Source organism: Ovis canadensis, chromosome 11, assembly GCF_042477335.2.
Source record: "Ovis canadensis isolate MfBH-ARS-UI-01 breed Bighorn chromosome 11, ARS-UI_OviCan_v2, whole genome shotgun sequence".
Taxonomy (NCBI): domain Eukaryota; kingdom Metazoa; phylum Chordata; class Mammalia; order Artiodactyla; family Bovidae; genus Ovis; species Ovis canadensis.
Genome location: NC_091255.1, coordinates 31,416,353 through 31,519,510, shown reverse-complemented (window position 1 = coordinate 31,519,510; position 103,158 = coordinate 31,416,353). Strand labels below are relative to the sequence as shown.

Here is a 103,158-nt window from a genome sequence, read left to right as displayed (position 1 = left end):
GCATTCCGGGGCACAATGGCTTTTTGTTTTTGGTGTTTTCATTCTTTTAAAGATGCATTTCAAGGTTGCAGACATTAGGAAGAATGATCTCTATGCTTTGGACTAATCTTCGAGTTTGTAATGAGTTAACATCTCCCCCAAGTGAACATTTATTATGAAGGCTAATTAATTGCTTTCCAGTTACAAGAACCCTTTGCATTCAAAGAAAGTGGGATTCATAAGCAGAGAATAAACTGTTTATTAAACAAGGCAATGGCAACAAAGGGCTTCTCCCTTCAGAATCCCTTCTGTTTAATACAGCTTTAATCAAGAAAAGAAAACATACAAATGCAAGAAATACGTACAGGTAGAAAAGGCGTACCAACAGAAATGCAACATTAATTGAAGGGGAGACGAAAGCGATGCTTTGTAGTTGCTGGGATGTCTCTAGGGGACAGCAAGTCAATGCTTATCAGCCTTCCTCAGAAGAGACCATTTTGATTAATATCAGACCCATCTGACTCAGTCTATTAAACCCTGAAGGAAGGATATTCTTCAGATATAAAAGATATGACTTTGATTAATAATTCTACCCTATTGCCATTCCAGGCATTAACAACTGTGTGGCCCCTCTAGAAAGGGAGCCTTTGAAATCAAGGAAGACAGGCTTCCTAAAACACTCAAGTTCCTCCACAAAACCACTTCTCAGCACTCCCTTGGGAAGGGGCCTGAGCTGAGAAGGTGTCGCCACTGGAGAAGCGGGAACCCTGCCTACATAATTTAGTTCACTGTCTACAGATTGAGGGTCAATTTCCTGTGACATAATTTCTGGTTGAAAATAACGAGATCTTAGTAAAACTGACAAAAGCCTAAGGACAGGGGGTGAGTGGCACTACGGTCCGTGCAGCTGACCCTGAGGTCTGACACGGTTTACACCAGAGCCCTGCGAGCGTATTTCCCTTTGCTGTCAGTGGGTTCCCAGGTGTGACGAGAGGCGATGGCTTAGTCCACAGTAGAGGGGTGCTCTGCACCGCTGTCAGTCGGGGCGGGGATGGTGGTGCGGGTGGAGGCTGGGGGTGGGGTGGGGTGGGGGATTCAATCAGCCCTCTATCCACACGCTCCTGCCCCCTCGGCAGGATCCTCTCACATCGCCGCATTCCTCCTGATGTTCATGACCAGCCTTCTGCCGTATTCTTTGTAGTCCACAGGCTTCACATCCACCACCGTGGCCTTAATCCGAGACTCATCCTTTGAAAAGAGAAGAACGATTTGTGATGGAAGAAACACCTGTGGCCATGCTCCTGGTTTCAGTGATCCCAACAGGAGAGAGCACGAAGACATGCTGGTGGTTCAGAGTCCCGAGAGCCCAGGAAAGGAGCCGTGCTGATGAGCGCCGGGGCAAAGGCCCTGCACCAGTTCCTCATGGTCCCAGACACTCGGAAACCTGGACTCCAACAGAGCCAGAAACGGGAGCCCAGAAGACAGTGGCTTGCTAAAGCTACGCCACGGGCTCTGTGAGCGGGCGGTGGGAGAGCAGCCGTGCTCGCAGCAGAGGGCGAAGCCTGCTTCGGCCTGCCTCAGCTCCGTGAGAGGCGACCTTGCTGCCCTTCACCACCCCTGCCCACGCCACACGGGGACCAGTGACCCTTCCACCCCTCCCCCTCGACCACCCCCACCCCACCCTGACACCACACTGCTGACATCGAAAGGCTCATTTAATGCTCACAAAACCAGGCACAGCTGTTAGCAGGTATTAGGGTTCAGGCCTGACAAGAAAGCAGAGCAAGCAAATCCTGAAACAAGCAAGGTTTTCTGAATTCTCCTGCCGCCTGTTCACCAGGTTGGACAGTGCCTTCAGAGGCAGACTGGGGTGAGGCCAGCTCAGGGCCTGCACACTCCAGCTCTGTACCTACAAAACCCAGTCAGATCTCTAAGCATGTGTAGAGCTCTGAGGCTGGACTGCCTACATGCAATTATCAGCTCTGCCACTTGCTAGCGTATGAATTTAGGCAAGTTACTCAACTCTCCGTAACTACAGCTTTTCACTGGCAAAACGCAGGCAACAACAGTTCCTTCACACAGGGTTACTGCTAGGATGAATGGAGACCAAGTATGCAAAGGGTGGGGAACAGTATCTGGCAGATAGTCAGCACTCAATAAAGGCTGTTTTTTCATGATTTTATAATTGTATGATGTTATGAGCAATTAAAGGAATTTCCAAGGTAATGTTAACCACATGTGGTCTTTCTCTCATATACTGACTTTAGAACCCAAACCATGGGGAAGATGGGGTTTGTGTCTGTCAGGACACAAACCAAAATCCCCCAGGTTTTAACTGAAAAGGCCACACAGCATGTTTTCCTTGGCTGTTATTACTGGACATGACCCCTAACCTCTCTCTTGGTCTGTTTGCTCATCTGAAAACAGAGATGGTAACAGCACCCTAGTGTTGGTGACTCAGTGAGCAATACATGCAGGGTGTTACGAGTTGGGTCTGGAACACAGTAAGCGAGGAACTGACAGCTGACACTGTAGTGGGGTTGTGGGTGACAGACGAGAGTTCTATGCTGCTACCCTCACGCACCACGGGTGACGCTACTTACATTGTAGGTCTCCAGCTTGACCCTGATCCTGAACGTAAAAGATCGAAAGTTGGCATTCTGGAAAACTTCCTCAAATGCTTGCTCGTTCTGCAGAAACAAAACGTAAAACTGTCAGCATGCAAACTACCAGACCACCTGAAATTATCTATACGGTTTTTAAAAAGACTTGGAGGAAGATCTCTGAGAAAATGATCACCTCCCAGTGGCTTGAAATTTCTTAGGAATGACTAATATATAGGTGACATTTCATCGCATAAAACTGTTCAGGTAGAATTTTATTAAAAATTAAAATACTCTACCTAGAGTACTCAATTTCATATAGACAGAAAGTGGAATGATGGCTACCAGGGGCAACAGACAGTTAGTGTTTGATGGGTACAGGGTTTCAGCTGAGGAGGATGAAAAAGTTCTACAGCTGGATGATGGTGGCAGCTGCACAGCAATATGAAGGTATTTTAATGCCGGTGAACTTATACACGTGGGCTTCCCTGGTGGCTCAGCTGGTAAAGCCACCTGCAATGGAGGAGACCTGGGTTCAGTCCCTGGGTTGGGAAGATTCTCTGGAGAAGGGAAAGGCTGCCCACTCCATATTCTGGCCTGGAGAATGCCATGGGCTGTATAGTCCATGCAGCTTCCCTGGGTTCAGTCCCTGGGTCGGCAAGACCCAGCGGAGAAGGAAATGGCAACCCACTCCAGTACTTTTGCCTGGAAAATTCCATGGACGGAGGAGACTGGTAGGCTATAGTCCATGGGATTGCAAAGAGTCAGACATGACTGAGCAACTTCACTGGTTCACTGGTATAGTCCATGGGGTTGCAAAAGAGTCGGACACGACTAAGCGACTTTCACTCACTCACTCACAATGGTAAATTTTATGGATATTTTATCACAATAGAAAAAAACTGAAACACTCTTAAACACATTTCTAAACTTTCAAAATCTGTGATGGAATAGATCTGAGGCTCAGAATCTTCAGAACAAATTAAGAATGGACGAGGATTCAGGAAAAAAGTTCAAGTTGTCATATATACATTATTTCAGCCTCTGGATTTACAGATGTAGTAAGTGAAGAAGACGGGAGAAGTGGGCAAAAGTTAGGGAAGAAGTTTAAAATCCACAGTACTCTCTTACTGGCCTCTCAAATACTATTCGATTAAGCTTCTGAATTTAAAAAAAAAAGTCTGATAAACGGAGGGATTAGAGAAAGCATTTTATACAAATATGCATAAAATAAATGTACAAGAACTTTTAATAAAATTAATAGTTCATATCAGTCAAGTATTATTTGCAAGCCACTTGGAACATGAAAATAGCTTTGTTATATACAGAACTCTTTATATAAAGGTTACTACACACACACACACACACACACACAGAGTCCTCAGGCTTTTGGGTATGTAAATAAAACAATGTGTTAAACCTTCAGAAAATTGTACCAGCTGCCATCATTCTTTCAAGATTAGTCAAAGCGTGGAGCGCATACTCCAAGAATATTATGATTCCTGAGGGGAGAGTTCCTATATGTCCTCATTCACTGGCAGTAAAACCAGTCAAATGTAATAAGCCCATAAAAAATCCTGAAAGGCTGCCTCGAGCCTTAAAAGCTGATATGAAAATAGAGGACCAGGCAAAACAGATAAAAGATACCATCATACTTTAAAGTCAATTCCAGTTATTTCTGTAAAAGGGCTTGTTGGGATTATTTTCAGAGAGCTCATGGACAATTTCAAAGAGACAAAAGGGCAGAGCTAAATGAACAGAAGACAGGAAAAGAAAAAACACACACGCACACACCCCAAAACAAATGACAAATCCTTTTTTGCTACTGGCTTTTACAAGTATCCTAACCGATTTGGAGGACAATGGGGGAGAAAAATCTATAGACAGATACTAATTTGTGTGGCCCAGAAACTATAGCTTGTATTGGTCTTTGTATGTTTTATCTGAGCAAACATCTTTCTTAACTTTAGGATAACTAGTAATCTAGTCCTTGAATTAAACAAAACTACTAGGTGAAAATACTCTTTTATAAAAATTAAATGAAGAAAGTGACCTTATGAAAGAAAGTTACTTTGTAAGAACATATCTGACAATCTGAAAGAAGCACATACCTTATACGTGAATTTAAACCAGGATTTGACTCAACTTTTCAGAAAAGTGTTCATTACTTTAAAAAGGCACACTGAATAAAGATGTGGTACGGATACACATGGAACACTACTCAGCCATAAAATACAGTGAAATAATACCATCTACAGCAACACGGATACAACAAGAGATTATCACACTAAGCAAAGTCAGAAAAAGACAAATACCACAGAACACTATTTACATGTGGAATCTAACACATGACGCAAATGAACCTGTCTAGGGGGCAGAAACAGACTCAAGACACAGGGAACAAACTCAAGACACTCAGAAACAGACTCAAGACACGGTTATCATGGGGGGTGGGGGAGTGGGTGGAGAGGGATGGACTGGGAGCTTGGGGCTAGGAGAGACAAGCCATCACATATAGAATGGGTGGATAACAAGGTCCTACTGTAAAGCACAGGGAACTAATGGACTTAAAGTTTATTATTACAGACTCAAAAAATAAAGGTATCTGGACTTCAGCTCACTTCAGAAGATACTTCCAGATCTCAAGTGACTGCAGGCACACCGACTCTTAGAAACAGGAGGAAAAAGTGCCTTCTACTTAGAAAGGGCTGGTTTTAAAGAATTTTATACACATGACTTCATCACCTCATTGTTAGCACATCCGAGGTGGACACAATTAGAATTAGATGAGCTCTCACAGTCAGCAGTGAGAGACACTATACAACACCCACCAGCAATAGACCAACAATTATCAGAGCAAAAAACAGGTAAGTCACAGCATGGGAACTACTACAGAAATGATACAGGACATGGCCGACCTTCTCTTTTAATTCCCCGAGATATGCAGTGTTTTGTCCAAGGATGGCCTCTGCAGACTCCTGGAAACATGTGACCCACTGATTCTCTTGAAAATCGGCAATATTGACCTAAAAAACACAACTTCACATCATTACACCAAAGAAGTAACAAAAGGAAGACACACTAAGGAGACTGGGAGATTGACTTTCTCCACTCCTTCAAAGAGTTTCTAGGGAAAAGAGCCGATTCCACCAAATAGCTATGTTCTTTCCAAAGAATGTAAAAAGCATCCAGGAGAGAAGTTCAAAATGTTAAGTGTGGATCACAGCAGGAACGTGATATGGTGTGGACGTGTGATTTCAGTTCTCACGGGAGATACAGCCCAACAAAAATCACCTTCAGATGCAGGATCCGGGCACACTGGACTCAGAGGCCCTCCAGCTGCAAGGGGCTTTGGACTAAAGGTTTTGGATGAGTCTCCAATGTCTTCTGCATTTTAAACTGTACACCCTTCAGTCACCAGGAGACGCTCCCTAAGACTGCTCTCAGTCAGCGCTGTGCACCCCAGACAATCTGAAAGCCTGAACTGAGAGACAAGCCAGTCTCCACAGCATCGGGAGCTTCATAGGGACAAGTAACACCAGAGCGGTCCTCATGCACCCATCCTACTTACTGACAGGATCATGCGGTACTTGAAGTTGGGGAATTCACTGTCACACTTCTCGCAGCGGTACAATCCATTCTGCTGGTCAATCACTTTCTTGTTACAATCCTGAGTTGGGCAGGCCTGGTACATACAGTTCTCTTTGCGAAGATACACCACGGTTGCCACAGAGCTAAAATAGTCAGGCTTCAGGAGAAGAGAGTGGCATGAGGCAAAGAGCACAGACCAAAGTTCAGGACTGGATCTGCCCTGACATATGAGGGGTAAGCGTTTGCATATTCTCACAATGTGATTACAAGGGATAATTCATTCTATAGTTTCAGAGGTTACTTGAACTGACTACAAAATCCAGAAGGGTAACAAACCAAGTTCTAAAGCATATTACTCCTTAATAATAAAGAAGTTAATTCTAAACTGTGCTGTGCTTAGTTACTCAGTGGTGTCTGACTCTTTGTAACCCCATGGACTAGGCCACCAGGCTCCTTTGTCCATGGGGATTCTCCAGGCAAGAATACTGGAGAGAGTTGTCATGCTCTCTTTCAGGAGATCTTCCCAACTCAAGGATCGAACCCAGGTCTCTCGCATTGCAGGTGGATTCTTTACTGTCTGAGCCACCAGGGAAGTCCTTAATTCTAAATTAGACTAAACTATTTAATTAAAACTGAAATAGACTACATGAAAGAAAAAGACTTCAAGAGATCTTGATCTTGTTGCTCCTGTTCCTCTGCCCCTCCGAAGGTAACAGAACCAGGAAATACAGAGTGACACAGTGAACTCTAGCACAGTTATCTTCAACCAGTCCTCCTGTGTTAAAAGCAATAGCAGTGATTTCGAGCATCTCGATTCAACTTTGTCTTTGGTCAACAAGCATTTTCTGTAAAAAGCCAGACAGCGTCTATCTCAGGCTTTACAAGCCATCAGGTCACAGTCTGTTGCAGCTACTCGTCCTGCTGCTGGGGTGCAAGACCATCCACAGACAGTCTAGAGATGAGAACGGGTGGCTGGTTTCAATGCATTTGTACTTACAATAGGCGGCAGGCTAGATATGGCCCGTGGGCCTGTTTGTGGACCCCCGGTCTAAGTCATCAAGTTCAGTAGAATGCAAAAAGACTGAACAAGTGCCTTCAAAGTGGAGATAGCACTGGTAAATAAATGTGGCAAGGACCAAGTCACAAGCATAGGCTTTCTGTTGCTGCTATTTGCTTTGCCTTTTAACTGTCATGGAAAGGGTACAGGACGAATAATTTTGGAGGGTGGTGAGCAGTTCCCTCTGGGTGTACTTTGAACTCAGGGCCAGATGAATCCTCACTCTAAAAGGCTCTAGAGCAGCGGTCCCCAACCTTTTCAGCACCCGGGACCATTTTGGTAGAAGACTATTTTTCCATAGACAGGATGATTCAGGGAGCAATGCAAGCAACAGGGAGCAGCCCATTTCCGGCTGTGTGGCCTGGTTCCTAACAAGCTGTGGATCAGTACTGGTCTGCAGCCCAGGAGTTGGGGACTCCTGCTCTACTGAAGGGGAATCTTCCAGGAGAATGCCTAAAGGGTTTTTCTGTATTTCCAGGTAAGGGGCCGATTCAAAGTGTGACTTGAAAGTTTGGGTGTGAATAGGTACTCTCTAGGCCCGATTTCTTGTTACCTACTGTCTACCCTTAGGTCTAAGAAAGAAACTGGTTGACAAGAAAACCCAGAGTGACACAGATCTGTCCAACATTTAAGTCTCAGGACACTGTGTAACAGCATTATGAGTTGCAGTCATTGACAATGATGGATAAGAAAGTATTGTGAAATGAGACAGTAAGGAATAAAAACCATATTGTACAATATGAAAATAATAAAGCAGGAATTACTGGTTGTGGGAGCATAAAGGAGAAATAAATGATTTAAATCTTGAACTGCGGACAGAATACAGACTCAGAGCAAAATGGGGGGTGGGGGCCATCAAACACAAACATTGAAAGGGAAGCTGCAACTCCAGTCAAGTACCAGTCACGTCTTATCAGAAGATGCCAGGGCTGCTCAGCCCCCAAGAGGCTCGTCTTCTATACCCAGCGAGGGTACACACGATCCACTCCATGCCTGCTGCTGAAACTCACTAACACTCAGTGTGAGCAGTAATCGTGAAAGCTGCCTTCCTGGTCTGCAGGAACAATCCCAGAAAAGGAGTACGGACCTGAATGCGGTTCATGTTAACGTGCAACTTGATTACTACTGCTTCGTTAAGGTCCCTCCAAGAACTACACAACTCTCTAAGTCACAGCTCTGGGCATCTTTGTGCCTCAACTGACCTGAGGGATATAACATACTCCTATTAGAAAGCATGGCTCCCTCACTCTGGCTGGCATCCTTAGCCATCAGCCCAGGTAAGAATCATAGCTCTGGATTAAGGTCTAACAGCTGGTTATCAGAAATTGGACCTGAAAACTCATCCTCTCACACATTGTACATGCTTTTGTGGAGAAAGTTAGGAATGCAGATACCTTGTCACCTTGGCCCAGGTTCTCCGACTTGACCTCATATAAAGTTTTCCAGTTGGTGTTGCTCCCACCTGCTCCTCCACTCTTTAGATCAGAGATGGAAATGCCATCTAAGGCTTGTCCTTCTGAGTCAAACCTGAAAAACAAAGAATAACAGGCCCTACATATGCATACTGAATGTGATACTTGTTTCTATGTGCCAGGGTTAGGCTATTCACTCCCCATCCAACTGTTCACAGGTCATGGCCAAGTGGGGCTGAAGGTGGCCTCTTCCTTATTGTATCTCAAGTCTACTGAAGAAACGGAGTGGCCTCTTTTAAATCTCAATTGCTCTGACGCCTCCCAGTGGTCACAAAAGACAGTGCCAAACTGCCACAGAGCCTTTTCTTATATTAATTAGCCTTGCTATCAACACTGGCCAGATGGCCCAAGTGCCTAAAATACAGTAACCTGGAAAGTCAACAGCAAAACAAGCAACAACGGAGAGCCCTGGAATAGTTCTTCGGGCTACTGATGCTCATTCTTGCTCAGCAGCTGCATTTTTCTCACCGCTGAAATGTACCAGGCTAGAAAGGGACAGTTGACATATTTTAATGGGGTAGCAAAAAATGTTCCCAGATCTTTTAAGACTGGTATAATTTCAAAAGATTATACAATCGAAAGTAATTTATTAGAAGGTATTTACCTGTTTCCCTGTAGACTGACCTTCTTAGTGAGGTTTTACTTATGCCAGAATGAAAGTTGAAATTAAATTATGTTAAATTATTATAAAGTTGATTACATTATCGGCTAACATGAAGGAAAGGACCCCTGAGAGGAGTGTGTCAGAAGCACACTTGTGTCAGGAAAGAGGCAGGCTGAGATTGAAAACACACCAATGTCACCCAAAAGGAGGGTAAGTAGAAGTAACCACATACAGAAAAGGCTCCGTAAACCGAGAGCGTGGGACAGAACGGATGCTGCCCTAAGCTGCAGACAACTGCCTTTTTGTTCAGCCAGGTAAGCGGCTAAATCTGTCACAGAGGCACAGCAAGGTCCGTAAACCTATTTCACCTTGACTAGCAACACAAGTTTACAGTTTCAAAAACTCTGAGGAGACATTTGCCACCAAAGACAGCTCATCAGAAGTCAACAGAACAGGGAGAGAGGCAGCCCTTCTTACAGCAGAAACTCCACATTGCTGCAACAGAGAATCTAGACATCTCCAGACCTTGCCTGCGGGGGCGGACACACCGAGCTCCTTTCTGATCAACACCAAGCTGCCTTACTCAAGGGACAGCCATGTCTTTTCATGTTGACTGGGATCATAGTTATCGACAAGTAAACTATGAAGACCTTAATGTGGGCAATTAACCTGTGGTTGTGCCCCAGAGCCTGATGGGAAATCAAGCAGCAAGGACAAACGGAAGCCATGGTTCCTTCCGGTCAGCTTGTTAATGAAAGGGCCCTGCGCTACAATGCACAGCCAGCTACCAGAAAAGCTACACATGGGCCACATGGGCCACACGCACGAGGCTGGCTTAGGCGGCATGGCCATGCCAGGAGATGTGTCCGTGTGTCAGCCACTCACTCAGTCGTGCCCGACTCTTTGTGACCCCATGGACTGCAGCCCACCAGGCTCCGCTGCTCATGGGATTCTCCAGGCAAGAATACTGGAGTGGGTAGCCGTTCCCTTCTCCAGGGATCAAACCCAGGTCTCCTGCATCGCAGGCAGATTCTTTACCGACAGAGCCACCAGGGAAGCCTTAGACGTGTCATGAAACTATTCAGATAGGAGTGCTACTGGTTCACATTAAGCTCAAAGAAAAGCGGGGAGCATGTCATACACGCCAACTCTAGTCACTCAAACCCTAAGACATGGTTGGAAATCAACACCCACCTACTCCCACCCTGTAGCTCATAAGCTCAAGCGAGTTCCAGCGCTTTTTTCCCCTGACCACATCAATGCCTGCATACCAGGTTTCAGTTTGAAGTGCTCTATTGAGGCAGAATTTTAACACCCTAAATAGCTAGACACAACGAGGAGATTTTAGTAGGTTCTCCTCATCCCAAGCGCTTTGTGAATAGCAACATACTGCCCACAAAAGCCCATTGTGCCCACCGCACTCGATCAGAGTCTGGTGAATACACACTAGAAGATGCGATCGGCACCGGAGTCTAGATGGAACAAGAACGCCTAGCCCCCACCCGCCTCCACCCACAGAGACCCACGGCTTTGAGCCGTGAAATGAAAGACACCTCCGCTCACGGAGCTCTAGCACAAAGCTGCTACAGCCCGTCTTCACCTGCTTCGCAGGATCAAGGTCGGCGGGCAGCGTTCCTGTCCTAATTGCTCCCTGTGACTCTCCAGGTTTGCCGTGGGATTACAGGTTTGTCAGTTTAAGGCCTTTAGAGCCATCCTCTCAGAAGGCATAATGCCTCCAAGAAATATAGGAACTGCTCCATTTAGTAACAGAGCCCTCTGCTTGGCAGACAGATCACATGCTGATTGTAGGAACCAAAAGAACCAGTTCTTCTCCAAGCCCAAGTTCAAATAGCCCCTGTGTTGAGCCCCATAAAAACCTACCATCCACGAAGCTTATAGGCCTCTGGGATGTCAGGGTTCACAATGATGGTGCTTGAAGATAGTACAGAGAGGCTCCGTCCACCAAAATCAGAAACTCTGGCTCCTTTGATGGCCATCACAGGTTGTCTAGAACCATCAAATTTATCAGCCTGCATAACAACAGAAACAACAAACAAACAAGTGTCAATGGCAGGAAGAACACAAAGTTTTTTTTATAAAAAACAAAGAAAACAGCCAATAGAAGAGTGAATGCAATAAATGCTACATGGACTCAATACAAGATAACCTCACACACAAGAATCTGCTCAGAGATGCATCAAAACTAACCGAGAGTTACAGGAAAGAGCAAATTTCACTATGTAAAACCGAAATCACAGCAAATCTCACAGAAGTAAATCACAAAGGCTTTCAAATATTCCCCAGAGAGCCCAAACCTTCAAGAGGAAGGGTCTACCCAGCTGACATGGCCAAGGCCCCACAGCTCCTGAGGCAAGACCACCCAGGAAGCTCTTCATGTCCCCACCTTTCTGCACACTCCCGCCACTCAATGCAAGCACTTACATCGTCTCCCCACAGGGTAGCGTTCACTACCTTCCCTGACATGTCCATCAGATAGATATTTCTCTTCGAGACTTCTCTGTTGTTAGACTTCACTGTGATTTTTGTGACATCTTCGTAGTTCTTGCAGATCCCGATTATGTCTAAGACACAAGCACGGCGTTTTAGTAAGAAATGGTCAAGGGCTTCCCTGGTGGCTCAGGGGTAAAGAATCCATCTGCCAATGCAGGAGACATGGGTTCGATCCCTGGTCTGGGAAGATCCCACACGCTGCAGAGCAACTGAGCCTGTGCGCCACGACTACAGAGTCTGTGCTCTAGAGCCTGGGAGCCGCTGACCACTGAAGCCCGCGTGCCCTAGGGCCCGTGCTCTGCAGCGAGAAGCCCCTGCAATGAATGAGAAGCCCACTCGTGCCGACCAGAGAGTAGCCCTCATACTCTGCAATGAGAGAAGCCTGCGCAGCAACGAGGATCAGCACAGCCAAACACAAGCAAAGAGAATTAAAAAGATGGCGAGGCTCTCGTGACAGCACAACCAAAAGTGAAGCGGCGAGCACTCGCCTCACGCCGCCCCCATGTGCGGTGCAAGCGAGACCAACGATGACCACTCTTGGCTCTCATCACAGACTTACCCACAAGTGAGTCTTTAGATTTGCTCTCCAGGTCGCCAATCCCCGTGAAATCAAACTGAACTGTGGGTAAGTGACGACCGTCTTCACAGGGCATGACAGAAGTCTCATTGTTGAAGGTCATCTCGTAGTCGTTTTTGACGGCTGTGAATTGTTTGTTGGCGATCTTCAGGGTGCCTTTAGAGAAGTAATAGACCTACAAAAGAAGCCACGACGTGGAACGTGGGATGTGCCATCAAATCGGGTCTAAAATGCCTTCACCATCCCCACCCCATCACTCGGTCGTTTCTGGTCTAGACGCCACGCTGCCATACCTTGTTCACGTCAATAAGGGGGAAAAACTTGTCCGCTTGCTCATTGAAAGCAGTCGCTCTGATTTCACCCTGCAGAAGCGTGTGAGAGAGAGCAGGTTAGAACTATGGAGCTCCAGTTCTACCAGTGAAAAATGGGACACTCTGGTGTCAAGATGACATCTTTGAAACAGTAGCACAGTCAACATAGAAGACACATAGTTCACAGTCACACATTCAAGTTATCAACTCCAACAAAACAACCCAGGTTTAACTAGCTGATCCCCATTACTGTCCCTCATTAAACCTCAAGTTAGAAACCTTAAAAAAAAATGTATTTTGAAGATGAGTGACATTACTGAAGCCCCCGGGGAAGTGTGTTGGGCTGCCATGATTCACCAGCTTCCCTCGCATTTGCACCCATCAAGGAATTACTTCATACTCGAGAGTCATTGCCAAAAATGTTAAAATAAATCATACTTTCAGGTTGCTCGTGATTGGATTTTCACTTGTACTTTCCTGTCAGTCAAAATGCTACAGATGGAGAAGAAACTTAAATTAACAGCTGAATTTTTAGCCAACTGACAGATGAGACCAATAATTTGGTTTAAAAAAGGTGGATTCTGACTCAGTCAATACATTGGCGGTGTTATCCCATCTTCAAAAAAAAAAACAGAAACAAATAAAAAAACAAACCAACTATTTTTTTCTGCCCCCTTAGAGATTTGAACAAATAGGAAATATACAGCCATTTGAAAAGAATGCCTGAAGTATATACTAGGGATTTTAAGTAAAAAGAATGGTCGGAGATATAGCATGACAAGACGCTTGTTGAGATGCCACTACTTGGATTTTTCATCTCTCCATTGTGGTTTGGTTTCGTTTACATAAAGCGCAGAAGTCTGCGCTGCCAGAATGCATCTCTCGCAAAACCAACCACTTATCACTTGTCAAGGCTGCCACGTGCCTTCTGTTGTGGCCCAGGGCTCCATGCGGCTCCCAAGGAGACATCACCTCTTGGGGCTTTGACTAAGCCTCCTGGCAAGTCAGACAATGTCTCTGATTTCTCTTGCCTGTGAGACTACTCACATCTAGAAAACTAATGTCAACTGCTATAAATGCTTCCGCCTGAGACCAAGGATTTTACTTATGACTGAACCCTGTGCCCACAGACGGCATCAGAAGGTTACCAGGGAAGAAAGACAGCAGCAAGAAGCATGTTTCTTCTTGGCCTACTGTTATCTCTCACCTCACGGGCCTGCACAGAGGTAAGCCCTCTGTTTCCCAGAGCTGAGGACTCTTCTTTCCCCACCTGACAGATACTCACACTCTCATCAACCAGCTCTATGGAGAAAAGCTTTCCTTCCCCTCGAGAGTTGCTCCAGGTGCGGATCTGACTTTTGTTGGTGACACGAGCACAGATAGTCCACCTAAAAATAAAAAACGGATCATCTCAGTGTCGGGAGTCTTACTTGGGAAAGATCTGAAACGTTCCCTCCCTATTATCTTCTTAGAGGCTTTCTTACCTTATGCATATTCTATTTTCCAGGGGAAGCTGTATTTTAATCCAGCTAATTAAAACCCCAGGATGACATCCAGGTTTGACAGTTTATAGAATAAGCAAATAGTAAAACACACAAGGTGATTTAACACTGACTCATTCTCCTGTCAAATAAGTAAATTTATAAACGCTTTCTCTTCTCCAAAAGGCATCACCAAGGCAACACTATCCCCTTAATGAAAGGTTCTAAGCTAGAAAATGCAGTAATACCAGCAATTATATTTTGCCGCTATTTTCAATTATAGGAACTGATATAACTGATGTCAAACTTCTGTCTCACTTCCAGCGCACATGGAGTGTAAACACAAGGGTATGGAACATGGCGTTGGTTAAGCCACCAAAAGAAAACACTCTCAAGCACTATGATTTTAGACAGAAGCCATTAAAAAGGGGGGGCGCAAGGTCTGATATCCAATCCTGGTGCCCATCCCACGTGTAGCTACTGGACACATTAGCTACCCTACTCATCATTTCACAGGGGAACAGCCCTTCCTCACATTGCCAACAACTGAAGAATAAATACGTAAATAATATCTGAAAGAATTTTGAGAAGAGCACAAATTTTCAACTGCTAAAATTTTTAATGAAAGGAATCATATAAAAGAAGTATCTGTTCAGTTTATATGAATACAGTTGACACAAACACATTCTTTTTTAAAAAAATTTATTTACTTTAGTTGGAGGCTAATTACTTTACAATATTGTAGTGGTTTTTGCTATACATTGACATGAATCAGCCATGGGTTTACTTGTGTTCCCCATCCTGAACTCCCTCCTACCTCCCTCCCCATCCCACCCTCTGGGTCATCCAGTGCACCGGCCCTGAGCACCCTGTCTCATGCATCAAACCTGGACTGGCGATCTGTTTCACATATGGTAACATACATGTTTCAATGCTATTCTCTCAGATCATCCCACCCTCGCCTTCCCCCAGAGTCCAAAAGACTGTTCTATACATCTGTGTCTCTTTTTCTGTCTCGCATATAGGGTTATCGTTACCATCTTTCTAAATTCCATATCTATGTGTTAGTATACTGTATTGGTGTTTTTCTTTCCGGCCTACTTCACTCTGTATAATAGGCTCCAGTACACACATATTCTTTTAAGCCAACCAAATTGCAGTAATAATTTTTGGACTGAAAGTCATCTATTTATTTGATGAGAAGATGAAATGCCTTCTGAATTAGAACAAAGATTTATTTTTACTCATCAGACTATCAACTGGTTCTTAAAACTCTGTTGTTGCTGTTTAGCCACTAAATCGTATTTGACTCTTTGCAACCCCATGGACTGTAGCTCGCCAGGCTCCTCTGTCCATGAGATTTCCCAGGCAAGGATACTGGAGTGGGTTGCCATTTCCTTCTCCAGGGGATCTTCCCGACCCAGGGATTGTACGCACGCCTGTCGTCTCCTGCACTGGCACTCGGAGTCTTCACAGCTGAGCCACCAGGAAGCCCCCCTTAAAACATTAAATCTTTTAATTTTCAAGTTCTTTTAAAATGAATGAAGTTCCATAGGCTATGGCTGATTGCTCTTTCTGCCATTATTTTATTATGAAATAGTTAAAGGTTGCCACAATTTGTAACCCTTCTGGAAAAAAAAAAAAACGGAGGAAACCTATTTTATGCATGGTAACCCTGAAGTTCACATATGAGTAACTCAAGAGCCCATAACAACCTCTTATACTCCTAAGTTCCTTCTAAACATATTCTATGAAATAACTCACTTGGATTGGTATGGGGTGAGGCTGGCAATGGGTACCACTTTGGCCTGTGTTCCCCCAGAGCTGTTCACTTGGCTGGTACCGCCAGCTTTTCCAAATGTCTTTGAGGCACCAAAAGCCTTAGATGCAGTGGAAGCTTTAAAATCAAATACAAAGAAGGACAATCATTATTTTATTTAAATTTTATGGTAAGTTTTGTAAGAACTCTTAATTTACTAGTGACATCATATAAAATGAGAAGCCAAGGTTTTCCTTTTAAATAATCAAGAGATCTGGAAATCAAACAGAGACTGAAACGGGAGACTAGAGTGAGGTCTAAAATGAAGGCTGGGTGTACAGATGTTCAGGACTGAATCTGCTGACTTACATCCTGAGGTTGAGATAATTAGGTAATGAATCCAGACTCTGCTATTTCAGAGATGAATCTTTAAACTTTTCCCTTGTATCAGGAGGCAAGATAATAGGTTGGAGAAAGAAAATAACCTTGACTGAGAAGTGAAGACAAGCCACTGGTTGCGTAAGAGAAAGCAAGAAGGAAAGGCTGGGAATTAAGGGACACAGTGGGGGAACCATCCGAGGTGAAGAGTACCTATTACAAACAAATCTCCTCAAAACACCCCCAGAAAACTCCCAGCTCTCAACTGGTCTTACAGGAACAGATCATCTAGAATGAAGTTTATGGGACTGGGTTTAATTGGGAGCAAAGGGCAACGAATCAGTCTTCTGTTTAAGATGAACAGGGGTCGGGGGGACTGGCTATCGCGGCCCCTTCTTGCCTCCTTTTCATCCAAGCCTACACAGCTGCCTTGCACTTGGGAAGAATGTGTCATTATGTAACACCTATAAGCAGAAGAAGGCCTTTACATGCACGCTGTTTCTATTACGATTCAACCTCCAAGTTCAGAAGCAATGATTTAGTCCAATGATTTAATATCTTCTATACCAAAATATTTCTTCAACATGGCATCCGGATAGAAATGCGTATCTTCCATTATTCAGAATTTATTTACTGAGTTTCCACAGCAAGCACCACACTATTCTGGGTACTTACAGCACTCGGCAAAAAATAGACATAAACTGTCCCAGATCTTAAAATTTTCTAACTCGGGAGTCAAGAGACGACTTACACACACAGCACTAACAGTCACCTCAAGGTAACTCAAGGAAGCACACACTGTCTGTAGAATATCTTCTGTGTATGTGTAGAATATCGATCTCGTACGCAATATACAAGTATAAAAACACATACACATCCAGTTTGCATGCTGGCTGTTCCCCCTCAGTACACTTCCAGTCCTTTTCCTTTCAGCATCCAGTTACGTGTTCAGGGAACGTTAACTTATTATTATTATTTTTTTAATGGATCTCAGTATGAGCCAAAGACAGACACAAGGATAAATCTGTCGGGGGTCAGAGAGTGGGGAGAAGAATAACATACTATTTGTATTTCAGCCTAAGAAAGTGAGTATTTTGGGGGTACTTACCATTTTAGATAATCTATTTCCTCACCTCCCTCCAACAGTACATAATTGGAGCGTTATATATAAATAGATCCACTTGTAAAGGGAGATGGCTAGAAGAGAGCTATTACAAGGCAGATAAAAACATCAAAGGCTGACCAGTGGGGAAAAAGACAGACGTCCTGAAAGTTTCACAGAAATGCTAGTGACGTCTTAACCCTGCTTTTTTTTTTTTTAGAACCTTAGCACTGAGGAATAGAAACTAATCGTTGAGGGGAGGGGAGGGGAGGGGAGGAAGTGTGTGTGAAGCTGTGACAGAAAAAAGAAACTCTAAAAATAAATTCCAACCAAATTGTACAAATCATAATTTTCACTGGTGGCATCCCACACGAAGGGGTTCCTACAGGAGAGGCCAGAGAGTAAACAAAGTGATTCCATTATAGTCTCTCAGGACCTGCTGAAGAGAAAGTCAGAAAGAAAAAACTATTTCTCATCCATGAGACAGAAGCAAGACCTATGACCAACATAAATGATACTGTCTTCAAGCTAAGATAAATACTCCCAAGAGCCCCAAACGGGAAACCTGGAGAGAGACAAACCAAATGAGTGAGTGGATCCTAGAGAGTTAAAAGGCGAGAATTTAAAAGTTATGTAATTCACATAGTCAAGAGGACGTTAAGTGAGAAACTACCAGATAAATTATTAACAGAGAATAGTGTATCATTCTGATTTTTTTTAAAAGAAAAGCATATTAAGTATCTTTAAAAGACTGTCTTTAATCATTTTTTTCAATCACACACTTTACAATGAAAACTGGAATTATTCTTTGCAAGAAGCAACTGTCATGTGTGGCATTGTGAAAACTCCCTTTAGTCCCAGATTAAATTTCAAACCATCACTCAAAAGCCTGCCGCACGCAATCAGCACTCGTCCTTGGGTGGCAGCCTTACCCACTCCTGGGCTCCCATTCTGTTGCTGGGGCCTGCTGGTTGGTGGACTGGCTGCTGAGACAGGAGGAGGAACTACTGGCTGCTGTCCGTGTCCTGAAGATCAAAAGGGAAAGACCATTTTAGTGCCAATAATTTGCATTAAGAGATTTAAACTTAAGCAGAAGAAATATTCTGAGAAAGTGTAAATTTGTGATTTTTGTCAAAGACTCTCCTGGGTCAGAATTCATGCTGGGGCACTTGATTGCATGCAGCGAAAGTGCTAGCGGTTCACTTTTGTTTTCATTACCTAAAAGGTTGGCTCCATTTACCTTTCACCTGCTTATAATTGATGGCTTTCGGTTTTAATGAGGTTGTCCCCTAAAGCCTTGCCCATTTCTCCTGCGTGAACCTGAAGTAAAGTCACTGGGCTGAATCGGTGACATTACCACTATTTCCATAGCAACAAATCGATGTTATCAACAGAACTGTGTTCACGGCAGGATCTATCAGAAGAAAAAGCTGGGTGGTAACAAAAACCTAAAAGCAGTTCAATTGTCTCTGAAGTGCTCCTGCTTCAAAGGGAAAGAAGACATTCAGAAAGGATTCTACCCTTTCCCTTCCAAACAAAGCAACCTTATTTTGCAACTGACAGTTGGTGGAAAATAAGAGTTGAAAGCGCCTTAGGTACCGTGAAGCGCGAGTGAACTGTCACAGCAGGAGAGATGAGGATGGAGTTCAGAAGCAGGTGTGTCAGGGAGACAGGGAGATTAAAAGGAAAAAGGAGAGGAAACAAACATGTCTCTCAAGCAGAAAATAAAAAAGGCCATGCCATCAGAGTATTTATTTGGCCCTCACCCTTTCTACAAATGTTGATGAAACTGAAGAATGTTAAAATACGCTAATTAAAAGAAAAAATTTAGGAAATTTGATGTAGCCTTTGTGAGTGGCACTAAAAGTAGAAGTCAAATCTAATCTGGGCTGATCACCAAGAGTGCTTGCGGCACACAAGTGCAGCTCAAAACATTTCCTAGAGAGCCCTAAGAACAGACACACGGTGAGCACCCCTAGAATAGCTCCCTGCCTGCCACCTTGCCTCTGCTGCTTCCATCCCTGGGTTTGTTCCCTACTGGGTTTTCCAAGGCCTTAATGCAAATGGGCACACTGTGCACTGATTTTATTTCCTTCTGCTAATATTACTCGTAACTGGTGCCACTAAATGAGAGTTAACTGTGCCATTAGAGTAAAACAAATTTAGCATCAAATTAAAAGGGTTAAACAGAACTCTTTAGTTCTTCCTATGGAGAGAACTGGGAGGCCTTATTTACATAGAAAAAGAGCCAAGATTATCAACAATGAATTTTTGTGTCTGCTTTTCAGCTTTTCCATTACTCTAAACTTCCAGTGTCGCAAGAGATTGCATGGGAGAACTGTTCTCCTTTGACAGTGTGTCTTATGAAGTAGCATTCTGAAATTCTACAGCGAACCTTCCTTTAAATTAGTAGGGAAAAGATGAATTGCTCCACAAACAGTATTGAGTCCAAATAATTGGGAAAAAAATTAATCTGCATTTTTACCTGCTTCGGGAAATTTTATTCAAATGAACCAAATAATTTGAACAATTAAAGGTGGAACCATGAAGATACACCAACCCCTTCTGTACTCCACCCTAGTTCCTCCCATGCTCCCACAGTCTCAAACACATCAACACTCTCAAGTCCCTTCCTCCCCACCGTGCCTGCTTCTCCAAGCATCTTGCTAAATAGGACATGGTCACAGGATCTTGCCAATCTCTTATGTTAATTTCTATCAAAATGTAACTAACAACAACAAAAAATGTAACTAACTTTTAAGCAGTATCTGTAGTAGAAGGGTGGTTACCAGGGACTGGTGGGAGTGGGGAGTGATTGTTTAATGGGTGCAGGGTTTCAGTTTGGGATGATGGAAGAGTTCTGGAGGTGGACAGAAGTGGTGGCTGCACAAATGTGACTGGACTGAATGTCATTAACGATACACTTAAAAATTACTAAGACGTACATTTTATGTTATGTGTATTTTACCACAATTTTTAAAAAATGTAACCTATCTATTTACCTGTTGTGAGATCAATATTTTAAAACATTTAACATATGGGTTAAAATTAATGTTAAAATTTCTTTTTAGTAGTACATAATAGCATAGTTCTGTAACCACTGGATTCTTAGAGTCAATGAAATTTAGTATATTTTAATAAGACTCCAATTAGGCCCTGTGATAGACAAGTTCATAATAGCTACGATTTTTTGAATGCTTACTTAATGCACCAGGTACAAGGTTAAGTGCATTATTCTACTTACTCTTAAGCCCTCTATATAAACAGTACTATTGTACCCAATTAACAGATGAGAAAAGTGGGTTTAAGTGGTCAAGTAACTTGCCCAGAGTCACACAGCTAGGAAGAGGCAGAACCTTGTCTTGAACCCAGGTCTGTAGGACTAGATCCAATCAACTTCACTACCATCTAGTTAATTTTTAACCCTAAACAACCAATTCTGGCAGGCAGAAATATAATTATATAGAACATAACTAATAACTACAGTATCCAGTAGTTACCAAAAGCCACTAATAGTAAAATAACAGCTGAGAAAAATTAGACAACAGACAATAGAGTATACAGATTAACAAAAACCTCAGTTTCTACCAGTAATTACCTTCTTAACAATAACCACAAAGAATATAAGGAAGAGTCAATCCAATAAATACAATTTCTTGTTGGTAGAAAATAAACAGAGTCAGGCTGGAAAAAAAATTCCAAGTAGTATCTTTCAGTGATGAGTGACACTAATAACTAAGCAACATATTAAGAAATTTAAGTCTTAAGTAAGATACTATGGTTGGAAACAGTATAGGTACATAAGACTAACACATATACTGATTTAAAAAAATACATAATGGTAAATACGGGATATTTAAAACCATCCAACCCAATACTGAATGAAACATGAGCTGTGTTTGAATTTTACTTCTCATGCTTTAAAAATTCTCTAAATATCTTCACTCTTTACTTAATGTGGTACTAGTACCATGAGACAATTCCAGTGCACCCTTCGGAATTCCTCTGCCTAATTCTGGACTGGGTCCCATGAGTTAATTTTACTGGTCACCTGACATGTTACAGGTCTGGGTTAGGTGCTGGGAGATACAAATCTAACTTTAGTTCTCTACTAATAACAGTCTCTTTGCTTTCCAATGAACAGTTAGAAACCATTTCTGTGAAATACACCCATAAGGTAGTAGTCACTGTAACAAAGCTATTTCATGATGGCCCAAGTAACAATGTGTTATTGATCTAGTTACAACGAAATTCAATAGCAAATACTCTTGAACAGCAAAATCTCTGCCTCATTCCTCTGTACTTAAACAGAAAGGAAGGAAGGGCCAGTGGAACTGAGCACTGGGACAAAGGAGTGTTTCCCATAGTTCTATGGGCCTCACCCCAAGTGGTAATTATCCTTCACCCCTTTCAACTCCATCTTTACCTCAAATACTTTGCCCCTGAAAGACAACATGTTCAAAGCAGCCAGTCAATTAAATACAACATAAAGAACATAAGAAATCCGGCCAAAGGTAGTAAGTTGGGCAAATCACCTCTCCCTCAAGCCTACAGCATCCAGAGATTTCATAGAGATGCTAAGTATTGCTTTGTCTTGGCTTGCCTTCCTAAAAGCTGGGAATAACACAACCTACATGCTCATTTTAAAAACACTTTACTATTGCAAAACAACTGTGATGTTCCTTTTTAATATCTTGAAACTTTACCTGAATAGGCTGCAGCTTCCCTTTTCCAATGTAAAACACCAAGTTAATACGTTTGGTATAGGTAAAAATTAAAATCTAGAAGGCCCCACTTCTGAAAGAAGCATGGTGATGACCAAGTCCCAAACCTTCCCTTCTCCTAAAAATCATACAGAGTGACAAGAAGAATGAATGCTAGTCCCATAAACTAACATCCCATATACAGACTGCATCTTCAGTGAAGCTAGGGGAAAGAGACAAATTGCAAATTATGCGAAAGTGAGGCCCAAAACACCACAAAGACATCACAACTGTAAGAGAGAAGCAGCACGGATGATTCAGATACAAACAGTAAGGTCTCACCAGCACTAGAATAAAACATGGGTGACTGCCTTTATAACTCTGGCGTGAGGAAGATCTTTCCCACTACAGCTCAAAAATCCAAAGTCTTAAAAAGCTGGAAAATAGTCCAGGTTCGACGCATGATACTGGATGCTTGCGGCTGGTGCACTGAGACGACCCAGAGGGATGGTATGGGGAGGGAGGCCGGTTCAGGATGGGGAACACGTGTATACCTGTGGCGGATTCATGTTGATATATGGCAAAACCAATACAATATTGTAAAGTAATTAACCTCCAATTAAATAAAAAAACTGGAAAATACAAGTTCATAAAAACAAAAGAAAACTTCTGCATAGCAAAAAAAAACCCACCATAAGCAAAGTCTGAAAGACACTGTTAACTTGTATCAGAGATGAAGGACTAATTCTATTTTTTAAAAAAGATATCTTAAAAATTGAGAAGAAAAAGATAAACAAAAGAAAAATGGACAACACAACAGTTCAGAGAATAAAAAGCCCTTAATTAAACATTTAAAAGGATGCTCATATTGCTCACAATACAAATTAAGCACTACACTGAGATCTGAGTTTTCATCTATCAGATTGATTTGAAACAAAAATCAAAAGATTAACAACATACTCTGTTGGCATAGCTGTGAAGAAACAAGTATTTTCACATATTGTTGGTGGGAATGCAAAATGATACTATCCTATGAAGGGAACGCAAGCATATCTACCTACCACAAACGCATTTATCCATGGATCCAACAATCTCATGTTTAACAACCAAAACCCCTCTGCCCATATACCTGCATATGTATAAGGTTATCTGCTGCAGCACTGTCTTAATAGCCAGAGTATGGAAACACCCAACTGCCCATCAATAAAAGGCTGGTTAAACTATGGAATAGTCATACAACACAATATGCTATACTGTTAACAAATGAATAAGTAAAAATGAGGAACATCTTTAAATATATATATGAAAATATCTCTAAGCTAAAATTAAAAAACAAAAACAGGACTGAAAAAAGACAGACAACATAGTGTACACAGTTGTCTAGCTGTTCAGTGTTGTTTTTCTAAAATCCTACCTTTGGTGTAAGCAAAGTGGATTATGAGTGAAAATACGTAATTTATGTACTTGATTATATCTTCATTAAGAAATCCCTTGAAGGACAAAAAGAAACCACTGAAACTGGTTACCTACAGAGGGCAGCAGTGAGTACGAACAAGTCAAGAGAAGGCAGGGGCAGGAGTAAGATTTCTCTAAATATTTAATTTTAGAGTTTTGCCTTCTGAAAGATGTTTTGCCTTCTGAAAGTAGATATTATCTACTCAAAATTAAAAACAAAAATTACTGTTTATTTAAAAAAATATGTCTATCTTAACATTTCAACTTTGAAAAGTATACAAGTTTTAATGGATAAATATGTGAACACAAAGCAGAGAAACAGCTCTAAGATTTGAAATAAACTGCCCCTGGATAGGAGCCAGAGGACAGAAGAGCTGGGCAGGGAAATGTTTTTTTGGTTTTGCTTCAAAGAACACACTTGCAAAACTATTTGACTTTTAAAACTATGCACAAGACACGACAGAATAACAGAGACCAAGATGACCCTCCCACCAAAAATAACCAAAAAGAAGGCAAAATATTCATGAGACAAATGATTCTCAGGATACTGGACATTAAGCAACAAAGGACAGTATTTCTGAGACAGAGGAAACAAACAAGGCGAGTGTGACTGCCCCAGAGTACTGGAAGCCCTGAGGGTTTCCAGGCTGTGACACAGGAAGTGGGCATGGAGCAACCCCTGAGTTAAGGAGACGGAATTGAGCATGTGGGGAATAAGACATGAGGGTTCTCAGGACAAAGCACCAGAGAAGACAGCTGCACGGAGAAAGGCCTCCAGAGATGATGGAAGGTTCCCCTCGAGGAGTCGGCAGAGTACTGGTTGGCTGATCTCTGTGTGGAAGCTATCGGAAGCCAGGGAAAGAAAGAACCATCTGAGAAGGCCTCGGGGATCAGTGTCCAGTGCTTACAACAAGCTAGAAACAGCACCTGTACCTAACAGCCAGAATGGAAAACTTCACATTCACGGGGCATTGAGTAGGATACTGACGGTCTTGCCTCTGTACTATGAATAACCAGACCCAGAATAAATGCCACTCTCTGATCCCATCCAACAAATTTTAAAAGCAACATCCCAAAAGATAAACCTGTTTCCAAATAATTTAACTGTATCCCCGAAAAAAATTCAAGAATATAAGTTTCCAGCACCCAACAGGGTATGAATCACAATGCCTGAATTCATTCCAAGATTACCAAGCACACAAAGCAGAAAAATATTCTTAATAAGGGGAAAAAAATTGACTGATTAAAATAAACCAAGAACTGATACTGATGCTATTCAAAAGCAGAGACATCATTTTGCCAACAAAGGTCTGTATAGTCAAAGCTATGGTTTTTCCAGTAGTCATGCACAGGTGTGAGTCGGACCATAAAGAAGGCTGAGAGTCAAAGAATTGATGCTTTCGAGAGGTTTCTTGAGAGTCCCTTGAACAGCAAGCAGATCAAACCAGTCAATCCTAAAGGAAATCAACCCTGAATATTGAACTTTGGCTACTTGATGCAAAGAGCCAACTCATTGGAAAAGACCCTGAAGCTGGGAAAGACTGAAGGCAGGAGAAGGGGATGACCAAGGATGAGATGATTGGATGGCATCACCGATTCAACGGACATGAGTTTGAGTGAACTCCCAGAGATAGTGAAGGACAGGGAAGCCTGTCAAGGGGTCACAAAGAGTCAGATACAACTGAGCAACTGAACAACAAAGTTAAGTCAACTGTTTCTCTGAGTTCTGAAAGCCACTGTAGCAAATTAATATAACTGAGGGCTTCCCTGGTGGCTCAGTGGTAAAGAATCTGCCTGCCAATACAGGAGACGTGGGTTCAATCCCTGATCAGGGACAATCCCACATGCTGTGGAGCAATCAAGCCCATGTGCTGCAACTACTGAGCTGATGCACCACAACTACCGGAGCCCACAAGCCCTAGAGCCCGTGCTCCAAAAGAGAAGCCACTGCAAGGAGAAGCCAAGCACCACAGCTAGAGAGCAGCCTCTGCTAGCTGAGATTAGGGAAAGCCCATGCTCAGCAGCGAAGACTCAGCAGTGCCAAAAACACACAAACCAAAATTTTCAAAATCAATCTAATTGAATCAGAAGAGGGAACTGGAGGAATCTACGATTTACAGCCAGCTGGTCAGAAGCACAGATAACAAGCAGGACTTTCGACTGAAGGGAGCAGTGGTGGGGGGTGGGGTCAGGGGCGGGGATAAGGCAGTCTGGTGGGCCTGAGCCCTTACCCTGGGAGATCTGATGCCAACTCCAGGTACCCAGTGTCAGAATTAAACTGAATTGTAGGAGACCCAGCTGGTGTCCATAGAGAACTGGAGAATGGCTTAATAGGGAGGAAAAAACCCACACATCTGGTCACAGCCAGAAATATGTATGATTGTTGCATGCAGAGAAAAACAGAGGAGAGGTTTTTCCTTTACAGAGTCCTACCATCACTTTTTCAGTATTAAAAAAAAATCTGAAAGAGTAACCTGTTACTCTTTCCTAGAGTAAGACCCCCCTTAGATGAACAAATGAAACTATAGCAAAAGGAAGCATTCCAGATCTATTAAGAGGTATTCAGCTGAGTGCTACGACCTATAAAAAAACATTTTACCTTCATTATAAGGTACCGGATTGCCAATCTTTGATCCAACTGCTTCAGCTGATTTCAAAACTTCTACCTCCATCAAAATAACCACTCTCCTACAAAGGCAAAGGAATAGAAACATGTTAGAAAAAATAAATTCAGAAGCCCTTAAAATGACAAGCTACTTTAAAAGCCTTCCCCCAATAATCACTGTGATAAAAACTATTTCCCTTTGTCAACTGCTTCTCATTACTGAATAACTTGAGAACTATACGGTATCAATTCTTACATAAATATTTCCCTTAATCTTTCACTGCATCATTATCAAGCCCTTTTATGATTGCAGGGTTCTCGTTTCCCATTTAGTTCCTTAATTAAAATGCAGTGTCCTTACTACATACCGTATCTTCAAGGAGCAAATGACATGATAAGAATTTAGATTACTAAACCCGACAATATGTGGCACAACAAGAGATGATCTGTTTTTAGAAAAATATACTTATCTGAACAATTGCCCTTTCCCTGTGAAAACCAATATGACCACAGATTTTTTTTTACTCTTTTTTTAAGGTGGTTTTGTGTTTTTTTAGTATTTTAAAGTCTTTATTGCATTTGTTACAATGTCACATCTGTTTTTTGTTTTGGTTCTTTGGCCACAAGCCATGTGGGATCTTGGTTCCCCAAGCAGGGATTGAACCTGCACCCCTTGCACCAGAAGGCAAAGTCTTACCCACTGGACCACCAGGGAAGTCCCCAAAGATATTTTTCATGTGATTACAATTAATTAAGAACTTACAGTTCTTTGTCTATCTTTCATTCTGATTAAAACCTTTCGGTAACTTCTCCAGGACCAACGACGGCAAGTTAGAGACCTTTCCACACGGCCGATGAGGCTTGGCCAGCTCTGGCTTTGCGCTTCTCTCTCCAGCTGATCTTGCTCCTGTGGCACCCTGCCCTCCACCATCTGTCTCCTTCTAGCTCCTGGTGTGTATCATGCTCTCTCCTGCCACAGGCCTCTGTACGTGCCTCTTTCTGATTGTGAGGGTCTCTCATTCTGCTTCATCTAATATTCATTTCAAACATCAGGTCTTCAAGAGACGCCTCTTTAATCTTTGCTTTAGATCAGCCTTCGGTTATACTCTTTTCTACAGCCATAATTTCCTTCCTTCAGATCACATCTCTCAGGTTTAATTAATGCAGGTGGACATATACTGGTTAATATCTGGGTTAACTGCATGTTCACTATTATTTACTCACATATATGTTTTAGTTGTATATTCATTACTGATTATCTACTCCTCCTAGTAAGCTGCCCTTTCAGCCATGGCAGGTATCCTCCAGGGTTCACCTCAGCAACTGGTCCACAGTGGTTCTCAATATGTGCTTGAACAGGAATGCCATGATGATGTTTGTTTTCAATTTTTTCTAATTTAGTTTATTTATTCTTTGCCTGTGCTGAGTCTTCACTGCTGCTCAGGCTTTTCTCTAGTTACGGTAGTGGTGGTGGTTGGTGGTTTAGTTGCTAAGTTGTGTCCAGCTCTTGCAACACCATGGACTATAGCCCGCCAGGCTCCTCTCTCCGTGGGATTCTCCAGGCAAGAATACTGGAGTGGGTTGCCACTGCCTTCTCCTATGTTCTTACTTTAAAAAGAACTGCAGTATGAAAGACTCTGAGAGGAACACAACTGGAGGCAGGGAGAAAAACAGAAGAACTGACGGGGGCCGGAATTAGCACAGTCTCGATGGACATTAAACAGAATAGACAGGGAATGTCCCTGACAGGCTAGTGGTTAGCGCTCCAAGCTTCCACTGCAGGAAGCAGAGGTTCAATCCCTGGTCACAGAACTAAGATCCCACATGCTGCACAGCACAGCAAAAAAAACCAAAAGGTAGCCAGTCTGGGCCAGTAGTTAAACAATAGCGAGCCCAACCTCATTGTGCTGTATTCTTTAAATGGTCTGCTGTATTTTGGATTTTCACATACAACTCATCAGTTCATGCACCTTTAGCAGGTTTTCATATGAAGGCTATATTATTTCAATAAAATAAGCCTGAAACTATCTGTTCCTGAACAGTACATACAGATTCACTATTTTAAAACTCTGATAGGTATTTAGTGGTGGATATTTAACTACTTTCCAAAATTATTCAAATTACTCCAGAACACAGAAAAAAACGGAAGGCTTGTTCATCATTTGGTATTATCCCCAATACCAAAACCTAAAAAAAAAAAAAAAAACTAAAAAAACCGCTAACTTTATTCTGTAACATACATACATCCTAAATAAAACATTGGTAAGATAAACCCAGCAGCACATGAAAAGAATACGCACAACACCAACTTGGAGAAAACACAGATGACAAAGACACATTGCAACCTGTTACAGATACAATCAGCACAACTGAGACTGTGGAGACAGTGCATGAGGACAAAGGACCAAGGACCTGGCTTCCTCAACAGATGAGCACTCAGGGGAGGAAAAGGAGATGGAGGAGGCACCTACACTCGCAGAGACTTAAAAGAACTGTCAGCCTACTGCACTGGGAGCTCCCCTTTGGATCCTGATACAGATAAAGTATTCACACACACACACACACACACACGAATACCTGGATACTGAACAGTGACAGAATATTTGGTATTTTAGGCACTAAAATAAGAGTTTTTTAAAAAGAACTACTACCTTTAAAAAATATATGCTAGGGACTTCCCAGCCACAAGGGACCACATATTACAAGACTTCATTTATGTGAAATGTCCAAAATAAGCAAATGCTATAGAGACAGAAAGTAGATCCATGGCTGTCTAGGGTCGGGGAGGATGGGGTGTTTGGGGGTGATAGCTAAAGGGTGCAGGGTTTATTTGGTGGGTAACAAAATATTCTAAAATTAATTGTGGTGATGGCTGGACAACTCTGTGTATAATAAAAACTATTTTACACTTTAAACAGATGAATTGTATGGGGTACGAACTATATCTCAAGAAGATGTCACAAAAAAGAAAGGAAGAGAGAAAGAAAAAGACCAACTCTGGCACAGACACGGGACTAGACAAACAGATCGATGGAAAAGATGGTAAACATAACAGAGCCAGATCAATGGAATACTGGTCTCCATCTACTTTCATCACCAACCAGCAATTCTCCACGTAGCTATCAGAATCATCTCTTGGAAAGTTTAAAGTCTTTAAATCAGATCATACCAATACTCTGCCGCTCAAAAGTCTATAGTTTCCCATCATACTCAGAATAAACTCCTTACCGTAGACCTTCTATGATATGGACCATCCATTTGGGAAAAACTAAGCTAAATTCTTTCTTTATATCCCATATAAAAGTAAACCTCATATCAAATCACTATGCTGTACACCTGAAGCTAATACTATAAATCAACTATACTTCAATAATAACAAAAACCCAAACTTTAAATAACTTAAAATAATCCAAGTGCTTTTAAAACTAAAAAGCAGAAACAAAATCAAATCTTAGATGAACTGCTGCCGCTGCTGCTGCTAAGTCACGTCAGTTGTGTCCGACACTGTGCGACCCCATAGACGGAAGCCCACCAGGCTCCCCTGTCCCTGGGATTCTCCAGGCAAGAACACTGGAGTGGGTTGCCATTTCCTTCTCCAATGCATGACAGTGAAAAGTGAAAGTGAAGTCGCTCAGGCGTGTCCGACTCTTAGCTATCCCATGGACTGTAGCTCACCAGGCTCCTCTGTCCATGGGATTTTCCAGGCAAGAGTACTGGAGTGGGGTGCCATTGCCTTTTCTGTAGATGAACTGAAGTTTACTTAAAAAAAAAAAATTCACCAGGAGTGTCTGAAGCAAAGAAATGTTTTTATAATCCAGTCAGGAAGCTTCCTAAGCAAAATTCAGAAGCCATAAAGAAAAAAATGGACAAAACTAACTATATTTTTAAAAAGCTATTAACTCCTTATCATAAGACACCATAAACAGACTATGATACAGTGAGATAAAAGAATTAGTTGATATCCCTCATTTTTAAAAAGCTTCTCCCTACCCTACCCTCAGCACACACATAAAAGACAAAGTATATAATCAAATGCTATTCAGAGAAGAACTACAAATATCAATAAATATATGAAAAGATACTTGACCTCACAAACAGAATTTACTATTACATTTTAAATTAAAATAATGATTAGCAATTATTTCTTAAAAATCTGTAATACCTAGTACAATATGCCAACAAGGTTAAGGGGAAATGGTTATTTTTTTCCCCTAAAAAACATATTTGTTGAAATATAACTCATATACCATAAAACTCACCCTTTAAAAGTATAATTCAGGGGTGGGAGGTGGGAGGGAGGGTCAAGAGGGAGGGGACATATGTATACCTATGGCTGATTCATGTTGATATATGGCAGAAACCAACACAATTCACTTCAGTCACTCAGTCCTGTCTGACTCTTTGACACCCCATGAACTGCAGCACGCCAAGCCCCTTGTCCATCACCAACTCCCAGAGTTTACCCAAACTCATGTCCACTGAGTTGGTGATGCTATCCAAGCATCTCATCCTCTGTCGTCCCCTTCCCCTCCCACCTTCAATCTTTCCCAGCATCACAGTCTTTTCAAACAAGTCAGTGCTTCACATCAGGTGGCCAAAGTATTGGAGTTTCAGCTTCCACATCAGTCCTTCCAATGAACATTCAGAACTGATCTCTATTAGGATAGACTCATTGGATCTCCTTTCAGTCCAAGGGACTCTCAAGAATCTTCTCCAACACCACAGTTCAAAAGCATCAATTCTTCGGTGCTCAGCTTTCTTATAGTTCAAATCTCATATCCATACATGACTAATGGAAAAACCATAGCCTTGACTAGATGGACCTTTGTTGGCAAAGTAATGTTTCTGCTTTCTAATATGCTGTCTAGCTTGGTCACAACTTTTCTTCCAAGGAGTAAGTGTCTTTTAATTTCATGGCTGCAGTCACCACCTGCAGTGATTTTGGAGCCCGGCAAAATAAAGTCTGTCACTGTTTCCACTGTTTCTCCATCTATTTGCCATGAAGTAATGGGGCCGGATGCCATGATCTTAGTTTTCTGAATGTTGAGCTTTAAGCCAACTTTTTCACTCTCCTCTTTCATTTTCATCAAGAGGTTCTTTAATTCTTCACTTTCTGCCATAAGGGTGGTATCATCTGCATATCTGAGGTTATCGATATTTATCCTGGCCATCTTGATTACAGCTTGTGCTTCATCTAGCCCAGCGTTTCTCAGGATGTACTCTGCATATAAGTTAAATAAGCAGGGTGACAATATACAGCCTTGATGTACTCCTTTCCCTATTTGGAACCAGTCTGTTGTCCCATGTCCGGTTCTAACAGTTGCTTCCTGACTTACATACAGATTTCTCAAGAGGCAGGTTAGGTGGTCTGGTATTCCCATCTCTTTCAGAATTTTCCACAGTTTGTGGTGATCCACACAGTCAAAGGCTTTGGCATAGTCAATAAAGCAGAAATAGATGATTTCTGGAACTCACTCGCTTTTTTGATGATCCAACGGATGTTGGCAATTTGATTTCTGGTTCCTCTGCCTTTTCTAAAACCAGCTTGAACATCTGGAAGTTCATGGTTCATGTATTACTGAAGCCTGGCTTGGAGAATTTTGAGCATTACTTTGCTAGCATGTGAGATGAGTGCAATTGTGTGGTGGTTTGAGCATTCTTTGGCATTGCCTTTCTCAGGGACTGGAAAGAAAACTGACCTTTTCCAGTCCTGTGGCCACTGCTGAGTTTTTCAAATTTGCTGGCATATTGAGTGCAGCATTTTCACAGCATCATCTTTCAGGATTTGGAAAAGCTCAACTGGAATTCCATCACCTCCACTAGCTTTGTTTGTAGTGATGCTTCCTAAGGCCACTTGACTTCACATTCCAAGATATTTGGCTCTAGGTCAGTGACCACACCGTCGTGATTATCTGGGTCATGAAGATCTGTTTTGTACAGTTCTTCTGTGTATTCTTGCCACCTCTTCTTAATGTCTTCTGCTTCTGTTAGATCCATACCATTTTTGTCCTTTATTGACCCCATCTTTGCATGAAATGTTCCCTTGGTATCTCTAATTTTCTTGAGATCTCTAGTTTTTCCCATTCTATTGTTTTCCTCTATTTCTTTGCACTGATCACGGTGATCATGGAGAAAGGCTTTCTTATCTCTCCTTGCTATTCTTTGGAACTCTGCATTCAAATGGGTATATCATTCCTTTTCTCCTTTGCTTTTCATAGATATTTGAAAGGCCTCCTCAGTCATTTTGCTTTTTGCATTCCTTTTTCTTGGGGATGGTCTTGATCCCTGTCTCCCGTACAGGGATCTGGAGAAGGCCATTCCCTTCTCCAGGAAGCAATTATACTTCAATCTAAAATAAATAAAATTTAAAAACTATATAATTCAGCAGTTTTTCATATATTTACAGAGTTGGGCAAGCATCACCATGACCTAACTTCTGATCGTTTTACCACCTTAAAAAGAAACCCTGTGCTCCATGGTAGTAACTCTCCATTCCCCCACCACGGGGAACCAGGAATCTAACCCGTGTCTGTTGCCTATTCGGAAACAGGTCCCCTTATACAAGGATCAAGAGTATGTCAACTGGTTTAATTTCTACAACAGATGTCCCCTGACCCCCACAATTCTAATTCTTGTAATCAACTCTGATTAAGTAATAGCATGAGCATGTAAAGATAAATGTACAAGGATGACTGCTAAAGCCCTGGTTGGAATAAACCAGTGACCATCAATCACTGAAATAAACCTGGAATAAAGGAATAAACCTGGTCGCACATACACACTCAAGTTTTCAGCAGAGGTAGGAAGGAACACATGGCATCCACCCGTGACTGGAGAGAATGGAGCTCAAGTTTTCATTCTCAATCACAGCAAAGCTCTCCACCCTCCCCTATCCCATGTTCTAGAGGAGAGACAGTGGATAGAAGGTACTACTCAAGCAATCCAGGGCAGCCCGGCGTGGCAGATAACAGGTCCCAAGTGAGAAGGTTGGCAAGGAGATCGACCTAGCCTAGACTATGTCGGAGCAAATGAAGTCTGGACAGAGCTGTGCATGTTAAGCATGTGTGTGTGTGCATGTTAAGCCGCTTCAGTCAAGTCTGACTCTTTGCAACTCTGTCGACTGTAGCCCACCAGGCTGCTCTGTCCATGGGGATTCTCCAGGCAAGATCACTGAAGTGGGTTGCCATGCCCTCTTCCAGGGGATCTTCCCGATAGGAACTGAACCTGAGTGTCTTATGTCTCCTGCACTGGCAGGCGTAAGATAAAAAGAAATAACACAGCAGCAATGTAACACACAATAGTACATAAAAATAAAAGGAACAGAGACAGCAGAGACAATTAAGAATCCAATCCAGAAAAAAGCATAAGCCAAGAAACGGAATACTTTCCGAGCGTGGCTTGCAAAATTAGACTAAGAATTCAGTAAAAGTCAAAAGATGAGAAGAAACAAGAGATTGAGAAGAAACGAGAGCTTGAAAAGTTAAGGGAGGGCTTCCTTGGTGGCTCAGTGGTGAAGTATCTGCCTGCCAATGCAGGAGACACGGGTTTGACCCCTGATCGGCAAAGATTTCACGTTCAGAGCAATTAAGCCCCAGCGCCACAACTACTGAGCTTGTGCTCTGAAGCCCAGGAGCAGCAACTACTGAGCCCACGTGCCCCAGCTCCTGAAGCCTGAGTGCCCCAGAGCCCATGCTCCGTAACAAGAGAAGCCAACGCAATGAGAAGCCCAAGCACAACCAGAGAGTAGCCCCTGCTCTCCACAACTAGAGAAAAGCTCGCACTGCAATGAAGACCTAGCACAACTGAAAAGAATAAATGAGAGAGAGAGAGAGAGAGAGAGAGAGAGAGAGAGTGTGTCTTTAAAAAAAGTTAATGGGCAAGAGAGAACAGAAGCAATATCTAAGACCAAACTATGCAATGTGTTAGAAAATCTTAAGCCAAGGCATGCCTTAGAAAAAAACGACTAGAGCAATCTGAAGACATATATGGAGAACAAAGTTATCTACATCATAAGTGAAAACTGGAGCTCAAATTAAATAGAAAAGGTCATTAAGGAATAACAACAGAAAATTTTCATCAAAAAGAACTGACTGCAGACTGAAAGAGAATACACCATGTACCAGAAAAGAAAAAAAGAGGAACAACGGACACTGAGACATGACCTGGTTAAATTACTGAACTTGAAAACCAAAGAATTCTTCCCTCTGATGCACAGAATTCATTCACACTTCATAAATTGTCTTAATGATGCCCTTGACAGAGAAAGGATCAGGATCATGTGTTATATTTAATTACCCTATCTCTTTAGACTTCTTCAATGTTTGAAACTTGAAAATCAGTTATTTTATAAAATGTCCATCAATTTACCCTAGGCTTCCTCGTGACTGGATACAGATTATGCATCTTTGGCAATAATATAACAGGACTGGAAAAGGTCAGTTTTCATTTCAATCTCAAAGAAAGGCAATGCCAAAGAATGCTCAAACTACCACACAACTGCACTCATCTCACACACTAGCAAAGTAATGCTCAAAATTCTCCAAGCCAGGCTTCAACAATACATGAACCATGAACTTCCAGTTGTTCAAGCTGGTTTTAGAAAAGGCAGAGGAACTAGAGATCAAATTGCCAACATTCGCTGGATCATCAAAAGAGCAAGAGAGTTCCAGAAAAACATCTATTTCTGCTTTATTGACTATGCCAAAGCCTATGACTGTGTGGATCAGTTTGTGGATCACCACAAACCATGGAAAATTCTGAAAGAGTTGGGAATACCAGACCACCTGACCTGCCTCCTGAGAAATCTATATGCAGGTCAAGAAGCAACAGTTAGAACTGAACATGGAACAGACTGGTTCCAAATAGGAAAAGAAGTACATCAAGGCTGTATACTGTCACCCCACTTATTTAACTTATATATGCAGAGTACATCCTGAGAAACGCTGGGCTGGATGAAGCACAAGCTGGAATCAAGATTGCTGGGAGAAATATCAATAACCTCAGATACACAGATGACACCACCCTTATGGCAGAAACTGAAGAAGTAAAGAGCCTCTTGATGAAAGTGAAAGGGGAGAGTGAAAAAGTTGGCTTAAAGCTCAACATTCAGAAAACTAAGATCATGGCATCCAGCCCTATCACTTCATAGCAAATAGATGGGGAAACAGTGACAGACTTTATTTTTGGGGGCTCCAAAATCACTGCAGATGGCGACTGCAGCCATGAAATTAAAAGATGCTTACTCCTTGGGAAAAAAGTTATCACCAACCTAGACAACATATTAGAAAGCAGAGACATTACTTTGCCAACAAAGGTCCATCTAGTTAAAACTTTGGTTTTTACAGTAGTCATGTATAGATGTGAGAGTTGGACTGTGAAGAAAGTTGAGCACCAAAGAATTGATGCTTTTGAACTGTGGTGTTGGAGAAGACTCTTGAGAGTCCCCTGGACAGCAAGGAGATCCAACCAGCCCATCCTAGGGGAGATCAGTCCTGAATATTCATTGGAAGGACTGATGCTGAAGCTGAAACTCCAATACTTTGGCCACCTGATGTGAAGAACTGACTCACTAGAAAAGACCCTGATACTGGGAAAGATTGAAGGTGGGAGGAGAGAGAAAGGGATGACAGAGGATGAGATGGCTGGATGGCATCACCGACTCAATGGACATGAGTTTGAGTGAACTCCGGGAGTTAGTGGTGGACAGGGTGGCCTGGTGTGCTGCAGTCCATGGGGTCGCAAAGAGTCGGACACGACTGAGGTCTGAACTGAACTGACACTATATTCTCATTGCATCCAATCAGGTAACACGTTGACTTCTCTTTGTCCCATTATTGGTAATGTTAATGTCAACAACTGGAATAAGGTGCCATCTGCCAGTTTTCTCTGCTGTAAATTGCTTCTTTTCCTTTTACAACTAATAATTATGCTGTGTGGGGCAGGGGGATATACTTTAACCCTAAAAATAACTTGTTCCTCATCAAACTTTCACCACCTGTTTCAGCATCTGCAGTCAGCTGAATGAACACCCCTGACAAAAATACATCCACATCCTAACGCCTAGAACCTTCTGTGGCAAAAAGGGACTCTGCAGGTGTGATTTAATTAAGGACTGAAGTGGCGATTTTATCCCAGATTATCCAATGGGCCCTAAAAGCAACTATAAACATCCTTCTAAGAAGAGGGAAGATGGAGTTCCCTGGTGGTCCAGAGTTAGGACTCCACACTTCCACTGTAGGGGACACAAAGTCGATCCCTGCCTGGCCAACTAAGATCCCACAAACCACACTGGGCAGTCAAAAGAAAAAAAAGGAGGAGGTAGAGGCCGACTTGGTACAGACAGAAGGGGTAACGTGACCATGGAGGGAGAGACTGGTGGGATGCAGCCACAAGCCAAGGAATGCTATTTACCACCAGGAGCTGGAAGAGGCAAAGAATGGATTCTCCCATAGAGCTCCTAGGAGGAGTCTCGCCCAGCCAACACCATGGTCTCTGCCCAGGGAAACTGATGTCAACTCCTGGCTTCCAGAAATTATTCCAGAAATAAGTTCTTTGTTTTAAACTATCAAACATGTGGTATTTTGCTAGAACAGCCACAGGAAACTTACGCAGCACCTATTAAATGTTTCTTGCATATATGACGGTTGCCAAATGGTGATTTTCTAATTCCGTCAATCCATCTACATTTTTAGATGGCATTCCATCGTAAGAAAAGCTTTCTGTTCCCCCTCATGTATTCATTTATTCAGTAAGGACTTATGAATTCCTACTTTATTCAGTAAGTTGTAATACTACTATTTTTATTTACTTTGGCTTTTTTATTTTTTTAAAATTTTTAGCCACACCGTACAGTATGAAGGATCCTAGTTCCCCAATCAGACTGAACCTGGAACCATGGCAGCGAAAGTACCAAGCATCAACCACTAGATTGCCAGGAAACGCAGTTTTACTTTTTAAACTGCCCTAGATTTGGCAAGTATGACTCTGCATGCCACCAAAAAAGAGTATTTCAGCAATGGTTACTCAGGTGTGACTAACAGTTCTGTTCATCACTGTGTCTCTAGCATGGAGCATCATGCAGGTACTCTACAGTACTCTCTGTTGGCTGAAGAAAGTGTTTACTATGAAAGATTGAAGACTGCAGAAAAGGGGCAGTGTTACAAAATGAATTACATCTTCTTTTGCCCTAAAAAGTGACCCTTTTTTCATTAAAAGATACTTAAAGAGAGAATCCTAGAATCAGTGCTGCTGAAGAGATTAGAAATATGAGTTCTACATTTGGCTTTAATTTCCTGCTCTGAAATTTCCAGTTTGGTTCCACATGTCTGTCCTATCGGTGTCCCGTTTTCAGTCGCCCGAGTTCAGAACTCAATAGCTCTGAACTCTTGGCTGACAGCTCACCACTGCCTCTTTGATACCTAATTGAATTCTGGCATCCAACAAACTTCTATGTTCAAAAACTAGCCCCCGTTTTACAACACAATACAACAGGAAAAAAAACATACCACAGGGACTTCCCTGGTGGTCCAGGACACACAGGTTTGACCCCTACTTGGGGAACGATGATCCCACATGCCCCGGAGCAACTAAGCCTGCTCATGACAACTGAAGAGTCTGAGCACCCTAATGAAAGATCCTGCATGCTGCAACTAAGACCCGATGAAGCCAAATAAATAAATACTAAAAAAATAAAAACAAAAAACACATACCTTCCATCTTTCAGCGTGTTCACAATAAATCGGTTAATCTGGCAAATACAGTTGCTAGACAATTGCTCTTCCTCAACAAGAGGGTTCAGCTGTGTTGCCAACATGAAAGCTGAAAGCACAGAGACTACTTTAGTCTCTAAGACATTTCAGTCATGACAGTCTAAAAGCTGATCATACTTGTACCAGCAAAAGAAAAAACAAAGCCTTAAATGACATTGCAGAAATTAAAACTACTCAGACTCTGTACGGTTAAAAAACAGTAATAATTTGCTGTGCATTTAACACCTGCTGCTTTGATGAAATTTAAGTATTTCCTGAAGTGCCCCAAATCATCTTTTCAATCATTCAGGTTTCATGACAAAGACTAAAAAAATCTCTCTTCTAGGTCCTTCATCTTGTGACTAGAGATAGTAAGCATATATTCTGCAAATTCTCTTTCTCCCTGTAAAGCTTCCAATGCAGAAATAAAACCCCAAAAAGACAAGTATAGGACAGCTAACCCATCATACCCACTAAATGTCAATATCATCCTAAGAGAAATTAATCAAAGAAAGCACAGAGCACCACTTAGAGAAAATTAATTAAGCCAAGTGGCAGCTTTCCACTAGACCCAGTCTATTGTTAGAATGCGCTCTGCCAGCTGCAATTCTGTCTGACTGAAGACACAGCCAAGCAAATGTAGACTTCTGGAATGTTCCAATTACTGCAATCAGGTTGTTGGGTGTGCTTTCATTATTAAAACACAAACTCCTAGATTTATATATCATACGTACAAGATAGAGTATTCAATCCATCACTCATAAGCAGTCGATAACGGGGTGGACTGTTCCCTGTAGTAATGGGACGGATGTTCTAGGAGAGAAAACACGATTCGTTAGCCAGGTTGTCTGCCCAGTCCCCAGGGATAAGTAAACCTAAGCGGCAGGAGAGTGGGTTTGCCATTAGTCCCACAGAAACAGAGCTGCTTGCCCACTCTCTTGACACCTAAATCCAAGCAAAAGAAAATTGGACTTGAATGATTCTCCCACCAACCTCTCTCTACTAACATTATTAAACACAACATAGCTAAAAACAAAATAAGTTGCCAATACTCTTGTGTTCTCTCTCCCCTAACTCAAATTTGATTGAAAATTTAATTAAAAAAACAACAACATACAACAAGGCGGCCAATATAGGTAAGGCACTATGTAGGAAACATGATAAAAATACAAATGGGGATGGGGGGCTGGGAAATCCTTCCCTGAAGAGGCTTACAACTGGGGTGAAGGTGGAGGCAGAGAATAGCAGAGGTGTGCACATAATGACATGGGAGCAGAGCCAAGACATTTATTTCAGCTTGAAGAAAATCAGAGGCAGCTTTCTGAAGAAAATGAAATACGAAAACAGCCTTAAGAAGACTGGCAATGAGTTTGGGAGCAACAGGGAAACAAACCATCGGACCTACTGACTCAGAATCTGCAATCATGGTCCAGAATTCTGCTCCTATTGATTTTTAAAATCCTCAGCAAAATTTGAGAACTCCTTAAATGACTGATAGGGTTAATGAAGAATTTTAAGCAGACAAGTTCTTTTCGGGTAAAGAGCTCCAGAAGCCAGATATGAGGCAGATCTGAGCAAGACAAACCCCAGGGCAGAACAACCAAGGAGGAAGAAGTAATGGTGTGTTTTTGTTGTTGTTGTTGTTGTTGTTTAGTCCCTAAGTCAGGCCTGACTCTTTTGTAACCAGACTAGTCCGCCAGGTTCCTCTGTCCATGGGGTTTCCCAGGGAAGAATACTGGAGCTGGTTGCCATTTCCTTCTCCAGGGGATCTTCCCAACCAAGGGATCGAACCCAAGTCTCCTGCATTGGCAGACAGGTTCTCTGCTGCTGAGCCACCAGGAAAGCTCACATTCTATATTACGTAGAGATTATTTCACTCTAGGCTCTACTGACTTTGAAGGGTTTATAGGAATCCTATAATCTCCAGATGCTCACAGGTAGCAGGTGTTCATGTTATAAGATTCTAATACTTTATCTAGAATGCTAAAAAATGACAGGTACAAAGGCAACGTTTATGAATAACAGAGTGATGACACACTGAACTTGGGTTAGAAAGCTGTTCCTAAGATGAGATAATCAAGAGCAGGGGTTCAGCAGGTGGGCTCTGGAGTCAGACCACCTGGGTACAAATCAGGGTTCTACTGCTTCCTACTGTATAAACTGGACAAGTCACTTCCTCTCTGAGCCTCAGTTTCCTTATCTATGAAATGGGAATAACAACTATGTTGTAGCAAAAACAGAAATGATACTTTTCTTAAATAAAAATGGGTAGCAATACAGTATCCACCAATTGTGGAAAGAACAGAAAGGCAAAGCTTCAAATTGGAACCTCCAGAGGTCAAACTCTGACTAACATAACAATAAAAATAAAGCCCAGTTTCTCTCCCAGAGTTACAACATGGACTAGACTAATTTCATGATGATGAAGAGAATTTAGAGTGGACAAATTTCCTAAAGTGGACTGCATGTCCTCTATGAAATATAATTTATATGTAAGTTCAAAAAATGTTTGACATAAAAATATGGAGGTACTCACAATGACTTGGAGGATGGGTTTTATAGATGTATCTCCCTGTTGCATGATGGCCTGAAAAAGTAAAAACGGATTCTTGTGAGACAGGTGTTCAAATCATGATTAAAACTTGATGATTTTTAGTTTGGTATCTGGGATAAACCACAGATAATATTAGTAAAAGACCCTTTTCAGAGCTTACCATTTGAGAATACACTTTAAGTTCTTTATCACTCTGGACAAATTATAAAAGTGGGATTCATACTTACCAACAATATACATTTACTTCACGCATGTATTCATAAAATAGTGGCATCATATATGTACTCATTATTCATAATAGAACATTTATTTCCCTACATTGCCCATTTATTGGGAATCAGACAAATAAGTATAGCAACCCTTAAAACAGAGTATTATGCAGCCTCAAGAAAATGTTTACATACCAGTAGTTGCCTCTTGTGAGAGGAACTGGGTAATGGGGGATACATTACCCAGTTGGAGGCAGACCTTGCACTGTGTCCTTTTATACTTTTTGAATTGTCCAGATTCATCAAACTGCATATGGCTTGATGTACTGCTGCTTACAGTTTGATGTATTACAAACTGAGAGTGTGCAAACCTTATGCAACATAATTTCTACTTTATGTAAATCTAATTAAACTTCAGTAAATGTGATCTTTATTTTGGCCATGCCCCACAGCATGTGGGAACTTAGATTTTGACCAGATCAAACCTGAGCCCCTTGTACTACACTAGAAACACAGAACCGTAACCACTAGCCTGCCAAGAAGTCTGATTTTTAAGTAGCCGTTTCTGGGGAACAGAATTAGGGGCAGGGGCACATCAGTAATTTCATCAAGCACCTTTCTGTTCTATCTGAGTCTAAAACAGAATGCATGTATTTCTTTACTACTCTTAATATTTGTACCATCAATACTGAATATAAGACTCACTCTTCTGGGACATATAACATGACATATACACTTACGACAGAACTGACTTAAATTTACCAAATTACCATTGCTAGTAAAAATACAAAGCAACGATGGTGATCATTTTGTAATGTACAGAAACATCAAATCACTATGTTGTGCCAATTACACTTCAAAAACAAGCAAGCAAATGAACAAACTCAAAGAAAAAAAGGAGATCAGATTTGTGGTTACCAGAAGCAGGAAGTAGAGGGAGGAGGAACTGAACAAATCTATTCGAAAGGTACAAACTTCCAGTTGTAAGGTAAGTACCAGGCTCGATGTAATATACAATAGGATTAATATAATTAACGATGCTAAATATGAAAGTTGTTCAGAGAGTAAGTCCTAAGAGCCCTCATGGCAAGGAAAAAAATACTATTTTTCCTTTTGCATGTGTGTGTGGTGACAGGTGTTCACTAAACTGATTGTGGTAACAGTTTCACGATGTGAGTCAGATCATTATGCCGTACACTTTAAACGTACACAGTGCGGTATCAATTACATCTCCATAAAACTGTAAGGAAAAAAAATACAAAGCAACAGAAGGTAATGCTCAAAAGTATGTGTTCAAATCCTCAGCTCGTGCACAAACTAATTCTCTGTATTTTAATTTCTTCGTCTGTAAGATGGGGTTAATGATAAAAATCTACCTTACAGGGTTACTGTAAGTACTGACTATAATGAAATATCTGGCACATTGGAAATGATCAAAAATATTAGTTCCCTTCCCCTCTCTTTGTATTACCTAATTACTTAAGACAGAAATACTATTTGTTCTATTTACCACAATAGTTCCATGAATAATCTCTTATGTTAGCTCTTGCTGAAAATGTCCCCACTATTTGTGTGCGTTAGTTGCTTGCCCTTTGGGGGGGGTCTATGTCTTTTGAACTAAAATATTACTTGCTTTAGATGAGAAATTTGACAATGGTTCTCTACCAAAACACACACATAAATTTTCATTGTCATTTATGAACAAGATCTAAGTAATACTACAATTTTGAATGTGACAAAAACTCAGCAAATTATTTAAATAATACCTTAGTCACTGTTTTAATTTAAAAGTAAAGAACTCCTAATTTGTCTTAAAGATGCAAGGTTGCAGCTATAAAGGAGACAAGGACTACAGTTTGCAATCACTTCTAAAGGTTAATTATTTTTAATGTATTAAAATATTCACTCCGCTTTGCCAAAAAAAATAAAAAATAAAATAAAATATTCACTGCGCTTTGCCAACTGTGCCTCTCCATCCAGCTCTGTCCCTTTCTTTTCACTGCCTCACACGCAAGTAGTAAACATTTATTGGGCACCTAATACCTGCTAGCACTGCTCCAGGAATCGGGGAGACTGTGTTGGGCAAAAAAAAAAATCAGACAAGATTTCAGGCTTCAGAGCGTTTACAATCCAGTCGGGGGGGTGAAGGAAAGGAACTGACATTAATGAAATGAACAATATTTAATGTAAAATCATATCTGCAACTGTTAATAATAGGTAACAAGTAATGCACATGTATTATGTATCAGACATGGACTAAGCACTTTAAATTAATAGCTCATTTAATCCCTCCACTAATCACAGGCAACAGGTACTAGGTATGATTAGCCTGTGACAGAAGAGGAAAGACAAAGTTTAATATCTTGCCTGAAATCACAGATAATAGGTGAACAAGCAGGAATTAGGGTGGGAAAATAAAAGGACTTAAGCCTAGCAAACTGAGTCAAGGAAGAGTTCTTTCAGGAAGTAACTGAGTGGAGACTTGAAGATTATGTTAGTCAACAGGAGAAGAATGAAGAACACCCCGTTGTTAACTGGCTACACTCCAATACAAAATAAAAAATTTAATGACAATAATTTTTTTAAAAAAGCACCACCCAGGCAGTAGGCACAGGTTAAAGAATGTTCAAAGCCCCTGCGGAAGGCAGGAGTATGAAATATACCAGGAATTTACAATTTACATTTTAAAAAGCTGAAAAAAAGGAAAGAACAGGTAGGAATATGCCGTGTTGGGAATGGCAGGAGGAAGATTATGCTGGGTTAAAGGAAGAAGGCCAGGCACAAACAATGGTGCCTGGAGAGAAGTAGCTGGATTTAAGAGACATGGGTGAAGGCATAACAGACCAAACTTAGGTAGGGTGACAGCCAGGGTGAGAGTTTAAAGGAAGAATGATTCCACAATTTCTAGCTGGCATAACTTAATGAATAATGGTGCCATGCATCCAGACAGGTGACAGCAGAGGCCCAAATTTAGGAAGATATTAGATTTTCTTTGGGAACATGTTGAATTTAAAATGTCTTTGAGATTATCAAGTACACAGATGACAGAGGTTTGTCTTTCAGAGTAAAGCTGGCCCTGGACAAAAAAAAAACTTGTGAGCAACTGACACAGAGACGGTAATTTTATTGTTTTGGGAGAAGAGGGCCTAGGGTTGAGCCTTGAGTCAACAAAAATTTACAGAAGGATCTGAAAATAAGACGGGGAAAGACAAGCCAAGCTGAAAATAAGACGGATTTTCTCCCGTCTTAGAAGAGGATGCTACCGGAAGAAAGCTTTGCCCGATAGTCAAACGCTGCTGAGAACTGACAGATTTAGATCTCCAAAGTGTCTGCTGGACTTAACAACCCCAGGAGGCACTGCTGACTTCAGCCAGGGTTACAGCGATCAGGGAGGAGAGTGACTAATTCGAGTCGGTTAAAGGGGAATGCGAGGCGAGGAAAAGAACTGAAAACTAACAACTCTTGCAAAAAGTTTCGCTGCGGATGGGGGAAGGGAAGAAGAAAGAGTGGCTGCAGGAGAGAGATGGGGGAAGATCAATCGTTTACTTTGTTTCAATTCCTGAAGCAGGAAAAACATGAGCATGTTGAAAAAGATGACGATAAAAATGCGTTAACTGATGATTCTAGGGAGTCATCCAGGGGTTCCTACCCAACCCCCGCTATCACTCCGGCTCCTGTGTTCTCTCCCCCTCCTCCACCCACACGGCCCCAGGGCCCACAGCCGCCCCGGACCGCGCCCAGCTCGCAGGCGTCGCCTCACCGCAATGGCCCCCTCGCTCAGGTGGCCCACCATGGTTCCGCTGCAACAACTCCCGCGCTCCGGCTCCCCCAACACAAGCCTGGCTTTACTCCCGGGGACCCGCGCGCTCCAAGGCGATTGGCCGGAGGAGCTGCGTGAACCGCCCCCGCCTCCCGACGTGCGCACGGCACGCGGCAGTCTGAGGGCCAAGCAGCCGCCGCATTGGCTGAGGCGCGGCACGCGGCTCACGTGACCCACCGGAGTCCGGGTCCCGAGCCTTGTTGCGGGATGGCGGGGGCCTAGGGGCGGGGCGCCGAGCGCAGGGGCGCGCGAACCGTGACGCGGGCGCCGCCAAGGGCGCAGGGCGGAGGGGTTCCGGGAGCTTTCCCCGCGGGCTCTAGGAAACGTACCGCGCTCGGCCTTTGGCGGGCAGCCATAGACTGCTAGCCCAGAGGAGTGTTCGAGGGGTTCCCTGATAATTCTGCTACTGAAAGTAGTCGAAGCAGTGACTCGCTTCTTTCAGCAACACCGAGCTGAGCTCCCGCAGGTGCCAGACCCTGAACTGGGCACAGTGGGGGGGGGTCTCTCAAGGTAAATAAGACCTGGTCCCTACTCCCAGAGGGGAGCACAGTATGTCGAGGGAGTTTCTGCTGTGAGTAGCCTTAACTCAGTGTAGACGTGGTTTGGGCCCCAGGAGAGACGCAAAGTGTGCGCCTGTCGTCACAGGTGCCAAAATCAGGGAAGGCTTCTCGGAGTAGGAATCATTGGAACTGAGTCTTGAAGGATGTGTGCAAATTCGGATAGTAGGGTATAGAGGAAAAGGCGAGACTTGATCAGAAAGTAGGTCAGGGGTCAAATGATAAAGGGTTTGTACTGGGCTTCCCCAAGTTCTAGGAGGAGCATCAGTGAATTTAAGGCAGAGAATTGACATCGGTCTCAGTATGGAGGATGGACTAAATTGGGAAGGGGGAACGGGGAGGGATAGTCTGAGGGCCTGAAGACTAATTATGACACTCGAGAAAGAATGCCAGACAGGAAATGGTGAGGGCTTGAACTAAAGAAGGGACCTCGGGATTGAAAAGAAAAAACTGAACTATGTAAGAAATCTGATTCATCATTGTATAACCGTTCCCTAGTACGATGCCAGGAACAAAGTCAGTTTTCAGTAAATAATTTCTGAATGAAGGGATGTGAATTGGTGCGGGAGAGGATACATCCTTCCCTGGCATGTAAACAACTGTAGGAAGAGACTACAAGATCTGATTTTGTGGCCTCGTGGTGCATGCTTGAATGAAATCGATTTTCTGGAATTATGCATTTGTAGAAAACTGAATTCCTTGTTTTCTTATTCATTTTTTAGGTCTGAAGTAGCATGGATCTGCCCGTGGATGAGTGGAAATCCTATGTACTTCAGAAGTGGTCTTTGCTCCCCAAGTCCATACAGGTCACCATTTCTACAGCAGAGACTTTGAATGATCTCTTTCTTCACTCATCTGCACTTCTTCAGTAAGTGAATGAAAGCTTCAGTCAGGGAAGTTTTGATCTGGGAAGTGTTCTTTTTATGATTTCCTCTCAGATTGTATCTTTTTCTGATGGAAGAGTTAAGTGCAGATTTTTCTCTTTTGGGGCATTCAACAGTTCTTGATATTTCCACAGTGCTTTCTAACCTATTACATCAATAGAACAGGTATGTGTATGCCCAGTCATGTCAGACTCTCTGCGACCCCTTGGACTGTAGCCTGCCAGGCTCCTTTGTCCGCTGGATTTTACAGGCAAGAATACTGAAGCAGGTTGCCATTCCCTTCTCCAGGGGATCTTCCCGACCAGGGATTGAACCTGTGTCTCTTGAGTCTTCTGCGTTGGCAGGTGGATGGATGCTCGTTAGCTTTGTCAGTGTCAGCAGGCATGCTGACTCAAGGCCAAGTAGTCATGCCTTGTGGTAGTCACTAGGCTGTACACCTTGCCATATCCCAAAGGATATGGTGCAGATTCAGTGGCTGCACATAGAAATTCAAAAATTCTATTTGGAAAGAACCATGGAGGTCATATAGTCTAACCTAAGTAGTTTTCAAACACTCTTGACTACACTCTTCAGCAAGAAACACATTGTACATCACGACCTAGTACACACATGTGTACGAGAAACCGAAACAACTTCCCAGAACCTCGTTCAGTGAATTATGAGAACGTCTGTTTCATGCCAGCTACTGTGCCAGCTGCTTCGTAAACCAAAAGCACATCATTTTAAAAAATAGACAAAGGGGCTTCCCTGGTGTCTCAGTGGTAAAGAATCTGCCAATGCAGGAGGCATGCTGCGGAGCAGCTAAGCCCACGCACCGCAACTGCTGAGCCTGTCCTCAAGAACCTGGGAGCCACACCTGCTGAGCCTGTGTGCTGAAACTTCTTAAGCTCACTTGTCCTAGAACCCAGGCTCTGCACCAAGAGAGGCTGTTACGATGAGAAGTCCATGTACCTCAAGTAGAGAAAAAGCCCAGGTAGCAATGAAGACCCAGCTCAGCCAAAAATAGATAAACGAATTTAAAAAAATAGATAAAGATCCTTACTACCAAGGAGGGACAGAAATAAACATCATAATGTGTATAATATGTTAAAAGTGATAAGTGCAGTTGAAAAAAGGAAAATTGAATGGGGTGGGGGCAATAGCCAGTGCTAGGAATGAGAGTACAGGTTGTAGTATTAAATGGTATCGTCAGATATGCCTCTTGAAAGAGCAAAAGTGGAGCAGAGTCTTGGCCATACAGGAGTTAACAAAGTAGATGTCTGATAGAAGAGAATTCTGGGCAGAGAGCCTACGGTGGGAGAGTATCTGGCCTGGTTTAAAAAATAGCAAGTTGGGTGAACAGGTAGTAGTGAATAAACAGAGTGAGCCCGAGGGAGAGTGGTAGGAAATACCGTCAGAGAAGTAATGGGACATGCATGGGAGTTGGGAGCAGGTTTCACAGATCGAGTGGGCCTTTTATTAGTGCCTTATCTTTTTACTCTGAGTAGGAAGTTGTTGCAGCATGTGATAGGCAGAATGCTAAAGATGCCCCTCACCCCGACCAGTCTTGTCCCCTGGTTATTTAATCTGACATTAACCTAAACACTGCTAGGAAGGGATTTGGCAAATGTAATGCAAGTCCCAAGCCAGCTGACTTAGAGATATAATTACCGGGTGGGTGTAACCTTAATCAAGCAAGACCTTTAAAAGCAGAGAGTTTGTCCTAGCTGGTAGCAGAAAGGGAAATCAGAGCGATTCAAAGCATAAGATTTGAATGTGCTTTGGCTGTGCATGTGGCTGTCCACATGACAAGGAATGCAGGCAACTTCTAGAAGCCCAGAGTGCTTCCTGGCTAACAGCCAGCAAGGAAATGGGAACCTCAGACCACAATTGCAAGGCACTGGCTTCTGTCAATGGCCTGAATGAGTTTAGGCACAGATTCTTTCCCACACCTTCTGTAGAAGAGCTCACCTTGATTTCAGCCTCTTAAGGCCCTAAGCAGAGCGCCCAGGCAAGCCCGCCTGGACTTCTGATCTACAGAACTGAGGATAATAAATGGGTATTGTTTTAACCTGCTGAATTTGTGGTCGTTATTACACAACAATAGAAAACTATTAATGGAGTTTTGAGATGAGAATGATATGATCTGATTATATTTTAAAACAGATATCAGCAAACATCGCACAGGGTAAATCCATCCCACTGCCTGTTTCTGTGTGGCCTTTAGCTAAGAATGGTTTTTACAGATAAACATTTGTAGTCAAATTGATGATGGGGGACATTGGCTTTGAGCTCCAGTTTAGCAAAATGGGATCCTTTAAAAATTTTTTGTTTTTCATTTTCTCCTTAGTAGACTTTGTTTAAAAATGTACTCAGTTATTACTATTAATTTTGAATTTTGTCAATAAAAGCATGTTTTTCTTTTTGTTATATAAGTACGTTTGTAGCAGCCTCAATTTTTACCTCTTGGCCCATATAGGCTAAATGTTTATTCTTTGGCTTTCTAGAGAAAGTTTGCTGATCCCTGGTTTAAAGGATTGCTCTAACCACTGTGTTGAGGGTACACTATAGGAGGAACATTTCCCTGATAACTCAGTTGGTAAAAAATCCACCTGCAATGTGGGAGACCTGGGTTCAGTCCCTGGGTTGGGAAGATCCCCTGGGGAAGGGAAAGGCTACCCACTCCAGTATTCTGGCCTGGAGAATTCCATGGACTGTATAGTCCACAGGGTCATAAAGAGTCGGACATGACTGAGCGACTTTCACTTTCGTAGAAAGAGCAAGAATGGAGATAGATAGATTTGTTGGGAGGCTTATTGCTTTAATCCAAGTGAGAGAGGAGGTGATAGTAATTTGGGCCAGGGTGGTAGTAGTGGGGATGGGAAGTGATTGAATTCCAAGGGTGGATTTAATCACATTTCCTGACAGGTGGGATATGGTGTATTAGAGAATGAGAGAAGGCAAAAGTGGCTCTTGTGATGGAGACCTACAGGGCCGAGGTAGAAGGATGAAATTTCTGTACCTGGGAAAGCTGCAGGTGGAGCTGCCCAAGGAACTTTACCGGTTCATATTCCAGTTGGCAGTGTCCAGTGGGCATCTAAGTGGTGGGGTTTAGTCACTCAGTCACGTCTGACTCTTTGCAACCCCATGGGCTGTAGGCCCCCAGGCTCTTCTGTCCGTAGGATTCTCCAGGCAAGAATAGTGGAGTGGGTTGCCACGCCCTCCTCCAGGGTGTCGTCCCAACCCAGGGATCGAATGTGAGTCTCTAGTGTTTCCTGCATTGGCAGGCAGATTCTTTACCACTAGCATCACCAGGGAAGCCCTCCAGATCACTGGCCATAGGTCTTTCCTATGTTCTTTTTGTATACAAAAACACACATACAATCTTCTTCTCGAGCCATTTGCTGGATTCTGCATCTCTGTTGTGGTAAGTTGAAAATCCTAGGGACCTCCCTGAAGGTCCAGTGGTCTTCTGCTTCTACTGAAGGGGATACATTTTCGATCCCTGGTTGGAGAACTGAAGATCCCACATGCTGCATGGCACAGCCAAAAAAAAGTTATTGAAAATCTTTTCTCAAAACATGCAGAGACCAAAACTTTCATGCATGAGGAGACAAGAGACCTTCTAGTCTCTCAACCAAAACCTCAGGAGGTCCACACCCGAGGAAACCACAGATGTACTGAGTTTTAGTAAGCCTGTAGCCCAGCACTGATCTAGTTCAACTCTTGATTGGATAAATATAGGCCAGCCCTCATACTGTCTGTCTAGTATAGGAAAGAAGACACTTTCATGGTGAAAGATGTTGTCTTGCTTCCTTATGTCTTTTGTACACAGTGTCAGGAACACAGATTTACTAAACATGCAGAGGGGCAGAAAAATAACCAGTAATGAAGAGGAAAAAAATTAACATTAGAAATAGATCGATCGATGTCTACAGACAGGAGTTTATAGACAGACTTTTAAATAACTCTGACTAACATGTTGAAGAAACTGCAGGAGATGGACTAAGCGGATAAAAAAATAGATTGCAACAGAGAATGAGAATCTATTAAAAAATCAAATTTAGGTATTCCAGAGTAGTCAAAATCAAAGAGGCAGAAAGTAAAATGGTGATTGCCAGGAGCTGAGGGTGGGGGAAAACAGAGGGTTATTGTTTCATGAGTTTAGAGTTTCAGTTTTATAAGTTATGGAAATGGATGTTGATGATGGTTGTGTAACATTATGAATGTATATACTACTGCTGAATATATACTTTAAAATGGTTGAGATGGTAAATTTTATACTGTGCGTATTTTACCACAATAAAAGTGATTTTTAAATAATAGAGGCAAAAAGTAGACTTTTCAGAATTCAAAACATACTGTAATTGAAATCAACTTAATTCTCAAGCTTGACAGAAAATTGGATGCAGTGGAAAATTAGATTAGGAAAGTGGTTTACAGGTTAATGAAAAACAAAGCACAAGAAGAAAAAAAGAATGGAAAAAATGGTATGGCGTACAGAGATGTATAGGATACAATCAAATGTCTAACTTACCTGTAATTGGAGTGTCAGTAAAGAAGAGAGTCAGATGGAAGCAGTATTCTAAAAGGATGACCAAAGATTTTCTAAAACTGATAAAAAGACGTCAACCCACAGATTCCAGAAGCCCAGAAGTCCCAGACAGTGTAAACATAAATAGAATCACACCTAGAGACATCAGACTCAAACTGCTTAAAACTAAAGGAGATAAAAAGAGGAAATCTGAGAAATAACCAAAGAAAAAAATGTCCATTGTCCTTTTGGGTGTAAGAATATGACTGATGGCTAGTTTTTTTCAGTGAAACTGTAGAAGCTAGAAGACCCCTGAATGGCACATTTAAAGTGGTGAAAGAAAAACAAAGTAAAACTTTCCCACCTAGAATTCTATACCTAATGAAAGTATCTTTCAAAAATAAATGCAAAAGAAAAATCTGAGAGACTGTTTCTTTGGCGAATCAGAGCTTTAAGAAATACTGAAGTAAGTTCTTCAGGTTAGGAAGCATTGTAATTGCAGAAAGGAATGAAAAGGTACATATGTGGGTACATAGTTTTGAATTAATTATTTGAAATGATGACAAAAATAAAACAATGATGTTAACGTCTTGTGGGATTTAAAACATTTCAAAGACATGACATCAGTAGTTCAAAGGGCAAGATGAGTAAATGGTGTTAAGTTGTTGTAAGGTTCTTGTGTTTGGGAAATGGTAAAATAGTATTGTGGGTGGTTTTTTTTTAACTGTTACAAACAGTGCTGCAGTGAACAGCTTATATGTATGTTTTTATACATATATTTAGAACTTAAGATGGATTGTTCGAAGAGGATTTGTTGTATCAATGATTATGTGCATGAAAAATTTAATAAATACTGCCAAATTGTCTTCCAAGAAGGCTTTACCCATTTACCATAAACGTACTCTCACCAGCATTAGAAAGCAACAGTCTTTAATTTTGGCACCCTTAAGGACAAAATAACATTTCAATTCACATTTGTCTGATGACTAGTTATAGTAACACCATTTGCAATGTTACCCGTTTCTGTTTCTTCTGTTAATTTTTTGTTCCTGTCCTTTGCCCACTTCTCTAGTGGGTCATTTATCTTTCTCTTGTTCATAAGAAGTCTTCATGACTCTGGCTATGTATTTCTTTATGGTGCATGCTACTAATTTTTCTCCTAGTCTATTATTTATCTTAAAAAAATTTTTACTCATGGTGTCTCTCGTGTATAAATTGTATGTATGTGTTTTAATCTGTACACAGCCATATCTGTCATTTTCTTTTATGGCTTCTGGGTTATGTCTCTTAGGGTAGTCTACTCTTCCCCGGGATTATAAAAAATGTTTTATTTTGCTCTAACTTTTTTGATAGCTCTAGTGTTTTAGTTTTAGCTCTCTAATCCATCTGGAATTTATTTTTTGTATATGATGTGAGGGAGTGTTTTAAGTTTTATTCCCCAGATGATTTCCTGACATCGTTAATTGAATAGTCCATCCTTTCCCCAGTGCTTCAAAATGCCACATTTATTAAAAATTAAATTCCCACTTATCTGTAAATGTGTTCCTAGGCTCTATTTCTGTGCCAAAACCAAAGAGTTTTAATTACTGTGATTTTATAGTATCATGTTAGAATTCTTTCAGTCAAGTAACAGAACGCAGCCCAAATTAGGAAATCTATGGGCTATGAAACTAGGATGTGCAGAAAGGCAGACCTGTTTTTACACAAAGTTGTGTCCAGGAGCTCAGAAGATGTCATCAGACTCCCATCTCTTCATCTGTTAGGCACTCTCTTCCCCTGGTACTCAGGATAGCTACTGGTAGCCTTGAGCATACCCTGATAATAGCTTAATAACTACAAGAAAAGTGGTCATCTTTCCCAAGAATTTTGGTCAAAAAAAATGTCTTGAGTTGGACTCTGATCAACCTTTCTTTGGTGGCATGCCAAAGGTGTGGGCTCCTCTGAGTGGCCAGGCCTGCACCACATGCCCAACCCGCTTGTGAAATTGGGGTCAGTCCCCCTCCAACCACAAGGAATGGGTTCCCCCTGAGATTTTATTACCAGACGTAGTGAGAAAGAGCACTTGAAGGCAGAAAAGTCTGGTACAAATGTGGCTTTGGTCTCTGTTAAGCCAACTTCACCCACACACATACAGGGTCATTCTTCTTTTTCAAGACTATCTTGGCTATTTTTATATACATTTCCCCCATGTGAACTTCAGAATTGACTGTCAAGTTCAATAAAAAGTGTCATTGGGTTTTTGGAATTGTGTTGGATTTATAGATTCATCTAGGGAGATTTGACATCTTTACAATATTAAATTTCCTCATTCAAGTAAAGAGTATGTCTTGCCACATGTTTAGGGCTTCTTTATGTCCATAAGTAAAATTTTTTATCATTTTCTTTATATAGATCTTGTACATTTCCTCTCAGATTTATTCTTACTTCTTACAAGGTTTTTGTTGTTCTTGCGACTAAGACTTATCCCCCCAGTTAAATTATCTAACTGATGATTGATGGTATAAATGTAAGCTAGGAATCATAACAGGCCACCTAACTGTACTGTCACTTTATTTCATCATTTTTATGCCAGTCCAGTTAGAATTTTTAGTATGTATATCTGCAAGTAGTAATCTTCCTTTCCAATATTTGTACCTCTTCTACCTTTTAATTATAACATTAGTTAGACCTCTAGTGCAATGTTGAATAGAAATAGCCATTTAGGACATTGCTACAGGTATATAGTATTATGTAATACCCTTTTCAGTTTATGGAAGTTGCCTTACATTCCATCATAAATAAGTGCTGAATTTTATCAGTTCTTTTTTTGCATATTCGTATCTTCTAAGAGGAATGATCATTTTCTTTTTCTCCTTTAATCTGTTAATGCAGAATTGATATCAGTAGCTGTACTAAAGTTGAACTGTTTTGGAGGTAAACTCTGGTTATTATCTATCATTTTTTTAAACACATGGCTAGATTCAATTTGCTGATGTTATTTTTAGGATTTTTATATCTGTGTTCTGAAATGGTATTAGATGACATGTTCTTTTTTGCTCTATTTGTCAGCTCTTGGTATCAGGGTTATGGTAGCCTCATAGCCTGAATTGGAGAGTTTCCCATCTTTCTATGTGCTCTGAAATAATTCATGTATTGTAGGGATTATTTGATTCTTTAAAGCTGGTAGAAGATCTTGTAAAACTGTGTAGACATGGTACCTTATTAAGTGGAAATATTTTCCTTTTTTAGTTCATGTTTTATCAGAGTAATATGCATATCAGGCTTCCCTTGTGGCTCAGATAGTAAAGAATCTGCCTGCAATGTAGGAGACCTGGATTTGATCCCTGGATTGGGAAGATCCCCTGGAGGAGGACATGGCAATCCACTCCAGTATTCTTGCCTGGAGAATCCCACGGACAGAGAAACCTGGTGAGCTACAGTCCATGGAGTTGCAAAGAGTTGGACACAGCTGAGCAACTAAGCATAGCACAGCAGAATATGCGTATAATGTAAGAAGTCAAATAATACTTCAAAGCTTATAGAGAAAAACAGCAATTCTCTGTCTTACTTTTACCCATTTCTGTTCCCCAAAGACTGATATTTAAAATTATTTTCACTGTTTCTTCCAGTACTTAATTTCATATTGCTAAACAGTATGCTCAGAGAAGGCAATGGCTTACCCACTGCAGTACTTTTGCCTGGAAAATGCCATGGGCAAAGGAGCCTGGTAGGCTGCAGTCCATGGGGTCGCTAAGAGTCGGACACGACTGAGTGACTTCACTTTCATGCATTGGAGAAGGAAATGGCAACCCACTCCAGTGTTCTTGCCTGGAGAATCCCAGGGATGGGGGAGCCTGGTGGGCTGCTGTCTATGGGGTCAGACACGACTGAAGCGACTTAGCAGCAGCAGCAGCAAGCAGTATGCTAATAATGTTAGTTTTTAGTTTTAGATGCCAAATCTAGCTCTCTTACTCCCAATTCACATGCATGCTGCTGCTGCTGCTGCTAAGTCGCTTCAGTCGTGTCCGACTCTGTGCTACCCCATAGACGGCAGCCTACCAGGCTCCTCCATCCCTGGGATTTTCCAGGCAATAGTACTGGAGTGGGTTGCCATTGCCTTCTCCATGTATATTTTTGTTTTTCCCTCATTCTGTCATCATAACTATATTATAGTTCACAATGTATTAGTTCAGTTCAGTCACTCAGTCATGTCTGACTCTTCGTGACCCCATGGACTGCAGTATTCCAGGCTTCCCTGTCCATCACCAACTCCTGGAGCTTACTCAATGTCATGTCCATTGAGTTGGTGATGCCATCCAACCATCTCATCCTCTGTCATCCTCCCCTCTTCCCACCTTCAGTCTTTCCCAGCATCAGGGTCTTTTCCAAGGACATCAGGTGGCCAAAGTACTGGAGTTTCAGCTTCAGCATCAGTCCTTCCAATGAATATTCAGGACTGATCTCCTTCAGGATGGACTGGTTGGATCTCCTTGCTGTTCAAGGGACTCTCAAGAGTCTTCTTCAACACCACAGTTCAAAAGCATCAGTTCTTCGGCGCTCAGCTTTCTTAATAGTCCAACTCTTACATCCATACGTGACTACTGGAAAAACCAGAGTTTTGATTAGGCAGACCTTTGTTGGCAGAGTAATATCTCTGATTTTTAATATGTTGTTTAGGTTGGTCATAGCTTTTCTTCCAAGGAGCAAGCATCTTTTAATTTCACAGCTGCAGTCACCATCTGCAGTGATTTTGAGCCCAAAAAAGTAGTCTGTCACTGTTTCCATTGTTTCCACACCTATCTGCCATGAAGTGATGGAACCAGATGCCATGATCTTAGGTTTCTGAATGTTGAGTTTTAAGCCAACTTTTTCACTCTTCTCTTTCACTTTCATCAAGAGGCTTTTTAGCTCCTCTTCACTTTCTACCATAAGGGTGGTGTCATCTGTGTATCTGAGGTTATTGATATTTCTCCTGGCAATCTTGATTCCAGCTTGTGCTTCATCCAGCCCAGCATTTCTCATAATGTACTCTGCATATAAGTTTAATAAGCAGGGTGAGAATATACAGGCTTGACATACTCCTTTCCCTATTTGGAACCAGTCTGTTGTTTCATGTCCAGTTCTAACTGTTGCTCCTTGACCTGCATACAGATTTCTCAAGAGGCAGGTCAGGTGGTCTGGTATTCCCATCTCTTTAAGAATTTTCCACAGTTTGTTGTGATCCACAGATGTATAGCTAATAGACTATAATACGGGTTAAACCAGTTTTCACCGTGTATATCATTATGTCTCTGTAGATATCATGTGAACTGCAAAGTATATTTTGAATTACATTTCCTTTCTGATACAACTCTTGTTTTCCCTGAAGTTAATTATTCCCTCTGTTTTTATTTGTTCTGTGTACCTCTCACTATTTCATCCCCAAACTTCTTTACTTAACAAGTTAGTTCTGAAGAGCTGTTTGTAAAATTAGCTAATCGTAATCTAAAATGACCAAAAAAGATTTAAATTTCTAATCTCCATATGCTTGTCCGTTAAAGGAAAATGTGAATTGGGCCTTTAAAGCTTAAAGCCAGGCATGCACTTTTCTTTTTTGCCATTTACAGTCTTTGAGGAATATTTTCCCCAATTAGATGCCTTTTGTCAATATCCAGACCTCTTGAGACAAGTGAACCTCTCCCACTGATAATCTGCAGTGTCCTAGGGAATCCTTAACAGAGTTATTACCTATACTCACTGCCTTTCCATTTGTTTTGATTTTATACTGGTACAACTGGAATACTTTGTCTTGCCAGAAATCAAGGAAATGCTCAAAGACTAATGGATTTATGTAAATAGAAATAACATAGGAGCCAGTCTGAAGAGTTTCCACTCTCCACATTTAGGACAGTGTGAGCATCAAAAAGTATGATGATGATAATGGTTTATAAAAATGAATTTTTTTAAGTCCATGGTGATATTCAAATAAGTACGTAAATAAGTAAAAGAAGAAAAGAGGGCAACATTTGTCTTTACAGAAGAATGCTAATTAATAAGTTTAAAAATAATGATAAAATTATAAAATCACCATTTTGGAACCCCCCAGTGTAATAACTGAATTCTGGCAGTAATCATCAATGGATGCTCAAACCATTAGAAGAAAGATCACTAGAAAGAGATTATTCCCATGGCCTCAAAGCCCCACAGATTACTTATTAATGTTACTTACTACAAGAGGAAAATTATCTTTATATTGGAGAAATCTAACAGTCACCAATCAAATGACCAAACAGCATCCTCAGTGGTGGTGGGACTGACTGCTTGACATTATGTGTCTCCTGGTTTGAAGCAGCAAAAAGTATACAGATTTAATAATGTACTATTACTCTTGGCAAAAATTGTTTGATCTGAATCTAATCATGAGGAAACAATGAGAAAAAACCAGAATGTAGAACATTTTCCTGGCCCGAATCTTCAGAAAAGTTGGTCATGAAAAATAAAACAAAAATCATGGAACTACCTCAAAAGAGACTGAAGAGAAATAATGGCTAAGTGCAGTAATTAGAACCTTGATCCTGCATCAGATTGGGGTAAGGGGGAAAAAAAAAAAGACATCTTAGGAATAATGGAGAAATTTTAAATGATATTTGAATTAGAGTTAATTTTTTAGGCATGATAATGATATTGCAATATCAAGATATAGGAGAATGTCCTTATTCTTAGCAGAGGCATGGTGAAATGCTTGGAGGTGAACTTCCATGATGACTGCACTTACTTTCAGGAAAAAAATGTGCACATGTGAATGGATGCTAGTTATTAAGCTATAGCTTCTCAGCTCTCATCTTCTGTACTCTCTGCTGGGGCTGGGCCTTTCTGCTTTGCCTATCAAGCTTATAAGGGGCTCTACCTCTCTAGGGCTCTATAAAGAGAAGGCATGGCTAGAGGAAAGAGCTTGGTTCTTTCTATCTGCTTTCAAGTTAGACTCTACATACCAAAGAATGAAGCTGGACCTTTACCTGAAACCATGTGCAAAAGCTAACTCAAAAATAACTCAAGTAATTTAGTTGATTTAAGAGCTAAAACTGTAGAACTCTTAGAAGAAAACATAAGCCCAAAGCTTATAACATTGGATTTGGCATCTTTTCTTGGCTCTGAAACCAAAGGCACGGGCAACAAAAGAAAAAACAAGCAAATCAGACTTGATGAAAAGTGAAGTATTTAGTGCCTCAAGTGGCAATACCAACAGAGTATTTATTCTGTTGGCAGTTGTCTGCAGGCAACCGACAGAATGGGAGAAAATATTGCCAATCATATAGCTGCTAAGGGATTACTATCCAGATTATGTAAAGAAATCCTAGACTCAAGAACAGCAACAACAAACCCAATTAAAAATGGACAAAGGACTTGCATAGGTATTTCTCCAAAGAAGATAAGCACCTGAAATAAGCGTATGGAAAGATGCTGTTAGCATCACTGATCATTAGGGAAATGCAAGTCAGACGACAGCAAGATACCTTATTGTCCTAATACTCGTTAGCCTGGCTACTCTGCAAAAAAAAAAAAAAAAGTGTTGGTGAGGATGCAGAGAAATTGGAGCCCTTGTGCACCGTTGGTGGGAATGTAAAATGGTCCAGCCATTATGAGAAACAATATGGCAGTTTTTCAAAAATTTTAGACTAGAATTACCATGTAATCCAGCAATACCACTTCTGGGTTTATACCCAAAAGAACTGAAAATGAGACTTGAACAGATTTACTTGCACACCAGTGTTCAGAGCAGTATTATTCACAGTAGCCCAAGAGTGAAAATATCCCAAATGTCCACTAACAGATGAATGGATAAAGAAACTGTGGTATATACATACAATGGACTATTATTCAGCTGTGAAAACAGAACCTTGGGAATGTTAGGCTTAGTGAAACAAGCCAGACATAGAAGGACAAACACTGTACGATTCCACTTACATGAAGTACCTAGAATAGACAACTTCATAGAAACAGAAAGTATAATAGAGGTTACCAGGGCTGGAGGGAGGGAAGAATAGAGAGTTATTGCTTAATGAGTACAAAGTTCTAGTTTGGGCTGGTGAAAAAGTTCTGGAAATGGATAGTGGTGACGATTGCACAATATTATGAATGTACTAAAACTGTCCACTTCGACATAGTTAAAATGATAATTTAAAAAATATTTACCACAATAAAAAGAATTAACCAGAAAATTGTCCCATCTTGGACTTCCCTGGTGGTCCATCCATTAAGACCCCGAGCTTCCTCAGCAGGGGGCACTGGTTCAATCCCTGGGTGGGAAACTAACACCTACCATGCCACGGAGTGCACCCCCACCAAAAGAAAAACGTTTTTCATCTCATTTCCACACATTTTTTATCCTAACATTCCAAAAGAAAATTTGACATATTAAAAAAAAAGACCATCCATTTGCTTTTCAAAACTTTTAATTACTGAGTTAAACTCGGTGCTGCAAGAAAGAATGAGTTATTGCAGCTTAGTTCTTAATTACACTAAAGAACAATTACAAAAACATTGAGTTTGTCATCATTTTGGATTAAGATTAAAGAATAGTCATTGTTAGGCAAGAAGAGTTTTCCTGTTATTACTGTTCATCACAACTTTTTTGTTTGAATAGGATTTGCAGATTTAACCTAATTTAAAACAACACAGAAGCAAATAGAGCAAAGAATAGGATCTGTGTGTATCAGATATACGTGGGTTATTGTCCTCATATTTTCTGGACTGGAATAAATTTTGAACAGGCAAGCACACCTTCTGAATTAAATAAAATCTTTCCTTATTTTTCTTTCTCTGTTATTTATTTTGAGATTTTTTTCTATATTGTGTTTAAATATTAATAAAACCATATTTGACATTAAATGAAAGATAATGTTTTGTGAAATTTCCATATATACACAGATGCATCACACTGAATCACAACGTGAAAGGTATTTCTTGTGGTAGATCTTTGTAAACAAAAATTTGAAAAATAGTTTTCTGAACATTCTTCAGTTTTGAATTTGATTACCCCTTTAACCCAAGAGTTGCTTGAGAGGATTTTTAGTTCCCATTTTGTTCATATTTTGTTTCATTGCACTGTATAGTCAGAGTATAGGCTAGGTTATTCTATACTGTTTTTCTTTATTGGAAGAAAGGTGTATGTTTGTATATTTCTATATTAGAGAATTCATATACTTTTAAACACTTTGCAAACTGAAACAATTTCAGATTTTCTTGCAAAAATAAGGTAAAGAATGGCTGTGCAGCACCCTTCTTTTAGTTTCTCCAGATGTTAGCAGTTCACTACACTAACTGTATGATTCATCTTCTCTCTCCTCTTCTTCAGTCTTCTCTCCCCCTCCCTCTTCTCACTCTCTCCCTTCCTCCCTCTCTCCCCTCTGTCAGCTGTTCACTCAGGTATTTTCAATAAAGTTTAGGTGGAGACTACGTCTTAGTACAGACTCTTGTGTATTATGTCATTCTCCACACCCAAACTTCTGTATAATGCATTAATCCAAGGAATGGTTTATTGGCCAGTAATTGTGAGATATAGAATAAAAAGTGGACGGGACTTCCCTGGAAGTCCAATGGTTAAGAATCTGTCTTCCAGTGTAGGGGACTCAGGTTCAATCCCTGCTGGGGGAACTAAAAGTTTCCACGTGATGTGGGCTTACTGAGCGCACGTGCTCTAGAGCCCATATGCCGCAATGAAGACACAGCACAGCCCCAAAATAAATAAATAAAGTGTATTCTGTCCTCTAAATAGAAATTCTAGTCCCTTTGTCTCTCAGACCAAAGGTGGTTTCCCCAGTCATGTTCCATAACACATCCAACCTCTTTCGTCCCAGTATTTTATAGGCACTCACTCCTGTTTCAGGTGCAATGGTTCGTTTCCCTTGAAATAACAAATCTGTGCCTTTTTTTTTTTTTTGGTCATTGTTTTTTCTTTCTTCGTGAAGACCTGAGGATGAGATGTTTTTAAAAAGGCTTTCTGGAGGCTACGTTGTTGGAAAGGACCCCGACGCTTCCCTTTTCTACAGAGAAAAAGGAAACAAAAAATTTCAGGCGAAGGATTATATGGGAGCCGCAGTGCTGTACTCTAAGGTAAGACCTACCCCAGCCGAGCAGGAGGAGTTGTCTCGACAGTTCAACAGTGCATATTTCTTCAAAAGATAGAACCATTCTTGCTAAGTGGTATAGCCACTAGTAACCTTGTCTGTTAATTCTGGATTGGATTTGAAAAAGAAAACTGGTACAACTCTGCTTCTGTTCATATTCTGAAACAAAGGAGAGTTTGTATTGTATGTCCCAAATTCTGTTAAGAAACTTCTCTTCACATATCCCTCAGGCACAAGTGTAGCAAGCCTTACTGGAAGCCTTGGCCTCCCTCACCCATGTCTGTCAGCTCTCACTGAATTGTGTGCCTTTTTTGTCTGAATAACTGATGAGGCTGTTAGTGTGTGATAGTCCCAATTTAGAGAGAAGTTGGATTTGGGGGCTAGCCACCAGGTTAGCTTATAGCCAGTGTGACTTAGATTAAGGCTCAGTTCAAGTCACTCAGTCATATCCGACTCTTTGCGATCTCATGGACTGCAGCACACCAGGCTTCCATATCCATCACCAACTCCTAGAGCTTGCTCAAACTCCTGTTCATCAAGTCGGCGATACCATCCAACCATCTCATCCTCTGTTGTCCCCTTCTTCTCTTGCCTTCAATCTTACCCAGCATCAGGGTCTTTTCCAAGGAGTCAGTTCTTCGCATCAGGTGGCCAACGTATCGGAGTTTAGCTTCAGCATCAGTCCTCCTAATGAATATTCAGGACTGATTTTCTTTAGGATTGACTGGTTTGATCTCTTCACAGTCCAGTGGACTCTCAAGAGTCTTCTCCACCACCACAGTTCAAAAGCATCAATTCTTCAGCACTCAGCTTTCTTTATGGTCCAACTCTCCCATGCATACATGACTACTGGAAAAATCATAGCTTTGACTAGACAGACCTTTGTTGGCAAAGTCTCTGGTTTTTAATATGCTGCCTAGGTTGATCATAGCTTTTCTTCCAAGGGGCAAGCGTCTTTTAATTTCGCAGCTGCAGTCACCATCTGCAGTGATTTTGGAGCCCCAAAAAGTAGTCTTTCACTGTTTTCATTGTTTCCCCATCTATTTGCCATAAAATGATGGGACTGAGTGCCATGATCTTCATTTTTTATATGTTGAGTTTTAAGCCAGCTTTTCACTCTCCTCTTTCACTTTCATCAAGAGGCTCTTTAGTTCTTCTTTGCTTTCTGCCATAAGAGTGGTGTCATCTGTGTATCTGAGGTTATTGATATTTCTCCTGGCAATCTTGATTCCAGCTTGTGCTTCATCCACCCCAGCATTTCACATGATGTACTCTGCATATAAGTTAAATAAGCAGGGTGACATACTCCTTTTCCTATTTGGAACCAGTCTGTTGTTCCATGTCCAGTTCTAACTGTTGCTTCTTGACCTGCATACAGATTTCTCAGGAGGCAGATATGGTGGTCTTGTATTCCCATCTCTTGAAGAATTTTCCAGTTTGTTGTGATCTACTGTTCATGAGAACTCCATTAACAGCATGAGAAGGCTTCCAGAGTAGGAACTGGTAAAAGATTCCTGAGTGACTTCCTTCCATAATTTTTTAGAGATAAATATGGGTTTAAAGCAAGAATGTATCAATCCCTTGAACCAGGTCTGTGAACTTTGTCTATTGAAAGAATGAGTGTGCGATTGAAGTGAAAGTGAAAGTCACTCTGTTGTGTCCAGCTCTTTACAACCCCATGGACTGTACAGTCCATGGAATTCTCCAAGCCAGAATACTGGAGTGGGTAGCCTATCCCTTGTCCAGCGGATCTTTCCGACCCAGGAATGGAACCAGAGTCTCTTGCATTGCAGGTAGATTCTTTACCAACTGAGCTATCAGGGAAGCCAGTGCTTTTGAAGTGAGTACCCCCTACTCTGCATCTTAAACAGACCTATGCTTAAAGTTTGGAATTAGTTTTCCAACTATCAGACTAACAACAGTATCTTCTAAAATTGATAAAAGCTCCGCTTTGTGATGCTACAAGAAGGTATTTATCTGAATAACGTGTTGGTGATTGCCGAAGAACTAAAACCCACTAGATGCAATGATCACTGATAAATGCCTTAATAGTTCTTTTTCAGAGCTAATCTTTCTTCAGCTGCATGCATACGCGTCATAAATGTGATCGCAGGGAAGTTGTTCAAGGAAAATAAACTAAAAAAAGTAAAATCAGATGAAAAATTAAGATTTGTTCTGAATGCAGGATATGAGCCTTCCTATTTCATGAAGCTAGTATTTTGGTGATTATGGTACTTTGCCATTTTCCCATAGAGTTGCTATTTTCTTTCTTTTTTGAAATAATATTTGTTGTTTTTATCTGATTGTAAATGTAATATATGTTTACTTGGAAAATACAGAGAAGCATAAAGAGTAAGAAAAAAATCCCATAACCAGTGATAAGCACTGTTAACATTTTTGCTTATATCCAGCCAGCCTCTTTTTCCTCTGAAAATATGTTTTTCTCGTACAAAATTGTGATAATGCTGTACTTAGTGTTTTGTAACCTGCTTTTTTTCCCCTCAACAATTTATTGTGACCGTTTTCTCATGTTATTAAATTTTCCACTAGAACATGATTTTTTTACGGCTGGCTTAGTGTTGCATTACAGAGAACTATACTTGATTTAACATCTCCTAATGTTGGCAGATTGTTTGGTATCATAAAGCTGCAAGGAGCATCTTTCTATGTAAATATTTGTACACACCTGATTATTTCCTCAGGATAAATTCCTTGAAGGGCAATTGCTGGGTCAATTGAATGTGGTTGTTTTTTTTTTTTTAGGCCTTTGGCACTTGATGCTAAATCTTTCTCCAGGAAAAAGCTAGTTACTCCCCTTCTACCAGAGCATGGGATGTTCATTTCTCTATATCCTAAGCAATACTGATTATTACGGTATTATTATCATTATTTTATCTATTTATTCTGGCATAGGAAATGTGCTTACATAGTTAGAATTTTAAAGGCGCAAGGATATACAGTGCCGTCTGCTTCCTCTGTTCCCCAGCCACCTCGTTTCCATCTCCAAAAGCGAGTGGCACTGATGCTGTTTAAAAGGTATTTTTCCAGAGGTACCTCACCAAACACAAATAAATACAAATAATCTGCTACCCCTGCACACATGCACTCTTTTCATGTAAATAACATTCTACACACACTGTTAAGCACTGCAGTTTTTCCACTTCTGTTCCGTTGTATGGATGTAATGTTAATTTATTAGCATCTTCTAGATCAATATTTGTTTCCTATCTTTTGTTACTTCAAACAATTCAGTGATGAGAAGCCTTTCATGTATGTTATTTTGCATATATGTGTAGGATAAGAGATTATATCTGTAGGATTAATCCCTAGGAGAGGAACTGCTGGGTCAGTGGAGATACAGATACGTATATAAATGTAGTGTATATGCTCAGTCATGTCTGAGCCTTTGTGGCCACATGGGCTGTAGCCCGCTAGTCTCCTCTGCGTGGAATTTTCCAGGCAAGAGTACTGGAGTGGGTTACCATCTCCGGCTCCAGGGAATCTTCCCGACCCACGGATCAAACCTGTGTCTCATGTGACCCCTGCATCAGCAGGTGGATTCTTTACCACTAACCAACTAGAAAGCCTCAGCACATTTATATTAAGAGATGCATGTACTGCTGAATTGCCTCAGTAGTCGTGCAGCTAGTTTACATTCCCACTAGCAATGTAGAAAAAATGTATCTCATTCCTATGCCAGCAGAGTATCCTATCAATTTTACTTTTCTTCGCCGATCTGATAAGTAAAAAATAGCATCTCAGCAGAGTTTTAATTTGCATTTTGCTGATTATGAATGAGGTTGAGCATTTTTCATTTGTTTAAGGGCCGTTTATATTTCCCATGAGAATTGTTCCTATCATTTGCTTATTTTCCTACTAAATTATTACTTGTCATCTTATTGATCTGTAGGACTGTTCATAAAGAAATGAGCCTTTTGCCTGTAATAGGAGTTGCAAATATTTTTTTCCAGTTCAATATTTGTCTTTTGATATTGTTATTGGTTTTTGCTCCGAAGAAATTTTTTATTTTTATGTGATCACATTTATTAACCTTTTATGACTTCTGGGTTTTGTGTCATAATTAGAAAGGTATTTCTCACTCCAGCATCACTTTGGACTATTCATGTAGTTTCTTCTAGTGCTCTTAAACAGTTGCAGTTTTTACATTAAGGTTTCGATCCGCTGGGAACTTATCCTAGTGAAAGTTTTATCATCTGTTGAGAACCAACTTTATTTTTCCTTGGTGGCTACTTGTGTCAGTACTTTCATTGAATAATCCCAATCTTTTCTCCAGTGATTGGAGATGCCACCTTTATGGTTATTCCTTGCCGATTTGGTGGTAGAAAAAAGTAGCCTTTGTCTGCTTTCGTTTTCATGTATTTGACTATCTGTCTATGAATTGTTTCCCACATGTCATTAGCTTTTCTTCTTGTGTGAATTTGTTTGCTCCCCTCACACTTTGGTATGTGCCAGGTTACAGTCCCCAGTTTTTGTTTACCTTGAGTGTTGTCTTGTGGCTGACACTGAAGCTGCTGTCTTCAGAATGCTTCACATATTTCCTCACCTAATCTTCTCAGCTCTGCTCTAAGGTACTTAAAAATGAAGCAGATGAAGCACAAAGAGATCCAGTAACTTGTCCCAATTGTATACAGTCTTTTGTAGCAAAGCCCCTGTTTTCTAGGAAAAAAAAAAACAAAACTCTGAAGATGCTAGTTTCCACGTATATGCCTTTAACCGGTTCATTGTTCTTCAGGGAGTATCACATTCGGGGCCCAACTCTACGGACATTTCACTGTGCTATGCCAATCGCTCTGCAGCCCTCTTCCACCTGGGTCAGTATGAAGTGAGTATCAGAATGCCTGGTGAGATTGGAGAGGATCGCAGGGGGTTCCCGGGGGCACTAGACCTTCATCCTTGCTTCTACCTCGGAACACTAAAATTGGGCCCTGTGCAACTGGTTGAATCAGAAGCAAATTGATATCCTCCTGAACTTGTTCTTCCTCATCGTTCACTTCACTTGTCACAGGTTATTATGTAGGGTGGTGTTGGTTGGCAGGAAAGAGACGTGCACGTTCCCCAGGGCCATGGACTCTGTCCAGTGGGTCAGCAGTCCTCAGGTGTTAAGGTCAATTGTGATATACACAGCTGTTGCTAATAATGCTTTCGGTTCTAACTGTTTGCAAACTATTTGTTTGGGTGTTTTGTGTTTTTTTTTATAAGTAGATGAGTGGGTTTAAGAATATCCCTGTAGAGCTTCCGGGTGGCTCAGTGGTAAAAGAATCTGTCTGCTAACTCAGGAGATGCAGGTTTGATCCCTGATCAGGGAAGATCCCACGTGCTGCAGAACAACTAAGTCGGTGCTCCACAGCTATTGAGTTTATGCTCTAGAGCCCGGGAGCCACGGCTGCTGAGAGAGAGCCCTAGAGCTCGTGCCTCACAACAAGAGAAGCCACCTCAATGAGAAGGCCGCACCGCAACCAGAGAGCAGCCCCTTTCCTCCACCACTAGAGAGAAACCTGAGCAGCTACGAAGACCCAGCACAACCAAAACTAGAAAGGTGGCTGGGGTAGGGGAAACAACTATTTGAGTAATCACAAGTTCACACTTAAGCCCTTTGGTCCAAAAGAGAAGAGCAAGAATCTAACTCCAGTCCCCCAGCAAGAAAAGCCTGGGCTACTGAAGGCAGCAATGGGAAGACCTTGTGAAGCATTTAGCCCTTTATATCTTTCCTATATTACTTCTTACAATAATGAGTCCCATATATTAAGCACATACTGTGTTTAGGCACCTTTTTAACACTTCAGGTATATTACCTTGTTTTCATCTTTACTTTTATCCTGTGAGGTATTATTATCCCCATTTTTTTCCGATGTGGAAACTTAAACACTGAGAAATTAATTCACTTGCATAAGGTCATACAACTAGTAAGAGACAAAGTCTGTACTGGGATGCCCTCTTAATCGCCATAATATGCCTCTTCTATCTGTAAAACTTTTTTCCCTAGAATCAAAAATAGTTAATGACAGTTAAACATAATACCTTCAGCATGTGTTTCTAATCATTAAAAGATCCCAGTACAATATGATTTAAAGAAGTAAGCACGTGGTTGTAGTTGCTCTATTTTTAATAATCCTTCACTCACTTGTAGATTTTTGTTAAGACTTCCAAGTGAATATTTTATAGAGTAGGGACTAACGGTCATTTGGGAATCTACTTTCTGTTTTTAGACATGCCTTAAAGATATCGTCAGAGCACAGATGCATGGGTATCCAGAAAGATTGCAACCCAAGCTGCTGTTGCGTAAGGCAGAGTGTCTGGTGACCCTGGGGAGACCACAGGAGGCAAGCCAGACCATCATTGATCTTGAAAGTAGCTTTGCTGCCAAGCCAACCCTCTCAGCTTCCCAGTTTCAGATTCTGCAGAGAACCCTCTGTCGTGTGAAAGTGAAGGTACAAGAAAAGAAGAATCTCCCAGAGATCTTCCCAGAGGCTCTAACTAAAACCTTTGAGGGTATGGACCTAAGGGAAGAGAATGAACAAATTCCCGGTGCCTCGTCCTCTGTCACCTTACATATAGACCCTTTAAAAGGCCGCTTTCTGGTTGCCACAAAAGATATCCTCCCAGGAGAGCTTTTGGTGAAAGAGGATGCTTTTGTGAGTGTCCTTAACCCAGGAGAAGTGCCACTGAGGCCTCATAGCCTGGAGAGCAAGTGGGACATCCAAGCTACCAGTGGGGACCTTCACTGTCACCGATGTCTGAGGCACACTCTGGCCCCGGTTCCCTGTGAAGGATGCAGCTATGCGAAGTATTGCAGCCAGGAGTGTATGCAGCAGGCCTGGGATCGCTACCATAGTGTGGAGTGTTCTCTGGGGGCTCTGCTTCTCACACTGGGTGTGTTTTGTCATGTTGCCCTGAGGTCGACTCTTTTAGCTAGGTTTGAGGATGTTGGCAAAGTCATAAAGAAGCTCTGTGGTGAGATGAGTAACCAGGGCATCTGCTTACCCGAAAGCAAGAATCCGGCACAGATACTCAAATATGGCCAGGGAGGAGAGGGGGAAAAAACGGATAAAGCAGTTGAGACCCCAATTCCTGGATGTGATATTAATGGGAAATATGAAAGGAATTATAATGCCATCTTCCACCTTTTACCCCATACTGAAAACCATAGCCCTGAGTACAAATTCCTCTGTGCTGTAAGTGTTTCTGCACTGTGCAGGCAGCTCGAAGCAGCTGGTTTACAGGCCTTCACAACAGATCTGAAACCAACTAAGCTGAAAGCTGCAGAGACTCCTGTGTTGGGTGCAGAGCTGAATGTTTGGGGAGTGGCCATGCTGAGACACATGTTACAGCTGCAGTGTAATGCTCAGGCAATAACGACCATCCAGCAAACAGGTAAGAGGAAACCTCTTTATTCTGCCTTACAATATTGTTCTTGACGGAGCTAACATTTTCAGTGGAGAAAGAACCGTAAAGGAGAACAGTAGTCAAATCAGTGGCTTAAGGGAAGACACAGCTGTCTTATGCTTATGCTATCGAGAAGCTCTGTGACTTTAAATTACTTTGATCCTACTCTGCCTCAGCTTTCTCATCTGTAAAATGGGTAGTTTAATCTCACCTAACATTACAGACTTGTGAAGCTGATGTGCTTATCTCTAAAAACAAAGTTAAAAATCCTATCCCCCCCCCCAAAAAAAACTCTGTTACACTGTTAATTTTTGTTTTAACTGAAATTTTATTTCAAATTTTATTTATTTATGATTGTGCTGAGTCTTCATTGCTGTGCACAGGCTTTCTCTGGTTGCAGTGAGCAGGGGCTACTCTAGTTGTGGTGCAGAGGCTTTTCATTACAGTGGCTTCTCTTGTTGCAGAGCATGGGCTCTAGGGTGCATAGGCCTCAGTAGTTGTGGCATGTGGGCTCAGTAGGTGTGGTGCACAGGCTTAATTGCCCCGGAGCATGTGGAATCTTCTTGGATCAGAGATCAAACACATGTCTCGTGCATCGGCAGGCAGATCCTTAACCACTGGACCACCAGGGAAATCCTATACTGTTAATTTTTTATTGTGAAGGAAAGCTCAAACAATCTAGACAAAACAGTCACAACAAATAAGACTGCAGACGGAGCAGGGTCTGTAGTTAAAGTATCAGAATCTTAACTCACTCCTGTGACACAGCTATTCTTGTCTATTCTCTTTTCACCCGACAGATTTTTCCCTCCATTCTTCTGTTTTACATTTCCAAGAGAGGAATCTGGCCCAGCGCAGCTTCTCAGGCAGCACTGCTGTAGTGGGCTGTATGACTGTTTCTGATCAAACATGGATTGCCATGTCTGTGTTTGGGCTGCCTTTGGTCTCAGGGCTGTTGCTAGACAGAGACCAGCCTAGCCCTATTTTCCTGAACTAGACCCTGGAGATGAGGCTGTTAAGGTAGATGGGGAGGTTACCTGTGCCCAGCATCCTGAGTGCCACCTCTCATACGATTGTACTGACAACAGATACTATTATTAGCAAAGAAATGGTGTTTCCAACATTTCTGTTGTTTGATCTCCATTTTAGCAGACAGTGTGTTTCAATTCAGTCAGCTCAGGATTTCTCAATTTCCTAATTAGCTCTCTGGAGGGGAGAAATGAGGTCATATCTACACCTAGGATTTATAGGCAAATATTAAATGTGGCTTCACTGAACTATATATGCTTAGCTCTTTTGATTGTCTCACATGAGGTAATATAGAATTCTGTCAATGTTTTGTTTATATTTTTTCTCTCTAATTTTAATTCAGCTGCCAAGTTATACAGTGTATAGGTATTTCATTGGACATATTTTGGGGCAGGATTCAATTCCCCATCCTGAAGCACAGGAAACATCCCAAAATAGCACTGGCCTCATCCCATGATACAACAGAATCACACTGCAAGCCAGTCTCCGTTTTCTTCTCTGCCTTTTGCTGCTTTGAGCTGTTGCTACCTTCTAAAATATATCTGTTGAGTGTTTCTCCAGAATTGTGTTTTCCCTCGGGTACATTCACTGGCATTTTAAAAAATACTGTTTTCATTTTGTTTTGTTTTTCTGAATATAAAAAGTAGTATATAGAGCTTCCAGATTACACAGCAGAAAGCTACCACCTCTTGATTCTATTATGTCTTGCCTCTAAAATACTAAGTAGAACATATGCGAAAAGATATAAATGTCAGTAGCTTGCAAAACTATGGAAACTGTTGTCTGCGAAAAACAATAGTGGCGACCACTAACTCAGGCTGAATCCTTGAGGCAGGATGGCAAAGCCAGAGGGACAAACGTGTTTTCCATCCACCCTCCTTCATTGGCCTCCCCCTTATGGTCAGAGAATCATAAGCCTAAATGTTTTTATTCCCTGTGCATGGTGTTGCATTACAGTTAATTTTTTATTTACACAGCAAGTTGTGGGTAAAATTTTTCACAAGTTGTTAAGAATTAATTTTGGTAGGAAGAATATGTATAGTCAGGAACACTTTTATCTTCTGTGGCTGAAAAGGACTAGAAAAATAGATACGTACCATAATACTGGTCACCTGCAGTGATTGGAAAAGGAGACTCTGTCTTCATCTATGAGGTTCTAGTATTTTATGCATGATTTATTCTTACTTATGTTTTAACTGTGTATACATAGAAAAAAAAACACTAGAAGTAAAAATACCAAAGTCTTAATTAGCAGTGATGAATTCTGAAAGTGGAAATAATGGGTGATTATGGCTTTTTTTTTTAACATATCTGTATTTGTAAAATTAAAAACACATATTCACACTGTGGTAACATTATTCTAGTAAATTTAAAATTGGTTGTATACCTTTCCCTTCATTCTAGGGAAACAAAAAATATTCAAAAAAAAATAGTTCACAGAGCAAAAGATAGGAAAATTATAAAAATGAGTCTTTAACAGTAAATATAAATGGACTAAACACTATTAAATGAATCTTTTAGGATTGGTCAAAAAGATTAAAATCCAACTATATTCTGTTTACAAAAAGTGTTAGTTGCTCAGTTGTGTCCTACTCTTTGCAACCCCTTGGATTATAGCCTGCCAGACTTCTCTGTCCATGGGATTCTCCAGGCAAGAATACTGGAGTGGGTTGCCATTCCCTTCTCCAGGTGACACTTGAAACAACATGAAGTGTTTGGGCAAGACATGTCAGGAATCACAAGCAAATCAGGGTATTAATACAGAACAGTAGAACCCAAGGTAAGATATCTAGTAAAACAAAGAGGCATTTTATTTTTGTAAAGGAAACTTTTCTGAAATATATCATCAAGCTTAGCTCTCAGGAACATAGAGATTGTGTCTGTAAAACAAAAGTGACTAAGTATACATGGAGAAACTGGCAAAAACTCCATGGTTATAAGAAACTTTAATATGCCACTTTGATAAAATGTATTAAAAATAAGGATATAGAAACCAAGATAACATAATAAAATAGGGAATTCAGAGATATAGTCATCAAAGCTTGTGTCCTATAGACCAGGGTTTAGCCAACTTTTTCTGTAAAGGGCCAGATAGTAAATATCTGGGGCTTTGCAGACCATATGTTCTCTTTTGCAGCCACTCAGCTGCAGTTGTAGCATGAAAGCAATGATAAACAGTATACAAATGAATGTGCCTGGCTGGGCTCCAATAAAAATTTATTATGGATGCTGAATTCCTTACAGTTTTTCATTTCATGAGAATTTTCTTTTGAACCACTTAAAAAGGTAGACACCAGACTCCCCTGATGGTCCAGTGGTTAAGAATTCACCTGCCAGTGCAGGGGACATGGGTTCGATCTCTGGTCCTGGAAGATTCCGCGTGCTGAGGAGCAGCTAAGCCTGCGGGCCGCAACTACTGAAGCCCTCGCCCCGGAGCCCACATACTGCAGCAAGAGAAGTGCCCGCAAAGAGAAGCCCCGTGCACAGCACAGACAACCCAGGGCAGCCAGAAATGAAAATAAATAAATGACTTCTAAAAATGCAAAAGCCATTCTTAGGCCACATATGTTCAGAGAAGAGGCAGCAGGCAGGATTTGGCACACAGGCTATAAGTTTACAGGTTCCTGAAGTTTGGCAAATCGACTTAAGAAATCCAGGGGAAAACGCCCCCAAATTAGAAACAATGAGGGGTGTAGCCAAGAATATAAATTTATTTTAAAGTTTATAGCAAATATTTAGTACAACTTTAGATTATTGAATTTGAAAATACTAAGTAAACAAGTTTGTAGAAAAATAGAAATTGCCTAAATTTTTCCAGAGGGAGGAAAATGCTTCCAAAGTCTAATGATTATGGAAGAAATTGAAAAAGTTATCAAAATATTTCCATAAAAACAAGCCAGACCCACTCTTTTCTGTGTGAGTTCTTTAAAACTTTCAAGGAACACATTTAGCTGCCTTTTAAAAAGTATCTTTCAAGGAACAGAAAGATATTTTTATAACTTCTTTATACACTATAAACATTATAAAAATATCTAAAAATATAATGATACTTTTATATCATTTTTATACATTATAAACTGTTCCAGGACATGGGTACAACCTAGTACCTTTCCCACTCATTTTACAAAGCCCAGAATAAAAACTATAGACCAGTCTCACTTGCGAATATAGATGCAGAAACCCTGAAAAAAAAAAATCACTGCTGTGTCACACCCAGCAGCTTATTAAAGGAACAATCATGTATCACCAAGTAGAATTGCTTCCAGAAATACAAGGATATTTTAATTTGGAAAGATATAAAAGGCGGCTTCGATAAATGCAGACACATGCCATGTCCTGAGAAGGAAAGACTAAAAAATGTAAAAATGCCGATTTCCCTGCATTGACCTAATCAGTATAATGCCATTTTCAATGAAATCACGACTGCATTTTTCTTAAACTTTGACAGTGTCCTAAAGTTCTTCTTGAATAACTGGATAAGAATAGCCTTTTTGTTGTAAAAAGTACTGAAGGGACTTAGTACTACTAGATTTCCTATCCACATTGAGCTACAATAATTAAAAGCAGTATGGTACTGATATGATAGCCCCCCAAAAGTATTAGAGTCTTTCTTCAAGTCGTTAAAAAATTAAATATTTAAAAATTAAACTATAAAATATCTAGAGAAAGATAAGTGCATTTTTACATAATTTTAGGGTGATCAGAGAAGCTTTCTAAAGTATATAATACCAAATTTTGGCAATTAGAAGATAGTTAGATTTAACTTAAATACCAAATTTCAAAAACACTATAATCAGAAAAGAAGATAGCAGATGTAGGTGAAAGAGGTCCTTGAAGGAATGAAAACGTTGGATGGGGAACAGCGAGTTCCTCTTCTCTCACTTTAACCACTAACTCTCAGTATGAACTCGGGCAGGTTACTCAACCTCTGTGTGGGTCAGTACTCTAATGTGGATAATGAGAGGACTAGGTGAATCTCCAGGCCTCTAGGGGAGGCTGTTTGCAAAAATGACCACAATTTCTGTGGTCCCATCCCTATATGTTTACTCCCCTTCAACTTGACATTGCTTTTTCTCCCATCAAGAGGTGGAGCCTCTTCCCCCCTGCTGAACCTCAGTTTGACCAGTGGAATGCAGTAGAAGTGATGGTATGTGACTTAATGAATCTAAGCCTTAAGAGACCTTGCAGCTGCGAGTGTTACTTCTTAAAAGGATGGTGTGGCCTGTGAACAAGCCTGGGCTAGCCTCTCAAAAAACCACATGCAGATGGTTGTAATCCTAAAGGTAATCCCAGGCAAGACTAGCAGAAAAAATACTCAGCTGAGCTCAAGCAAAGTTGTTGGCACACAGCATTGTAAGAAATGAAATAGTTGTTGATTTAACACTCCCCTCCCCCCCAAAACCCATAAAGAAAAATGAAAATGTAACAAAATACGAACATTTCCAGCAACTCTGCAACTCTTAAAATCAACTTTTAAAAACATACATAGTGATGAAAATGTTCTAAAACTGGATTGTGGTAATGGTTGCACAAATTTAATTTCCTTAAAATTGTTGAATTACACTTAAAATAGGTGAATTTTATGGTATATAAGTTAAATCTAATATATACATAGGCAAGCACTTTATCAAAGTAGTAATGAAGATGGTCATTTCTAACCTCTCTCTAGTAATTTAAGCAAGATAGCATATTTTTCCCTATCAGATTGGCAGAGTTGCTTGTTTTTTTTGTTAATTATAGTATACATCTCAGGTCAGAGTATAAAGAGATGGCCATGACATACTAAGTGAAGAGAAGTAACTTACAAATCACTATGTGTACCATGTTGCTAGTTATGTTAAAAATTCCATATTTAGGGCTAGAAAGAAAACTTATATAATGCACCAAAACCTTATAGCTGACTGAGAGGATTATAAATGACATTATTTTCTCTGTAATTTTCAGATTTTACATTTTTTCTGACTCTCATGTGTTTCTTTTGTCATTTCATTTCTTTAAACAATAAAAAAGTTCACACGGTAAGAGCATTTTTTAAGGCACTTGATACATACTGCAAAATTGCCCTCCAGGAAAGTTGTACCAGTTAACACGCCCACCAACAATGTTCACTTTCATTTTTGAAGTCAATCTAATTTTGTCTCCGTCTGCTAATATTTCTAATCTTATTTCATTCCTTTTTATTATTTCTTTGGGGTTCCAACACCTCCCAGTTTAGTGTTCTCATTGAATTTCATTAGCAGCTGTTTCATCAGTAGCTCAGAAGAAGGATTAAAGTGTTAACTTGGATAGATTTTGACAAAAACCTATAAAAATGTATGTTATTATCTTTGCATAAATCCTATTTAATCATAGTTCCTCAGGACCCTCTCTTTGGCACTTATTTGAAGGAATAGAACTGGCCACCGATGAAACTCCAGACCTTGATATGTGCGGATCTGTCTGGGTGAAACTGGCATATTCATGGTGTGTCTGGGTTCAGGTCGTAAAGGGGATTAATGAAGTTCTGCAGAGGTTCAGGTCAATTCACTGCCCTTTCACTCTTCAATCACTGGGCATCTACCTTGCGTGGGGATCCTTGATGACTTGTTTTACACGGAAATTTCATAAATATCTGCCGTAAGTTTTATGAAGTTTCATAAAATAGCTGCCAAGAGAGGTATATTCCGAAAGTATTGTAAATGAATGTTTTTTTCTTTACTTGAATCTCATTTTAAGTGTACTAAGGATATTAGTGAGGTGCCCTTTCCGTAAAATAAAGAATCGCTCCCTCTTTTCTTGCTTTTTGTTTGTTCTGTACACAAAATGTCACAGATTTGCTTAAGGGACCTGCACATCCTCACTTTCTCTGATCTCAGCTAATAGATGACTAATGCAAAATATTGAATAACTTTTAAAATCAATACTTAATTTTGTCGAGATAATTAGAGAGAGATTCAACTCTGACATAAAATACTCACCCCACTCAGTTCCTGGGCCTACTTCTGTTAGAGGATAATCCATAAATAATTCACGACGCTGGCATTACTCACGGCATTGTGATAATTTTTTTCTGGGAAAATTTTAGCAGCTGTTCTAATATAGATTGCCAGCTATCAGTAGCTGGCAACGCAAGTCAACTTTTAATTATGCAGAGGCTGATTATTCAGACTCCAGACTGTGCCCTGTGCTGCTCCTTCCTGCGGCCTCCTTGCCTTTTAGCATTTCCACTGCTCATTAGCACATTTACCAGAAGGTAGGCCTTGGACAAGGGTGGGGGAAAGGATACTAAAATCAGTTATGCATTTAGGAGACGCACTAATGAAAGATTTCAACACAGTGTAGAACTGTTGACTAAAATTGAGTCATTTGGATTCCCTGTGAATTTTATTTACTTGTTCTAATTCTGGCTCTCCACAGCAGCAGGTAATAGAATTGTCTGCAGAGAGACAGTATTAGTCCTATAGCTAATGTCTTCCTTTCTAGAACATTTTCAGTTGATGGTTTATATTTTCTTTATTTCATACGTGCCTACACCTCATTATTTGGTGGTTGGTCAATTGAGACTCCTGGCTTATATGGTGATATCACAATTAAATGATGGCTTATCGTTTTTCCAGAAAACTGAAATTTCCCTTTCAAGTACCAGTATCTTTCGTATTTCAACCAGCTTTGTTGGAAACATGATCTGCTCGTGCTTCCACCAAGGTTGCGGAACACAGTTTAAACCTTTCTGTACACTCAAGGCTGTGTGGACTGTGCGCTCTCCTGATAGGCATGGCTGTCACAGAAATCCGTGCAAGTACGGTGTGAGTCTGAGAACCTCTGGTTCAGTCAGATGTACAGTTGTAGTAAAACTCAGTGGTGCTAGTATTTTTGTTTGCCCCAAGGCTATTATTCTTGTATAAGTTCTGCCTCCTCCCCAGTCTGTCACCGTCTCCTTTGCTGTTGTCAGAAATCCTGCATCTATTAGTTCTCTTTCTGGACTGTTGTGGGCTGAGAAGCTGAATAGCTATGCCAATTAGAGTTACGGCTAAAGTAAGAGCAAGTGGGCCTGCAGGAGAATAGAAGAATTCACATATGAATATAAGTGCTTGAGCCTTGGTGCAGAAATAGCCTCACAGCTCTTTTCCACCACTTCCTTTCTAATTTTCAGTCACGTGGTTAAATTGCTGATTGTGTTTCAAAGAAGAGGTTACTTGGGATATGGAACTGGAATCGACATAGCCCAGGACTTCCCTGGTGGTCCAGTGGCTAAGACTCCACACTTCCAGTGCAGGGGGTACAGGCTTAATCCCTGCTCAGGGCAGTTCCTCATGCGGCAAGGTGTAGCCAAAAAAAAAAGTGATCCAGAGATTTTTTTCAGTGAGAACTACTACTGACTGATATCCCATCAAATTGGGACAAAGAGCAGAATAAAGAGGTGAGCATAAGAAATACTGATTTTTTAAGAAATAGATGATAGGCCTGCTTAGGATAGCGATTAGGTTACCTGTTCTATTAACCCCCCCAAAGACCAGTTAAATGAAAGCACTTGGACTATAAAAGTCTTTAGGAAGTAACCTCAGCAGGTGCTCTGGTTTCCATGTCGTCATGAACATTGTGCACCTGTCTTGTCTAGAAGGCTCCCTGCTGATAATTCCTTTTTTATTATTTTCTACAAATTCTAATCTTTGGATTATTTTGGGGGAATTGAGACACAGTGGTTAGGTTCCAGGATTCTGGTGGACTTTTCATGTGCTCATTTGCTTTGCTTCCTGGGGACCAGAGTTATCTCTGAGTCACGCTCCATCTGATTTATATTGGATCCGGCTTGTGGAGCTCTGACTCAGCCAGGCTTCAGGCCCGATCACCCAGTTCATCGGGCTGGAATGGAGGGCAAGACCAGGATGAACGTCCTGACACATTTTTCCCCTTTCTCTTGCACTTTCAGGATCTAAAGAGAGCCTCATTGCCGACACCCGGCGGGTGCGCCTTGCCACGGCCCTTTTCCCTGTCGTCAGCCTCCTGAACCATTCGTGCAGCCCCAACACCAGCGTGTCCTTCATCGGCACCATCGCCACCATTCGGGCATCACAGCTGATTCGAAGTGGGCAAGAGATCTTGCACTGCTATGGTGAGCTGTCCATCCTCCCCACTGCCCACCCTTCTCCAGCAGAAAAGGACGGGGTGAACTCGCATGGGCAGGCCACAAAGCAGGTGCCTTTCACCTGCCCAAGGAGGGGCTGTTTCCTGGTGGAGGCGGTACAGAGCTCCTCACTAGGCCCTGTTGTGTCTACACTACTGTGTGTCTCACTGCTTGATCCCTGTAAGCATCCTATTCTGAAAATGGACTGGGAACAGCTTCTTGGCTTCTTTTTCTTCCTGTCCCCATGACTATGAAGCCTGTTTCTATAGTTACACCCATGTTAGAGTAAAAGGTACTTGTCACATGATGTGTGATTACCAGACCCTCCACTAAGCTGAAGTCTTTTTTTTTTTTTACTGTGATGTACAGGATCTTAGTTCCCTGACCAGGGAGGCAGCCCGCTGTCCCTTGCAGTGGAAGCTCAGAGTCTTAACCACTGGATCGCCAGGGAAGTCCCCTGCAATCTTTTAAGCAGTGTTTGGTGCTCTCTCGGTTTCAATATTGGCCAAGCGTGGTCTTTCTGCAGGACCGCACGAGAGCAGGATGGGCGTTGCTGAGAGGCGCCAGAAGCTGAGGTCTCAGTATTTCTTTGACTGCGACTGTCCGCCTTGTGAACGTGAGAAGCAGAGACCCTCGGCAGGGCCTGGTCGGGAAGCCTTCCGTTGTCACCGTTGCAGAGCGCTCCTGCAGGTATCTCTCCTTCTCCCTTCTCTCATGGCTTTTCTGGGACATCAGTTATCCAGCTGAAAGGCCTGAAATCTTTAGGAGGATGCCGTTGGAACTTGGAGGTGCCGAAAGCCATACTCTCTCTTCCCCACACCTTGATCACCCCCTACAGGAACCACAGGGAAGGGTTGGGATTCATGCTCTTTTCTCCTGCAAAGAGCAGAAAATCCCACCTAAACTGAGTCGGGGTTGCTCCAGTAAATGACGAGGAATCCCAGGTTAAGGGTGCTTCAAATACGCTGTAGTCTAGGAGCTCAGGAAGTGTCACCAAGACCCAGTTTTTCTTTCTGCCCCATTAGCTCCATTTTCTCTGTTATTTAGCCCAGTCTCAAAGAGACTTCCTCCTTGCAGTGGCCGGATGGCTGCCTTTAGCTCCAGCCTCAGACCCTCCCAGTCCAGAAGGATAAAAACATACATAGACTCTAACAAAGATCTGGGCAAAAATCATACTGCGTTTCATCAACCCAATACCTGTGGCTGGCAGGAAATCAGAGGCACAGAGTTTCCCTCCAGCCATTTGGGCCAGAGGGATGGGCCATATCAGGGCTGCCTGCTCCCCGCTCAGCTCCCAGGCACTGACTGAGGAAGGATGAGAGAGGACCCTCAGGAGAAATCATGGTGCTCTTGCCAGATGGAGCCACGGATTCTGGCATCTGAAAAACGGCAAATGTCTTAGGGGACCTGTAGGTAGAACGTGGAACTGGTTGTATTGGAAAGCTGAAGTCGCAACAAGCCCAGCGTCAAATGTGGGGAGGCCTCACCCAGCACCTTTTCCTGTTGGTTTCCTTGTGGCTTTTTCATAACCCCTGGAAATATGTCTGTCATCCAAAGTCCTAGCCCCAGAGAGAAGTAAGAGAAACTATAGAAGCCGGGTGGGCTACATTTCATGGTGTTGCAAAGAGACACGACTGAGCGACTAACACACAACACAGTGCCAATGTGGAAAGAGACTGTGGTCTGTACCAGTTTTAATTTGGTTGCAGAAGCTAAATCTCACACCATGCTCAGCTCCTGCTTCCGCTAAAGTTGCTGCCATCGAACCAAATCCAGATTCAGTCCCCCTTGGTCGTTGTGGTTACGGCAGGAGTCTCCTTCCCCCACAGGGTCAGAAGTTCTGGAGTGATGCTGTAGGGTAAGCACATGCAGTGTCACCAGCTGACTCTGGTCAATAAAGAGAACACTGACTTCCGCAGGGAGACGATGTTCTGAGCTGCAGCGGCCCAGCTTGTACGGAATCAGTTGGCAGAGACCTCTTGGTCTCCCGGCTACAGGACCTTCAGCAACAGGTGGGGGCGGCCCAGAAGCATCTCAGAAACGGCAGACTAGGTGAGACTGGCTCCCTGCTTCGGTCCTCCAGCCCCTTCCCTTTTATTCAGTCTGAGTTCACCTTGATCTCAAGGATACTCGGTGAAGATTGAAGCGTTGAATTTAATTATCCCCCTGCCAGCCACAAGATGGCTATGTAGGCCAGTGAGACCAAACCCTTACCAGCTCAATTTGCATGATGTCCTTGAAAAAGGGCCAACTGATTTAAGCTGTTGTTCTCTTAGGCATCAGAGAGTTAGTTAAAGACTAACGGGTTATCTCTGACATCCGTAATCTTTGTGCATATCCAGAAGCTCAATGTCACTTATTTAAGTTGTAGAGCCTCGTGACCTTATTTCCTAGAGAAACTGTTCTGCACTCATCAGAGCCTACCTCTCTTCTACAGAGCAGTGGGGCATGTGCCCAGTGAGTTTAAGTATCCTGCTTTTTCCAGAAAGGGAGTTACAAAACCCTTCATTACCCTGGAAAGCTCTGCCTTGGGGCTTGACGTCATGGGAATTTATTTACCCTACTTTTTATGAAAGTTGACCTTTCTGCTTAGATTTCTGAGTCAAGAGAAGTAACGACCATACATGAAACGTAGCCATCCCATTTCAAACTGAATTTGGAAACCCAGAGCACGTGTGGGGAGGCCTCACCCAGCACCTTGTGCTGTTGAAAGAGAAAACATAAGAGAGCAGCTTTACTGGACCCAACATTACGGGTTGATCACAACCCAGGGAGACAAAGTGGGATTTCCACATTCAGGCCCACCCATAGAGGATTTAAGGGCTGGAATCTCATTTCTAAGACTGGATCTGTGTCTGTAATGAGTCCACTTTCCTTTGAGTTGATAGAGCTAGCCATTCAGCTGTTGCTGGGGTGTCAAAGTGATGCCAAGAGCTTCCTGTCTGCGGAACACAGCGTGGTGGGAGAAATCGAGGACGCCTTGGCCCAGGCCTATGCTGCCTTAGGTATGGCCTGTGACTGTATCTTCCGCTCCAAGGAGTGAGCCTGCCTTGTGTGTGCGGTCGTGACCTTGGCCTTATCTGGTTGGGTCTCTCTCAGTCTTTCATCTGAGGCTGCTCTCCCTTCCATTCAGCTTTCCTTTCCCAGAACAAGTTCATCCACAGCTGACTGTGGTTCTCGTCCGGATCCAGATCTTCCTCTCTTTGCAGGGGACTGGGAGAAGTCAGCGACCCACCTGCAGAAGAGTCTCCAAGTGGTGGAGGTCCACCACGGGCCATCCAGTGTGGAGATGGGCCATGAGCTCTTCAAACTGGCCCAAGTCTTCTTCAATGGGTAAGTCTTGTTTCCTAGCACTTTGCCAGGCCACATACTGATTTTATACTAGGCTCTTCCGTGTGTTCCTTTTTGCTCCCACAGCTTCCACTGCTCTTAGAAGAGAGATGAGCCTCTGATGAGGGCTAAACAGTTTCTCTAGGAAATTAGGTCACGAGGCCCCTGGAATGAAGATAAAGTGAAACGTCTTTATTTCCCCTTTAGGAGTGATCCCTTCCTTCTGTCCTGCTGACACATTTGTCGCTTTTGAATTTCCTCCTGGGAGATAAGGGAAGCTCTTAGCTCTGAAGGGAGTTTCCCAGGGAGAAGTTGCCTCAGGCTCCCCCTACCCCGTGCTCACTGCAGCTCTTAGCCATTCTTCTCAGCCCCCTCCCTCCCTCAGTGCTCATCCTCAGCACCCTCAGCTCCAGGCCCTCCTCCTTCTTCCTGGTTCTATTCTTTTTAAAGCAGTTATAATCAAGCACCCGTCTTCTTGCTCCCCAGGAGACGTCTGGCAATGTCTGAAGACACGTTTTTAATTGTTAGGACTCGGGGTGGAGGCCAGAGGTACTGTTAAACATCCGACAGTGCACGAGAGGGCAGCATCTCGACCCCCAGCTAAGAATTATCTGGCCCCAGAATGTCAATATCGTCAAGGTTGAGAAACCCAGAGTTAAAAGTTGAAAGAACAGTAGAGTTGGTGAGTTGATGGCCTCATCCACTTTTGTAACTGGGATCATTAGGAGGCCCTACTGTCAGTATTTCTGGATGGAATACATCCAGCCTTGATAAAGCTGCCATTGGTGTGGTGAAATGTTTGAATCCGTCCTGGGACTGTGTGGTGGGTGAGCCTGACACCCAAGACATAGAGGCAGCCCATTCGGTCAGAGAGAGGACAAAGAGCTGCAGAATCAGGTCACAGACGGACTTGGTGTCTCTTGAGACAAAGACTCCTGAGTTAACCTCGAGTAAATATAGGACCCTGTGGTCACAAAGACTCGGACTTGACTTAGCAACTGAACAACACAAAAATATTGGATGAGTGCTTTGAGACCTGCCCGTCTCTCAGTATCCTGGAATCTTTGTACATTTTTTGTAACTTTCATTTCAAACTCTACCTTTCAGTGTGTTTTTAGAGTCTTATCTGCCCTTCTAGACTATAAGGTTCTTGAAAACAAAAGTTATCTACTCTGCATTCTTCACAGGATGTGAGTAGGCCCTCCACTAATGTTTGCCTGATTGAATACTTGGGTTCACTCCTTTTTACCTCCTTTTGGTTCAGGTGTGCAATACCCGAAGCTCTGAACACAATACAGAAGGCAGAGAAGGTCCTGTTGGTACATTATGGCCCTTGGAATGATGAGATCCGGGAGCTACAAAAGATGAAATCCTGTTTATTGGACTTGCTGCCCATCCCTGTGGGACCTAAGGAATAGAGTGGGATGAGTTAAAGAGGGTCTGTTGCTGCTGAGCTGTCGCCTAAAAATACAGGACCTGCCTGACAAGCCTGGTGCATGAGATGGGGGAGGACTTGGAAAGCATCGCAGTTAAAGACAGGCTCACCTGTTTTGATGGATGTTTTTTGAAGTAGTTAACTACTCTCCAGCACAAACTCCCATTTCCCAGAAAAGACTTCAAACTGGTATCTGGAGAGCCTAAGCCCTTTAAAAGGATTTTAGCTGATCTGCAGGCATCTGGGTGTTAGCCTAGGGTTTTGGCTAGACGCCACCTCTCTAAATGATGATGTCTGCTTCGCTGGAACATTCCTATGGTTTCTAGCAGTAATGAAGTGTTGTGTACCACTCCAGTGGGAACTTAAACTCTTAATAGTTGTATTGTAATTGAAAAATAGTTATAAAGCTAGAAGTCCGTGAGGCTCCTTACCTCTAGAGAGAGAGTTTCATTTACGTTATCTAGCTTCCTCAAATCCTTTGTTTAAACCGGTAGCATATAAATTATGAATAGAGAAATAAATATGAGGCCATTCTACTGTTGGGCTTGGATGGCAACTCTCTGTGTGTTTTCTGCTAGTTTTCCAGTCCTCGTTCTCTGGATTTCACTCTGTATTCTTGGCTGGCTCACTGACCAGACACTAATAAAATCAAGCTTGTAGCGAAGGTTTTATAACACCTCCTTTCTGAGTTATGTTTATTAGCAAACCTGAAAAGAGATCGCTTTTTTCCCTATCTTCCCAAGCAGGCCAATGACATACAGACTCCTGAAAAGGGGAGAGACAGCTTCAGAACATGCTGAGGGTGTGGGCACGGCTGCTTGTGGTTTCAAACCTAAGAGACAAGACAAGATAGGATGGAGAACTGTTGTCTGCCTGGTTGTATAGCCCTGCTCTCAACAGTTTTGGCATCAGGGATTGGTTTCATGGGAGACAGTTTATCCACAGACCAGGAGCCGGGTGGGGATGGTTTGGGGATGATTCAAGCACATTATGTCTGTTGTGCACTTTATTTCTATTATTATTACATCAGCTACACCTCAGATCATCAGGCATTAGATTCTGGAGACTGGGGACCCTGGTCTAAACCCTGTGAGGAGGCCAGAGTCTCTGGATCTGAACCCTGGGTTCTCTGTCACCGCTGGGGACCAAGTGGTTCGGGTGAGTTAGTGGAAAAGAATTCACACTGCTTTGAGAGCTTGCCCGCCCCAACCATGCCCAAGAAGTGCCTGGTGGTTGCCCTGGCATTTATAATCAGGAACTGAATGGCCTTGAAGCTGCCTGGCAGTCGCTTTTCAAGAAGCTGAGTGTTCAGAACATGGTTTGCACTCAAACCTTTGAATGAAGGGCAGGCAGAATCTCGTTTATCTTCCTTTCTACTAACTCACTGTGTCAGAGGCCATGGCCAATGAGATGTTTGGGTAGAGCTGACTTTCAAGAAGAAAAATTTAGTCCTGTGGCCGATTCTGTAGTTGTTCTGTTCTTGAAACACTTGGCACGTTTCAAGTTCCTGAAAAAAAGGTTCTGCTGTACTTTGTAAAATAGGCCCACTTCCTTAAAAAGAACATGGGTAGAATTTTACATCACAGACCTCATTTTTATGTGAACTTAAGAGATTTCTTTAAATGCTCTATAAAATAAAGAATTATTTCCTGAAGTTACAAGCTTCCTTCCTGATCTGTCTGCATGTTAACCCGTGTTGTCAGGTGACATTAGCTTGACAAGGGGGTTATCTGTGCTTGATTTAAGACCTAAAGTCCAAGACTTCCCTGGGGGTCCAGTGGCTTAGACTCCACACTTCCAAAGCAGGAGGCCCAGGGAAACTAAGATCCCACATGCTATGCAATGTGGCCAAAAAATAAAAAACCTGAAGTCCTGTGCTTCCCAGGTGATGTTAGTGGTGAAGAACCCGCCTGCCACTGCAGGAGACATAGAGATGCGGGTTCAGTCCCTGGGTGGGGAAGATCCCCTGGAGGAAGGCATGGCAACCCACTCCAGTATTCTTGTCTGGAGAATCCCATGGACAAAGGAGCCTGGCGGGCAACAGTCCATAGGGTCGCAAAGAGTCGGACACGACTGAAGCGACTTAGCATGCAAAGTCCTGTGTATTTAAGAGCTGGCTCCACTGATTGTAGAGACAGGAAATCTCTTCCCAGGGGGACTGGTGTCCTAAAGTGTGAACCCCCACAGAGCAGAGAATCAGTCCCAGCATTATATAGTGCAGATAACTAAAGTTCGTATCTCATATGGTGACTTTCTGCAGTTTAGATAGACCCAGCCTATAAAGATGGGACTAACAAATTCCTAAAGGGCTATTTGTCTTCATATTAAATTTAACATAGCTCAAAATAGGAGGAGGAGCAGGGTAACAAAAGGTAAGGAGAAAGCACTTTTATTGCAAAGTATACATTGAAACGTAGGGGCAGCCTTCATATAATATATAATCTGCCATCCCGCTAGTGTTTTTTTCTTCTGGGGTATTTGAACATTAAGTTGAGTATTAAGTGCCTCTGGGGTCCAGAATTTTGCCTATGAAGAGAAGGGCCCCCGTGTCTGTGTCCCTCAGTACAAAGATGAAAGGTTGGTTAAGGTGATAGTCCAGAGGGAAGGTGAGGCGGGCAGGCTGGACCCCTGGGCTGGAGTTAGTACCCGCCCCATCCTCATTCCACTCGAATCCAATGCGATGTTCCACTTGAGTAAGTTTGATAGGTTTGCCTGTGATCTTGCTAAAGTCTGGTGCATCAAACAGGGATTGTAGCTCTGCAGAAATTGAGAAAGATTTCCATTAAAACCTTGCCTTGTGAACGCTGCAAGGAAGAATACAATCCTGATTCTCAAGAAGGCAAGCAAAGTGGGTGGGGGGGGGGGAGTGGAACACTGCTTTTGACTGTCTGTGACGTACGTACAGCTCTGGGCTGGTTAAAGGTTAAGTGACTTGCCTAAGAGCACACAGCCAATGAGGTTAAGATTAGAAACCAGGTCAAGGGACCTATCTTGAGAAGCAGTATTCAGAGTTCCTGTTATAGGATGTATGCTCTGGGCGCTTAGGAATGAGTCTGATAAGGAAGGCAGTTCAGTCTTCCCCTCCAGCACTATTAGAATGAAGGGATCATCCCGGGCCCCAGTACTAGTCCGTGGAGGCTTTGCGTTCTGCTTAGCAAGGTGGAGGGCTTCCCTTGTGGCTCAGCTGATAAAGAATCTGCCTGCAATGCAGGAGACCTAGGTTTGATCCCTGGGTTGGGAAGATCCCCTGGAGAAGAGAAAGGCTACCCACTCCAGTATTCTGGCCTGGAGAATTCCATGGGCTGTACAGTCCATGGGGTCGCAGAGTCAGACACAACTGAGCGACTCGCGCTTTCACTGTAGCAAGGTGGAAGGAAGGCTCAGATTCAACCCCACCCTCCCCAAGAGCAAAGAGGTGTTGCAGCCGTACTCAGCTCCTGCACAGACTTCGTGAGTTCGCCTTCATAACTCAGCTTCAGCTTGGGAATGGTCAGGACTGCCTGAACAGTCTTCAGTTCTCGGTCTATGTCATGAATGAACTCAGAGGTGAGGCTCTCTTCTATCAAGGTCAAGTTCTGGGTCACTTTCTGAGGCAGGAAGAAGATGATACTTGTGCTCCCGGTCAAGGGCAGCTGGGCGATCTGAAACAACAGGGAGGAGTCACATGGGTTAGCCCTTCAGAGCCCAGGAGCCTAGCGATGGACAAACACCCCAAGCCGCCTTCTCTTCTGGGACCAGGCCTTGCCTCGCTTCCCCGCCCCTCGTCTGTGTAACAGTTGTCCCTCTAAGCTGTTGCTTGCTTTCCAGCAGCAAGATGTCTACTGATGGGACTTCCCTGGTGGTAGAGTGGTTAAAGAATTCTGGCATTGCAGGAGGCAGTGGTTCAATCCCTGGGCTGAGAAGTAAGATCCCACATGCTGCAGAGCAGCTAAGCCCATGGACCACAACTAGAGAGTCCTTGCACTGCAGTGAAAGATCCTGCACGAAGCAACTAAGACCTGATGCAGCTAAATAAATAAAAGCTATCTACTGATGTTTCTTCAAGCGTAAGCCATTGTCTTTTCTTAGCCTAATACCAACTGAAGTGATCTGCTGAGAGAATCTTCTTCTGTGGTTTTCTAAAGAGCCAGAATTGAATTCCCAGGTCTGTGTTTTCTCCCAAGGTTTGCCTGCCAGCAGTTACTGATACCTGTTATACACAGAGCCTGGACTAGAAACAAGGGCACTGGGAAGAGCAATGAAGAAGCGGCAATACAGTGGCCCTCTGAGCAGAGGTCTTTAACCTAAGGGCAGATGGCATCGGGGGTCCCAGGAGCCCCTGAAATCACCTGCAGAGATGCATAGGTGGCATTTCTCTCCAGTGCTTCAGGCATTTTGTCAGATTCCCAAAGAAAAAAACTACTGACTTAGAATTTTCTTAAGTCACCTAGGAGAGACTTAGAATGCCAGCAAATTGGAGTTTGTGACAGATTTTGAAAGTTTGGATTTTTATAAATACAAGTTCTCCCCCCAAAAAGAGAAGGAAAGACAAAAAAAAATAAGTACCCAGCATTTGAGAGCCTGGTCTTGAGGACTCAATTTCACTTTACCAACACTTGCAACAAACCCTGAGTCAGAGGATAAGTTTGAATTGCTATGGCTCTCCATTTTTAGAAACAAAGGGCTCAGCTAGTGGGGCTTCCCTGATAGCTCAGTTGGTAAAGAATCTGCCTGCAATGCAGGAGACCCTGGTTTGATTCCTGGGTCAGGAAGGTCCGCAAGAGAAGGGATAGGCTACCCACTCCAGTATTCTTGGGCTCCCTGTGGCTCAGCTGGTAAAGAATCCACCTGCAGTGCAGGAGACCTGGGTTCAATCCCTGGGTTGGGAAGATCCCCTGGAGGAGGGCATGGCAACCCACTCCAGTAAGGGCTCAGAAAAGCTCTTAACTTACTGAAGAGCACATAGCAGGTAAAATTCAGACAGCTCCGTAACAAGAGAGGCCACCACAGTGAGAAGCCCACCCCACAACTAGAGAAAGCCCATGTGCAGCAGTGAAGACCCCCCTCAGCTGTAAATAAGTCAATAAATAATTCAGACTGCTGTTAGATCTCAAAGGCCATTCTATTCCCGCTGCACCATCCTGCCTGAACCCACACCACCACTCACACTCCCCATACAGACCTTGCAGTTGAGATCAGAATCCAAGCCGTACCGTAAAACGGCCTTAGGGTCTGACATCATGGGAACTTTCACGGTCCTCCCCTCATCCAAGTGGAAATCCTCCAGGGAAGTCTTCCTGGAGTCAAACTTTGTTACCCACTGCCCTGGAATAAAACAGATGGAGTGCCCTGAGCCCCAGGAGACCAGAAAGGCATACTGCTGAAAATTGCCCAGCTACAGGAATCTTGGGATTCCCTGATGGCTCAGTGGTAAAGAACTGAGAATTGACCTGTGTCTCCTGTCAATGCAGGAGACGCAGGCGTGACCCTTAGGTTGAGAAGATCACCTGGAGGACGGCATGGCCACCCAGTGCCTGGGAAATCCCATGGACAGAGGAGCGACAGTCCGTGGGACTGCAAAAGGGTCCACTTAGCAATTAAACAACAGCAGGAACCTGCGTCATCAGAGGCCCTAACACGTCGGAATAGCTCTGTCTCAGGATGGGCAGTCTGGACCATGATATTTTGAGGGTCCTGACTACCTTCCATATGTAAACTCAGAAATATTGTCAGGTTTATTCCAGTTCTGTGATAGCTAGGAGAAAGGTGAACTGGTACACACTTCTACAGTGATGTGCCCGGGAGACAGAGTGCAGGGAGACCAGAGCTGGAAGGGACCTCGACGTCATGTCATCGACCATCTCATAGATGAAAAAGCATGAATGCCCAGAGAGGTGAAGTGACTTGCTGATGCTCACACAGTGAGCCGATCGTTAAACGTGGTCTTTAACATGCTGGTCTGTAACAGTTTCTTTCATTTCCTGGAGCTCAGTGCTTCATGAAGGACTTTTCTCTAGGGGTTTAGGGGTCCCCTCTCAACACTGCCTGATAGACAGTTGGGAAGCATTTTAAGGGGAGGTTGCCCAAAATCCCACCCAAGGCTCATGAATAGGGCTGGCCTCACACTGGGCCCGTGGAATAGTTGGGCACCTCACTATGGCCTAGAAGAATGTTATTAGAGAACTAACATGATTTATCAAGGGCTTCCCAGGTGACACTGGTGGTAAAGCTGCCTGCCAGTGCGAGAGACCTAAGAGGTGTAGGTTCAATCCTTGGATCAGGAAGATCCCCTGGAGAAGGGCATGGCAACCCACTCCAGTATTCTTGCCTAGAGAATTCCATGGAGAAAGGAGCCTGGTGGGCTACAGTCCATAGAGTTGCGAAGTGTCAGACACAACTGAATCGACTTAGCACACACACACACCTGGTTTATCGAGAACCTGCTGGGTGTCCCAGGCATGATGCTGGGTCCATGAGAAGATAGGAGACAACACACACAGAGTACCTCTGAAATCAGTTTGCCATCTCCCAGTGATGAGAAAACAGGCTCCAAAAGGCTATGAAGTTCATGCTGATCTCTCCAGCCAGAGCTGGGCAAGGACCCTCTACCAGCCCCGAAAAAGGCACAGGAGTGGGAGTGCCCCCTTATCTCTGCTGGTCTTTCTCTGCCACTCCTTACACTTTGTAGGTACTTATCCAGTGTTTGCCTTGGGTTTGGTGACAAGCAGGCAGCCCTCGGGCAAGGAACTTTCCAGGGTCCTCCTCTGCCTTCTTTGACGTCCCCTCCTTCCTGGCCCCCTCTTGACCCCCACTGTCCACCCTCGGCCGAAAGCCAAGTGGAGAAGCCCTCACCCTTGAAGTAAGCCACGCCCAGGAGGAAAATGCTGATCTCACTGGGCAGCTCCCTCGTGGACCTAGCGACTTTCCCTTTCATCTGGGCCTGCACCCAGTTGTTAATCTCCTGAAGGTCTATTCGAGAGTTGCCGGTCAGGATTCTGGGCCTGGTCCCATATGACTTCTCGAGGGGTGGGACGAAGCTGGCTTTTATCCGCAGCTCTGCGAAGAGATGGGGCAGAGGTTAGTGCACTCTAAGACCTCACCCAGCATCCCCCCTGACAGTCTGTGGCTCTGCCTGATCTTTGGCAGGCCCTGATCATCCTTCTGGGCATCCTTCCGGGACTCTCCCAGACTCCGTGCCAGCTTCCCTGGGCACTGGATGGGGAACGACAGATTTCACTCATTGCTGTTTTCTCTTCACGTGACTGCCCTCCCCCCGACCCTCCCAGTATCTCCTTCAGCCCATATCCTCTTTCTGATCCTCTTTGTACTCATGCCGCCCCTTCCTGCCCACCCCCCAGTGCCTGGCCTGGCCCCGGGCAGACATACTCTGGTGTTTAGAAAGAAAACCCCAGATGCATTGCAGCAAAGAGCCCCACGCGCCTCAGGCAGCTCGGGCCAGCAGGGCAACTCACTCCTCTCAAAGATAATCCGGGAAGCACTTTTAAGGTTCTTCTGGGGGGCAGTGACGGAGGCAAGGAGGTCCTTGTAGGTGCCGTGGATGTCTGGGTTACTGATCAGGTCGTAGTACAGAGCCCGGTGAATGCTGGATTCTGTCCGCTGTTCCGCACCTGCCAAGCGGAACAGGCGTGTGAGCCCCTGTAACTGCTTGCTAGGCCCATGTCAGCCTAGCTCTCGGGGACACTGAACCCTGAGCCTGTGTATCTGCCGGCACCTGGAGACTTTCTAAGTGGGAAGGAATTTGAAGGCAGTGGAAGGAAAATAGGTTTTCCTGAAGGTAGGCCAAAGGCATCAGGCCTGGAGAGATAGAAGGATGGGAGTGAGGTTCAAAGTCCCTGTGCTGCTCCCATCACAGCACTTTCCAGACTGTTCTACAGCTTCCTGTTTCCTACTTCCCCCCACCAACTCAGCTGTGTGGCCCGAGTGAGAACAGAGACCGTGTCTGCTTGTGTGTAGTTACATCCCCAGTATCTAGCCAAGCCAGCGAGGCAGGCACGTGGGAGGAGCTCCTTTAAGGAACGTCAGTAAGCGGTCCCAAGGCCGCACGCTGTGTCAGCAGTACTCCCCCACACCGACCTGGGCCTCCACTCCTACATGCCGGGATCCCTGGGCCAGCCTCTCGGCCCTCATCACCCTCCCTAAGTGAAGTGTGTCCAGGGCCTAGAGTCAGGTATGTACAGAGGGCAGAGGGCAGCTCTGGGATCCCGGGCTTTCTGCAGCGGGAACTCACCCAGCGATAGGGCAGAGAGCGCCGTGGCCACGCTGAGCGGAGACAGCAGCACGTTGGCGGTGGGGCTCTCGCCGGATCTCACGCGGTACAGGTCGTAGCCGAAGTTGGAGACGGCTGCCGCCAGCTTGTTCACGGGGACCTTGAAGAAGGGATCTTCTTCCTCCACGGGTGCCCCTGTGCTCTCAGGGGCCAGGGAGCCCTGCATTTGAGTACAAGGACCAGTGCGGATAAGCAGGGGGTGACTGGTCTAATGGCTTGGCCTGGGACTGTCCTGGTCCTTGAAGGCTGTCCTACCTGAGGAGGTATAGCCATCTGCTGGAATGAGTCTGTGCCCCCTACTCCTGTGAGGGTGCTCCACTGGGGAGAGGCAACCCGCAAGAGAGGTTAGCTGGCCAGCTTTAAACACCAGTGACCTGTGAGCTTCAGGCCTGTGACTCATGGGAAAAAAAAGTGGAGGGAAGTTCCCCTTCCCAAGAAATTCTGTTCTTAGGCCAGACTCTCCCTGTCTGCTCACCCTTGCCCACTGCTCCCAGGTCTCCACCTGGACCCTCCTATCAAACCCTCCTTGTCTTTCTTGGCCCTGATCAGACATCACCTCCTCCATCACAGACTTGCCCTGGTGGCCCCAGTGTGAAGGCTCCTTTAGTTCTCTGGCCATTTTTGAGAGTCAACTACCACCACTTACATATTAACCACTTACCATGTGTATACCATGCGCCAGGCTCTGTGGTGGTTTTCATTTGAGTTACTTCATTTCATACTAGTTGATGTTAAGTGATATCCTCAAAGGTAAATGTCTTAAAACAGTTCCTTGAAGGCCAAAACTGAGTCTTTTATATTTCCACCCATCCCCAGCACCTACAGAGTAGGTAGGTGTTCAGTAGATAAATAAGTGACTGTCCACGTTGGCCCTGTAAGGATGGGTATTTTTCATCCCGTCTTATAGATAAGAAAACAGATTCAAGTTACAGTGACTTAAATTAAAAAAAACTGTTGAGAGGTGGAACCAGAATTCAAACTTGGAACTCACAATAAAGTCCAGAGCTCCTGCCAAGATGCCCCACCTGCCCTGGCTGCCCTTGTGACAGTCACCACCGCCTCCCTACCCCCCAATTGTCGCATAGCCTAGGCTTCTTGGCATCGGCCTTTGCAACCCGACCGTGCTCTGTCTGGACTGGCAAGAGGCCTTTCCATGCTCTTACATCTCTGCTGCCCGCTAGATAGGATTGGAGCAAACATCCAAGACCACCAGCTCCTCAGTGAGACCCATAAGTAATGAAGGGTAATGAGAAAATATTCACTGAAGGGCTTGTTAGAGGGCTTTCACCTTTCACCTTCTTGGATCTTCCCCACCCCATTACCACTCTGTCCTCTGAAAGGCAGGGCGAGACGCTTTCTGTTTTGCTCTTGGAAAAACCAAGGCCCTGTCTGGATGGAAAGATCAGAGCCTGGCCTGCAGCCTGGGTGCTGTCCAGTCTCCCCGTGCTGCCTGGCGAGGCGGGGCTGGGATTGCTAACATCACCCCCGCCCCAGCCCCCACCACACCCAACTCCTACTGACCGCCTCCGGGCCGGCGTTCTGACAGTGGCCAAACCCAAGGAGGGCTCCAGTCCAGAGGAGTAGCACGAGGGCCTGCATCTCGGGGCCTGCAAGAGAGCAAAAGAGGAGGCAGGCTGCTTCCCTCACCACTTGCACCACCAGCCGCCCTGGGCAGAGAGCAGGGCCAGTCACCTTCCATCCAGCCCCGCCCCGCCCAGGGCTGGAAGTGGACCCTCAGCTTGCTAACCCCTCCCTCTCAGCACCTCCCCAGCCCTCCCCTTGCCTCATAGCCCACAGTCCTATGGCGAGCTTGTGCTTTCATCCATGGTCTGTGCCAGGAGACCCTCCTTCAGGCCTAAGCCTCCAGAGTGGTGAAGGCCCAGCAGTCGGCTCCTGTGTGGGGGTGTGACCCAGCCCAAATGCACACCGAGGCTGTTTGTGCAGACACCTGACCAGCTCATCATGTAGGGTTTGGATCTATGTCTAGTAACAGCATGGGGGCAGGATCTCAGATGTAGAGTCACAGAGCACAGAGAATGGGGCATCCGGCCCAGCCCCAGGTCCCCCACAAGAAGCTCTCAAGCTCTCTCCTCAAATTGCTCTGCCCTGGAACCTGTGGTTTCATCAGGGACTCGTGGGATCTTGGTTCCCTGACCAGGGATTGAACCCAGATCCAGGCAGAGAAAATGCTGAGTCCCAGCCACTAGACTGCCAGGGAATTCCCATCAATCCTGTGTCTTTTTTGTTTGTGTATGGCTGTGCCGGGTCTCAATTGCGGCACATGGGAATCTTTTTTTTTTTTTCTTTAGATGCATGTGAACTCTTAGTTGTGGCATGTGGGGTCCAGTTCCCCAACCAGGGATTGAAACTAGACCCCCTGCATTGGGAACGAAGTCTTAATCACTGAACTACCAGGGAAGTCCCCAGTTCTGTATCTTAATACCTCTCTAAATCCCAGTGTCTTCTCTTGTAAAATGGAAATCAGTTCTTACCTATTGTGATGAGAATTAAATTCAATGATGCCTTCATAAGACTCAGTGGGACCAAAGACAGGTGAGTTCTTCAGTGAGCCCTGAGCCAAATTGTGTCTCCCTACTCCTGAAACCCGAGGGCCCCCCTTTCCCCTTGGGGAGCCAAGTCCTCTTCCTCCTATCAGCTTGGAACCTGCTCTAACACCCCTCAGAATTCTTTCCTTCAAGTTAAATAATACCGTGTCTTAGTAAGGCCACCCAAATCCCTACACCTCCCCAGCAGCAGCCTCTTTGGACCCGACTCTGATCCAACCCCTGGACCACAAGGGCAAAGGGAACTCTGAGTGCAGGGCTCCCCCATCTCTTGCCCTCCTACCTTCATTGCCTCTGTAAGCTCAACCTTGGGGTCAGGATGTGGAGGTGGGAAGGAATGAAGGCAGTGGGGAGCTCATAAATAAGGTCTTCTGAGGGCCTTCTGGCTAGAAAGAGGGATAAGGTCCCAGCAGTCAGGACCTCTGGCTCTCCCTCCATTCACATTGCTGAGTCAAGCACTTGTAATCTGTCTTCCGTACCTCTCACCTTCCCTGCAACACACACACAGGCCAAGGGTCTCAAGCTCTTTCTTCCTTTTGTATACCCGTAAACACATACTCGGGGCTTCCCGGGGGCACTACTCATAAAGAACCCCCTTGCCAGTGCAGGAGACTAAAAAATGCAAGTTCGATCCTTGGGTTGGGAAGATCCCCTGGAGGAGGGCATGGCAGCCCACTCCAGTATCTTGCCTGGAGAATCCCATGGGCAGAAGAGCCTGGCGGGCCACAGTCCATGGGGTCGCAAAGAATGGGACATGACTCAAGTGACTTAGCACACGTGCATGCAAACACACACACTTTCCTGACTTCTCAGAACAAACAGGAAAGTTGAGAGTGCAGTGCGTGGGGAATTCCCTGGTATCCAATGGTTAAGACTCCGCACTTGCAATGCCCGGGGCTGGACTTGATCCCTGGTTGGAGAACTAAGATCCCACATGCTATGTGGCCAAAACAAAAAACAATGCAGTGTGCGATTTGGGGGCAAAGCCCTCTGAATTAAATCTGCTTTGGTGGCTCAGATGGTAAAGAATCTGCCTGCAATGTGAGAGACCCAGATTTGATCCCTGAGTCAGGAAGATCCCCTGGAGAAGCGAATGGCTACCCACTCCAGTATCCTTGCCTGGAGAATCCTATGGACAGAAGAGCCTGGTGGGCTACAGTCCATGGGGTCAGAAAGAGTCAGACACGACTGAGTGACTAACATACAGTCTTCTGGACAATGTGAAAGGCAGCAAAAGAAAAAATGGCCTGAGTTTGTTCTGCTTATGGCTGGATAGCCAGTGGGCACCAGCCTGGCTTTCTCTCTAAACCCTGAGCCTGTGTCTCCCAGTGAGTTCCAGTGACCCCTCTGTTCTCAGCCAGCTGATCTTCTGCATGGCAGCCCCTGCCACTCAGGGAGAAATTGTCCACTGAGGCAACAGGAAGAACTTTCTGCAGGGCAAGATAGAGCCCGTAACAGCATCCAGGCTCACAGCTGCTCTCTCCACCCGGCCAGCCCCACCCAGAGCTGGCAGGGGCCTTCCCTGCCTGAGCCCCAGCAAACTGGTTTAGCAGAGACTGGAAATTCAGTGAGATGCAGGGGCGGCAGGGCTCAAGGAAAAGCCATTAGCTCTAGTCCCTGGGCCAGGGCAGGGAACCGAGTGAGGAGGGAGGAGGTGAGAGACGCCACCCTGGCCTGGTATTTAAGGAAACCAAGTCCAGATGCTCTTGAAGGTGGGTCTTCTCTATAGGAGTCCCTACAGAGTTTGAGCTCAAACCTTGGGTCACGTGATCACTGTTACCACGTGGGTGAGCTGAGGACTGAAGATGCAGTGGTGAGAGACCCTGGCAGGGAAAGGCACAGGGGTCCACAGCTGTCAGAGCCAGTCGCCAGGTATTAACAGTACCTCTGACACTATTAACGGTGCCTCTTTGAACCCTCCACCTGAAGCCCTGAGGATGAGGGAAGTGGAGAGATTCTTGAAAGCACCCTCCAAGGGCAGGGAGAAGGTTGGGAGTAAGGGTCTTCTGCACAGGAGGGCCCCTCTGAGCATACTCGGTGTCTTGTCCAAGGGGACGGTTCTGTGGGCTGGGCCAGGCAGCCGTCACCTGGCCAGGGGCACAGGGACAGTGGTACCATCCCGTCCAAAGGGCAGTGTCTAAGCCGCGGGGGCAGGGAGGAGGTGACTCTCCTCCCAGCTCAGCCAAGCTCGGGCCTGCCTCTCGGCCACATTGCCCCAGTCAAGAGACACAAGGAACTGCGATTTTGGGATCCTGCCTACCGGCTGGAAGGATACATTTGGGCCAGTACATGTGTTTCAGATTAAACCCAGTGGTGAGACAAACACCATCACTCCTCCTTTTCCTCCCAGAACCACGCAGCCTGTAAGCCACATGGCGGTGGACCTCACGGGCAGTTCAGGGAAGGGCACCGCCCGGACCCACCCCACCGTGGTGACCCCACCAAGTCCCCAGGCAGCTTTTTTTCTGAAGTCTTGGAACCTGAACACGTGGAGGCAGAGCAGCCAGGGGTTTCGGCTCCCCTCACCCCAGAAGGATCAGTCTTGGGAACAGAATTCCCTGGCCCGCTTCCCCTCCCACCCTCAGCCTGGGGGTTGAACTGGTGGACTTGCATGGGCCAGACAATGATGGGGTTTCTGGGAAGCCTGAAGTTCTTCTCTGGCCCAGACCCGCCCCTCGATGTGGCTGGCCCCAGGGAGCACCGAGGGTGCGGGCGGCCAACCTCTCCAGCTCTGGCAGCTAAGCCCCCCAAATCCCATACCCTAGCTGAACTCAATAGCGGTCATTGTTTGCGAGAGGCCAAGACCCCATTGATCTCCCAGCTTGTACTGGCAGTTGACTTGGCCAAAGAAAAAGGGTGGGCCCTGGAGAGAAGGACCCCGCTGCCCTCCATCCCAGCACACCACCCGCCCCAGGAGGGCTCCCTTCAGGCCAGCTGCTTGGCAGTGTTGAGAAATTACCTTTGAAATCAGCGCCAGTGATGTTGAAAAGGCAACAGGGAGCTAAGCCTAAGCCATGGCCAGGCTGCCCAATGGGCTCCCCAGTGGAGGCACAGCACCCAACAGCCTCTTTCCCCCAGGGTTGCAGAGCACCCCACCGCAAACTGCTGCTCAGACCTAACCCAGCAGCTAGCCACGTTCTCAGCTCCTTCCCCTCCACCGCCCTCCTCCACTGTTTTCCAACCCATTCCATTCAAGAGTTTTCCCGGCTTCTTCTAGTGGTGCAGTTTCTCCAGCTTCTTCTAGTGATTTAGAGACAATTGGATTCTGACCTTCTGACCTCCAGCTCCCTCTGCTGTCCCTCACCTATTCACCCTGGTCCCCAAGGTGGAGGAACTATGGTCTCCCCGCCTCTTCTCCCTGGCACCCCTCTTTTCTGCTCCCTGGAGTTATACGTGCCTCACCCTGGTCACCCCAACCCAGGGGAGCCTCCCAACTTCCCCTGATACACACGCAGACCAGACAGGGAGCTGCTTTACCTGTGGGTGCACCGCCGCTCCACGCCCAGCCTGGGTCTGCACACTGAGGGGCTCCTGTGAGCACCAGAGCCTTTTCTGCTGCCTCCCAAGCCAGCGTCCAGCAGGCTTCAGATTACAGCTACTCCTTTCTTAAAGCGACCTGCACTCAATTTGGAGTCTATGATTGCATCTGTGATTGCATCATTGTCTGGTGTTAACTTTAACCCACTGCTGGCCTTCTGCCACACATCCCCAGTTCACACATCAGACTGAAGCACCAAACCTTTCTTTGGAGCCCTGGCCATGCCCCCCATCCCCAGAGGGCAGCCTGGGTGGGAGCGAGGCTGAGGAAGAGTCTGGCAGGAGGCCCAGGAGGAAGCCAAAATAGAGGAAACACTGGTCCAGAACTGGGACTCGGGTTTTTGCTGGTCCTTGGTTCTGGTACTGAGATTTGGGGCAAGACATCATTCATGGCTCCTCCCTACCCTTGACTGAAAAATGAGTGAATGGGACTGGGAGGTCTGTGTGCTTTTTTCAGCCCTGAAATGCTCTGATTTCTGAAGATCAAACAAGGCAGTGGGGAAAATATCTGAGCAGAAGAAGAGAGATGTACCGTAAACATTAGTCCTGAGAGAAGGCTGAGTGTGAGTACCTGGCACCCACCTGGGCACCGTAGATTTCACCTGGGAGCAGGGCTCCGAGGCTGTGCTCACCTCGGGGCATTAAGAAACTTGCAGTGTGATTGTGAGACTGAAATACTGACATGAGAAATGATTATAGAGAATGTACCGAAACGTTTTCCAGGCACGTATGAGTCCTGACGCAGGCCCAGTGGTTGTTCAGAGAAGGAGGGGTCAGAGAAGGAAGGGAAAGCATTCTGGGATATTTAGAAGAAGAGAACATTTAGGGGACCCTCACTGGTGGCTCAGACAGTAAAAGATCAGCCTGCCAATGTAGGAGACCCAGGTTCAATCCCTGGGTCGGGAAGATCCCCTGGAGAAGGAAATGGCTACCCACTCCAGCATTCTTGCCTGGAGAATCCCATGGACAGGGGAGCCTGTTTGGCGACAGTCCATGGGTTGCAAAGAGCTGGACACAACTGAGAGACTAACACACACACACACTTCATGTGAGGTTCCAGGCAGCCGAGCTAGGGCCCCTGGGTAGAACTCCCCAGTGAACCAGGTTGAGATTTATGTAAAGAAAAGTGTGTCAACAGTCAGCGTTCTCCATCGACAGATGAATGGATACAGATGTGGTGCATATATACAGTGGAATATTAGCCATAAAAAGGAACAAAATTGGGTTATTTCTAGAGACATGGATAGACCAGGTGTCTGTCATACAGAGTGAAGTAAGTCAGAAAGAGAAAAACAAGCATCGTACATTAACGCACATATATAGAATCTAGAAAAATGGTACAGACGAACCTATTTGCAGGGCAGGAATAGAGACACAGACATAGAAACTGGCCATGTGGCCCTGGGTGGTGGGGGGTACTGGGATGAATTGGCAGATTGGGATTGACATAAACACACTGCTCTTAGTCACTCAGTCGTGTCCGACTCTTTGTGACCCCGTGGACTGTAGCTGCCAGGCTCCTTTGTCGGTGGGGATTCTCCAGGCAAGATACTAGAGTGGGTTGCCATGCCCTCCTCCAGGGGATCTTCCCAATCCAGGGATCAAACCCAGGTCTTTCACGTTGCGGGCGGATTCTTTACTGACTGAGCCGCAAGGGAAGCCCCATCTACACACTACCATGTGTAAAACAGACAGCGAGTGGGAACCTGTGTATAACACAGAGAGCTCAGCTTGGTGCTCTGTGATGATCCAGGTGGCTAGGATGTGGGGTCAGGGGGAGGGAAGGCCCAGAGAGGGGATAAATGTATACATATAGCTAATTCACTTTATTGTGCAACATTGTAAAGCAAGTATACCCCAATTTTTTAAAAAGGAAAGAAAGCAGTCAGAGTTCAGTCTTTTCAACCAAAAACTGAGGACCTCTACTCAAATCACTCGCTAGGTACACGGAGGAGTACATAGATGATTAAGACTTGGTGCCCATCCTTCAGAAGCTCACTGGCTAAAAACAGGCTGATGCAAGCCTAGATCCTTCCAGTATAATGTAGCACATTCTGTGATAGCTGTCTACAGCCATGCCATCCAGTATGATAACCACTCACCACAGCTGGCCACAGAGCTCCTGTGATCACCTGTAAATGTAAAATACACATTAGATTTTGAATATTTAGTATGAAAAATAATGTGAATAATAGCAATAATTTTGACCCTGATTAGTATATTGGATTAAATAAATATACTGTTAAGGTTAACTTATCCTATTTCTTTTTTAATGTAACTGCTAGAAATCTTAAACTACATGTGGTTTTCATTGTGTTTCTGATGGATGGCACTGCTCTGCAGGTTGTCGTGGCAGCAAAGTTGGAATATATGAGTCTAAGTTGTTTTGCAGAATGAATACGAATAAGCTAATCGTAGGGACATGGGGAGGGGACTTTCCTGGTAGTCAGAGTTCCACGACCCCAAGGCAGGGGCCTGGGTTTGATCCCTGGTCAGAGAACTAGACCCCACATGCTGCAATTAAGGGTTTGTATTCCACAGCAAAGAAAAAAGATCCCGCTTGCCACAGTGAAGATGGAAAATCCTATGTGCCACCCCTAAGACCTGGCGAAGTCAAGTAAAAGAATGTGCTCAGTCGTGTCTGACCCTTTGTGACCCCATGGACTGTAGCCCACCAGGCTCTTCTGTCCACGGGACTCTCCAGGCAAGAATACTGGAGTGGGTTGCCATGCCCTCCTCCCGGGGGGTCTTTCCCACCCAGAGATGGAATCCAGGTCTCCCGCGTTGCAGGCAGATTCTTTACCATCTGAACACCAGGGAAGCCCCAAATAAAAGAGTAATAAGGAAGAAGCATGGGAAGGCATGACTTATCTTTGTGGACAAGCTAAAGTTGGATCCCTATTTCACAACATACACAAAAATTAACTGCAGGTACATTAGAGATTTAAGTGTTTCTGGAAAACAATTTCTGTTTTTGCAGCACCTTTTTAATGAATTTTTATTTAAATTATTCAACTTATTTTTGAACAGGTATTTTGTTCATATGTTCAAAACTCAAAACTATCTAAAGAGAATGTCTTCTTTTCCCTCTGATCTCCAGTCACCTGAGTCCACACTCCCTGGAGACAGGTAGTAATAATCTCTTTTGTATGGATCCTTTCAGAGATAATTTTAATGCCTTAAAAAAACAAATTTAGGGGCCACAGTTCTTGAGGCAATAGCCTACTGTGGTTTCCCCTTTGCCTGGCAAAGAAATAAAGCCACTCATTCCTTCTCTTCCATTAAAAAAAAAAAAAAAAAAAAAGCAAGTACAAACAGATATACACAACTGGAAAAAAAATGTAAACATTTTAGAAAAATGTATAGATGGGTTTCTTTGTGGTCTCTGAATAGGAATGCTTGTTTAGACAAGACACCAGAAGAAGCACAAATTGTGAAAGACTGATAAATTTGGCACTAAAATTAAAAACGTGTTCTCGTGAACAGGTACCATAAAACAAAATGAAAAGACAAACCTCACACTAAGAGAAAATGTTTGTAACACAGGTAACTGACAAGATTACTAACAGAGCAATAATTACAAATAGATAAAACAATTCAACAGAAAAACAGGCCCAGGTAATTCACAGATGAAGACTCCTGAGTGTCTAATAAACTTATGAATAGATGTTTTTTTCACCAGCTAATCAAGGGAATGCAAATTAAAACCATACTTTGATGAGTGTACTTCACACTCTTCAGATGGGCTAAACTGGAGCTTCTGAGAATACCAAGTACTAGTGAGCATGCGGACAGCTAGGATCTCTTGGGCCCTCCTTATGGGAGCATAAATTGATACAACCCCTCTGAAGAACAATCTGGCAACAAACAGCAAAGTTGTGCATAACCATATTTAGCGTGGGCGTTCCCTGGCTCTCCAGAGGCTAAGACTCCATGCTTAGTGACCCCGGGTTCAATCCCTGGTCAGGGAACCAGATCCCACATGTCACAACTAAGAGTTTGTGTTCAACAACTAAAAGACCCTGCATGCCCCAAGACCCGGCACAGCCAAATAAATATTAAAAAAAAAAAGAAGAATTCAATGCAGGGGACACAGGTTCAGTCCCTGGTCAGAGAATTAAGATCCCACATGCTGCAGGGCAACTGAGCCCACATGCCACAACAAAGACCAGGTGCAGCCAAAATTTCGAAAAAAATAATGACTGTATGTGGCAGCCCTGGCAGTGAAAGAAAATGCAAACCCACAACTCATTTATTCCAAGTGTTTGAGCCAAAAAGACTGCATATGTGCACAAGGATGTAGCAAGAGTGTCACGGCAGCACTGAATGGGCCGCCCCGCTCTTGCATAATCAACGTGCCCCTCTCTGAAGGGCCATCCCACAGCCATAAAACAGCCTCTGTTTCTTCCCTGTTTGAAGGCACTGCCTTCATTGCCGTCTCCCTTAGAGTTACTGTCCGTTTCTCCATCCTTCCTCCCACCCACACGGGACAGAGCTAGTTACCGTGGCATCGGCACAGTCTTAGCACTTTCCCTCCTCAACCTCCAACCTGCTTCTGTGCCCAGCTCTCCTTTGAAACTGCTGTCAAAGGAGCAGACATCTCTGCCCTTGGCAGCAGGCAGCCAACTCTTCCTCCTTCTTGAAACCCTGACTGCCTACATCCTCCCATTTTTCTCCATCTCACAAGCCCCATCTTTTCCACCTTCCTTGCTGGCTTGATTCTGGGACCCCCTTTCTTCTCTCTTCATCTCCTCTTAGGTGACATCAGCCAGTTCTGTGACTTTCAAAGCATCTGTATGTTCCCAAATACACACTTCCAGCCTCAACTTTGACATAACCACATGGATGCCCAGCAAGTGAGAGGAGCAGATAATTCATCATCCAAACACTTCTAAGATCAAAAATAGGTGCTGTGAATTAAACTGGATCCACAGACATAACTCGAACTGCCTGGGGCACACTGGGACATAAGGCCGCTCTGTATCAATGTAGCATTTCAGTCATGTTCAAAATGGACATCTCCAATCAATCCTAAAGTCTGTCCCTCACTCAGATTCCCATCTCAGTAAAACTCATCTTCTCAAGACAAAAATCCGGGGATTTGAATGATGAACCCTACATCTGCGAGTCTCTCCTTTCCCTCATCTCCGCTATAATCTATGCACAAATTCTGTAACATCTATCTGCACAACATACTTGAAGTCTGGTCACCTCCCTGCATTTCCACAGCCAGCACCCTGGGCCAAGCCACCTACGACTCGACTCTTGCCTGCTAACCAGCCTCCCTCCTCCTGCATTTGTCCCTCGATGTCTGCTCACCCGACATCCAAATGAGCCTTCCAGAGCTTACTTCAGACCATGGCGCCCCTCAATTAAATTCTTCCACAGGGAGTAAATAATCGCCATCCCCATGGCACTGATGAATCTCATAAAACAGGAGGTTAAATGAAAAGAGCCAGGCACCAGGGAGCACGGATTGCATGCTTCTTTTATTTCAAGTTCAAAACCAGGAGAAACTAGTCCATTATCAGGAGTCAGGAGAATGAGTACTGCTTCTTGACCTGCACAGGGGCGCACGGTTCATGAAACAAATTCATTACGCTTTTGTTGTTGTTCCATCTCTTTGTCGTGTCCAGCTCATTATGCTTCAGCATACTATGCATGCGTGCATGCTCAGTTGCTAAGTCATGTCTGATTCTTTGTGACCCTATGAACTGTAGCCTGCCCGGCTCCTCTGTCCATGGCATTCTCCAGGCAAGAGTACTGGAGCAGGTTGCCATGCCCTCCTCCAGAGGATCTTCCCGACCCAGGGATCAAACCAGCATCTCCTGTGTCTCCAGCATTGCAGATGGAGTTTTCACCCACTGGGCCACCTGGGAAGCCCTATACTTCAATCCAAAATTTTAACTTGTTTATTGTCTAGACCAGCATCCCTAACCTTTTTGGTACCTGGTAGCGGTTTTGTGAAAGATAGTTTTTCCAGGGACCCAGCGGGATAGGGGATGATTTGGGGATGTTTCAAGCACCTTACATTTCTTGTGCACTTTATTATTATTACAGCAGCTCCACCTCAGATCATCAGGCATTAGATCCCGGAGGTGGGGGACTGCTGGACTAGACCAGTCTACCACCAGATTTAGATTCTGTGGGGGAGGATCTTGTTCGCTTTTGGATCACTGCAGCCCTAGAGCGTGGGGTGCTGCTGGGCCCAGCAGAGGCACCTGACAAGTATTCACAGGGCAGAAGATGTAGTCAAGGCAGCCCTGGGTGTGATGGCTAGAGCCAAATGGTGGCTAGAGCCCGAATAGACAGGAGAGAACTGAAGAAAACTCAGGAGTGGGAAAATTAAGCGGGCGGGCTGGCCGATTTATCCCAGTAACTTTCCGACGATCTCTTTACAATTCTCTCTCTCCTCCAGCCCCACGGATCTCCTGCTCATCCCAAACCTTTTGGCAGCTCCCACTCCTCTGCCTGGGATGCTCTTCTTCAGGATGTCCCCCTAGTGCCTGCCCTCACCTCCTTCTAGTCTCTGCTCCAAAGTCACCTCCTCAGGGAGGCCTTCCCTGCTTTACTTCTCAGCAGAGCACTCATCCCCCTCTGACACACCATGTATGTCGCTTGTTGGCTTATTTCTCATCTCCCCACCCTGCTGGTTTGTTAGAAGCCAGAGCCTGTCCTAGGGACTTGCTCTTACCCACTGCACCACAGGGCTGCTAGTGGCTGCTTCCACACAGACACCTGCACTCACAGACAAGAGCCCACCCACGTGGACAGCCATGTGGCCCTCAGCCCTGTGCCCAGGTGCCCCCAGTCGCTTCCCCCAAATCCTCAGGCGCTGACAGTCTCCAGCTGGAGCCCGTGCTCCCAGCCGCCTGCTCCCCTCCCTTTCCCGGCTGGCGGGCGCCAGCTCCTGACAGAGGGGGCCGGCGTGT

General features: G+C 43.4%; 3 protein-coding genes across 11 annotated transcripts; 1 reads left to right on the top strand and 2 right to left on the bottom strand.

Annotated features, from left to right (window-relative positions):
- Positions 1 to 220: 220 nt before the first annotated feature.
- On the bottom strand, positions 221 to 44,697 carry RPA1 (replication protein A1). Its single transcript, XM_069603054.1, has 17 exons — positions 44,459 to 44,697; positions 40,472 to 40,522; positions 38,670 to 38,748; positions 37,897 to 38,005; positions 26,183 to 26,271; positions 18,358 to 18,450; positions 15,951 to 16,083; positions 13,991 to 14,093; positions 12,688 to 12,756; positions 12,377 to 12,569; positions 11,749 to 11,888; positions 11,188 to 11,336; positions 8,625 to 8,757; positions 6,154 to 6,330; positions 5,501 to 5,608; positions 2,583 to 2,669; positions 221 to 1,227 (listed from the first exon to the last, which is right to left on the bottom strand). Exons 1-17 carry the CDS (start codon positions 44,489 to 44,491, stop codon positions 1,123 to 1,125), a joined length of 1,851 nt encoding a protein of 616 aa, XP_069459155.1. The 5' UTR covers positions 44,492 to 44,697; the 3' UTR covers positions 221 to 1,122.
- Positions 41,615 to 82,535, top strand: SMYD4 (SET and MYND domain containing 4). Of its 8 annotated transcripts, none has more exons than XR_011259795.1 (12): positions 44,673 to 44,984; positions 45,798 to 45,943; positions 60,399 to 60,543; positions 65,311 to 65,400; positions 66,785 to 67,949; positions 76,900 to 77,082; positions 77,621 to 77,784; positions 79,014 to 79,146; positions 79,983 to 80,099; positions 80,304 to 80,427; positions 80,911 to 81,106; positions 81,689 to 82,535. XR_011259795.1 is itself a non-coding variant. In XM_069603046.1 (11 exons), the coding sequence occupies exons 2-11, from the start codon at positions 45,810 to 45,812 to the stop codon at positions 81,840 to 81,842; spliced, it is 2,409 nt and encodes an 802-aa protein (XP_069459147.1). In that variant the 5' UTR covers positions 41,615 to 41,686; positions 45,798 to 45,809; the 3' UTR covers positions 81,843 to 82,535. The 8 variants fall into 8 exon arrangements, 3 of the variants coding, with proteins under 3 accessions (XP_069459147.1, XP_069459144.1, XP_069459146.1); XR_011259794.1 differs by having other exon boundaries at positions 44,673 to 45,028; XR_011259798.1 differs by having other exon boundaries at positions 44,673 to 45,028; positions 79,976 to 80,099.
- Positions 82,536 to 84,232: 1,697 nt separating this feature from the next.
- Positions 84,233 to 96,450, bottom strand: SERPINF1 (serpin family F member 1). Of its 2 annotated transcripts, XM_069603075.1 has the most exons (9): positions 96,167 to 96,339; positions 91,647 to 91,732; positions 90,381 to 90,443; positions 90,087 to 90,285; positions 89,311 to 89,466; positions 88,691 to 88,894; positions 87,021 to 87,163; positions 85,290 to 85,500; positions 84,233 to 84,616 (listed from the first exon to the last, which is right to left on the bottom strand). In XM_069603075.1, the coding sequence occupies exons 2-9, from the start codon at positions 91,722 to 91,724 to the stop codon at positions 84,357 to 84,359; spliced, it is 1,314 nt and encodes a 437-aa protein (XP_069459176.1). In that variant the 5' UTR covers positions 91,725 to 91,732; positions 96,167 to 96,339; the 3' UTR covers positions 84,233 to 84,356. The 2 variants fall into 2 exon arrangements, with proteins under 2 accessions (XP_069459176.1, XP_069459177.1); XM_069603076.1 differs by lacking the exon at positions 90,381 to 90,443 and having other exon boundaries at positions 96,167 to 96,450.
- Positions 96,451 to 103,158: the final 6,708 nt, after the last annotated feature.

Excerpts from the sequence above, each read along its gene's own strand:
- SMYD4 (XM_069603046.1), top strand. The coding sequence starts at position 45,810 with ATGGATCTGCCCGTGGATGAGTGGAAATCCTATGTACTTCAGAAGTGG. Across the intron at positions 77,083-77,620 it reads AGAGATCTTGCACTGCTATG|GACCGCACGAGAGCAGGATG; the intron begins GTGAGCTGTCCA and ends GTCTTTCTGCAG. Across the intron at positions 80,428-81,688 it reads GCCCAAGTCTTCTTCAATGG|GTGTGCAATACCCGAAGCTC; the intron begins GTAAGTCTTGTT and ends CTTTTGGTTCAG.
- SERPINF1 (XM_069603075.1), bottom strand. The coding sequence starts at position 91,724 with ATGCAGGCCCTCGTGCTACTCCTCTGGACTGGAGCCCTCCTTGGGTTT. Across the intron at positions 90,444-91,646 it reads AGAACGCCGGCCCGGAGGCG|TGGAGCACCCTCACAGGAGT; the intron begins GTCAGTAGGAGT and ends GCCTCTCCCCAG. Across the intron at positions 84,617-85,289 it reads GAAGTCTGTGCAGGAGCTGA|AGCTACAATCCCTGTTTGAT; the intron begins GTACGGCTGCAA and ends CAATTTCTGCAG.
- RPA1 (XM_069603054.1), bottom strand. The coding sequence starts at position 44,491 with ATGGTGGGCCACCTGAGCGAGGGGGCCATTGCG. Across the intron at positions 16,084-18,357 it reads GAATGGGAGCCCAGGAGTGG|CTTCCACTGCATCTAAGGCT; the intron begins GTAAGGCTGCCA and ends TTGATTTTAAAG. Across the intron at positions 14,094-15,950 it reads CTCACCCCATACCAATCCAA|GTGGACTATCTGTGCTCGTG; the intron begins GTGAGTTATTTC and ends TTTTATTTTTAG.